Source organism: Lepidochelys kempii, chromosome 2 (assembly GCF_965140265.1).
Source record: "Lepidochelys kempii isolate rLepKem1 chromosome 2, rLepKem1.hap2, whole genome shotgun sequence".
In the NCBI taxonomy this organism is placed as follows: domain Eukaryota; kingdom Metazoa; phylum Chordata; order Testudines; family Cheloniidae; genus Lepidochelys; species Lepidochelys kempii.
Window position 1 is genome coordinate 9,512,704 of NC_133257.1, and position 144,179 is coordinate 9,656,882.

Consider the following 144,179-nt stretch of genomic DNA (forward strand, 5'->3'; position numbering starts at 1 on the left):
CAGCAGGCTTAGGGGAGGGCGCGGGAGCCCCCAACTTAGAACTTCCATGGGATGGGAGAATCCCCAGATGAGATAAAGCCAGGATAGCCAGCTCCTTCACAACCTGTTTTAGTCCCTGGCATAGGAGGCATGTCAGGGATAAGGGAAGCTTAGCAGTTATAGTGAACCATAGCCAGCCAGCATAGAGTAAAGCAGCCTTCAGCCTGGAATAGAACCGAGCAGAACCTGGTACAGAGACAGTCCTAGTATCAGACAGCCACAGCCATCTTCTTTGCAGCCTTATCTCTGCTACACCCAACAGATGCTGGCCCCGACTCTAAATTTAGGTCCTTGTGGTGTGTTGAATTACATGGAAATAAAAACAAGTTACAAAGAGGCTAGAATTGCAATAGTGTTTAATATTCTGTTTCTCATATTAGTTTTTTCAGTGACTGAACAAATGACGAGAGAATTTCAATCACCATAAAATAGCCAGACTGAAAAACTTAACGCAGAGACTATCAGTAGTTTATATAACAATATTTCTATTAGCCCTGCACTACTATAGGTTATATATAATGAACAAAGAAAGTAGCAGCTGATTTTTCCATCTATTTACAGTATTTTATAGAAATTATATATCCCACTTTATCCTGCATGGATATAGACACAACTACTCTGTACATATATATAGTTCTCCAACTCACACATTTCCTGAAAGGAAAGGACTAGGAAGCATAAGCCAAATGGAACACCAGACCACAGTACAATGGCATTTACTTTCAATTATTTTGCATTATCTGTGTGATAGCATATGGTGCCTTCATGTAACTTAAAAATAAGTTGAATTATTTTCTTAGGTATGTTTGAGCTAAATAATGGCGGCAGTCTTTTTAGGTTTTATTTCTCTGTTTATATTTCATTGAAATTGTCATTGTGCACCCCTCCTCCCCCAAAATAAGGGGGCAACAAAAGCAAAAAGACAAAGAACAAAAGAGTAAAGGAGTGGAAAGGGAGGGAAAGTAAAGGCAGGAAGGGGGGCAGGGATTGGAAAGGAGAGCAACATCTCAGTTTCCATCAGGTTTCTAAAAAGTCAGACCCAATCTTTTCAAAGTTTACTGAGGTCCCTCCTCTCCAAAAAACATTACCCGCTCTTTAGCTGCCAGGTCAGCAAAGTCTGTGTGCCACGCTGCTACCCCTGGAGGCAGTCTGCTCTTCCAGCTAAAGAGTATCAGTCATTTGTCTACAAGCAGTGCTCTGGAGAGCCAAGCATTCTGTGAAGCTGGGATGTTTCCAAGATAATGAGCTATATCCCAAAACACAGCTCTTGGAAGTAATTTTTATGGAGGTATCCAAAACATATTAATCCTCCGGCCTTCTTCTAGCCAAAAGAATTGTATCCTGGGACAGTCCCAAAACATGTTAGTCACTAGGGCTCCGGAAAACAAGTGTGGACAAAACAATTTTTTTTTGCCAAATCAGCCTTAGTTGTAGATCAACAGTAGAATTTTTAATGATTTGGAAGGCACTTCCCCACTGGCTAGGGTTCAAGGACATGAAACAAAGATTTGTTCCACGTCTGGTGCAGGCAATCTAAATTACAGAGGGTCTTTTGGGCCAAGAAGCCCAAACAGGCTAAGGCAGCTGCGTAGTCCCAGTTAACAGAGTGGTACTGGGGTGGGGTTCATTTGCATAGCTCCAACAAATGCTGCTGCCACTAGCAAGAATATATTGAAATTAAATTTGCCAAAGACAGGGCTACTACAGCACTGATTCCATTCCTAAGAACCTGGCAGATCCCAGATATTCTGCACTTGCTTTTTAAAGGGATGCTTACTTCTTCAAGTTGCCGTAACTGGAAATATCCAGCTATCTTGGCACACCAGCAGACTATAAGTGCTATTAGGGAAAGTCAGCATTTTAAATAATGCACCATAAATATAGATACAGCAGGAAGGAAAAAAGTCATCCTTGTGTTAATGTGGCTGCCAGCTTAGAAAGATACTTTGAATTTACAGTACTTCTATCACCCAAATTCTATCACCCAAATTCTATATTTTTCCAAACATTTCAAGCTGTCAAGTAGTCAAGATATCAATAATATTATTTTGTAGGAGGATACTTATGTATCTTTAAGAACTAGATCAAGCTGAATTATTGGGCCATACTCTCTGCCGATTCAGCTTCACTGAAGTCAATTTACTTTAGCAAAGAACTTGGCCCATAACCTTGACCTTTCATGACAATGTTTGTAAAATATAATCTCTGAGGTTTAAAAATCCAGTGATTTCTCTACTCAGTGTTCCAGTTCCTTACCAAGTGTGCAGGTCGTGGCTGATCATGGCAGGGTGCAAACAGAAATCCCCTTTTGTTTCTATATACTACAATAATGTAGTTACCACTGAAATAATTATACTAATAAATTAAAAATAACACTGATGCATTGTTAAAAACATTTGAAGGGTGAAGTTGGGATAACAAAATCCAAACCGGTAAGTTTTCCAACAGTGGTATTTACACACACTTGGAAAAGTTAAATCTATTCAACTTTCCAAATAGCAATCTTCCCTTCTTCCCTTCCAGAACCACTGAGAACGTATCTGTCCTCTGCGGAGCACAGTGCCTTTACCGTATCGGCATGGCCCACCAACTCCTTCTCCACAGTTTTCTTTTCAGCATCTATCACATAGATCTTTCCCCGGGTTTTGCCCTGGGATAGTCCTCTGCCGCCAATCCACATCTGAAAAGCAGAATCAATTTTTAATACATTACATTCCACTTCTGTTCGAAGATACAGCCTAAGCTGTTTCAGCAAAGGAGTTGTTTATGTGCCCCCAAAGATACAGTCAGTGGTACTCTGGTCAGGTTTGAAAACGGTAATACCCAAAGTCTCTCAAAGCTATTTGTTGGAGCCAATGGTTTGTATGTTTCTGTGCAGGATGTATACTCACTATTACGTTTTTAATAAGGGTTGCCAGCTAAAAAGCAGCATATTTAAGAATGACAAAATGGGCAAAATTCTGTGTCTTTGCTTCCTTGCTAAAATAAATGGTCTAATTTTAATTAAATGAATTTAGAAGCAAGCCTGTAACAGACAGCTGTAACACTATTATCTTCTGTCATTGCCAGGCAGCCATTCTGACCCAGCCTGGCAACTCCAGTAAATGCTGTTTCGTTTTTACAACAGGGATATGTGGGTTTTATAGCTCTTACCATTGGCTCCGTCCTATCCTAGGAAAGAAAGAGCCAAATTGCTGCATCGCTGGTAGACTTAAAGACAGGAATATTAAATGTTCAAACTGGGGAGGTGGAAAGCTCAGGAATGTTCGCTGGTTTTTCCTTTTTTGTATAAGGGAGTTAGTCAATAATGTATGTATGGTGTTACTGGGCTATGAAATGAGTGGAAGGGAAGAGGGATGATACTGCAGATGGAGCAGAAGAGGGCTCTGGGTTTCTGAGTAATCCTTTAATTTACAGGCTGGTTGGGTATCCCAGAGCTTGTGAGGTTCTGTCTCTACAGCACCTTTCTCTGGTTTTCCCATTAAGTCCTGGCTCACCAGCCTAGCCCCAGTGGCAGAGCAGCTAAATATATAGAGCAGCTTCCCAACTCCAGAGGGTGCTTTATGAAGTGACTGTACATTTTGTGGGAGAAGGGCTGGGGAGTCTGACTGGAAGGGTCCGGAGTTACTGTCACCACTTTATTGTGGAATATTTTTGGTATTATTTATGGAAATGACCTTTGCCCCTGACCAAATGGTGCACTCACTTGCAGCAGCCGCAGACCTCTGAAAGTGACTGGTATATTGGGACAGTGAGCTGAGTGACACTCCCAGAACATGGTGACATGGGGAACTGCTCGGGTCCTTTAACCCTGTTATGGTGGGCACATGATGATTAGATAGGAAGAGGCCATCTTCAGACACAGGCCAGCTAATCAGCATTTATTATTTTTCCACTAGTCTTTTGTTGGGCTTTATCACTGGAGCATAAGGCATTAAATGTCAGGGGATTCATATTGTTTGATTCATAATGTTCAGTGAAAAGATCAGCGGCTAATAAAGTCATCATGCATTTAATCATGGATGAGGCTTCTGGCCTTGCTTGTATGTTTGAGTACTAGATGGTCAATTATATTGGGCTGCTATTAGCTCAGGGCTACTCATGTCTTAGAACAATGGGCGTGGCAAGCCCCCAGAAAAAGAACTCAACTGATGAAAACTTGACAGTGCTGTAAACACAAACTGCACTACATCTAGGAAATGGGCAACAAATAAAAATATCAAATTAACAGAATGTATTCTACCTGATTTTTTACTTTTATCATACAGGTAATCTCAGAACAGTCTTGAAGATGAATCTTTTGAGGAGTTCTGGAGAGATCTGTTGCATTCCAAATATACAGGTCACTACTTCCTAAACATGACGTCCATACTTGGTCCCCCTAAAGCACAGAAAGAATACGACCAATCTTACCAGTGTACTCACAAACATATCCTAAAAAATAATTGTACAGCACTGTTTATAAAGCAGAGACTTCCTATAAGACAAATTACCAGCGTAAATTTAATACCTCAGGAAACAGCTGGAAACAGAGAAAATACGAACACACATCCTTCAGATTCTCTTCAATTTTCATTTCTTGCCAAGGAGACCCATTAGTTGTCACTACGAGTATACAACTTCCTGTACCTTCAATAGAAAAATATGAGGTTAGTAGCTGAGGTACTGACTTCTTATTTCCCAACAAAACTGTGGAAAGTTAGGAAGGAGTAAATGTGTACATGCAGAACTCTTTTCTAAAACACACAATGAAAACTATACATGCTATTCTCTATTTCCAATTGACTTCTCACAGTGTACGTTCTTATGTCTATTCTGCAATTACAGGCATGCCTGTTGGTATTCTAGGCGCTAACACAGAAGGCGAAAAGAGAACTTGCTTAAATTTGCATATCACTATTTGGTTCTCAGCATGCACAAGTATTTGCTGCTATAGATCTAGGACAGAGATTCTGTACCACAGAAGTTGTAGGGTGGATTCCTCGCCCCAATGAAAATAATGGGAGCGTTACCACTGACAGCACATCCAGCCAGGATTTCACCCATAGTCTCAGTAGCTTTTCTGTCACTCAGTGTGCACACTTGATATACAGTGGATCCAAGGTCTATGGTAGCATTGAGTGTTAAGGCAATGTTGGGTGGATAAGCCTTAGGTTTCTTGAACCAACCTATACTTGGAAAAGATGGCTTATCAAGGACCTTTTACTCTGGCACTGAAGCCTTAGCATATCCTACTCCGCTCCTACAGACAGGATGGCAGAACACTTAGAAGTAGTTAAAGGTGACAGTCAAGACTATCAAGTTGGACCTGTGCCATAACAGGTGGCTCAAACACAGATCCACAACCGCCAATACTATTATCTCTAGACCCCACAGACGTAAAAGAACTTCTCTTTTAAGGGTTTCCATGCCAATTTACAGGCACCTTCAGGCAAGACCAAAGCCTGATGCTTCTAGATGTCATATCCTGCAGTCAATGCAACATCCCTGAAAAGATGTTCAAACCAGATGAGACATGGCCATACAGAGGCAACTCTCAGCCTCCCATGCAGCAATCCAGCAATTTTGTTCTATGTGGGACTTCTTGCTATCAAAAGAGGATATCTGTAAGACCCTGATCAGGCAAAATGCTTAATTTAAAGCAAAATAATAATCCCAATAAACTCAACAGGACTACTCTATGCTATTTAAACAGCCTGAATGGAGATGGGTGGATGAAGAGAACTGGTTAATCATACAAAAAAAAAGAACTGGCATAAAATTGCACTTTTCTTTACATTAAAGTGACATAACATGCAAAAACTTATTTAAAAAAATTCCAAGATCTGAGGCATGAAGAACTTACAGCACCAAAGACGGTTGTTGTGGAGTTTGATAGCAGTAAGATTCTTGCAGGGCAGCTGAAATCTACGGTTTACTTTCAAAGTGCTAATGTTCCAAGCAATCACTGTCCCATCTAAACTGCATGAATATGCTTCACTGTTGACATAAAAAACAAAATTAAAAACAGCATGGTGTACAATCAAATCCAGAACTGAGATCTCATATAAAGACAGACTTTTGTTAGAGGTCTCCCACCACAACAAACATTAATGCCAAGTCAAAGCAGAGATCTTTACTGCCAATAGTAGTAGAAATATTAGATTAAAATACAGCAATGAGCCACAACAGAGTGTGCGCATTAAAGTCTATAGGACAGTAGCACAGGAGTAGTTCCAAAGCGCCAGGGCAGCATGCTGGAAGGGAATCACAGCAGGTGGCAGGGAGAGGGTGGCTTTGGCAGCAGAAATTAGGTTTGGCACGCGCACTTCTGCATTGTTCATTTTAAAAAGAATCATACGATGTATTTTAACTTATTTTTCTTGTTCTTCACTTTTTTATAAAGAAAAGTAAATCCAGAATAGGGTTGTAAAAGTATGATGAATCTATTCTGTGGACAAAGCAAAAATCATAGAATATCAGGGTTGGAAGGGACCTCAGGAGGTCATCTAGTCCAACCCCCTGTTCAAAGCAGGACCAATCCCCAACTAAATCATCCCAGCCAGGGCTTTGTCAAGCCTGACCTTAAAAACTTCTAGGGAAGGAGATTCCACCACCTCCCTAGGTAACACATTCCAGTGTTTCACCACCCTCCTAGTGAAAAAGTTTTTCCTAATATCCAACCTAAATCTCCCGCACTGCAACTTGAGACCATTACTCCTTGTTCTGTCATCTGCTACCACTGAGAACGGTCTAGAGCCATCCTCTTTGGAACCCCCTTTCAGGTAGTTGAAAGCAGCTATCAAATCCCCCCTCATTCTTCTCTTCTGAAGACTAAACATCCCCAGTTCCCCCAGCCTCTCCTCATAAGTCATTTGTTCCAGTCCCCTAATCATTTTTGTTGCCCTCCACTGGACTCTTTCCAATTTTTCCACATCCTTCTTGTAGTGTGGGGCCCAAAACTGGACACAGTACTCCAGATGAGGCCTCACCAATGTCGAATAGAGGGGAATGATCACATCCCTCGATCTGCTCACTATGCCCCTACTTATACATCCCAAAATGCCATTGACCTTCTTGGCAACAAGGGCACACTGTTGACTCATATCCAACTTCTCGTCCACTGTAATCCCCAGGTCCTGTTCTGCAGATCTGCTGCCAAGCCATTCGGTCCCTAGTCTGTAGCGGTGCATTGGATTCTTCCGTCCTGAGTGCAGGACTCTGCACTTGTCCTTGTGGAACCTCATCAGATTTTTTTTGGCCCAATCCTCCAATTTGTCTAGGTCCCTCTGTATCCTATCCCTGCCCTCCAGTGTATCTACCACTCCTCCCAGTTTAGTGTCATCTGCAAAGTTGCTGAGGGTGCAATCCACACCATCCTCCAGATCATTTATGAAGATATTGAACAAAACCGGCCCCAGGACCGACCCCTGGGGCACTCCACTTGATACCGGCTGCCAACTAGACATGGAGCCATTGATCACTACCCGTTGAGCCCGACAATCTAGCCAGCTTTCTACCCACCTTATAGTCCATTCATCCACCCCATACTTCTTTAACTTGCTGGCAAGAATACTGTGGGAGACAGTGTCAAAAGCTTTGCTAAAGTCAAGGAACAACACGTCCACTGCTTTCCCTTCATCCACAGAGCCCGTTATCTCGTCATAGAAGACGATTAGATTAGTCAGGCATGACTTGCCCTTGGTGAATCCGTGCTGACTGTTCCTGATCACTTTCCTCTCCTCTAAGTGCTTCAGAATTGATTCCTTGAGGACCTGCTCCATGATTTTTCCAGGGACTGAGGTGAGGCTGACTGGCCTGTAGTTCCCAGAATCCTCCTTCTTCCCTTTTTTACAGATGGCCACTACATTAGCCTTTTTCCAGTCATCTGGGACCTCCCCCGATCGCCATGAGTTTTCAAAGATAATGGCCAATGGCTCTGCAATCACAGCTGCCAACTCCTTTAGCACTCTCGGATGCAACGCATTTGGCCCCATGGACTTGTGCTTGTCCAGCTTTTCTAAATAGTCCCGAACCACTTCTTTCTCCACAGAGGGCTGGTCACCTCCTCCCCATGCTGTGCTGCCCAGTGCAGTAGTCTGGGAGCTAGCCTTGTTCGTGAAGACAGAGGCAAAAAAAAGCATTGAGTACATTAGCTTTTTCCACATCCTCTGTCACGAGGTTGCCTCCCTCATTCAGTAAGGGGCCCACACTTTCCTTGACTTTCTTCTTGTTGCTAACATACCTGAAGAAACCCTTCTTGTTACTCTTAACATCTCTTGCTAGCTGCAACTCCAGGTGTGATTTGGCCTTTCTGATTTCACTCCTGCAAGCCCGAGCAATATATTTTTATACTCATCCCTGATCATTTGTCCAATCTTCCACTTCTTGTAAGCTTCTTTTTTGTATTTAAGAGCAGCAAGGATTTCACTGTTAAGCCAAGCTGGTCGTCTGCCATATTTACTATTCTTTCCACACATCGGGATGGTTTGTCCCTGTAACCTCAATAAGGATTCTTTAAAATACAGCCAGGATTGAATGGAATGATCTTCAAGAGGCTTCGGTGTGCAATTTATCACTGGATGCCTGCAACTCCTCTTTAGTCTCATCTCTGTCTCAGGAAAGCAGGACTATTTTGGAAATAAGGTGTCATTGTGAATCTGATCACATCAGATCAATTGGGCTACCTACGCAGAAGGTTAAATATAGTGTCTTGTGGTTGACTGTTTTACACGGACACTTACATATAATTACATGTTTTCTCTTAAGGTTAAATTTAGTCAAGATGTTGATTAGCGATTAGAGGAAATAAACACAAATTATCTTGTTTAAAATTCTCTCTAATATTACACATTTGTCCAACTTCAGAAGCTCTAGTACCAAGAATGCCTCCCACGTTAACTGGTATGTATATTTTTAAAAAAAATGGAACTTTGTAATCAAATTTACCTGGATACACTGTTCCTGTTCTCTGCAATGATGTCCATAACATGAGAGCGGTGGTCATTTAGTTGTTTATTGCAAGACATACTATGGGTGTTGATTATGTAAATAATGGTATCTTGAGAACCAATCCATACTTGGCTCTGCTCTACCATTACCATACAAGTCTAGAGACAAAAAAAAGTGCAAGATTTCTTTAAAAAGTTCAGCACAGAAGCCTATCACTCTTGAAAGAAGCACACAAACATGTTATACCAGTGGTTCTCAGCCTTTCCAGACGACTGTACCCCTTTCAGGAGTCTGATGTGTCTTGTGTATCCCCCAAGTTTCACCTCACTTAAAAGCTACTTGCTTATAAAAATCAGATATAAAAATACAGAAGTGTCTCTGCACACTATTACTGAAAAATTGCTGACTCATTTTTACCATATAATTATAAATATAAATATTGTACTTAACATTTCAGTGTATAGTATATAGAGCAATATAAACAATCCATTGTCTGTATGAAATGTTAGTTTGTACTGACTTTGCTAGAGCTTCTTACATAGCCTGTTGTAAAACTAGGCAAATACTAGATGAGTTGATGTACCCCCTGGAAGACCTCTGCGTACCCCTGGTTGAAAACCACTGGATTATACAAAAGGACAGAGTTTTTCTAGTGGCTGAAGTCAGAGCAAGAATCAAAATTCCTCACTTCTTTCTTGGCTCTGTCACTAAAAGGCTGTATGATTGAAGGTAAGCGATGTTATCGCTATGGTTCAGTTTATCCTTCAAAAAAGTAGGCTTAATAATACTTACTGATACCTAACTCAAAGGTGTGTTTTGGGGCTTAAAATATAATGTAAAACTCTGAGACCTTCAGATGAAACACACTAAGGAAGCTCAAAGTATTACACATCTTTCCTACATAACAGAGACACTCTTCCATTTGTATCAAATGTATTTCTCTCTTCAATTAGAAGTGAAACATTAAATTTAATTTTTGAACTAGAAATAGCAGCTGCAGTATTTTAAACACAGGGTTTTCTGAAATAATGTACTTCTTATTTCCCACATTAATGCCCACACCATCTCTAAACAGATCTCAGCCATCCACCACCTCTTCGTAACTCGCTCCCTCCAGCTCCTAGCTCTCATATACCTGGATCCCGTCATCAGACACTGCCTCTGCAGCTGTCCTTTCTGAGGGAGGCCTCTCCTCTTTTCACACACACCACTCTTGGTCAGACTGTGGTGGGCTTCTCCTCTCCCATTCCTGCCGGTTTCAGCCCCTCCCAGCTCCCCCTTCCCAGACTTTCCTTTTTTTGAACAGCACCGTATCTGCACCTTCTCTGCCCGCTTCACGCTGCTGTCCTTTACCATCCACCCAACTCCTTGAATCATCCTTCATTTCTGATTTAGTCTCCAGATGCGCTCTCTTCCTCTCCTTGCTATCTCCCACTCATCCTTGGGGACTTCAACTCCCGTGCTGATGACTCATATGACCTCTTAGCTGTACCTCACCACTATCTTTGATCTGCAGGTCTGGATCAACTCACCCAGTCACGAGGGCTGTTCACTTGACTTGGTCTTCACCAAGCAATCCTCGCTCTAATCTCTCCATGGTTGAGTTCCCCCTCTCAGACCATTGCCTGGTTTCTTTCCACATCACCCATCAGCTCCCCACAGTGACCTGCAAGGCAGCCTTTCTGTGTCTTGCAGTCCATCAGCATTGATGACTTCTTGTCTGCTCTCAGCCCTCTGTCCTCCCTACCCTCTTCCTTTCGTTCCGTTGATACAGTTGACTACACTCTCTCTCTCCAAGCTTCACTCTCCTCCAGTTTCAACTCTTTTGCCTCTCTCCCATCTCCCACCCTGCCAACACCCCAGCGCTGGCTTATCCTCAACATCTGGTTCCTCTGCTCCTGCTCTCGCACTGCAGAACATCTCTGACGGAAATCCTATGAGCAGGCTGCCTTCCTCAACTATATATTTGTTCTCTCCTCCTTCACTTCTCCCATTTTCCTAGTTCATACAAGTTACTCCTCCTCCTCTGTTACAGACACAGAAGTTTCTTGTTTGCTCTCCTTCAACCCCTCCACTTGCCCTCTCCTCCCATCCATCCCATCCCCGATCCCCTTGCAACTACTCTTTTCCCCTCCCTTACTCTTCTCCTTAACCTCTCGCTATCCTCTAGCTCTTTTCCCTCACAATACAAGCAATCATCTAGTCTCTTCTATTTTAAAAAGCCCACACTGGAGCCCACTGTATCTCCCTTCTTCCTTTCATCTGTAAACTCACTGAATGCACTGTTTATATTCTGGAGTTCCTCTCCTCCAATTCCATCCTAGACACTCTCCAATCAGGTTTCTGCCCTTTGCACGCCACTGAAACTGCTTGCCAAAAAGTCTCTAACAATCTTTTCCAAGACAAAGCTCAGAACCAGTATGCCATCCTCATCCCCCTTGACCTGTCAGCTACCTTTGACACAATCGACCATGCTCCTCTTTTTGAAATCTTGTCTTTCCTTGGTTCCACAGAGTCATAGACTTTAAGGTCAGAAGGGACCATTATGATAGTCTTGTCTGACCTCCTGCATAACGCAGGCCACACAATCTCACCCACCCACTCCTGTAATAAACCCCTAACCTACGTCTGAGCTACTGAAGTCCTCAAATCATGGTTTAAAGACTTCAAGGTGCAGAGAATCCTCCAGCAATTGACCCGTTCCCCACACTGCAGAGGAAGGTGAAAACCCCCCAGAGCCTCTGTCAATCTGCCTTGGAGGAAAATTCCTTCCCAACCCCAAATATGGCAATCAGCAAAACCCTGAGCACATGGGCAAGACACACCAGCCAGACACCCAGGAAAGAAATCTCTTTAGTAACTCAGATCCCACCCCATCTAACATCCCATCACAGGCCATTGGGCATATTTACCACTAATAGTCAAAGATCAATTAATTGCCAAAATTAGGCTATCCCATCATAACATCCCCTCCATAAACTTATCAAGCTTATTCTTGAAGTCAGATATGTCTTTTGCCCCCACTGCTCCCCTTGGAAGGCTGTTCCAGAACTTCACTCCTCTGATGGTTAGAAACCTTCGTCTAACTTCAAGACTAAACTTCCTGGTGGCCAGTTTATATCCATTTGTTTTTGGGTCCACATTGGTACTGAGCTTAAATAATTCCTCTCCCTCCCTGGTATTTCTCTCTCTGATATATTTAGAGAGAGCAATATCTCCTCTCAGCCTTCTTTTGGTTAGGCTAAACAAGACAAGCTCATTGAGTCCCCTTTCATAAGACAGGTTTTCCGTTCCTTGGATTATCCAAGTAGTCCTTCTCTGTACCTGTTCCAGTTTGAATTCATCCTTCTTAAACATGGGAGACCAGAACTGTACACAATATTCCAGAAGAGGTCTCACCAGTGCCTTATAAGGAGGTGTTAGTACCACTATACCTCTACTGGAAATACCTTGCCTGATGCATCGCATTAGTTTTTTTCACGGCCATATCACATTGGCGGTTCATAGTCATCTTGTGATCAACCAATACTCTGAGGTCCTTCTCCTCCTCCGTTACTTCCAACTGATGCATCCCCAGTTTATAAAAAAAATTCTTGTTATTAATCCCTAAATGCATGACCTTGCACTTTTCACTATTAAATTTCATCCTATTACTATTAGTCCAGTTTACAAGGTCATCCAGATCTTCCTGTATGATACCCCGGTCCTTCTCTGTATTGGCAATACCTCCCAGTTTTGTCTCATCCGCAAACTATTAGCACACTCCCACTTTTTGTGCCGAGATCAGTAATAAAAAGATTAAATAAGATTGGTCCCAAAACCGATCCCTGAGGAACTCCACTAGTAACCTCCGCCAGCCTGACAGTTCACCTTTCTGTAGTCTCCCCTTTAACCAGTGCCTTATCCATCTTTCAATTTTCATATTGATCCGCATCTTTTCCAATTTAACTAATAATTCCCCATGTGGAATCGTATCCAATGCCTTACTGAAATCGAGGTAAATTAGATCCACTGCGTTTCCTTTGTCTAAAAAATCCGTACCTTCTCAAAGAAGGAGATCCGGTTAGTCTGACACGATCTACCTTTTGTAATACCATGTTGTATCTTGTCCCAATTACCATTGACCTCAATGTCCTTAACTACTTTCTCTGTCAAAATTTTTTCCAAGACCTTGTATATTACAGTTGTCAAACTAACAGGCCTGTAGTTACGTGGATCACTTTCTTTCCCACCCCTTTCTTAAAAATAGGAACTATGTTAGCAATTCTCCAGTCATATGGTACAACTTCTGAGTTTACAGATTCATTAAAAATTCTTGCTAATGGGCTTGCAATTTTTCCTTTAATATTCTTGGATGAAGAGTATCTGGGCCTCCCAATTTAGTCCCATTAAGCTGTTCGAGTTTCGCTTCCACCTCGGATGTGGTAATATCTACCTCCATATCCTCATTCCCATTTGTCATCCTGCCATTATCCCTAAGCCCCTGATTAAAGACTGAGGCAAAGTATTTGTTTAGATATTGGGTCATGCCGAGATTATCTTTTATTATTCTTTGTTTTCTTATTTATATGGCTATACAACCTTTTACTATTTGTTTTAATTCCCTTTGCAAGGTCCAACTCTACATGGCTTTTGGCCTCTCTCACTTTATCCCTACATGTTCTGACCTCAATAAGGTAGGTTTCCTTGCTGATCCCTCCCATCTTCCACTCCCTGTACGCTTTCTGCTTTTTCTTAATCACCTCTCTGAGATGCTTGCTCATCCAGCTTGGTCTACAACTCCTGCCTATGAATTTTTTCCCCTTTCTTGGGATGTAGGCTTCTGATAGCTTCTGCAACTTTGACTTGAAGTAATCCCAAGCTTCCTCTGCCTTTAGATCCACAAGTTCTTCAGTCCAATCCACTTCCCTAACTAATTTCTTTAATTTTTTTAAGTTAGCCCTTTTGAAATAAAAAACCCTAGTCACAGATCTATTTTTCTTTATCCTTCCATTTAGTTTGAACTGAATTAGCTCATGATCCCTTAAACCAAGGTTGTCCTGTCGCATCCAGGAAAATCTGAGCCCTATTATTATATTAGCACTTATCCTCCAGTCTATCTTTGTATTTTCACCTCTCAAAACGCTCCTTCAACATGTCCTTCTGAGGAACCTCCTCATCACCCCTCCAACTCTCTGTGGGGATTCCTCAGGGCTCTGTCCTTGGTCCCTTTCTCTTCTCCTTTTGTACCTTATCACGGGGTAACCTCATCAAATTCAACTACTGACTTTACGCTGATGATTTACAGATCTACCTCTTTACCCCAGACCTGTCTCCCTTCTTTCCAAACTAAAATCTTGACCTGTCTCGCTGACATCTCCTCATGGATGTCTAGCCAACAGCTCAAGATCAACGTGACTCAAAACAGAGCTCCTAATCTTGTCCTCCCCACCCCTTTCTCATTCACAGCGAACACCCCTCTCCCCCCACCAACCTGCCTGTCATGCAGGCTCGTAGCCAGGGTGTCCTCTTCAACTCTGACTTCTCTCTAGGTCCTCATACCCAGGCTATGTCTAAATCCTGATGTCTCCTTCTGCATAACATCTCTAAGACGCAGCCTTTCCTGACCATGCACGCAGCTAAAACTCTCATCCAAGCTCTCAATATCTCATATCACTTCATATTACTTATTACTTCAGCTTCCTTCTCTCTGGACTTGACAATGCAATCTTGCCCCACTCAGACCCATTCAGAATGCTGCTGTGAAAATCATTCTCCTAGCTTGTTGCTTTGACCAGGTTATCCCTCTTACTGCTTCACTCCACTGGCTCCCTCTTCTCTATCACATCATACATAAGCTGTTTGTCTTCTCTTTCAAGGCCCTTCCAGCCCATCCCTACCCATCACCTCTCATTCACTATCGAGAGGTGAATTCCCACTTCCAATCAGCCCACAATACCAGCCTTCATTATCCACTTGTTAAATATTCAAACAAACAATTGTGCTTTCGCTTGTGCTGCCCCTCACTTGGGAGGGGCTCCCTGTAAACATCCACAAAGCTACCTCGTTATCCACCTTCAAAACCCTCCTTAAAAGTCTCCTTTGCCATAATGCTTTTAAAAAACCCTTCATAACTGGTAGGCTGCAGGTGTATGAGACTACTGCCTATCACTCTGACCAATACTGTCCCATTGTTTCCTTGAACTCCCCCATCTGTCTGTTGTAGCTTGTTTTATACTTTGATTGTAAGCTCTTTGGGGCAGGGACCATATTTTTGCTCTGTAACTGTACAATGTCTGGCACAGTGGGGTCCCTGATCCATGACTAGGACTCCTAAGCGCTATGGTAATACAAATAATTAATAAGAACAACAACGCGAGTCTCACTCACCAGTTTAGAGCTGCCCACTTTAAAACAGTGTTGCTGAATAGTCCAGGTAGATGCATCAAACACAATCACCTTCCCCTCACTTAAAGCACACCATAACTTTGGACGGGCATCTTCAATTTTATCTCCTGCATCAAGGTGCCCTAGTATTGGGGGGAAAAGAGAGGAACAAACAGTACTCCCAGCTACATTTGGAGATGTTATTAAGCAGAATATCTTCCTGGTGGAACATGATATCCGTGCCCCAGAACCTACATTACGTAGCTACTGAGTTGCAACCACTTCATATCATGCTAATTATAATCATCCCACTGTACCTTGTGCTCCTCCATGTCTGTTTATTGAGTCCACCTGTTTTGCATCTCATACTTGTAAGCTCTTCAGAGCATTGATCATCTTCTTGCTGTATATCTGTAACATGCCTAGCATGCTAAACCCCCTATCCCTGACTGGGGCATCTAGATGCCCCAGTCAATATACTTAAAAGATAATACACCCGCTGGCTATTGGTTTTTGTGTAAAATGTAAGGGGTTATGTTTTGACCTAGAAACCTCTAAAAGGCCTGGGAGCCACCTACTTGCAAGAATGTTTCTTTCCCTGCATTGGACTGCCACATCTGCAGGCAAAAGCAGCTCCAGCTGGAACCCCCTCAGTATAAAACAGAGTGTGCCCTTAACTTTGGAACTTATTCTCCCTTCTGGTTTCAAATAGCCTGAGTTTGCTTTCATGACACGCTGCAAGGCCCATTAACCAGACTTTAGGAGCTGTGGGCTTCACAAAGGCTAGGGTTTGTGGGAAAGGTGGGGTATAACCTGGGTATGTATTCGTCTTTGGGTTATTTTCTGGGTTTCTTTACTGATTTAAAGAAGGTGCTGATTTAGTCTTTTAGGAGGACTGTATTTTTAAATTTATGGCAACTGTGTTTAGAGGTGGGGGGGGGGAAGATAGGTACTTTTTTTATTATACACAGAGCTGGTTGCATCACCTATTATTAAGGTTGCTTGACCCTTCATATTACAAGACCCTCTTTCAGTTGCTCACAACTTTTCTGAACTGTTTGGGCTGAAATTTGCCATGCTGGGTACCTGCCGCATGCTGAATGTTTCTGGAAAATTTCAGCCAAAATGGTACAGCAGGTTCCAAGAACAACGTTAAGGAAAAATCTGTTTTATCCATGTTTAAAAATTCTGGCGACTTTCTTTGAAAGGCTCTACTGCCTCCATGCTTGGGAGCAGGAACCTGAAATTTGGCAAGGGGTGGCCTTTCTGTCTAGGATGTGCCTTTTGCTTCCCTGTAAAAATTCATCCAAGTTTGGCCAAGTTATAAAATATGCTCAGTGAGACTTAAAATGTTAGCAGTTAAATTCCATGAATATGCTGTCCTGCCTGGGCAGGCCCCTGCCCGGGGCTGAGCAGGACTCTTCCTGCAATTACAGCTGTCTGAGGGTCTGAGCATCAGAACTAAGAAAAGAAGATAGTCTCCCCTGTGTTCTCACTGACCCCTCTGCTGGGCCAAAGAAGCCTAGAGGAAGAAGATGCCTGATCTGAATACAGAAAGGACAAGAGGCAGACCTGTAGGGAGAGGTAAACTGGGACTGAGAGTGGAGGGGGTGCCCAAGCCTGGAACTATGAGCCAGAAGGTGGGGAGAAAGGCTGAGGCTATGTGACTAAGGGTGTCTGAATAGCAATGCAAACCAAAGTGTTGTGATGTAATTCCCTGTGTGGATGCAAACTAAAAGGTTCCTAGTTCACGTTAACATATTCCTGTTTGAAGAGGAGAATGTTAACACGAATTAGGAAACTGAGTTCACACTCATATGACCCACACAGGAGTTACAGCACAGAACTTTGGTTTGCACTGCTATTCACACTGCAGGGAAGGGCAAACAAGCCCTGAGATTGGATGAGGAGCTGGGGGAGTTTGGGACTAGCTGTGCAAAGAGACTAGGAGAGTGAGCCAAAGGGGAGGTGAGTGAGGGATACTGAGATTGGATTATGACTCCAGGAAGGGAGGCCAGTGGGGGGCCACAGCAGAGAAGAGAGAGAGACAAATTGGAAGAGGAGCTGGGAACTGGGGGGGAGGAGGAGATTGGAAGCCTGAAGAGTGGACACTGGGACTGGCTACATGGGAAGAATAGGACTGGGACAAGGTGCCGGGGTAGGAGAGAGGAATGGGACAATTTGGAGGAAACATGGCAGAAGGGTTCACACTTCAGAGGGAAGGGGCAGAAGAGTCTGGGCCCTCAAACACACCGCCCTGCTCCAGAGACTGGAATGGACCCCAAGATTCCCGAGTCTCACCATGCCTCTGCTGTCAGCCAATAATTGTGAAATCCACTGGCAAAATGTTGCTGCATCACCCCCTAGTGCTGGTCCATATGACAACCTACTACTACTATCAGTTACTCTATTAGCTCAAGTGGCAAAAATTTAGGTGATGGAGCTAAAGGTCCCAACTCTGCTGATGACCCATGTAGGTGTCAATATGATACCATATGATGGAATCTCCATTTATTTCATTTTTTTTTTTAAAAAACAAAAAGCTAGAACATTTATATATAAAGAACTACATTAAATATGTTAAGGGGATTGCAGGAAAAGAATGGATGGCCTCATGTTTAAGGCAGCTGAATAGTGCACTGGAGTATGGGTTTCTATCCCTGCCTCAGCCACAGAGTTGTGTGTGATGCTAGTCAAGTCAGTTAAACCAAACTTTTCATTGGTGGTCACGGACGGTCTTCTCATTTTCTGCAGGCCTGACTTGAGACACTGGGATCTGATGGGATATTAATTGGTGTCCACGACATTCCACCAGATCATACCATATGTACACATCTGTCTAGAATGTGTAGGGAAAAAAACCTGCATGATCATGGTGGACTCCAATTTGAGTGGCTTACACTGGAGGTCTCACGCCGCCAGTACGAAAATATCCCAGGAATTCCTACATATTATAGGTGACAATTTCCTAACTCAAAGTGTGCCAACACAGAGGAATTCTATATTAAACTTGTCATGGCAGATAAAGAGGAACTAAATATAGAACTAAAAAAAAGTCAATGGTAATGTAGGTATGTGATCATGAGTTGATCACATTTATAATGTGCAAACAGAATAAAATCCAGACCATATATATATATATATATATTTATTTTTGGAGCTTTAATAGAACCAATTTCACAAAACTGAAAACAATTATGCGCCAAATCAGCAGAGAGAAAAAATTTAACAATCAGAAAAAAAAAAAAGTGAATGATATTGTGGTAAATGGCCAACGCTACAGTGGTGGGTCCCACGCTCTTCCTTAGTGTGGTGGGTCAGGGTGCCACCCACTGCCCCTATTCTTGGGTGTTGTGGGCTCCACTCGTGCCCCAGTGTAGGAGGGAGAGGAGTGAGGAAGGGAAGCAACTCAGGTCCGCCTCCTACTCCGGGTCCCAGCCCCTTCCGCTTTGCAGGCTGCTTACCCTCTTTCTCCTTGGGTAGCGTTTCCCTCAGTCCTCTGTGTCCTTCCCCTGGTACTGTGATCTTCTGGTTAACAGCAGTGCTCCCCCAACTGCAGTCAACTCTCCTTCCCCTCCTCCCCCTCTGACTAAAGTAGGGGAGTTTTATTAGGTCTCTAGCAGGGCCTCAATTGGCTCCAGGTGCTCCAATTAACCTCTAGTAATTAACCTCCCCAGTCCACAGGGAACAAGGCCGTGATCATCCTGTGACTTATATACCTCCCATCTACCACTCTCCTGCCATCTACAACACCAGGGAGAGGATGCTGGCTGAGGGGATTCTTTGCGACTGTGGGTCTCTTTTCAGTCCTCCCTCCATTCATGCATCCAGGTGGAGTTCCTCTGGGCGGTGTCTGCTGGCTCCCTTGACACCTTCGAGGAGCAGCGGGCGCTGTCCAGGGTTCTCAGCTTGGTATCCCATTCGGGTTCCCTTTGTTTGACCCTTTGACCTTCACACCTGCCCCTGTTACATTTTTGGTTGTCCCCCATAATTAGTTGAGTTCCTGGACCTGGGAGAGGGTCCTTTAGCAATGGGCGGGCTTGTGCCCACCTGCTTCCCAGAACCCAATAGGACCACTTTCCTGCTGCTCTCTGGCCCTGCTGTCTCACAATACATGGGAACTGTTTAAGAACACTTTACTAGATACCCAAAAAGCCAGTCCCACAAATGAGGAAGGTGGTCTTACTGGTTTAAAAAAAAAAAAAAGACCTGGCTTTGAGTAAAAGTGAAACTCGCTATTAAAAAAGTGTCTCTCTCAGGAGGATGTTAAGTCAGACTTTTCTAAATCTGCAGGTCCAGAGTTTTAAAAGAGCTAGCTGGGAAGCTCGTTAAACCATTAACATTGATTTTAAGGGTCTTGGAACACTGGGAAAATTCCAGAAGACTGGAAAAAAGCAAATGTTGTGCCAATATTTAAAAAGGTTAAATAGGATGACCTGGGTCATTATAAGCTTGTCAGTCTGACATGCAAGACACTGGAGCAACCAATACAGGACTCAGTTAATATAGAATTAAAGGAGAGTAATATAAATAATGTCAATCAGCCTGGGTTTATGGAAAATAGATCCTGTCAAATTAACTTGATATCTTTTTTTAAAAATTCAGATTACAGTTTTGGATAATACAAATAATAGTGGTGATGTAATATATTTAGATTTCTGTAGGGCATTTTACTTGGTTCTGCATGACAGTTTGATTAAAGAACTAAAACAACATAATTAACTTGGCACACATGAAATGGATTAAAAACTGGTTAACTGATAGGTTTCAAAATGTAATTGTAAATGGGGACTCCTTATTGACTAAGTGTGGTTCTAGTGGGGTCCTGCAGGGATCAATTCTTGGCCCTACACTATTTAACATTTTTGTCAATAACCTGGAACAAAACAAAATCATCACTAATAAAACTTGCAGAGGATACAAAAATTGGGGGAGGGCGAATTAAGCAAGAGGACAGGACACTGATAGAGAGTGATCTGGTTTGTTTAGTAAACTGAGCGGAAACAAACATACATTTTAACATGGCCAAATGTAAATATATACATCTAAGAATGAAGAACGTAGGTCATATTTACAGGAAGGGAAACTATCCTGGGAAGCAGTGACTCTGAAAAAATGTGTGGGAATTAACTGAACACGAGCTCCTAGAGCAATGCTGTGGCCAAAAGGGCTAATGCGATCCTTCGATGCAGAAACAGGGGGATCTCAAGTAGGAGCAGAGAAGTTATTTTACCTCTATTTGACACTGGCATGACTAAAGAATATTTAATAATGGGCTCTTCAATCTAGCAGAGACCGGTATAACATGCTCCAATGACTAGAAGTTGAAACTAGACTAAGTTACTACTCTGAAAAATCAGGTTATAGGTGTCTCAAATTGGGCACCCAAAATTAGTGAAAACTTTTATCCTTAATATCTCTGTCAGTTCACCATCTGTAAAATGGGGATAATAATACCCTCTCATCTCACAGGAATGTCGTGAAAGTAAAATCATTAATATCCATGAAACATTCATATTGTATAGTGATGAGCACCATAGAAAAGCCCAATGAGGAAATTAATAATTCTGTCTTCAGAGCAGGTTTTAAGTAGTGCAGTAAATAAGGTTATACACTGAACAATGAGGATAAAACAAAATACTGAATAGCTCTAATTAAGTGAGCACCACCCTGTGCTTTCAGTCAGGCAGGAAAGCTATAGAAAAAGTATGTGATCATGTAATTAAAGACTATATCATTATGCATATGCAAAACAGGGGTACATTAAGGTTTCACAGGCAACCTTAATTTTGGCATTTGCTAACTTTTGAGTACTTCCAAGCTTAATAATATTCTTTTAACATAGTTTTTTGTGTACAATATTTTATAGACACACAAAACATGCCATAACAGCAGCAACATCAGGTTACTCGCTCCACAAGTTATAGCAGCAAGTGATTTTATGCTTTGCATTTTAAATGAAAGTGGATGAATTTCAAGAATGAACTATATCACGGTACCTGGTGTATAGAGCAAGACGTCTACTGCTTGTGGAAAAGTCTCGCCAACTGAGGGATTAATCTTGTGCTTTAGTGTTTCTGATGTAGTTTTTGGGACCATCATGGGCACTGAAACACAAAGATAGTGTACAATTTGCAAAAAAGTGTAAAAACGTAAACCTCAAATAATATAAAACTCATGAATTTGAGAATAAACTTGTACCATTTATTCAGATTAGGAGATTAAAGTGTGAAAAAAAAATTAAATTTAAAACAATGCCTTGTGAGAAAATACTCTATAAATGACATGAAAGAATGCACTTGGGCCAACAACTTGCAAGTATATCAGATTTCAGCTTCTTAGACACAACCCTTTGAACAAAGAATTTAGAAAAAGTTGAAGCAGATTTAATTATAATGGCAAGTGCACCCTTGAAGCATATATAACTGACCTTCATTTTTCATCTTGTCAAAGTAAGATAGTTTGGAAGCAGCATAAATGGTTTTGGAGGACTGCAGTGCACCAGCTACAGCATCCATCAGGAGGACATTGGTCAGGGCTTGTTGAATATATTGAGGATCCTAAAAATGAAAAACCTGATCTTAGCTCATCTAGTAAATTTTTCTTACACAGTCCCATTCTCTATACTCACTACAGGGATCTCTCAATATTATTAGAGGCATCCCTACACCTATGGCTGTATCTGCTGTCTAAGCCACATCGGTCCTAGCAAACTACTGCCCAGTGTCAACCATTCTGTTCCTGAGCAAGCTCATAGAGAAGCTACCCAAAAGGCCAAATTCAAACTCTTAATTGCAGCTGTTATTTTATACCTGGCCCAATCTGGATTCAGGCAAGGACATGGATCTAAAACAGTTTTAGCGGCACTGATGGATGGTGACCTGCTATCAGTGGATAGAGGACAGACATCCATTCTCATCCTTTGGGAGCTCTCCTGCAGCTTTCAACACTGTTGACCATAAGATACTACTGTCTCACCTGAGAGAGGTTGCAGGTGTCCAAGGCAACGTGCAAAAATGGTTTGAGAATCCTTCCTGGAGGGATGCACCCAAGAGCAGTGACAGGAGAGTGCAATTCCACCACTAGCCACCTCACTTGTGGAGTCCCACAAGGATCAATTCTCTCTCCAGTTCTATTCAACATCTCCATGCAACCACTAGGTGAGCTGGTCAGCTGACATGGACTCAAGTGGCAACAATATGCAGATGACACACAGCTCTACTAATCCTTCACCACATATGATCATAACCACTACCATCATGATAGGCCAGTGCTAGGGCAAGATCATCTCATGGATCAAGAACAGCTGTCTGAAGCTGTACCCAAGCAAGACAGGTACTTTCCTGCTGGTGGACAGAAGAAAACATTTTGAAGAGTTGGCAGCCATCGTACAGTCTCATTTGGTTGAAGGTACATACCTGCAATGGGTCTATTTACGCCATAATTTTGGAGTACTCCTGGATTCCTCACTGAGTCTAAGCTCTCGTACCAGCATCTGAAACTAACATTTTCTACTATCTCCACCTGGTTAAGAAACCCCATCCTGGTGAACAATGACCATACTTCAGTTTTTCACCTCTCAACTGGAGAGCCACAAGCAAAGCAACATACCTGGTCTTGAAGCCTTCAGAGCTTAGAAAACTAACTGGTACAGAACACTGCAACACATCTCTTCAGCAACACTGACTACCACAAGCTCATCACACCCATCCTCTGCTCCCTACACTGGTATCCCCTAGACTAAGTTCAAGGCACTCAGGGCTTCAGTGGCCTGGGCCAGGATAGCTAAAAGAGCGACTGCAGTTCCAAGACAGAATCCGTGGTCAACAACTTCATTCCTCTGGCACAATGTAATGTTCTACAAACTTGTCTTGAGAGCAGAGCTTTCTCAGGGGCTGGCCAAGATTGTGGAATGAACTCCGACAAACCTTCTCTAACAAACATACGGGGGGCGAGGGGGGGTGTGTGCATGCACACGCATACATATAGGACAGATGTTCACAGATGTGGCTTTAGGCACTATTGGAAAGTGCTCATATACTACAGTAATGAGTGCAGTGTAAGAACAGATTTTGTCTTGAATAAAATCATCCCAGAAGCACAATTCCAGAGCTGTACAGACACTGATTTCCACTGTTAAAATTAGATAAAAACAACTTTGAAATCCCCAACCTTGCCAGATACACCATTTCCCACTTTTCTGGTGCCATCCCCCACTTAATGGAATACTAAATTGTATTGTAATGTAGATGGTGTCATGTGTAACATACTTTACCTGAGCTGGTAATAGCTAGAGCCAGCAGTGCATTAAAGGATCTTATGAAAGACATTTCCTGCATCTCTCTCCCTTTCAAGAAAGGAAAATCTGCAGCCAGCCCATATCTAGTACAAGAGCCTGACCTGCTAGTGGCAGCCGTTCAACCTACCATGTACAAGAGGTACATGACACCCCATCACATTTTTTTAGGCATGAATTGGACCCGTGTCCAAGACATCTAAGGAAGGAAAATGAATAGGTATGGTAAAACAACATTTATCATTCTCAGCCCCCAGCATGCTAAATGGTGCACAGGACTGTGCCTGTCAGCAGTAAGACAAAGCAAGTAAATAGGCAGAGTAAATACTTGGAAAAAAGTATTTATAAATTTTGGCATGTTAGTATGTGTGGCTCATGTACTACAGTATACAACATCCTTCTGCTGAAGGCAGCATCAGCTGAAGCCACAAAGTGCTATGGTGAATACATACAGTTTAGATCAAGTGACCACTTTTCATGTGTCTTCATAACAGATTCAAGTTCTTTCTGCCCAGAATATGGACATCTTTCTAGAAGAGTGCAATATGAAATTACATTGCACGGCTTTTTAGCTCTCTTTACAGCTACTGTGGAATTGACATTTATTTCCATTCTGGATAAAAACCCTGAACAGATATTCAGAAATAAAGATACAGGACTGTTCTTGAGCTGCCCAGTTTCTTTGGGACTACAAAGAATATTAAATGTGCCATGTAATCATTCTCAGTCCTGCAGGTTCTCTACTTCTCCAACATAGATCAGTGATCTATTTGTTCCTGGATCACTGTCAACGTCTTTGGATTGGATGAATATTCTGTTTGTATAAACGTTCTCCGTGGGGTCTCTGTGGTGCAGGAATCCATGTTAGCCCATCTACTCACAGGATTCAGGACCACATGTCCAGGCATGGTAAAAGTCCTCTTGCCATGTGACCTTTCATCATTATGTGCCAAGCAAAATGAGAAAAATTTTCTATTAAGGCCTCCATTTCAAACTTTCCTGACTTTTTTTTTTTTTTTTTTTAAAAGGGGGTGTGAAGAGAAAGGTCACAAACAAAAAACCAAAAGGCTGACACATGACAAAAACTTACTTTGCACATTTATTTTTACAACCATATTTTAAATGATTTCTTCTTAAATTATAGTACTTCAAGCTGTACTATAGTAACAAACAGAATCATGTTTTATTATATCTTTATTTTATTTTTTTTGCCGTATGAGACCTCCCTATGCTCTTTTATTCACTCTTTGCTGAAAAGTGGAAAATACATTTCCAGGTTTTTATGTGAACTCCAAAGTACACGAGGAACAGGAAAAAATTATAAATTATTACAAATAGCTCAACTAGTAAAGTAATATTTATACCTTGTGATCATCGGCCATCTTCTTCCCAGCCCACATCTCTTTCACCATCAAGTGCCAAAGATCACACTCTGTCTTAAGGTTAGCTTCAAAGACTTCCTTTTTGGACACAGACTTAATCCTCAGCGTGGGTATTCTCAGAAGAAGGAAAGCTACAGTAGTACTTTTAACATCCTGTAAATGCAGAGAAACAAAGAACCCAGTAAAGCACAGTCACAGACAATGTGCAGTATTCATTAAGCATGACAACTTCCAATATTCCTAGCCAAAACTAATTCTCTTGCGTTCACATCCACAAACACCCAGGCAGGGTCTCTGATCAAAGGACAATTTATGTTTAGGTATATTGCTAAACAGGGGGTGATCTAAGACTACTTCTGATTGTATAAAATGTGCTCATTTTACTGTTACCTCCATCCATTCTCATTCCCTATCCTCAATTTGTTTTTTCATACACTTGTATCTTTTCATAAATCCAGACTATAAGATCTTTGGGCAACTGCCTTTTTTCTACAGGTCTGTATAGCACCTACCCTATTCAGCACTGATCCATTAGCAAGGCTAACTGGCACTGAGAAATACCTCAAACTTTGGTTGTAGCCATGGATAGAATTAGTGATTTTTTAAAGATATATTCCCTGCCATCATAGTTCTTCCTCTTATAAAACATTCATGAAATGTCTTATCTTGAGAGAGAGAGGCTGTGCTACCAGGATGGAGTCTGGCATATTCTTGCTCACAATCATATAACAGATCGTAACAACTAATTACTTCATGCTCACCTCTATGTTCCTGAAAGTTGTGATCTCAACATAGCCAGGCCTTCCTTCAGTCAAAAGGAACAAGCGCTTCTGGGTCATTGCTATTTTTCCTACTCCAAAATTAGTTTTAACTGAGCAGGATAACTTGTAGACACATTCATTTGTATCTAAATGCTCTAGTACAGTGTGTGGCAGGTTAACCTCTTGAGCCTCTGCTTCTGTGTCCTTCCAGTAGTTGTAGAAATCTTTGAATGTTTCAGGGTCAATTTGTTTCTGGTGTCCTTAAAAGTTTTTAAAAGTTAATTATTTGAAGCCATTATATTTTATTTTAAATTCATATATTTTGAGGATACTAAGGGCTAGATTGTGTCCAAGCCCTGAGCAAGGGTTGGTTTATAAGCTGCAAAAAGTAACCCCAGGAGACATTTCAAAGTGAGAATTCCTCCCCTGCTTTTTCTTTGTCCCTGTGGGGGAAGGAGTACTTTGCTGCTAGCTTATACCATGGGCCTCCATCCATCCATCCGGTTCTCTCACCACCCGCTCCAGGGAGGAAGTAAACAGCTGCACAGCCTCTCTTACATCCACAAACCCAAGCAGCTCACAAAGGAATTCTTACTCCTCTGCTAAATGGGATACTCTTTATTAGGATTTTCTAGCTCTTTATTCTCGATTATTAAATCATATTTACTCGATAGTGGATAAGAATAGAATTGATTATAACAATAATTAGTTTGCAGATCAAAAGCTTATAAACCATATACATCCCAAGAATTATAAAACTGGCTGCTTTTGAACTCCAGATATTCCAACTCAAACAGATAAATTATAAATTGTATGCCACCTATTGTTTTAAAATGTAGAAATTCTTGCTATTTTGGTCAATGTTTAATATACAGTGACCATATTATGACAACTGTTCCAGTTATTATGCACAGCAAATTGCAAATGGTGTGGCCTTTATTACCCTAGAGAACCAGAACACAAAATTCATGTTTCAGAATTAGAAGGTAAAGAAATTATCCTGGAAACATCATCTGGAACTTTTCTTTTACAATCTATGATACTTATTCAAGCTCTAATGGTAGCTTCAGGAAAAATTTAGCCCTTGCTATTCAAATTCCAGACCTTTATTGAACAGATTGCTAGTTTGCTATACTGTTTAGTAGTTTTAACATACGGACATTATCTGCTAGGGATTAGGATAGGACTATATTTTATCTATAATCTAAATCAAGATAGAGCTGGCATATCACTGGACAATTAAATGCTAATACAAAAGAAAAAAAAAAAAGACTGAAATCTGCACCCACTAACTATGACAAACAGGCTTGTAGACACCACAGCAGACACCATTTAGCACCTGGTGTAGGAGTCAAACGTACTGCACTAAATAAGATTTCCTGCAATTGCCCCAATTAAAAATTGCCAAGAAGGTGAAGTTTCAGTTTCTGCAGAACTGTTAAATTTCACAACCAAAATGATGAGAATATAGCACGAAGGCCCCAATTCAGTGAGATACCTAAGCACATACTTAACTTTAAGCACAAGAATAACACCATTTATTACTCTGGGGAGTTTGGGTCTACATGCATAACTGAGTTATCACTGTTCCCATAAAATGTAATGGAAATTACAGACTGTGGTAACAATGCTTGTGTGTTTACAAAAATTACAAGAACATTTTACTGTGAATTTTAAAGTTCTATGCTACATGGACACACATACAGATTCAGTACACACACACAAGCTTCTTGTGCTGAGAAACATCTGAAAATATTTTCCTGAAGGCCAGAGAAAAAAAAAAAAGACTCTAGACAGCAACTTACATCACTTATCAATAAAAGTATAAAAAATATTTACATAACAAAATAGATGTTCATTAACACAACATTTTCTGCTTACCTACTGTTAAGGCATCAAATAGCCGATGTATTGTGTCTATATCTTTGATAATCCCAGATTCTTGGATTCGCTTCACAAAATCGTCCAACTGCATGTGTGTTTTTGGTAATTTAAAATTTTTCACATGGTCATCTACTTTTATGACTTCTCTTTGTTTTTCCATCACTTGACTAATCAACCTCTTCAGCTCGGGTTTGCGGTCTGCTAGGGAACGTTCAAAAGGAGGCATATTTTCCACCACCTTCCTCACAAGATCAGTAGGGAAAATTCTTATGTCCGTTTTATATAGATTTTGAAAGTCTGAAAGCGCATCCAGTAGTTTTCCTTGCATCAAACCAATAAGTCCACGAAGGTAGTAATATCTTGCCAGCAGTGCTGAGTTATCATGTTGTAAAATATTTATAGCTCTGGTGAGATGATTGATAAAATCTGTATAGTAGGTGTGAACACACTGACTCATCAGAGGAAAGTGAATTTCTGGGATCTTGAACGTACTAATTGATTTAGATGACAATTTTACAGCTAAAAAAGAGAAATAAAGTGCTAGATATAAAAGTGAAGAATGAAAGCCTACAAGTATCTTCACACAAGGAATTTTGTGACCTGCGCCTTCAGTAATACAGTATTATGCTTGTGAGAAAAATAAAATTGTTCGCCACACACTCCTGGATACCAGCAGGCCCTGATTAGGTAGTCCATCCCTACTCAGCAACACACTTGAGCACATGCTTTACTTCTGGTACATGTTTCAATCCCATTGACTTTGCTGAACAGAGATGAGCTTAAGCGTATTTCTGAACTGAGCCTTAGGTGGGAAAGGATAAGTCGGTCCAGTAACTGGTCCGGGAAGCAGCCCCACAATGACAACACTAGAGTAGGTGTTCCTTGTGGTGGTTGCAGGATAGCACAATTCTGAGCACAGTGCAGCCAAACTTTCAGGATAATGCAAGTCACTACTTCATGTAACGTTTGGTTACCACCTCCTGACTTCTGCTGTGTTTACGTGGTCAGTGTGATGCTGTATAGAAAAGAAGGTGACCATCTACACTAATATGGTCCTGTTGCAAAACTGTGATAAATCTTGTACTAAGTACAAGACACTGTGTGTGTGGGGTTATGAAATGTGTGTGTTTGTATCTTAAACATGTTGTGGGTCTGAGACACACCCACAGGTTAGCTCTTTAGAAATAACAAAGGAGTTGCAAACTAAGGCATCTGCGGTGCGGAGCCCCCTGGCTGCCCCTATGCATAGGAGCCAGAGGAGTGACATGCTGCTGGTTCCAGGAGCCATGCGGAGTGGGGCAAGTTGGAGCACCAGAGCAGGGCAAGTGCCAGATCCTGCTCCCCGGTGTGAGGCTTGAGCACTGGATGTGGCCCCCGGGCCGTAGTTTGCCCACTCCTGCTCTACGGTGACTGTCTATGGCTCTATGGTAAAACTAGTATAGTGCTCCAGGAATCCACATTCGTTGCTGGCTTGGTGAAATCTAAATTATAGAATATACCACCAGTTTGGGTGTGTTTGCCCTGTTTTCTGACAGTCTGACCAGAGATTGGCTCACTCAACTGTGAGCCACACCAGGCACCATGACAGTGAGCACCCAAGTACCTGGTCCATGATATCACAAGGTACTGTACTTGTTAGACACATTTTTCCTTACCACGCTCTGTCTCTGATCTTCGGAGTGATGAAGTCCTAGCAGGACTATCATGAGACCTAATATCTTGTAAATTAGGCATACTTATTACCATACGTTTACTGATCATATACTGAGGGTTAAATCTTTTAGAAGCCATTTTCTCCACAGTCAGTCTTCGTGGGCTATCAAGCATTGAATTTAATCTGAAGAAAAAACAATTTTTAATTACATTTTACACATATTAAACTATGCATCTGCATAAATGAAGATAAATAGTAATTTTTTATTATTACTCTTTTTTGTCTTACAGTAACACCTACCAACTCACAGCACTCTATGGCCAATTTACCGCAGGACATTTTTGTCACATCCTTTGCAGTAAATTTCATAAAGATGGCTCATCAATTACCTAGAAAGACAAGGTTACTCACCTTGTGCAGTAACTGATGTTCTTTGAGATGGTTGTCCCTGTGGGTGCTCCACTTTAGGTATCTTGGCACCCTGCGCTTAAAATTGGAGATCTGTAGTAGCAGTGCCCGGTTGGGTCACACACCCGCTGTACCAGTCTCACACCACTCCGAGCGGTTACATAGCAGTGCACAGCCAACCGCCCCCAGTTCCTTCTCTACCCCAGAGAATCGGCAAGAAACTCCAAAGTAGAGGGAAGGAGGAGGGTAGTGGAGGGACAACCATCTCAAAAACCCTCAGTTACTCACACACATTCTTGTCAACTGCTAGAAATGGCCCATCTTGATTATCACTACAAAAGGTTCTCTCTCTCTCCTGCTGGTAATAGCTCACCTTAACTGATCACTCTCGTTATAGTGTGTATGATAACACCCATTGGTTTCATGTTCTCTGTGTGTGTATATATCTATCTTCCTACTGTATTTTCCACTGCATGCATCAGATGACGTGGGTTTTAGTCCATGAAAGCTTATGCTCAAATAAATTTGTTAGTCTCTAAAGTGCCACAAGTCCTCCTGTTCTTTTTGCGGATGCAGACTAACACGGCTGCTACTCTGAAACCTGCACAAGGCAAGTAACCCTCTCCTTCAAGGAGTGTTCCCATGGGTGCTCCACTTTAGGTGACTATTGAGCAGTTCTCAGTGGAGGGGAAGGGCTTCGGAGTTGGTTTATTGATGGTGGATAACACCGTAAGTCCCAACTGAGCATCTGCTGCTGATTGTTGTTCTAACACATAATGTTTAGTGGAAGTATGGACTGATGTCCAGGTACCTGCTTTGCAAAAGCCAATGATAGGTACATTATTTAGAAAGGCCACAGATGCTGCTAACGCTCTGGTGGAGTGTGCGCGGACTCCTGGTGGGGGTTACAGATTTTTGTTTTGGTAGCACAAATGGATACATCCAGATATCCATTTGGATAATCTCTGTTTTGAGATGGTTTGGCCCCTCAAGCGTTCTGTTATGAAAACAGATTGTTCTATGTAGAAAGCTAATGCTCTGCGAACATCTAGCATGTGGAGTGAGGTTTCCCTCCCATCAGCATGTGGCTTTGGGAAAAATACATGTAAGTAAATGGGCTGATTTAAATGAAAAGGGGAGGTGACCTGGGGTATGGATTTAGGGTGCAGTTGTAGGATTACTTTATCCTTAAAGAATGTTGTATAAGATGGATGCGCCATTAGGTGCGCCTAATTGCTATCACATCTGCAAGATGGGCGGGAGACTGAGGAAAGCCACCTTCATAGATAAGTGCAACAAGGAGCAAGTTGCAAGGTGCTCAAAAGGTTTTCCTGTGAGACTGCACAGAACAAAGTTGAAGTCCCACATGGGTGTAGGGTTTCTTAGTGTGGGATAAGCGTTTTCTGTGCCTTTAAGGAAGCGTTTAATCATCAAGTGAGCAAATATAGTGACTCCGTCCACTTTGTCATGGAAGGAGATGATGGCAGCCACATGTACCTCTGATGGAGCTTATGGATAGCCCTGATTTTTTAAGGGCCAGTGTATAGTCGAGAATTCTCGATAGTGGGGCCGACAGTGGACAGATCCGTTTGTCCTGGCACCAAGTGCAGAATTGTTTCCACTTATGGATATAGGTCTTTCCTGTGCTTAGTCTCCGACTGCTCAGTAGTATATCTTTCACTTGCTCAGAACAGTCTTGATCGACGCTCCCCGCCACCCACCCCCATCAGCCATGGAATAACCAGGTCTTGAAGTGGAGTACTGTGACAGACACATCCTGAATCTTGTGATAGGAGGTGAGGCAGTAAGGGAAGGATATGAGGTGGTTTCACTGCCATCTGACACAGGTATGGGAACCATGTCTGTCTGGGCCATGTGGGTACAATGAGAATGATCCTGGATTTGTCCTGCCTGATCTTGTGAATGACTGCTTCGGAGTGGAGTCAGGGGAAAGCATACATCAGTGGCACTTCCCAGTTTAGGAGGATAGTGTCGCTTAGGGAGTGATGTCCCAATCTGGCCCGGGAGCAATATTGTGGGCACTTGGCATTTTGAGCTGTTGCAAATAGATCTATGGTGGGGAACCCCCATAGTTTCAATATGGCTTTGAAAATTCAGGATCCATCTCCCACTCATGGGTTTGTGAAAAATCCCTGCTTAGTTGATCTGCTGTTGTATTCTGACAGCCCGGCACATAAGATGATGATCTCTATGTTGTTCACGATGCACCAATTCCAAAGGCGTATTGCCTCCGTACATAGGGAGTATGATCGTGCTCCCCCTTGGCAATTTATATAGAACATGCATGCTGTATTTTCTGTAAGGATCTTGATGGTATTGTTCTTGATTAAAAGGGAGAAAGTGCTCACATGCATTTCGGACTGCCCTTAGCTCCAACAAGTTTATGTGAAGGCTGGATTCCGCGGCGTTAGACTGTATTGTCACGTAGACATGCCCCCCAACCAAATGGGGAAGTGTCTGTCGTGATGGTCATGGTTGGAGCCTTTTGTTGGAAAGGGACTCCTGAGCAGACATTTTGTGTTTGCGTCCACCATGTTAGCAAGTCTTTTACCCTGCATGGCACTGTGAGGCGTGTTGAGAGAGTATCTGTGCAGTATATACACTGTTCGAAGCCATGCCTGTAAGCACCTCATGTGGAGCCTGGCATATTTTAGAACAAAGATTGTCGTAGACATGTGCACCAAGAGCTGTAAGCATGTTCTGGCAGATGTTTGCAGGCTGTTCATCACCACTGAAATTAGGTTGACAAGAGTGAAGCATCGTTGTCAGGGTAACGTTGCTGAGAGACAATAGAGGTAGGCCCCTATGAATTTCAACTTTTGGACAGGAACTAATGTGGACCTTTGTACATTTATTTACAACCCTAAGTCCATGAACAGGGTTATCATGGTCTGCGTGGCGTTTATTGCTCCTTACTGCATTGTTGCCCTTATCAGGCAGTCGTCTAAGTATGGAAATATCATCACTCCTTGTCTGCGGAGGTGAACTGCAACAACAGCAAGAACCTTGGAAAAGTCTCTTAGGGCAGTGGATAGGCCGAAGGGTAGTACTCGGTATTGGAAATGCTGATTCCTTAGGGTGAATTTCAGGAATCTTCTGTGTGACGGATGAATGGCAATATGAAAATAGCATCCTGGAGGTTGAGGGCCAAGAACCAAATCTCCTCTCTCTAATGCCTGAATTATTATGGTTAATCTCACCATTTTGAAACGTCATGTTCTCATGGATTTGTTGAGTTTTTGTAAATCCAAAATGGGTCTCCACCCGCCACGCTCTCTTTCTGAGTTAGAAAGTGATGGAAATAAAAACCTCTCCCCCTGTGTTGGGATAGTACGGGTTCCAAGGCACCTAATTGTACAAGGGGGCTTCTTTCCTGTTATAACAGGTGCTCATGAGACGGGTCCCTGAAGAGGGACGGGGAAAGGGAAGGGGGTTGGGTAGGTGAGATAGAAATAAAGGGGATGGAGTAGCCCTTCTGGATAATCTCTAGAACCCGTTTGTCTGTCATGATGGTGTTCCAGACTGGATAGTAGAGTGACAGTCTCCAAATGGGTGGGGGACCATATCTGGTTCCGGGACCAGAGAGAGTGTGAATGTCTTGTGCCCTTGACCACACCTTTAAAAATGATTGTCTGGAGGTGGATGGTTGAGATGTTGAAGACTGACCTTGGTTCTGCCGATGACTGTTCCGTTTTTGTTTACTCTGTTGGTTGTACTGTCTTTGTGGCTGGAAGTATGGTGTAGACCAGAATCTCTGGTTATAAAACCTGCTCTGTTTCTTTTTATTTGCAGGTACATATATGCCCAGGGTTTTTAAGCTCACCCTTGAGTCCTTTAAGGTGTGTAGAGACACATCGGTTTGGTCTGCAAATAATTTTAACCCTTCAAAGCATAAGTCCTCAACAGTTGCTTGAATCTACCTTGGGAACCTGGAAAGGTGGAGCCAGGATGCACGGCGCATGATCATGGATGTAGCGATGGACCATGCTGCCATGTCTGCAGAGTCAAGAGAGGCCCGTAGGGCCGTCCTGATGATGAGACACCCTTCAGAAACTTTTGCCTTATATTGCTTTTTTTTTTGTCATCAGGGAAACTTTCAACAAATTCTGACATTTTCACAAACGGATTGTGTGCGTATTTTGCCAGTAGGGCCACATAATTGGCTATGTGGAACTGGAGTGTGGTGAAGGAGTAGGCTTTCCATCCAAAGAAGACTAGCCTTCTCCAGTCCTTTTCATATGGGGTCATTCTGGACTGATGTTCTCCCCTTTGGTTGATTGCATCCACCACCACAGAGTTTGGTGTGGGGTGGATGAATGAAAATACAGCTCCTTTTGCTGGCACATAATACTTTTTGTAAGACCTCTTACATGAGAGAGGGACTGTACTGGGTGTCTGCAAGATTATTTTTGCAGGCTCCATGACAGCATCATTAATTGGCAGGCCTATCTTTGCCACTGGGGATGCCTGGAGTATGTCTGTGAGCTTGTGTTGATCTCTGGTAGTTGTGCTAGCAAAATGTCCAGGGATTCAGCTACCCTTCTGAAGAGCTCATAAAAAGATTTGAAATCATCCTCCAGTGTGTGTGTGTGGGGGGGGGGGTTTAGGGGAGGTGGCATTGTCATTTCATCCGGTGACAAAGATGAAATGTGAGTGGGCTGTAGAGTGTCACCTTCAGCTTTGTTCTCAGGCTCCTGAATCTCTTCCTCTTGTGTCTCTGAGGGTGCTGGGACTGTTGGTGAAGGGGACAGTGTTGCTCTGGACCTAAGCAGGTTAGGGGGCCTGAGATTTTGGGCCCTACACATCGCCCACGGATCCCAGTATGGCCAGCTGGGTGGGAATGGTATAGGGGGCGGTGCCCATGGTTGACCATACCAGCCCCGCATGTCTGTAGATGTTTGGTGATGAGAAGATCCAGGGTTAGGCAAGGAGTGTATATTACTGCCTTATCCTCTTCTTCCTCATCACTGGAGATAGGAGGGGCTGATCCACAGGGAATGGTTACCAAGCTTGGTCCCAGTCTAGATGGGGTACTGTTGGTACTAAGTAGAGGAGATTCAGGCGTTGAGGCTTCTATCAGGTCCACATGCCTCATGAATTGCTGCGGGACCATGAAGCTCGGTGCCGGGAAGGCATCGTGCACTGACCACTAATTAGAGTTTTAGCTGTTGGTGCCAATGACTTAGAGCTGTTCTACATAGGTACAGCAGGTGGTGCCATTGTACTGCTCGGTGCCGAGGTTTTCTTCAGCTCAGTAGGTGCTGAGCTGGGAGGTTTGACTTTGTTACTTGCACCTGCATTAGAGCTTGCCCACATAGGGTCTTTAGCTTCTCGGTAAGTCTCAGTATCAGATGTTCCCGGTGCCTCGCAGTCAGATGCAGTCTGTGCCATTGCTACCGGGGCAGATTTTTCATTTGGAGATCACTTTCTTTCAGGTGATTCTCAGTGTGGGGATGTGTGGGGCCATTTTTTGGTAGCCTTTCTAGGAGCAGGCTCCTTAGCAGCTGTTATTGAAGCAGATCCCGTCAGACACTGCCGCTGGCAACCGTTGGCCAGGAGGCGTCCTGGACTGAGGGATTTCTCCATCATAAGGAGCTTCAATTGGAGATCCCTGGCCTTCCTTGTCCTCCTGTCAGTTTTCAACAGTGTGGACATTTTTGGGTAATGTGTGTCTTGCCAAAGCAGTTGACATACTGTGCGTAGCCATCAGATCCTGGTATGGAGAGTCTGCAAGTTGGACAGCGTTTAAAGCCTGGTGAGCTAGGCATGCCTGAAAGGGAAAGTCCTTTGGAGAAAGAACAGGGATAAACCCTGCTTTTCTTTCTTTTCTTTTTTTCAAGGCAAGAGCTGAGTACTTGCTGGGGAGGCAGTGATAAAAGAGGGAAGGGAAAATAAATATATATATTTTTTAAGAAAAATACAGTAAAACATAAAATATAAAGGGCAAGGGGATAGGATAGCTAACACTATTGGGAACAGCTATGAACTATTAAACTTTTATCTAAAGTAAGAGAGGGTGTTACTGTCACTCTAACTCAAGCCAAAGGTGGTAGAGAAGGAACTGGGGGGACGGTTGGCTGCGCACCACTATGGAACCACTCAGAGTGGCACGAGATAGCTACTGCACATGCGCAGCCCAAGCAGGCACTGCTATTACAAATCTCCAGTTAAAAGCGCAGGGCGCCAACACACCTAAAGTGGAGCACCCACAGACACACTCCTTGAAGAACTTACTTATATATATAGGACATGATCCTACATCACTGACATTGTAAGACATTTTTCCATTGATTTCAGTGGAAGGAAAATCAAGTCTGTGATAAATTGTAGTGAGAAAAGTTTACCTATCTTCTTCAGACTGAGTGCTCAACTCAAGTTGGGCAAAAGCATCCATCCTTCTGTTCAGACGAGCTTTAAGAAACGAGTGAAATATATGGGTCTCTAACACCTGCAATACACAACAGCAAACTGATATTAATTGTTGATCATATACAAGTATACGTTTATTACTAGCCTTCATCCATTTTATCGGCCTAAAATTAAAGGCAAGAGCCCATAGGAATGCAATGTTAACGTTGCACAAATTTAAAAAAAAGATCACAAAAGTCAAGAAAAGTAAAAACTTAAAAATTCCAGCAGCAACATCAGGTCAACCTCTTTACACACCCTGTATAATTTTATGGTATACATTTTAATGATAGACAGCAATATATTAAACTTCAAATTTAACAAGAAAAAAAAACCTAAATTTTATATTTTCTAATATTTTTTATTGGAACCATGCAACTTTAAACTTCATTCATGATGTGAAGAAAAAGGCTCCTCACAGCTCCATGTTAAAAAATTACACTGCCAAACTGAAAAGAAAATTGGAATGATATCCCTGACGTTGACTGAATATTCCCTCTTGGGAGAGCCATTAAATTATCACTCCTTAAGGTAATTTAATTTATTGTTGAGACTTCCAGAAACACATCTAAAGCCCCAAATTTTACCCTTTAGAATGGACAAGACTGCAAAAAAAGAAAAAAAAAGAGTCAGATATTAAAATCAAAAACACACATCCAAACTCTCCCAAAAGGTCTCCCTTCTTCCCGTACCACTTCAAATGACAGAAAATGACCACCACCATATGTAACCAATAATTTGTATCATTTCTAGAAACACAATATAAACATTTCTAGCACAGGGCTCTTAATCTTGTTCACCAATGCACCAAACTACTCATTTAAGCACATGTTTAAGTCTCATTGATGTTGTCTCCCTACTATCCATCTAAGCTTTTATACCATACCTATGCCGGTGATACCTGACCTCCTTACAAATTTACTAAGGTTAACGCAAGATGCTATCTACATCTTTGGTTGTAGTTATGAAAACGAGCTCTCTTTAAATGGGAAAACAGACAGATTCTCCACTACTTTGCCTGGGGCATAAACTCCATGTCTGGGAAGAGGTATCACAGGCTAAGGGCCAGGGGGAATTATGCTCACAGGTCTTCAGTTAATTTAAATAATATATTAATGTATTTTAAAAATAAGGAAAAAATAAACCGCATATATAATAAGTTCTCCTACAATGCAGTGGGGCGGGACTAAAATTACCAGGTGGTCGATTCCAATTCAAAATACATTGCTCTATATACAGTATTTCTAATGCACTTGTCAAAGTGGCATCTAAGCAGCAATTCTGGGAATTTTATTTATATATATTTGTAACTTTATTTTCCCACTAGATGGCATGCTATATTGACAACTGGGTTTATTAAGATAACAGGTAGCAGCAACTGAACCAACTGCCCTTTTAACATAATGCTTGGTATTACTGGCCACTTTGTTAAATGCGGTGCTCCAATTTTAATTTTGTTGTAAATGAAGATATCATTAGGCTATTTAGCATTTAAGAAAATAAAGTCATTTGATTTTATTTTGGTAAATTGAGGACTTAGATGGCACAAATCCTCAAAGCAACCTGAAGATGTAAAGCATACACACACACGTCAATTTTAGTTCTTCACTTACTAATATTTCATTTACAATGAAGTATTAGAAATTATACAAACTTTTTTTTAAAAAACAATTCATTGTACACAACATTTTTTATGGCTTTGAAATTTCTTTAAACATTTTAAAATAAACATTTTAAGCTGTCTTGAGGAAATATTCCTGATTAGAAATATTAGTGGATTGTTTCATGATTTGTACATTTTTTCCTTATTCTGTTTGCTATGCATATTTTGCACAATAAAAATCTTTCCAAAATAAAAAAATTATCCTACCATAGATTTGGTAGTTTGTCCTATTAAATCTGCATGAACATTAGTATAGTCTACAGAATAGATTTAAGTAAAATGAGTTAGTGTTTTGACCCATTTCCTTCAACCTTGGGCATCTTCTAGAAATAGAACATTCAAAAATATTCTACTTGTGATTTTGAGTAGCGAACTCAAAAAGCTTCATTATCTAGTCGAGGTGAAAACTAATTATTACAATCTATTAGTGGTAGTGATCTAATTTCTTCGCAAGATGCAGAGTGCAGCTTCTGGAGAACCAACTGTCTAAGTAGCAATATTATAATAAATGAAGCTTTTGTAAATTTTGTAAGTGCACTTGTGATCTTACTCCTTCTGAGGAGTGAATCTGAAATGGCAGATAGGATTTTGGATGCTCCCACTCCCTCAAACTCTCCTACTTGGTCCCATACGCATTCAACTCTTCTTAAAGCGACATTACTGTAAAAAAGGAGTAGATTAAAAATAAACGAAAAATCCTGTATTCCTTTGCTTTTGTCATTTTAAATAGGAATTGCCATAGTGGGTCACATCAGGGGTCCACCTAATCCAGAATCCTGTCTCCAGCAGTGGTGAGAACTAGCTCCTTCAGAGGAGCATGCAAAAAATTCTGAAGTAGACAGTTATGGAATAACCTGCCCATCGAGAAACCATCTTTTCAACCCTCAGTAGTTCGAGGTTGATTTACACAGTGAAACATGAGGATTTATATTTCTTCCAAACTTTGGGAAGCGTTTTTTTTGTTTGTTTGTTTTTTAATCTAATCCCTAAAATTTTTAAATGCATCTTCCAGAGGTTTAGCTGCAAAATTGACTTTACCATCAATATAAATCATTGTGTGTAAAACCCTTGAAGCCAGTTCAAAAATATAAGGATTAATTTTCCCAGACTATAAATTACTGTGGCTCACTTAGGGCAAAATTCACCCCTTTTCAGCAAAAGATCTATGCCCACTTGAGTCCTATTTTGAAGCCTTAGCTGTGACTTCAGTCTCATGCTGGCCATTTGCAAAAGGAAAATTTCACTTTGAAAAAAATGTTTCATTTGCACCTGAGGAAGAGAGACAAAAATAATTTCAGAGAACAATATGCTACCATAGTTGTCTGTATATTTTTAATTAAAATCTAGTCAATGTGTTATGAAAACTAGTAGCTTATACAATATAGTCCAAATTTCAATAATTTAATGTGGGGTGTTTTGTAATAATAATAAAATAATAAGCTAACAGGCGATTAGAATAAACCAAGGATGTAATTACCTTTTTGTAAAATGGCTGATCCCCATGTGCCCTTGTTTTCAGAAACTCTTCACTATTAAACACTCTGTGTTCATAATTTAGATGGTCCTTGACCTCCCTGTTAATAAAGGGCAGGTTAGAAGTCTGGAGACTTTGTAAAGAGATGCATTTTTGCAGTGAACCACTGGTACTAATAGAACCATACTGCAGTGCGAGAAGGCAGGTCCTGTTTTCTGAACAATTTTTAAATCACTGAATTAAAGAAAATTAATGTAGAATCTTATCTACGATCACTGACATTTTCCATCAGCAAATCCATTGAGACACATTGGGGTCAACGTCAATATCTGAATTACCGTGCAGTACCATCTGCTTATTAATGTAATAATTTAGGCCCCAATCCTGCAACTATGTGTGTGTGGGGACAGACCCATGAAGCCATCAAGAACCCCACTTTGGGGCACCATACAGACAAAAAGATCTGCCTGTGCAGATCTAACTGCAGGATCAGGGCCTTATTTGGTGCCATTACATTGCAAGGTATTTGATCATTTGTAATGTTTTGTGTGCACATCCAGCTGCAATGTCCACTAAGTCTAGCCATAAAACCAGCTTTGCTGATAACCATGTTAAGCAAAAGAAATTTAATTCAGAAAAGAGGAGACAGGAAAAAAGGGAGAACTGGTTAAACAAAAAAAAGCAAGCATCTATATTTTAGCATATATATTATGGCAGAAAGTACAGGCTCTTCTCTTTCCCTTGCAAACCAGGAGTTAATAGCAACTTATGTGCTCCAGAAAGAGGCCAAAAAAGCAAGTTACTCTAGAAACAGGAAGGAGAGATTGACTGCGAGAAGGCTGCTCTCTGAACCAAGGGCTATGGGTAAAAAACATGAGGTTACTTACCCTAGACATATGCATATCATGGTGGCTGAAATAAGGGATCTGTTTTGTTATTATATAATAATTACTGATTCATATTGAGTAACAAGGATGAACTGAATTTTCAGGAAGGATTTGAATGAAGATGGTAATGGTATGGTGAACCAAATTTGGGACAACATACCTAAAGATGACGTTCACTCCTGTGCAGAGAGCCAGTACAAGACCTATGTACCACAAGTCTCAAGGCTCAAGTATGATTAAAATATGGTTTAAAATGGTGCCTAGATTTTGGTTTGGCCCTCTGCACAACTGTAAATTCCACTCACTATGTATAAAGTAAAGGAGTACTTGTGGCACCTTAGAGACTAACCAATTTATTTGAGCATGAGCTTTCGTGAGCTGATGCATCCGATGAAGTGAGCTGTAGCTCACGAAAGCTCATGCTCAAATAAATTGGTTAGTCTCTAAGGTGCCACAAGTACTCCTTTACTTTTTGCAAAGACAGACTAACACGGCTGTTACTCTGAAACCTGTCACTATGTATAAACATAGCGGTTGTGGGAGAAGCAGACAAACATGGCAAATGGAGTGTGGCAATTTTGTCTAGAAGTGTTTGCAGAATCTTGCAAGAGTTATCAGTATGTTTGCTGCTCTTTATGATTTTTCATAAGGACTAAAAATGCCTAGGTCTGTTCAGTCATAGATCTCAAGGTACTATCTAAGGAATGGGTAGATGATATCAGCCTGTTTCACAGATGGAAGAAGTGACTTGCTTGATGTCACACACCTAATCACTGGCAGAGCTCGATTAAAATCCAAGACTCAACTGCCCAGTTCTGCGTACGGTCCAATGGACCATACTGCCTCCGATTGAGCCATAAAATCACTGATTGATGGTATTATCTTAACCGTATTATTGCAGCTTAAATATTCATATGAATTTAGAAAAATGGTGGTTAATAAAAGGATATAAACCTACATTATTTAGGGGTGTGGGTTTTTTTTTTTGTTTTTTTTTAAAAGGATAAAACCTCTGCATACAGAAATACAAGACACTTTATTGAGAATAAAAACAGACAGTTTGAGCTGGAAACAGAAATTTCATCAACAAAGATTTACTTTCCTTCATTCCTGGACTCTGGTAGATAGAGCATTAGAAGACAGAAGAGACATTGCTGGAAAAAAGAACAAAAAAGAGAAAGTTTGAAGGAAAAAAGGAAGAAAGATGGCAACCCCATTTGCAGAATGCTAATATGATCTAGAATTAAAATCTGTTATCTATTTAGAGACAAAGCATTTTTGTAGCCAAGTATTTAATGTAATTTTAAGAGTTAAACTTGTCAGATAGCAAAGTATATTTCACCTAATATTTATTTTGAGTGTATAACAGTCAATAGTAAAAGCTCAGCAAATCTCACACTGGCAGCATATCAGATTCCTCAGACTCATTAGAAAAACCATTTTTTCCTTCTCCAGACTATGTCAGTATCTACTAAGTGGCAATCAAGTACCAGTAAGCCAGCTACCTGGAATTGAACAAATGCCGTAGGGGTGAGCTCAAATAGTCTTAACACGTCAATTTACATTTATTACTGGGACGGAGCTATATGCCGACACTCCCCTCATTAGTGTACTGTTCCATTTATCTCACAATGTGCTACATTAGCAACCATCACAAATATATCATTTGAATTTAACAAACTCCCTCACTGGAGCCTGCAGAATCATCAAACCTTCAGTATTTTTATTCCTTTGTATAAAGCTAAAATATCATGATAAATCCACCTGTAAACCATGGAGCTCTCCCACTGGTAAATCTAGATTTACAGAATCTGTGTTCTTTCTCCGTTCTGTCCTCTATTTTCTTGTAGGACCTGGGCACTAGAAGTGACACCTCTCCAAACACACACAAACCTATGGACGTCCCACATGAATGGGATGTTCAGTAAATGTTCCGAGCATGCTGAGGTACTATATGAATATTAGTGTATTGGGTTAGGGTCTCAGAACCAGAAGAGCTGGAGCAGTTGGGCAAATACCTGAGAGGAAAAGAAGAATGTGCCTCTGGTCCAAGCGATTAAGATACTCAGAAAATCTGGGAGAGGACCTGACAAGTACATTTTACTAATTCTGAAACAATCTGTTTCTGCTCAAACCTACACAACCTTGCATTAATAAAGTAAGATTGAGGGAACTAAAGGGAAATTTGAGATTTTCCAGAAATGTAAAGGCAAATTACAATAGATTTCTGGGGCAAAGATTTATGAAAGTGACTGAAACCAACAAGAAAAATCAAAGCCAAGTTGACTGCGTTCTTTCATCCGCTTATGAGAAAATGAAACAAACGTATTAGTACTTTGATTGCCATCAATATGGCTCATGCCATCTGTAACCACACTACAAAGCACTTTAATAACTTTTCATTTCCTGTTTGTGTTCTTACGCTTTAAATTTCACATGGTTGGGAGAGCAGACTCGTGACACTTCGTATTGTCTGTTATGTGTCAAGGGGCTGCAAAGATCAATCACCGCATCTGAACTCACGTGCACAATGGCAGAGACATACAGAGCTAAAGGGTCACAAACAATAAGAACAATCAGTTCTGCATTGTGCCCACTGGCTATGTCTATACAATCCCTTTTCCCTAAGCATATTTTTATTCTTCCTTACGACCCTTGCAGAGTCTGCAGGTCTAAAAGGCACTGTCACTACTTCTGTGACTATTAGTGCTATTTATACTGAACCATAATCTACTCTCAAATCTGGGGCATTTGGGCTACATCTCTCTTCCTGGTGTTTTTACATGAAATGACAGGGAGTTTAAAACAAGAATTTTAAGTTCCTCAGGACATAACAAAATACCATGAACTCTTTATCTGAAGTTATAGATAACAACGAAACTATACCCAAATATGTGAACTGCTAAAATTTTACCACTGGCCACTGTACTAAGCTAGCAAAAAAATTCTTATCAGTGTCCTTCAACAGATCTAGAGATTTTTCACAGTATCTTAAAAAAAAAATAGCAACATAATATTCTCAGAGATAGAGTAGGTGTGGATGTTAACTGGTACTAGGGCTTTATGGCATACAACCAATATCATCACCCACCTGAAGATGTTGACAATTAACTGCAAAGTAATCTGCTGAACTTTAGTATTCAGTTTTTGCTGCCAAGCCCTCCTGCGCATTTGTAGTTCAATGAAGTCTGTACTGGAGCTGAGGTGACAGAGTTCTAGATCATAATGCAACTGAAGGCTCTCAACTCTAGAAAAGAAAAAATTAATGAGTTATCCCTTAAAAACAAGGGGTTGTTTGTTTTTTAAAAATAAAGAGAAACTTGCATCTTACCCTACTTTCAACTAAAGAAATTACAAGATTTTAATTGCAAGTGTTGCTATAAAGCCAGTAACATTTCTTGTGAAGCCTACTCGTAATAAAACATGGAACTTTGGACATCTCCAATGTACATACTCCCTGGAAACATTCTTGTGTGGTATGGGCAATATTTGACTTCTAATAAGTCAGCAATGACGGCATTACACCTTAAGTGGGGTGGCCATTATCTGGCTTGCCAGGGGAAGGGGTATACCGGGGGGGTGGGGGGGGTTTAGAGAGGTGCAGAAGCAGAACAGGTCAGCAAGGCAACATTGACTCATCCCCAGGAACCGGAAGGGCAGGGACCTGATAAAGGACAAGCCCTCCCTGCACCAGGAAGAAGTGTTTGTTAAAGGAACAGAATAGGACAGGTTCAGGATGCCTATGACCAGCTCAGTAGGGAGCCAAACCCCCCTCCCCCACATCCTTTATAGCCCACCTTAACCCTCATTTGATGGGGTGTGGGGGAAGAGGATGTTAAGGTTCCAGCAGCAGGTTGGCTAGGGACCAAAATGGAAAAGGTGGGGGGAGAGGGGTAGAAAGGGTTTGATGAAAGCCCCCAGGTAGATATTTAAAGAATTATGGAGTTACCTACATTGTGAGCTTTTATGTGCTGGGTAGTGATAAATTTTTGGCCTAATTAAACCATACCCAGTGTCTCCTATTCTTCTTCCAGTATAGATGGATCACGATTATGGAATACCAACATTAGTAACCGTAAGGAAAGGAGCATTACATTGATCAGATAATAAAGAAAGGATACTGTGGTTGTGTTTATGATATATGCACTGTAACTGTATAAAGCTACCTGTACAAAAAGTCCAATTTGCCCTTGCCCAGTCTGGTGTTCTTATTTATGTGAAGTAAACAAAATCTGTTATAAAGAGTTTTCCATGGGACTTATCCTACTTAGGGCATGAACCACTCAGGTTTCTTTTTACCTTTTTATAAATGTTTCTGCTGCTTGTGAAGGGACATCTGGAATTACAGCCTCATCTACAGATGATTTTGAATGTGTAATGTCTCCATTATCAATGTTGATTAGAATTAAATCTTCAGCTTCCTTTGTAAAAACAAACGTGTTAATGATTAAATATAAATAATGTTGATAAAATATTTATTTCCTCTTGATGTAGCCTGCAGACACTTAAATATAAAATGAGTTACTCCAGCACAGTGATCGCTCTTAACTTGTTAGGAATGTATTGTAATTTATAACCAAAAAGGGATGGTTCTGTTTTAACTTGGTCTTTTGGAGGACTGAGACAACTACACAATTATTTTCAATATAAATGAATCTCACATTAATTTATTAGGATTTCAAAGAAAAAATACACAGATTTGGAGATCTAATATTCTCTCCATGTAGTATTAATGAATAAGTCCATAAATCCTCCACACATCAACATATATGTACAAGCTGTAACAGCTGGAAATTTCCTGCATATCAGGGATAAACCTTTCTGAATTAAGTTAAACACCTTTGGGGGTCCATTGTATTAAAAATGCATTTGTTTATGTGTTATTGTGAGATTGCATGTAACTTCTCTTGAAGGAAGGGGGATTTGGGAGTAATGGAAAGTTACCAAAAGGCAGAACAAGAAGAAGGTGACCCCAGCAGGACACTATAAAGGGACTCATGTAGGGAACTAGGGGAAAGTGACATCTTGCACCAGAATAAGATGAGGGAGGCTACTGCATGGGCAGGATAGGCAAGGGGGTGAAAAACCCTGCTTGCCTGCCTGATGGAACACAGATAATCTGCCGTTCCCCCCCCCCGCCCCCCCATGGACTCCCAAGGGAATGGTGAGCTAGTGAGGGACATTGCCTTTAGGATGTAAAAAGTCCCAGACTGTGGCACATGCGTACCACTCATGTGGAAGGCATATAGGGACAAATACTAGGTCTCTGCCCTGTGAGTGAGCATAGGGACCTTGAGATTGGGTCTGTGGCTGGATTCTGTTCAGACTCCAGAAGCTTACCACCCCCTAGGAATCCAGAGCAGCAGAATTTTGGACTCCCCTCAAATAAACCCTAGTGGGTGGCCAGGAAGGGACACAACAGGATCTGTGAGACAAGATACAAGTACCTTTTTTTTTTTTTTTTTAATCACCTCAGAATAGTCCTTATTCAGTTTTCATACTGAAAATAACTGGAGAAATAAATGAATGTGTGTAAAGTTCTGAATTCATAAATCTATTTGCAAGGTCAAGGACTACATAATTCAGATTATAATGCAGTGTACATAAAAAAACTTCAAAGTGACACTGAGATAAGAATATTTTTTAATTGTACTTGTGTTCGTTGCACCAACCTACACTATGTAGACTGAAAATATTTTTTACTACAATTTACTTTCACAGGTTAAAATGTTTGGTTTTGCATTTTACTGATCCTGGACAAGACTAGACTGATTAATTTGGTTTAGTCATATTCATTAATCTCATATCTACTAGCACAATGCTGTTGTGTTTGGGTTTCCAACGCTGCAAAGGAATGTCTCTCTCAGGCTTTGTCTATACTGGCACTTAATCGGCAAAACTTGTGTCATTCAGGGGCGTTAAAAAAAAAAAACAAACAAAAAAACCCCACACTCCACGCACCCCCAAATGACAAAAGTTTTACTGACAAAAAGCGCCAGTGTGAACAGTGCTTTGTGGGCAGGAGCACTCTCCTGCCAACAAAGCCACTGCCACTTGTGGGGGGCGGAAGTTTTTGGTTGGCAGGAGAGCGCTCTCCTGCTAATGAACAGCAGTTACACTGCGCGCTGTAGCACAGCCATGTCACTGAAAGCCTCATAGCGTGGCCAGACAGACAGTCACACACCCTCCAACAAATGTAAAACGCTAAATTTTGGGCCCAAACTATCTGACAGTGTCACTTTGAGCAACTGAAGTTTTATTTGTCACTGACAATGCTCTTTATATATCAACCTACAAAACACTTGTTAAAATATTAAAATTCAAAGAGAAGAAGAAAACTATGAATCCAATTCTGAAATCCCATTCTAAAAACGCACTTTTATATTGCTAAAGTCAAAGTGTTAAAAATGGCAGGTTTCAGAGTAACAGCCGTGTTAGTCTGTATTCGCAAAAAGAAAAGGAGGACTTGTGGCACCTTAGAGACTAACCAATTTATTTAAGCATAAGCTTTCGTGAGCTACAGCTGCATCCAATGAAGTGAGCTGTAGCTCACGAAAGCTTATGCTCAAATAAATTGGTTAGTCTCTAAGGTGCCACAAGTGTTAAAAATGTAAATCTGGAAATCCATCATGACAAAGAATTAGGAATTTGAGGCCCATGTACTGCACAAAAATATTAAGCATTTTCAAAGCTGTGCTTGGTGCTGCAGAGAAACAAGCAAAGATATGTGCCCTCCCTGAAAAATTGACAGTGTGAGGGCCTGATACTGCAATCACATACATACGTGCAAAACGTTATCGACAGGAAAATTCCCACTGGCTTCAATGGGACTACTCATGTGCATAAATTACATCTGAGCATACATTTGCAGGATTGGGACCCAAATCTGACATCACATAACAAACAACTATCATAGACCACGCTGGGGAAGGAGAAGACAGACTAGAGTTATAAGAATACAAACAAAAAAATTTTTTTAATCCACTCAATAACTAAATGATGGTTCTGCTGAAGTTAAAAAAAATTTTGTAGGAAATCTGGCAAAAATTTGTTTTAAAGAGGGACTGAATTGAGGCAAGGGAGGTGACTTACTAAACAGACCTAGGGAAAAGCAACAGCAAGAGTGGGAATGTTCTATGACAAACCTGGCTAACTTCTTCAAAATGATCAATGTGACATCCCATAAGAAAAGATGTTGGGGCCATTACAAAATCCAGCATCTGACGAGATAGAATAGGTACAAAAGTGTGTTGCCATTGAATAGGATGAAGGTACAACATGAAGCATTCAGCTATGAGTGTTAGCAGGGCCCAGTCAGAAGAGAAGAAAACAATCCTCTGCTCAGTTAAGATGCAAGTTATAATCTGGAAACAATGATGAAAATGATGAATATTAGTAATAACACTTGTTACATAGAGCAAGTTCTATAAAAAGCATCTCCAAGCACTTTACAATTTAAGGTTCACCTTCAGGGGATCAGTGTTACAGTAATACATATTTTACACATTGATAAACTGAGACAAAGACAAGTTAAAGGATTCTTACACAGCCAGAGTGCTAGGAATAAAAACTGGGGTGAAATACTGGCTCCACTGACGTCAATGAAAGTTATATGCCATTACTTCAGTGGAACCAAGATTTCTTCTCAGGAGTCCTGTCTATCAGTCCACTGGCTCTAGCCACAAGACTACAACGTAAGAGGCCTTTATAGCACTCAAATTAAAGGGATAAGAAGCAAAACCAGACACTGTTGAAACACACAAATGTACCACATAAATTTTAGAGTAAAGGGCCACAAATTGTTAAGCTTGTATGGGCTCTAGAAGGAGGTGATCATGCACAACATTTTCAAATGGGAAGGCTGGCTGTGCATCAAATGCATGCAGACAAATACACGACATAGTGGGCATGGCTAAAAAAAATAAGCCAACACTACCTATTTTCAGAACTGAGATGCAAACTAGGAACAAACCAAAGGCACAGATGAAACAAGGATCCAATCAGCCCTTCAGTTCAAAAGGGAAATCAGCTGAGGGGGACAATGGTGATGTATTAAGAAAATAAGAAGGGCTGCTGGCAGGACATTGTCTTGCCTTTCTTCATTAATTACATTCGACAAATATAATGGTGGCACCTGTTGCAGCTCCATTGTTATGGCTGGCTGAGTTTTGCATGTAAAACAGACTGAATTCTCTGCTATGTATGATAAAAACAGCGTATACTCCTCAAAATTATAGCACTTACTGTTTTAGTATGGAATGAATTTTATGAGAGTTTACAAGTAAATCTGTTATTTAGTTTAGGAGTTTTAACAATTGGTCCTTTAAGAAATTTAGCACCTGGTGTTAGACCATGAAGGAAAAAGAACAATCAAGCTAATGTATCTTTAAAATCAGTTTAATCTAATCTGGACCCCAAAACACAAAAATGCCTTAATCAGAAACATTTATTGCATGGTGTTACTACATAGAGTTAAATTGTTTGAGTGCCCTAAATGTGCATTTCCATGTATTTTAATATATTCGGATTTATTTTAACTTTAACCTTAGCTCTGAATTTCCTGTGTTTACAAGTGCACGATTTGGGGATAATTACATCTCTGTAATGTATTTAACCCTAAATTACTGATATGTATTCTCAACCCGGACTCCATCTTGCAGATTTTTTTCTGGGAACAACAAGAAAAGAATCAAGGTAACACAAGCAAAAAAAAAAAAAAAGGTGACACTTTACAGAATCCTCTTTAAAGTTTTTTTTTTTGTTTTTACCTGTAGCACCTGTTCTGGTTTGAAACACAGTAATGGAAGATGAAGATCCAAGTCAATAATTGGGCTGTCTGGATCCTCCCGTGATGGAAAGACTATCTGTAGTGGTTTCATATTAAATATCTGTAGTAACACATGTTTTTCAATTAATTTTTAAATGAAGAAATGGTCCCATAGAACATGAAATTTTAAATCCCAATTCTAATAAAATATTACGGTTATCTGACAGAAAATTATATAAATAAATAAAAGCACAGAACCTAACATTTTGCTTTATGTACAAAAGATAATTGCAGTACTGGAAGTATTAAACTCAATAATAACAATCTCCATAAAGATTTATAAAGCACTTTGTGTTTCCTTTCAGTCTAGTAAGAGATTTTAGATACTGAAACAGATATTAAAATTGAGGAAATGAAATACCTTTTTACACAAAATTATAAAAAGTATTTTGATATAATCATAATCATCTTTAATGGACTCTTGTCAATTATGTCTATTGTAAGTTTAGTCTAACTGCATTGTGTCTTTCTAGGCTACCTCTGCCTTTATCAGAGCAATCTGTCTGGATCCACCTGCTTTATTATCTAATATTTTTTCTCCAATTCTAACTGAGAAACTTTACCAAAACATAATTTGTAATTTCACTGCTTGCTGATTACAACTTAAAGTGTAGACCAGCTTATAATAATTGATTTGATATAAATAAGGTTAATAATTAAGAGCTGAATCATGCCATTTAGACAACCCACAGAAGGAACTGTGGAGAGCTGAACCATTCCAAAAGCAGCCTCTTGAAGCTCCCAGGTGCACATAGGGAGAATACACCCCTTTTTACAGTGCATCTATATATGGACCCCGTTACTGTAGTATCAGAGAGCCTCACACTCTTTAATGTATTTATTCCTCCAACACCCCTGTAACATAGGGAAGTACTGTCCTCATTTTGCAGATGGGGAAATTGAAGCTAAGTGATTTGCCCAAGGTCACACAAAACATCTGTTGTTTCAATTCCCTGCTCTGCCACATCTCCCAAGTACTAGACTAGCACTCTAAAAATTCAAAAACGCTTCCTCTCCTCACTACCCTATCTGCTGTGTACCATGTGTCCATTAGAAAACAGGGTAAGAGCAGTCTGTGCCCCAGGAGCACAGGTACTACTTCAGTGGCATCACATTGGCATTAAAACTGGTGTTACAGAATATGCCCCATTTTACACAAACAGCACACTTAGTATTATATAGTAGGTAATGTTAAAATAATTATGAAATTGAGCTTCACTAATTACCAAGTGGAGTGTTCCTGGTGGAGGACTGGGTATTAAAGATAATTTTGCTGCAAATTCTTTTATACGATCATCAACGTCTAAATCCCTGCGAGGTGTCAGATGTACCAGTAAGCTGAAATTAAAGTATGTCAAATATTTTTTTAAAATGTAACATGTAAAGAGGCTAAAAAATAAACTCTTCCTTGATACCTTAAAACTAAAAAAAAACTGTTGGGATGGATAAAAGTATTATTGCAACTATTTAACCTCTGGTTTATTAGATAATTTAGAGGCTCCAACTGATTTTAACAATGTTGCTGTGTATGAAGCTGCTCCTTCATATCTTTCACACACAAGTTTATTTATTCTTCATGTGTGCACGTCTGTCAAAATGTTTCTATTTTAGGAGTTGAACTTCTTCGCCACTTCAAAACCAGAGAAGGCTGAAGCTTATTGGAAATTAGCCCGTTTTTACAGGCTTACACGCACTATTCAGTTATAAATTAAAAATACACAATCCAAAAAAAGCGTTACTACTGCAGCATTACAACTGAGCAATTAAATGCACGTCAAACTCAGAAGTTTAATTTCCTAAATCAGTGCACAAATGTACAGTAGTGCAATAAATGACCATTAAAATGTGTGCTTCAACGTGCATGCATTGTAGCAAAAAATTAACTATAAGAAGTTAGAACTTTGAATTTCCTAACTTTTGTGCTCATATAAATTGTCAATTTTAAATTACATCAGATTTTTTTTTAAAAATGCTTTGGTTCATTTTTTGTACGTAAATATGCTATTGTGTTTTGCCTGTGAAAATAAGTTCAGACACTGTTGTCAGCTCCAATTCATACCACAACATTATCATATTTTCAATGCAATAGTTGTTGTGATTGTGTCTAACTTGGGATTTAAGCTCCATGTGGAAGTGATCATTTCTTTCCCTATGTTTACACACTGCCTAGGAAACAGACAGAGCTTCACAGAGCACAATAATGAACTGGAGACCACCAGCTGTGCCCCACAATCAGAGAATGTGGATCCTGATCAGCCACTAGGAGACATAGACAAATAGGTAAGAGTTTATTCCAGCCAATAACTGGAGGAGTCACATCACAGAGAGGTTCTACTTTCAGTGCTGGAAGTCCTTTCTGACAAACTACAAGGTTACGTAATGACAGTCTAAAATTTCTCTGAAATATTTGGTACGATACCTAGGAAAAATCCAGTATTGGGACAAAGGAAATTTCCTAAACACAAGATATAATCGGACTTTACCTTTCTTAGCATTGAGCCAGCCATTGAGGAGTCTCATACAGCCATCTAATTTTTCAAAAGTGACTAGTAATTTTGGGTACATTTTTGGTTGTCCAAATTGAAACACCAGAGAGGCCCGACTTCCAGAAGGTGGGGGTTCAATGTTTTCTGAAACTCATACCTCTTCAAGGCATCTCAAGTCTGCCACTTAAAAGTTACCCAAAATTACTAGTCACTTTTGAAAAGTTAGACCAATGTTCTCTCCTGAACAGAAATCTATATAGATTATCTGGCCAATAGCTTCAAAATTCACTCCTAGTTTGGCCCCTCCTTTCAGATGATGACAACTCTTCCCTATCAAAGCAACAGTGATCCAATTTTTTCCCCCATGATTTTCCCATCTCTTCTCCTGACCTCAACCTCCAACCCCACTTTCTGGCCCCATCCCTTCAGCCAGGAAAGACTAAGGGCTTGTCTACACTGGCACTTTACAGCGCTGCAACTTTCTCGCTCAGGGATGTGAAAAAACACGCCCCTGAGCGCAGCAAGTTTCAGCGCTGTAAAGCACCAGTGTAGACAGTGCACAAGCGCTGGGAGCTGCACCCCTCATGGAGGTTTTTTTGTTGTGGTGGGTTTTTTTGTTTTTTGTTTTTTATTTGAGAGCACTGGGAGAGCTCTCTTCCAGCGCTCTGCCATGACTACACAAGCCACGTTAAAGGATCATGGCCTGAAAAAGTGTGTCCAGAATTTCATGAGAAGGGAGGGGAGCCAGCTGTGCTACCTTATCAGGTTTAGGCATCCAGCGGAATAGGAACTAGTAGCAGTTGCCTGTATTTAGATGAAGAGATTTGGAAGACTCAGTTGCCCAGAAATCCCTGCTGAAACCACATGACTGGTATTAAGGACACACTGCACCTGCAGGCTTGCTAGCAGCGAGCTCTCTCTCATTTACTCTTTCTCAGCAGCCAGCTACTGAAAGCTGCATCCAGAATTGCTGGCTGTACTGCAGAACCTGAGCTGTTGTGGAATTGTGTGAACAACCAGGAGACTATCCTCTGTATCTGGGGAGACCTTGTCGGTTTGGGTGGTGTGGTATGAAAGTCCTCATGCTAGAGACAGCATCTCATCACAGACTAATCAAGGAGACGACCAGGGAGCTTGTACGAAAATGCAATTGCCTGTTTATAGTTGATGGCTGTCGTTTTATAACTGGGATTACCACCAACTACCACTGTATCAATTTTAACCTGCTCTATATAAAAGTGTCTCACTCCTATTATCTGGACTGCCTCTGCTAATTCAGAGATAACTAGTGCCACCTTTGAACTCCTGTTCATCACACCCACAATCACAAAAAGTGTCTGGGGTTTTAAAACTACAAGGGAGCACACACCCTGAAGGTGCTGATGGTGAGTGTTCTTGTGTACGTTTAATGGGTTTTGGAGTTTTATTTAACATAAGTCTGTTGCACTGAGTAGCAGTTAAGTTTACTTTCACGTTTATAAGTCGCCACCATTAGCTGCCACCTACTATTACCTTGTCACCGTTGCTACGGTAGGTACCTATTTTATTCTGTTGCACTGTCATTGTATTTTGCTATATTACTTTTAAGTAAAGCTGCTCACGGATCCAACTTGCCTATTGCATCGTTTAGGCAAGAGAGAGAGTTGTTCCTGGAAGCTACCAAGGTACCCTACCAGAGTTATATAGTGCTTATTCAGATGGAGGCACAGCCAACTGACAGGTTTCAGAGTAACAGCTGTGTTAGTCTGTATTTGCAAAAAGAAAAGGAGGACTTGTGGCACCTTAGAGACTAACCCATTTATTTGAGCATGAGCTTTCGTGAGCTACAGCTCACTTCATCGGATGCATACTGTGGAGACTGCAGAAGACATTATATACGCAGAGACCATGAAACAAAACCTCCTCCCATCCCACTCTCCTGCTGGTAATAGCTTATCTAAAGTGATCATCAAGTTGGGCCATTTCCAGCACAAATCCTGTGTTAGAGAACAACTATTTGTTCCTCTAACAAATCCTGGATTTGTGCTGGAAATGGCCCAACTTGATGATCACTTTAGATAAGCTATTACCAGCAGGAGAGTGGGATGGGAGGAGGTTTTGTTTCATGGTCTCTGCGTATATAATCTCTTCTGCAGTCTCCACAGTATGCATCCGATGAAGTGAGCTGTAGCTCACGAAAGCTCATGCTCAAATAAATTGGTTAGTCTCTAAGGTGCCACAAGTACTCCTTTTCTTTTTGCACAGCCAACTGTCATCCTTTCTATAAGCAGAGAGCTGCTGCAGATAGGTGGACTGAATATTCCCACCTACCCAACACCGCTGCTAGGACCTCCCCAGGATTTTCATGATCCTTAAGAATATCAGACTCACAAGCAAGACATGAGCACTTGTCAGCTTCCAGGTGATCCATGAGGGAAGAGAAGGATACAGCTACTTATAGACTATGATCAAGTCACCACTTAACTATCTTTGTTAAACTGAACAGACGGAGCTCCTTGCGTCTTTCACTAATATCTGCAACAGACATTACCAGCACAGTGAGAAGGCCAGTGAGTGGTCTGAGGCATAAACAGTACCTTACCATGTCCAATAAATCATATGTCACAATTAGTCTGGTTAAATCCTGACATTTGCATCAAGAAGGGAAAATGTACAAAAGGAAAGGGACAGACAACTTTAAACAGAACTGCGCCTATTAATATACTATTACAGTATCTGATAGTGATGCCTTGGAAAAAAGCCTGCCCGACGGAAATGAGCTGTGGGAACAAAAAATATACTTCAAGCAAAGAGATTACAAAGGAGTGTACAGGTTCTCTAACACTATTAACTAAGCATGATTTACTTTAGAAATTTTTCAGAAAGGAAGGCCTTCTAACAGCATCTTTGGGCTGGCTCACAAATAGCTCATAACCTTCTGTAGAACAGACTTAGAGACATGTTGAGAGAGAGAGAGAGAGAGAGAGAGAGAATGTTCATCCATCCAAGATGGGGATTCACCCAGAAATGGGTTGTTGCCACCAACTAAAAGATGTTTTTCAGTTTAGCTGGAGAGTAGTAGAACTTGAGGCCTAGGGACGAGCGTACTAGACTAGACCTCACGAGATCTGGGTTCTATTCCTGCTTATACGTGACCCTAGGCCAGTCATTTCATCTCTCTGTGCCTCAGTTTCATTAACTGTAAAATGGAGAAGATACTGATCTTTGTAAAGCCCTTGAGATCTACTGATGAAAAGTATTATTACTGATGTGTGTCAGGACATGGATAGCATACAAAACACACTGGAATGGAAATACCTGTTCAATACTCCAGAAACCCTTAACTTTTTGAAAAGAGCTATACTCCTGTAGATTAATCCAACAGCAACAATGTTTTGTAACGGTCCAGACTCTCAATTGTTTGCATTGGAGACAGAATCACACACTCCCAGTCTCCCTTTCAGTTTGTTCTGGCACTGGAATCACCAGCACTGCCCATTTGTAATGTAACAAGTATTTGTAACATTAAGATCAATCATATAGAATATAAAGATCTTGATTGTTCTGACGGAAATTTGCAAATCAGTAATGTGACGCAAGGTACACACCAGGATTTAATGTATCCAATTACAAAATATGAACATGTCTCAGATTAAAATAAATTAGCTGGGACAAGAACAAGTTGTAATTTCTACTACTGGCTTCTCTTTGACTTATGTTAGGAACTTGAGCTGAATGCCAAAAAAAAGATAAAAATACCTTAGAGGTATCATGAATGAATAAAAATATCAATCCCACTTCGGGCCAAATCCTGTTCCCTGGAGGTGCTGGAGCATGGGAACTGTGCACAGGACTGTTCTGGGAGAACTAGAATCTTTTGCCCCCCTGAAGCTGCAGAGCGGAATAAGTAGCAGCAAGAGACACCTTCCTGCCCCCAGAACTATCTTCATTCCAACTTTCAAAGTCCTGTTCAAGTCAGTGTGTTAGAGCTATTCTAAAAAAAAAAAAAAAAAAGAATACGTTGGAAAAAATTGTTAGCGGACTTAAGATAGAGGATAATACTGTTCCTCCATAACAATGATACTGAGATCTAAGTGGTTCAGAAACCAAATTAGTGACCAGCATTGCCCAAAAGAGCCACCGTAGCGTGAGTTTCATTGTTTCATTTACTATTTTTATTTATATATTATTCTCACAGCAAAATGACTGACCAAGTGTTATTATTTTTATCAACTACAATTGGTTAAGAACATAGTAATAAGCATCCTGATTGGTTAATAATTAAATCACACAGTATTTTAATATCACATGCTGCAAAGAGCCTCGGGGACCCATTAAAGAGCCACTTGCAGCTCCCGAGCCTCAGTCTGAGTATCACTGCTCTATAACAACAAAAGGCCCAAAAGAGAGAGTCTGCACTCTTTGTATACTACAACCGATGCTTTGTGGGGATTTTTACTGGTCTAGCATTCTTGGGGAATGGGAAGAGCCTGGCTGATGGATCTGCAGCTACATGGATCCATCAGCCAAACTGCGCTCTGCGATAGGAATTAGGGAAATCATGGGTAGTAGAGGCTGCTGCATGAGACTTAACATAGCCAAATCTGAGTACCCAACTGCTTAAAAATAAAATAAAATAAATAAATAAAAATCAGACTGAAGGCTGAAGTTAGAGATTGCTAATATTCCACCTACACTGAGCATGCTCCCCAGCTCTTTGCTTCAACCTGCCACACAGAATTAAGCTTTCAGTTTCAAAGCAGATAAAATGGACAGAGGTGAATGCTTTCCCCACATCAAAATATTCTCTTTCCTTGTGGATAATGCAGCGAGCTAAAAGCCAGGAGAATGCAAGATCTAAACTTACCTACTAACTAGTGTTTCATGAGGAAACTGACATGATTATATTTAGAGCTGGGTGAAACTTTCTTTACTTCTGCTACACTGCACAGATGGGCCAGTGATAGCCTTTTGTTGACTGTATCCAAGGTCTCTGAAAGGTTTTGTTTTATCATAATGGGTGTTTGTCCAATAGAGAAGCCAGTCTCTGCTCTGTCCATTCTGAAGCATCAGTAAGAGGTTTAAGATTATTAACATGCGAAACCATGCTCTGATGCATCCCTAGCCTCTGTCTGTCAGAAGCTGGGAATGGGAGACAGGGATGGATCACTTGATGATTATCTGTTCATTTCCTCTGAAGACAGGATACTGGGCTAGATGGATTATTGGTCTGATCCAGTATGGCCATTCTTATGTTCGGTCTTTATGAATGACTATAAATTAGCAAAAAGAAAAGGAGTACTTGTGGCACCTTAGAGACTAACAAATTTATTTGAGCATAAGCTTCCCTGAGCTACAGCTCACTTCATCGGATGCATTCAGTATTTGCCACTGAATGCATCCGATGAAGTGAGCTGTAGCTCATGAAAGCTTATGCTCAAATAAATTTGTTAGTCTCTAAGGTGCCACAAGTACTCCTTTTCTTTTTGCGAATAGACTAACACGGCTGCTACTCTGAAACCTATAAATTAGCATTATGATGGACAATGAATAATCATTGGGCCAGGGAAAGTGAGCGAGTGACTATTTAGCCTGGTGGTTTGGTTAGGGTACTCACCCAGAGTGTGGAAGATATAGGTTCAAGTCCCCCCTTCAATGACTATTTATTTATAAATGGAACAGCTTCACGAGGAGCGACTGACAGAGCCCTGTTCCACAATATCGCACATAACCCAGTGGTTAGGGCACTGGCTTGCAATGTGGAAGACCCAAGTTCAGACCCATTCTCCACATAAGGCAGAGGGGTTAACTGAACCTGGTGACCCACAACCTGGGTGAGTTTTCTAACCACTAGCCTAAAGCTTTAAGGGATTCCTCCACAACCTTTTGTTTTTGTTTTTTTTGGGGGGGGGGGGGGCGGGGAAGAGAAAAGAGAGATAAGAACTATTCAGCAAATTCATGAATAGGTTCTTGGAATTTGAGACTTAGCATTCGTTGAAAACAGCAGAAACTCGTTTTTTCGTTTAGATTATTACAGCAGGCCTACAACTGTAAGTTATTCAGCACTGTACAAATGTAAAGAGAGTACCTGCCCTAAGGAGCTTACAATCCACTTCAGACACAAGCATATACAAATTAAACAGGTTGAAGATGAAAATATGAAAACTTGAGATGGTAGCCCACACAATAAATTGAGGCTACAGTAGTTAACAAAACAGTTTCCCAAGTTACACCCCATCTCTTGGCCCACCGCTAAAGTTGAAGTATTTTAAGAAGTTTTAGGAAGTAGCTTATTAGTCTCACTGTTAGGCCTTCAAAACAGTGTAATTTGGAACTAAATCATAGAATCATAGAATATCAGGGTTGGAAGGGACCCCAGAAGGTCTAGTCCAACCCCCTGCTCGAAGCAGGACCAATTCCCAGTTAAATCATCCCAGCCAGGGCTTTGTCAAGCCTGACCTTACAAACCTCTAAGGAAGGAGATTCTACCACCTCCCTAGGTAACGCATTCCAGTGTTTCACCACCCTCTTAGTGAAAAAGTTTTTCCTAATATCCAATCTAAACCTCCCCCACTGCAACTTGAGACCATTACTCCTCGTTCTGTCATCTGCTACCATTGAGAACAGTCTAGAGCCATCCTCTTTGGAACCCCCTTTCAGGTAGTTGAAAGCAGCTATCAAATCCCCCCTCATTCTTCTCTTCTGCAGGCTAAACAATCCCAGCTCCCTCAGCCTCTCCTCATAACTCATGTGTTCCAGTCCCCTAATCATTTTTGTTGCCCTTCGCTGGACTCTCTCCAATCTATCCACATCCTTCTTGAAGTGTGGGGCCCAAAACTGGACACAGTACTCCAGATGAGGCCTCACCAATGTCGAATAGAGGGGAACGATCACATCCCTCGATCTGCTCGCTATGCCCCTACTTATACATCCCAAAATGCCATTGGCCTTCTTGGCAACAAGGGCACACTGCTGACTCATATCCAGCTTCTCGTCCACTGTCACCCCTAGGTCCTTTTCCGCAGAACTGCTGCCTAGCCATTCGGCCCCTAGTCTGTAGCGGTGCATTGGATTCTTCCATCCTAAGTGCAGGACCCTCCACTTATCCTTGTTGAACCTCATCAGATTTCTTTTGGCCCAATCCTCCAATTTGTCTAGGTCCTTCTGTATCCTATCCCTGCCCTCCAGCGTATCTACCACTCCTCCCAGTTTAGTATCATCCGCAAATTTGCTGAGAGTGCAATCCACACCATCCTCCAGATCATTTATGAAGATATTGAACAAAACCGGCCCCAGGACCGACCCTTGGGGCACTCCACTTGATACCGGCTGCCAGCTAGACATGGAGCCATTGATCACTACCCGTTGAGCCCGACAATCTAGCCAGCTTTCTACCCACCTTATAGTGCATTCATCCAGCCCATACTTCCTTAACTTGCTGACAAGAATACTGTGGGAGACCGTCTCAAAAGCTTTGCTAAAGTCAAGAAACAATACATCCACTGCTTTCCCTTCATCCACAGAACCAGTAATCTCATCATAAAAGGCGATTAGATTAGTCAGGCATGACCTTCCCTTGGTGAATCCATGCTGGCTGTTCCTGATCACTTTCCTCTCATGCAAGTGCTTCAGGATTGATTCTTTGAGGACCTGCTCCATGATTTTTCCAGGGACTGAGGTGAGGCTGACTGGCCTGTAGTTCCCAGGATCCTCCTTCTTCCCTTTTTTAAAGATTGGCACTACATTAGCCTTTTTCCAGTCATCCGGGACTTCCCCGGTTCGCCACGAGTTTTCAAAGATAATGGCCAATGGCTCTGCAATCACAGCCGCCAATTCCTTCAGCACTCTCGGATGCAACTCGTCCGGCCCCATGGACTTGTGCAAGTCCAGCTTTTCTAAATAGTCCCTAACCACCTCTATCTCCACAGAGGGCTGGCCATCTCTTCCCCATTTTGTGATGCCCAGCGCAGCAGTCTGGGAGCTGACCTTGTTAGTGAAAACAGAGGCAAAAAAAGCATTGAGTACATTAGCTTTTTCCACATCCTCTGTCACTAGGTTGCCTCCCTCATTCAGTAAGGGGCCCACACTTTCCTTGGCTTTCTTCTTGTTGCCAACATACCTGAAGAAACCCTTCTTGTTACTCTTGACATCTCTTGCTAGCTGCAGCTCCAGGTGCGATTTGGCCCTCCTGATATGATTCCTACATGCCCGAGCAATATTTTTATACTCTTCCCTAGTCATATGTCCAAACTTCCACTTCTTGTAAGCTTCTTTTTTATGTTTAAGATCCGCTAGGATTTCACCATTAAGCCAAGCTGGTCACCTGCCATATTTACTATTCTTTCGACTCATCGGGATGGTTTGTCCCTGTAACCTCAACAGGGATTCCTTGAAATACAGCCAGCTCTCCTGGACTCCTTTCCCCTTCAAGTTAGTCCCCCAGGGGATCCTGGCCATCCGTTCCCTGAGGGAGTCGAAGTCTGCTTTCCTGAAGTCCAGGGTCCGTATCCTGCTGCTTACATTTCTTCCCTGCGTCAGGATCCTGAACTCAACCAACTCATGGTCACTGCCTCCCAGATTCCCATCCACTTTTGCTTCCCCCACTAATTCTACCCGGTTTGTAAGCAGCAGGTCAAGAAAAGCGCCCCCCCTAGTTGGCTCCTCTAGCACTTGCACCAGGAAATTGTCCCCTACGCTTTCCAAAAACTTCCTGGATTGTCTATGCACCACTGTATTGCTCTCCCAGCAGATATCAGGAAATTAAAGTCACCCATGAATCCCATAAATCCTCCTAATTTGCCTCTGGACTATCAGAATCCAAGTAATCATGTATTCCTTCACATGGAGTGGCTAGGTCACCTTATTCCACAGTGTGCCTCACCAATTACAGACAAGTTTACTTATCCTCTTTGTGAAACTTATTCTGTTCACAGTGAAGTGTTTTAAAATTTCCCCCAAATAGAGAGACCTGTAGAGTTTGAGATCTTTCAGGGAGAATCTAGATAAATCTGTATTAGAAATCAGTCCCCTGCAGATATTAATTTTGCATAGCCAAATAAAAATTGCAAAGAACATTGGAATTTCTTTGAAACTGCATTTCTATTTTGTTACTGTCCAGGGGGCTTTTGTTTTAATTTTGTTTTTTCCCTGCCTCATGCCATAATCACTTTTAACAAACTCCAGTTTTATTGTCACTCAAACATTCCCACTACATTGTCAAATTTTGACAATTCATACATAAAGGACTGACTGTAAATGTATTTGCAGCAGAAGCATAAATGATAGAACAGTAATACTTACCAAGAAAGACAGTCCTTAAGGGCATTAAAATATGGATATCTGGATATGACACAAATAGCAAATGGTACGAACCAGCCAAAAGCTTTAGTAGTCCGCACAGATTCCCTGTGGGCTTGCCCATTTGAAGAGATATAACCATCCTATAAGAAAGCTACATATTAATATTGTGATGTTACTCATGAAATTATGGTTGGTATTTTTGAGGGAACCGAAGCAAGTTAGACACCCAACTCCCATTGAGATTTGGGCATCTAACTCCCTTAGACTCCTTTAAAAAAATCTCAGTTTGTAAAGATTAGATCCACCTGCTAAAAGCAAGTTATTTGCACTATGAACATCTACCAAAAACACTGAGTATATTACTCACAAACATTAATGTACCTAAAAATATTCTTAAGGCCAAATTTTGCTCTCAGATACTCCAGCACCATTTCCACTGAATTCTATGGGAACTGCGCTTGAGTATATGGGCACAATATTGCATTAAGTGCAGAGTACTACTCTTAAAGAGTTGTTCCAGATTGGTATCAAAATATACAAATATCCAATAACTTATGTGAGGCATCCAATTAAGTACATATTATTAAAATGTATTACCTAATATTTAAGTTTTATTAAAAGTGTAAATTAAAAAACATACTTGAATAGGTTGGTAATACTGTGCAACAACACCATAGGTTCTGTTACCACAGACATCTGTGAAGACCAGAAAATGAATGTGATCCTCTTTTGATTCAGAAGTTATGTAAAGTCCTCCTGCAAATAAGACAAGTACTTTTCAAAACACATTACTGAAAAATAGTTTTTTTTAATCACGCAGCTTGCATTGCTATAGTTACAGCAAGTATTATGAGACTTGTTACTTTACTTCCACTGTAATGCTTCATTTTAAAGAGATTATAGCACACCTACATACATAATTCACTTGATCTGAAATTGTTATACAACATCTTAAGCCATACACAAATTTCACTGGACAAGTGAAAACACTACACGGCTCATTTTGTATTTGTGACATGCCAAAAACATATCACAAAGTCGAGCTGATGGACTTCTGCCTATGTTTTTTTTTTTTTTTTTTTTTTTTTTTTTTAAAAGAGCCTTTTGGGAAATGGTCTCTATTTTAGGGACATCCTAATATATATAGTATTGGAGTGGGAAAGGGTATTCATTCATATTTAAAAGGGTATTTTCTCCAACCTAAAGGCAGAGAAGAGGAGAGACGAGATGACAGCCTTAAAAATACCATAATATATAGGAAAGTAGAAAAATTTGATTATAAGCTCTCTTGGGCAGGGAGCGTCTCTCTGTTCTGTACTTGTACAGGCCCTGGCACAATGGAGTCCTACTCCATGAGTGGGGTTTCGTGGTACTATGATAATACAAATAAAAAAAGTTAACCTGTCAATATCCATAAACAGCAGCAATAAGGGAAGAGGTATTATTATAGGCCACCAAATAGATAAAGTGTTTATAAACATCTCTTAACTAACAGTTAAATGAAAAATCACATCACACCTGGAAAGCATAGTTGTGGCAAGCCAATAAGATCAATATCTTTTGGAACACTAATATCCTCAGTATCAGATGCTTTCTGTTCCCCATTTGGATTTTTCAAATTTTCAAGCTTAGGTCTCTCTTTCTTTTTTCGGAAAGAACGTCGTTTTGTTTTATTGAAGTTACTACTATTTATATTTGTCGCTTGAATCTCCTCTTTGCTGATAAACGGAGGCACAAAAACTGACAGAACTTCTGGATCAAGTGGAGGAAAGTTTTTCTCTTCTTTCTGAAGAAGCTAAAAACAAAATAAATAGACATTTATTGTTCTTTTTAATGTATTTAGCCATATTTTCCATTCTGCCCTAGTGATTGTAAATGTGACAAGAATATTATTTTCTTCTTTCCAGTTTCTTCATTTTCCCTTCCACAACCTCATCCTAAGCCCATTGAAGTCAATGGAAAGACTCCATTTGTCTTCAACAGTCACAGCATTAGGTCCCTTATCTTAACCTATTCATGATTCAAGCCTTACTATATCAATGATTTCTCTTTGGCAAGCAACGCTTCCAAAACTAACATCAGCACATACCAAAAAGATACTTTTTCCTCCTTTCATGTGTTAAGAGTAGACCCAAATAATTCTATTTGTCTTACAGTTTTCTCAGATTTCAGAGTAACAGCCGTGTTAGTCTGTATTCGCAAAAAGAAAAGGAGTACTTGTGGCACCTTAGAGACTAAATTGGTTAGTCTCTAAGTTTTCTCAGAGATAAACAAGAACAGAAAGGAAAATATGTCCACATCCCCTCAAGTGTATCCTTGGTTTCATAAAAATTACATTTCTTTTATACTAGTTTTCAAGAGAGCCCACACTTTAACATTACCACTTAATTTTATACCACGGTTAAAAACTACATGCTACCAACACTATCACACGCACATGGTAAGAGGCATTTTAAGCACTAAGGGTGTAATACTGTACCTACGGACCTTACTAAGAGTTTTCCCTCTGACTTATATAGGTACGTGGCCAGCCCCTATAAGATTATGCGGCAAATTGCAATGCTTTCTGGTAAGTAGCTTGGTTAAAAAAAAAACCTGTAGCTCTGCAAACTCTTGCTCTCTCTTTTTGTAACAACTTACCCTGGAAGATTCCAGAAGATGTGCAAGGGGGTGCTCCCTTACATGCTCGTGACTGAGTGGTGGGGCCAGATCTGAATAGTTCCATCTCTAACTCTTTGGCTGCAGGAACAGATTAATTCTACAGCCTCAAAATTGCAAGAGAAAATTTTGTGCGTCCTAAGGGTATGTGGAAACTGGGAAGCTAGACCTCACTGTGACTGAATATGTGTGTCTCAATCTTCAAATTTTTGCTTCAAGGCTAAGGGAAGGATGAATCAGACCTATGGCTATTTACTTTCAACTTCAAACATAATATAGTATGTATACGAAAAATATTCCCGAAGACACAATGCTGCCCTTTCTCTCCTGTACATTTTTCCACTATTCTGAACAGCTTAACAATAAATCATTGCTTCATTTAAAAACAGGCCTTTTTATATCAAAAGTTTTGGAATTAAGAAAAAGTTTTAAATGACTTAACTCTTTGAGCAGGGGGTTGGACTAGATGACCTCCTGAGGTCCCTTCCAACCCTGCTGCTCTATGAACTCTGTGTAATGGTTGGGTCAAACCAGCAAGTTCCTCCAGACTGGAGTGTACATACAAAAAATATCTTTGAAATTATATATTCCTTCTAATTTTTCTGTATCTTCTGCTAAGTGTACTGCAGTAGTATTTGTCAAAGAAATTAAGGGTGAAAAAAATCACGCTTCTACAAAACAATTAAAGATATGGTCTCTGCCACAAGCACTTTACAATCTAAAACAAAGGCTAGATACATATCCACTGGGAGATCCAGAGGATGGCAATTAACTTAAAAATATATTAATGTAATAAATTGGGGTGGTGACTGATGTATTACTGACATGGTAAGAGTCTGAAGCTTCATTTTTCTCTTAATTGGCAGTTTTCTAATGTCTAATGAAGTAATCGAGAAACAAGACATTTCTAATTTGATCACTATCAAAACATGCTACTAAGCGTTTTAGAGGGAAAACAAGGAATTATCCCTTAGCCCTGAAACTGTTATATAAGAAAAAAAAAGAAGTTACTTTGGTGGCAGCAATCTTAATTTATATTAAACCCTCTACAAGAGAATTACCAAATTCACTTATCAGTCAACTAATAATTCACTTGTACTGAGGGCTGTGACATCTTGTGGGGGTGGGAGTTCATTTATGTAACTGTCTTCAGCAGCAGCATTAAATCCAACCTCTCGTTACTGCATGGTCAGTTCTGACACAGTGACCTTACTGTCAGGATCAAAGTCAGCTGACGTTGTTTTCTAGCCAAAGTCATATAGTTTAACCATGCAGTTCAGTGATTGGGAGGGAATGTCAACTTTCACCTTCTATATATTTATCATGCTCTTCCACTGTTATCCAATAATATCCTAGAAATCAGTGATGGAAAAGATGACAACCCCCCCCCCCCCCCAGTAATGTGCTAGGTCATGTACAGGGGACAGACATAAAGACAGACCCTGCTCCAAAAATCTTACCATTCCAGGGGAAGAAAATGAGAAGACAGGATAAGATGCACTGGAGGATCCAGAGGAGAGTGTAATCTTAGATATATTTGTTTTGTTTTCCGGATCTCATTCTCTTCTCATCTAACATTAGAATAAAGAATGTTTCATGGAGAGTATTTGTGGAGGCCATGGAAGAAGTGCCTCGGGGGGGGGGGAGAAGAGGAGTTGAAGAGGATTAGAACATGCCAACTGGGACAGAGAAGTCCTTCCATGCAGAGAAGACAGCACAGAGAAGGCAAGAAGATAGGAGTGAGACAAAGAAATGAAAAGGGCGAAAAGGCAGATGTGCAGAGGCTGAAATTGGTGCAGAGTGGAGTTTTGAGGGAGACAGGCAATTTAAACTTTATATGGTGGGTAAATGGTAAGGGATGAAGAAGCCTAATCAACAAGTAAGGGAGATATTAATTTAGCATTTCACTTTGTATGGACAGGAGAATGATGCAGGCAGGCAGCCAGAAAGCAAGGCAGGAGAAGATCAATATATGTAGAAATTGAGACAAAGGAAAGGTTTGTTTTTTAAACAAACAGGGAGAAGTGGCAAGAATTGCTGACAATTTAGATACACGGAGAGGAGAGGGAAGACTAATAGCTAAAACAACAGAGATTAAATCCCTGCTTTAAGTACGAAAGACTCAACTCAGCTTTAACTATGGAGCCACAGCCAGCCCCTCACTAATAAACAGAGAACAGAAAATAAATTATGTAATTTTGTATTTAGTTCAGTAAAACCTTCCATTCTTAAACATTTACATGGAGCTCACCCAGAATTTCCAATCTGCCAAAACACTGTGCTGCAGAAACCAGGGGGCCTGGCCACAGAATTTGTATGATGATAATACTGTGACAGGGACCAGAATTTCTCCCTTATTGTTTTCATTTTACCTCATTTCAGTTGCCAGACACCATTGCTAATAATTAATAATCATTATTAGAGTAGTTTTACTGTAGTTTAACTGTACACAGTTTTAAGGACTGATGCAGTGTCATCATGGGGGGGGAGCAAAAAACAGATATAAAAGTCAAGAGTCATATCCTTAAAAAAGTCAAGTAACAGGACTTACTTTCTCATGTTATTGCAAATACTGTGCTTCTCCTAATTCTTCAGAGTTCTTTTTTTTTTTTAAATGGGTTCCCCCCCTGTCTTGAAGAGGAAGAAATTAAAGTCATAGCTGAGTTTTTAACTGGGCTGGTCCTTTATTTCTCAGCAGCATCACTGATGAGCACCAGCGTTCTAACAGCCTCCCATGCAGTCCATGGATTCATTTGGCAAGTCTCAAGAATCAATATTACAAATTTGTCCATGTTTTAATATCATTTGAAGACTCAAATTAGTTAAAGGCCTATAGGTTTAATCACAATTAGCTGATATAATGCTGGATGCAATTTATCCTAGACTGTGCAAAGTCACAGTCAATACACTCTATGAAATAAATGGATTCTTCACAACCGTGTTCAGATATGGTAAAACTATGTACAGTAGTGTAGATCAGCCCTAAGGAAAACTGGTTCATCCACTTACCATTACAACCATAAAAAAAGCTCTTCATGTCAAATCTACAAAAATGCAATGAAAGGCCCCTACTACAATCTTCAAGCTCTTGTACTGAACTCTACTGCTGGCTAAAATCTTATATCATTCAAAGTGAGTGAGTAGCAGCAAAGAGGTCATTTGAACCCACAAATATGTGGCATGAAATTGCTATTGAAAGAAAGCACAGAATAAAGTTGAAGAAATGATGTAAACAATGTCTATGAAACAAAAGGGATTTTCCAAACCAGCTTTTGAGGGGTTACATAGACCAGGAACACTTCAATCATTTTGACTTCCACGATCATATCTCTAGGATTGCGCTTATGAAATCCTTAACTTCCCCTTGCTTCTAGTAGACTTTTTTTGTTAATGTAAAACACATACACTACTAAACGCCTGCCTAGCAAAAGATCATTAGACAGTTGTTTTGATTGATCAGTTTTGATCAGACAACATTGTCACCTTTTACGTACTGTTTTTCTGAGGAGTACTTGGCAACTTGCTTACATGCAACACAAAGGAGTAACCATCGTGGTCACCAACACCACAACATGCCAGGACATCAGGATTTGCCATCCCACAGTTCGGGCTCTTTTAGCCAACCACAAAAGTCAGACAGAATCATTGTGATCATCTATCTAGTCTGACCTCCTGCATAACACAAGCTATAGAACATCCCCAAAATAATTCATATTTAAAACTAGAGAAGATGATCTGACCTGACCAGATGGGGAAAAGGAATCAGTTAACAATACCATCTACACAGCTGTACCCTGCATAACTCTAAGACATGAAGCTACATTTCCTATTACTCACTCCTGAGTGTGTCCATTTCCTCTTCCACCTTTTTCGATCTATCTTTCTCTTTCTGTCTAGAGAGAGTCAGTTTAGCCAGCCGAGGGAAATCTATCTTTGAACTACTTTGCTGCATTCCTTTTCACAAGCTAAAAGTGATAACTAGCAGCCTGATCTGAAGTGAAAGGTATTCTAGTCACAGACAAGCAAAAGGAAAATAAGAACAATCTAATACAATATTTTTCAGGGCCAGTGGAGTAAAACTAGGCTCCTGTGACGAAGTGGGACTGTTCTTAATGTTTCCTCTGAATACTGTGGGGGTGCCTCAGTTTCCCCTATGCAGTTCTTAAGTATCTAGGTGGTGGGGTAAGGGTGTATGATCATTGCAGAGCCCTAGAGGGCAGGTGTGTGTGCAGGGGTCTGGACACAGAGAATGGCCGACACCCTGTTTCCTGGCCACTGATGGCCTGGGCCCTTCCCCCCTGCAAGGTGAGAGCTAAAGTGTTGGAGAACAAAGGAATCAGGTGACCTCCTGGCCTGGGAAAGGAACAAAGCCCAGGGGAGGAGGGGCTGGAGGGAGTTTCAGTTTGGGGCTGGCTGGGACATGGAGTGAAGGGCAGACGTGGTTGTCTGGCTCACTGCCCCCCAAAGTGGACCCAGCTGAGGGGTTCTGTTCTCTGCACCTGCAAGCTCTGTTTTAGACCATGTTCCTGTCATCTAATAAACCTCTGTTTTACTGGCTGGCTGAGAGTCACGTCTGACTGCGGAGTTGGGGTGCAAGACCCTCTGGCTTCCCCAGGAGCCCTGCCTGAGCGGACTCGCTGGGGGAAGTGCACGGAGGGGCAGAGGAGGCTGAATGCTCTGAGATCAGACCCAGGAAGGTGGAAGCTGTGTGAGCTGTGTGTCCTGAAGACAGGCTGCTCAGAGAGAGGAGACTCCCCAGAGTCCTGACTGGCTTCATGGGGAGCAGTTCCAGAGCATCGCCCAGGGACTCCGTGACAACTCAAGAATGAAGAACCGGGTTATGCCACATTGTCTTCCAGCAACAGAACTGTAAGCATCAGAGAGAGACACTACATTCCCCTATCTTTTGCTATTCTTTTCTCTCTTCCCTTTTGATCATGTTTTGTCATTAGAAGAAACAGGCTTAGATCTTTAACAACCAAACGTGAGCGCCACCATTTGAAAGTGACTACTCCTATCAACAATGACATTTGATGCCCTCTGGCAGACCATCAAGGGTTTTTCAAAAATATAATAAATAGAGTAACTTGTGATAACATCCTAGAAGTTTTATCTAATCCATGCAACAAACCCCAGCTTCATGTTGCCATAACCACACTACTGAAGAAACCTGAATCTAGCGCCCTCTGGAGTCAGATGCTCCTGTATCAGCCGCAGGGTAACTGACTGCTCTACAAATGTCTTCTATCTTAAGTACTTACCAGGACAGTTCAGGGCAACTGCATCTATGTTTTCCCTTACTGGGTCAGCATTGGTACCCATTCTCAGGCTTCCAGCTCTGACCTGTTGCCTTTCTTGGGTGGAGACCCTGGTCAGAAGGGAGAGAGACACAGGTATCTCCAGCCTGAACAGTTCCCTCTCTTCAGTGTGTTATCCTCAGCAAAAAAGTTAGTCTACATAAATAGACCTACTTGCTTCTCCTCTCAGACACAGTGTAACTGCCCTTAGTTATTAGCTACCACACAGTTCTTCCTAAGCAAACATATTTTATTCTTAAGGTAAAAAGCACTACAGAAAAAATATATTAAAAACAATTTAAAAACCCTCCATGTATGCTAATAAGCTTACCAGAGATGATAAGTGTTCTGGTCAGTGTCAGTCCTTCCAACTCTCCCCCAAGGACTGGGGCCCTCCATGGACTGGAGGTTCTGTCCATTTGCTGGATCAGAACAGAAAGCCCTTAGCCTGTTTAAAATTCAAAAATCTTTTTCTTTGTCTGATGGTCCCTGGAGAATCCAGTTTGAAGGAGTATATGCAAACCTCTACAGGGGGTGTCTTCAAAGGGCTGATAACCAGAGGAATTACATTAACATACCCCATCGTCCTACAGGAATTACATATAATCTCACAACAACAGATAAGCAACTGCATTTTAATACACTGGACCCCAAACATATTAAACTCAAATCAGTTTGTCCAAGATATTGCCATCAGTCACACTTACATGACTCCTTTTACCACAGTATCTAAGCATCTCTCAAATTTTGTGTATTTATCCTCAACAAATATTACACAATACTTCCCAAACTCCATTTTACAAATGGGGAAAACTGAGGCACAGATCAACCAAGTAACTTGCCAAGGTCATATAGGAAAGTCTGGGGAGGTTTAAATAATTGAACCCAGGGTCTTCCAATCTGGGCTAGTACTCTAGCACCCTTTCCTGCACCCCAACCACCTGCTCCAGCCCTGACCCCCTCCTGCCCTCTGAACCCCTTGGCCCCAGCCCAGAGCCCCCGAACTCCTCATTTCTGGCCCCACCCTGGATCCCACACCCCCAACCAGAGCCCAAACCCTCTCCCAAACCCCAACCCCAATTTTGTGAGTATTCATGGCCTGCCATACAATTTCTATTCCCAGATGTGGCCCTCGGGCCAAAAAGTTTGCCCACCCCTGGTTTAGCTAATACTTAGTCCTGCCTTGAGTGCAGGGGAACTAGACGAGAGGACCTCTCAAGGTCCCTTCCAGTCCTATGATTCTACATCGCAAACACTGACAGGGGCATGTCTGGATTCCCCACCTCACTTTGTAGGCTCCCATCAAGTTGTGATGGGGCGCTGATGGACAAAGCCTTTCTGAAGCAGCGTGCTGAAGTTACTCCATTGCACCAAAGCAGACCAGTGCAACCTCAACGAGTCAGTAACAGCCAAACTCGGGCAGAGCACCCTGCCTACATCTCTCCGACCCATCACGCTAGTAAAACCTTGTATTTCGCAAGGACAGCCTATAGCTCAAACCCCGTTAGCTGCCAAGAGAAGAGAGTCGGATTTCTCCCTTACTAACGCATGATTAATGGTGCTGACGCTTTGGGAGGTTCACTCTGGGGTCACACGGTCTCAACCGAGGCAGGAGAGGAAGTCAGCAAAGCAGGCGGCCCGGTGACTTCTCTCGTCCGCTGCGTGGCCAAGGAAGCCGGTTCGCACCGCTAGACGAGACACGCCGGTCTGTCCGGCCAGCCGGCGCTGTCTAACCCATTGCCCACAGGGGCAGCCCGGCTGCGAGGCTGGGGCGGCGCGCAGGGCGAGAGGGTTCCCCAGCCCAGCCCAGCCCAGCCCAGCCCGCTCTGCGGGGCCGGCGGGCAAGCCAGGCCGGGAGTTACCTGGTACGCGTCCTCCACCCTCTCCCTGGGGGCTCCCGCCAGCACGCAGATCTCCAGCAAGCCTGAGGGCAGCACCTCCTCCATGGCGCCGGCACGGCAGCCGCCCTCAGACTCCCCTCCTCCCCCGGGCGGGGTCGGGCACCTGCTCCCTGACCGCGCTCCTGGGGGCGGGAGGAGGGGGGGGGGCGCTCCACGGCGCAGTCAGCCCCTGATTGGCTGTCTGCCCCATGGCCCGCGCGCCCCCGCGGGACGCGTAGCCAATCGGAGCCGCCTGCACAGGCTGAGGCCGCGGGGCTCCTTCCTTCCTCAGGCGCGGCAGCCAGACCGCCCTTCCCGCCACTCTTGCGCGCACAGAGCGGGAGGGGAGGGGCGCTCCGCTGCTGCCCCCTCCCCAAACGGCGGGGGGGTCGTGACTGGGGATTCAAGGAGGGCCGAAAGGGACCAGTAACCCAGTTACACACACGCCCGTCCCCTGGCGCCAGCTGTCTCGTTCCCCTGCTCACACACACACCTCCCCCCAGCTCGCTCCTCTCCCCCCCCCCCAATATTAGGGTTGAAAGCCATCCGGGATATCTTAAGAAAATGACATTACCTCATGTTGGGGGAGAAAATCTCTGGGAATAGTTTCAGTCAGTGTTGGCAACCCTACCACATATCCTTCACCACCATCCCCTCTCTGCACACACCCACACCCACCCCTCTGCTGGTTCCCTCCCAAACTCCTACACACCTCCCCCTCAGCTGGCTCATCTCCCCTCCACCACCACCCCCCGCAGCTGTCTTGTTCCCCCCCACACACCCCCTTCCCCCCGCCCCCCAGCTCGCTCATCCTCCCACACACATCCTCCCTCCCTGCCTCCTGCTGGCTCACCCCCACACACCCTCCCCCCCTGCTGGCTCACCCCCACATCCCTCCCCCCAGCTGGTTCATTCACAAACGGAGACACTTCCCTCCTCTCAACTATCTCATAGCCCCCCACATCCACACATCCCCCCCCAGTTCGCTCATCCTCCCCCACATACATCCTTCCCCCCCCCAGCTCACCCCTCTCCCCCACGGACTCAGTCACCCCACACACACACACTTACAATTACAAACCTCCCTGTAGCTGACTGGCTCCAGCCCAAACTCATACACACCTACCCCCCCCCCGCAGCTGGCTCATCCCCTCCACCTATCCCTCCTCCTGGCTGGCTCGTTCCCCCCCTCCCCCATACACACATCCCTTCCCCTCAGCTGGCTCATCCCCCCCTCCACTTCCCTCCCCTCAGCTGGCTCATTCCCCCTCCCTCCCACACACACCAGTTCCCTCCCCTGGGCTGGCTTATCCCCCTTGACCTATCCCTCCCCTCAGCTGGCTCATCCCCCCCCCCTTCCCTCAGCTAGCTTGTTTCCCACACACACAACTGCCCCCCCCATCTGGTTCATTCCCCCACATGCACACCCCTCTCTGCTGCTGGCTTGTCGTCCCCCCATAGCCCTGCCTCCAGCTGGCTCATCCCCCTCTTAGCTGGCTTGTTCCCCACGTACATGTCACTCCCCCACTGTCTCACCCTAACACACCCCTGCTGGCTCTTCTCCACAGACACACCACACCACACCACACCACCCTTTCCTTTCCTTTCCCTTCGGCTGGTTTGTTCCCAGGCACACTCCCTTCTTCCTGCTGGCTTATTCCCTCTCACAGCCCTCCCCTTTTGTCCCCCAGCTGTCTCATTCCCCCCCCCCATATTTCCCATATGCATGCCCCTCCCCTCTAATTGGCTCATTCCCCCATACACATCCCTCCTCCTGCTGGCTTGTTCCCCCCACACATCCCTCCCCTTTTCTCCTCCAAGCTGGCCCATTCCCCCCCCCCCACACCTCCCCTCCCCTCCCCTCGGCTCATATTCCCCACATGCATGCCCCTCTCCTCCCTTCCAGTTGGCTCATTCCTCACTCATATACACACACCCCTCCCTCCACTCATTCCCCACACACATGCCCCTTCCCTCCCCCCCAACTGACCCCTTCCTTCTCAACTTGCCCGTACCCCCCCACACCCATCATCCTAGCTGGCTCATTTCCCCCTTCCTCCAACCACATGCCCCTCTCCTCAGCTGGCTGATCCCCACACACCTCTACCCACTGGCTCATTCCCAGCACACATAACCTTCCCCTTTCCTCGCCCTAGCTGGTTCAAACCCCCCCGCCACACACACACACACCTCTCCTCCAGCTAACTTGTTCCCCCCACGCAACACCTCTCCTGTGCAGCTAACTCATTCCACCCTGCACCCATGTACATTTATCAGCCCTTGAGTCTTCATCAGGAAATATTTGGCAGCCTGACCCAGTGGGAGCACACTCGCTACTCACAGACACCATCCCTGGCCAACCCAGCAGGAGCGTGTCCCCTTCCTACAGATGCTGCACCAGGCAGACCAACACAGGGAGCGCTGCCCTCCAGCAGACACTGTACCATGCTACCTGACCCAGGGTAGCGCACACCCTTCCACAAACTCTAGGATGGGCTGGTTGACCTAGGGGTGTTTGTGCCCATCCAGAGACCCTGTGCCAGACCAGCCAACTTTGGAGAGCACCCCCCTTTTCACAGACACTGCCCCAGGCCAGCTGACTCGAGTAGACCATGCCCCTTCAACAAACTCTGGGCCAGGCCAGGCCAGCCAACCTGGCGGGAAGCACCCTCCTCAGCACCAAGCTAACTAACCTGGATGAAGTGTGCCCCTCTTGAAAGCACCAGGCTGGCCATGCAGCAAAGACTCCCTTCTTGACAGCCTCGGTGCCGGGCCAGCAACCCACCAGAGTAGCAGCAGCACTGTTACCACCAACCCCAGATGCCTTAGCATGTGCCAGACCCATGTGCACTTCTCTCCTCCCATTTCTTTCCTCCACATACACACACCCCTAAAAAATATGGGGGTCAGTTCCTGCAGCAGGGGACGGAAAAGACCCAAGTGTTTGGTTCTGGGCAACTATTCTTCTTTTACAAGAGTGCTCACATGTTGTTTTCATAGACCCCTTCTGGTCAGTGCATGTATGGGAGCTAGTGGAAGAGTTAATGAGCTGAACTGAAGTGTCTTCAACACAGTGATAGCAGCCAGCTCTATGTTTCCATTTCATTTGGTATTTGAATGTCTTACCTAATGTCTTGCAGAGATCTGGACCTGGATAAGGACAACTTGGCTGGTGCCCAATCCAACTAACCCTGAGGTAATGTCAGCAGATTAGGGAATGTAACAGGTAGATATGGTGAGGATTATATGTGTCTTTTTAACCGAGGGTGCGTGGCTGACGTTTGAGGTCTATATTTCCAGTCAGTAGGTATGGTTACATCCAGTGCTGCTGCTAAATGATTAGGCAGCGGCTGCGATTGGGAAGTTTTTTATTGGTTGAAATCTGGCGAGGATATCACAACCTTTTCTCTGCTGTGTAGACCCTCCTACCATCAAACCTTCTTCATCTAAACTTTAGACAGGTGCAAAGTTATTCAGGCTACATCTTAAATCCATTTGGAACTAAAGTTGGTACATAAAGCTGTGTTTCTCAGTGGGAATGTGACACCAAATGCTCCAGAATCTACACGCAGGGGAAGAACAGTTATTTTTTGTCAAGGTCTAGACTCCAGAGAAAATAATTAAAAAACAACAACAATAATGATGATGATAATAATAAGTAAATAAAAAGATTTCAGGGTCCATTCAAAAGTGTCTGACAGTCTGGATTTGGCCCGCAGTCTGCCTATTGACTATTCCTGACACAGTGACTGTCTTCTGGCTTCTAAGTGAAGTTTAAAGTGGCTATAAAGATTTAAGTGGCTAAAGTGGCTTACAACTTGGGAAATGGCCTCTTTATCCTTAGAATGCTCCTGTACTTTTGAATAATTTGAAAAAAATATTATCCTATTGTTTTATTCGGATTGCATAATGATTCAGCTTCTGTTTGGAGAGTCCCTCCATGCTACTTGGCATGTACCTGTGGGTGTATAATGTCACAGTATTCTTTACTAGTATAAGCAAATCCATTTGTTCATGTCTGGATAGCAGTGACATTATTACAGGATTTCCTGATGCCTTCATGATCCACTGCTAAATTTGACTATTCAGCAGCTGACCTTCTAGTAATCTGCAGCACACCAGCCAGCCATATCCTTGCTGGTCATCCCCTATTACAATAACCTTCCACCACTCCTTCCGTAATAACTTTCCCAAGGTTATTTCCATCTCTACGCCTAATGTTACCAAAGTACGTAAGTTTGCGTCTGTTGATTTCCAAATCAGAGTCTTCATCTCACCAATAATAGTTTTAACACAAGCTTTCATCATTTTTTCCCATCCAGGAGATACGCAAGAGTCTTCCCCAACCCCACATTTCAAAAGCGTCAAGTTTCTTCTTCTCAGCACCATTAACTTCCCCATGATTCGCATCCATAAATCACTATGGAGAAAACTGGAGTTTTCACCAATTGCACCTTGGTACATTTCAAGCTGCCACAGTTTTTCCACACTTTCTTAAGGGAGGCCATAGCTAGGCGAGCCATCCCATTAGTATAAGCCACAGGATAATTCCAAGTAACTTTACGAGTTGCAAGAAGCAGAGCCAGTTACTGAATGCATGGCACTGCTGTTCCCAGAAAGTAATGATTCACTGACAAAGTCCACACACACAATAACACAGCAGAGGAAGGATCCAAAGAACTGAACCTGCAGCCCTTATGTACACAAGTTGTCCTACTGAAGACAGCGTGACTGTTAATAAGAGTAAGGGGTGCAGGGTCAGGTCCTAACTCTGAACAGTAAGGTTGTTTTCAGGTTTGGAGTTGTCTTCCCCCACCCCACCATGATTATAAAACACAGACAGTAGGAATCTCTGTGGGAATAGGATCTGCATGCTTTCCTTTACAAGATTTTATTAATTCTAAGTTATTACACTTCATCCCTTTATATTAGATCATCTAGTCCATCCCCTTTAAACTTATTTATTTCCATTAGGGTAGCACCTGATCAGGAATTATATTAGATATTGTATAAAGACCACAAGGAGAGACCCTATATTCCAGAGAGCTCACAATTTAGCATTTAGACAAAATGCAAAAAATTAATAAACAGACACAAACACAATCCTGGATCATTCTCTACAATGTATTTTCTAGTGTGTTGTTGAACCTGCTTTTATATGAAGGTTTTACTTTATTAGGAAACTATTTAAAGGTTTTTCCAGCTGAGAGTTTCCAGTGAAGTTTAGCCTCTCTTTTCAATACACACAGAATAACCCTGTGCTTTCATCCTGAATAATTTATTTTAGTTTAAAGAAATCAGCAAGAAAGGACAAAACTGAAGTCTCAGCGAAGAGCAGTGTTTGTTTCCTCTGGAAGGAGCTGCATTCCTCCATTACACAAAATAACACCTGACACTGCAGGCAGCAGTCTCTTGGAAATTAAAGGTGCAGTATTAAATACATTCACGATAGGCCCATTCACATGGGTCAGACAAACTTTGCAACTTTTAAATAGAGTCATGTATACATAGTTTAATCACAGTAAAAATCCCCATATAGATATGACCTGGATGGCTCACAGCTTTCAAGAATATGCTATACACTATCAATTCAGGGTTAAGAGCAAACAAGCAACCTTTGGAATAAACAGTTCATCAGAATTATGAAGCACTGTTCTAATGGGATTTTAATTCTGGATTTTAAAAAAAAGCCTAGTTCAGCAGTACAACTTCTTGAAAAAAGTTAGAGGAAGCCACAAGTGGTTGAATGTGTGAAACTTTTGTATATAGTGGAAGAATAATAAGAAGGAAATGGTTGAAAACCTGGAAGTTATAAGATCCTCTCTGCAAGGGGGTATAGATTCATATCAGTTTCAGAGTAACAGCCGTGTTAGTCTGTATTCGCAAAAAGAAAAGGAGGACTTGTGGCACCTTAGAGACTAACCAATTTATTTGAGCATGAGCTTTCGTGAGCTACAGCTCACTTCATCGGATGCATACCGTGGAAACTGCAGCAGACTTTATATATACACGGAGAATATGAAACAATACCTCCTCCCACCCCACTGTCCTGCTGGTAATAGCTTATCTAAAGTGATCATCAGGTGGGCCATTTCCAGCACAAATCCAGGTTTTCTCACCCTCCACCCCCCCACACAAATTCACTCTCCTGCTGGTGGTAGCCCATCCAAAGTGACAACTCTTTACACAATGTGCATGATAATCAAGTTGGGCTATTTCCTGCACAAATCCAGGTTTTCTCACATCCCCCCCACCCCCATACACTCACAAACTCACTCTCCTGCTGGTAATAGCTCATCCAAACTGACCACTCTCCAAGTTTAAATCCAAGTTAAACCAGAACATCTGGGGGGGGGGGTAGGAAAAAACAAGGGGAAATAGGCTACCTTGCATAATGACTTAGCCACTCCCAGTCTCTATTTAAGCCTAAATTAATAGTATCCAATTTGCAAATGAATTCCAATTCAGCAGTTTCTCGCTGGAGTCTGGATTTGATGTTTTTTTGTTTTAAGATAGCGACCTTCATGTCTGTAATTGCATGACCAGAGAGACTGAAGTGTTCTCCGACTGGTTTATGAATGTTATAATTCTTGACATCTGATTTGTGTCCATTTATTCTTTTACGTAGAGACTGTCCAGTTTGACCAATGTACATGGCAGAGGGGCATTGCTGGCACATGATGGCATATATCACATTGGTGGATGTGCAGGTGAACGAACCTCTGATAGTGTGGCTGAAGTTATTAGGCCCTGTGATGGTGTCCCCTGAATAGATATGTGGGCACAGTTGGCAACGGGCTTTGTTGCAAGGATAAGTTCCTGGGTTAGTGGTTCTGTTGTGTTGTATGTGGTTGTTGGTGAGTATTTGCTTCAGGTTGCGGGGCTGTTTGTAGGCAAGGACTGGCCTGTCTCCCAAGATTTGTGAGAGTGCTGGGTCATCCTTTAGGATAGGTTGTAGATCCTTAATAATGCGTTGGAGGGGTTTTAGTTGGGGGCTGAAGGTGACGGCTAGTGGCGTTCTGTTATTTTCTTTGTTAGGCCTGTCCTGTAGTAGGTAACTTCTGGGAACTCTTCTGGCTCTATCAATCTGTTTCTTTACTTCTGCAGGTGGGTATTGTAGTTGTAAGAAAGCTTGACAGAGATCTTGTAGGTGTTTGTCTCTGTCTGAGGGGTTGGAGCAAATGCGGTTGTATCGCAGAGCTTGGCTGTAGACGATGGATCGTGTGGTGTGGTCAGGGTGAAAGCTGGAGGCATGCAGGTAGGAATAGCAGTCAGTAGGTTTCCGGTATAGGGTGGTGTTTATGTGACCACTGTTTATTAGCACTGTAGTGTCCAGGAAGTGGATCTCTTGTGTGGACTGGACCAGGCTGAGGTTGGTGGTGGGGTGGAAATTGTTGAAATCATGGTGGAATTCCTCAAGGGCTTCTTTTCCATGGGTCCAGATGATGAAGATGTCATCAATATAGCGCAAGTAGAGTAGGGGCTTTAGGGGACGAGAGCTGAGGAAGCGTTGTTCTAAATCAGCCATAAAAATGTTGGCATACTGTGGGGCCATGCGGGTACCCATAGCAGTGCCGCTGATCTGAAGGTATACATTGTCCCCAAATGTGAAATAGTTATGGGTAAGGACAAAGTCACAAAGTTCAGCCACCAGGTTAGCCGTGACATTATCGGGGATAGTGTTCTTGACGGCTTGTAGTCCATCTTTGTGTGGAATGTTGGTGTAGAGGGCTTCTACATCCACAGTGGCCAGGATGGTGTTATCAGGAAGATCACCGATGGATTGAAGTTTCCTCAGGAAGTCAGTGGTGTCTCGAAGGTAGCTGGGAGTGCTGGTAGCGTAGGGCCTGAGGAGGGAGTCTACATAGCCAGACAATCCTGCTGTCAGGGTGCCAATGCCTGAGATGATGGGGCGCCCAGGATTTCCAGGTTTATGGATCTTGGGTAGTAGATAGAATATCCCAGGTCGGGGTTCCAGGGGTGTGTCTGTGCGGATTTGATCTTGTGCTTTTTCAGGAAGTTTCTTGAGCAAATGCTGTAGTTGCTTTTGGTAACTCTCAGTGGGATCATAGGGTAATGGCTTGTAGAATGAGCTCTCAAAAATGGATACTCTCATAAAAAACCAACCTTCCACACAAACTTCCTCGTGGCTGGATTTTACTAAAACTAGACAAGCCATTTACAACGCACACTTTGCTTCTCTACAAAAGAAAAAGGACACTAAACTTTCTAAACTACTACATGCTACTAGGGGCCACAGCAATGGTTCCCTCAACCCACCTAGCAATATTGTTAACCTATCCAACTATACTCTCAGCCAAGCAGAAGCAGCTGTTCTATCTCGGGGCCTCTCCTTCTGCCCCTCCACCCCCACGAACATGATACAGTTCTGTGGTGACCTAGAATCCTATTTTCGACATCTCCGACTCAAGGAATATTTCCAAAATACCTCTGAACAGCATACTAATCCACAGAGGTCTCCCTACCAACACTACAGAAAGAGGGATTCTAGGTGGACTCCTCCTGAAGGTCGAAACAGCAGACTGCACTTCTACATAGAGTGCTTCCGCCGACGTGCACGAGCTGAAATTGTGGAAAAGCAGCATCACTTGCCCCATAACCTCAGCCATGCGGAACGCAATGCCATCCACAGCCTCAGAAACAACTCTGACATCATAATCAAAAAGGCTGACAAAGGAGGTGCTGTCGTCATCATGAATAGGTCGAAATATGAACAAGAGGCTGCTCGGCAGCTCTCCAACACGAGTTTCTACAAGCCATTACCCTATCATCCCACTGCTGCTGCTCCCCTGTCGACTCCGCCTGCACCTCTCATGGCACTAGAGTACAGGAGTCAATGGGAGTGCGCTTGGGGTTGATTTATCGCGTCTAGACTAGATGCGATAAATCGATCCCCACTGGATCGATCACTGCCCATCGATCAAGCGGGTAGGGAAGACATACCCTTACAAAGATTCAAAGTCCCTGTATCAGGTTCTTAGCAGTATGGGTGAGTCCCTCTGGAATACATCCACAGCTTGGATGGGTCATTCAGACCTTTGTTCAGAGCTTCATTTGTAGAAAGGTTACTACAGAGATAAAAGAAAAGGAGTATTTGTGGCACCTTAGAGACTAACCAATTTATTTGAGCATAAGCTTTCGTGAGCTACAGCAAAGCAGGAATGAAGACAAGAAGCAGGACTGAAGATAAAATGGAGAAGATGAATCTGCCTTTTATAGTCTTTTGCCATGGAGCTTGTATTTCCTTTGTTCCAAACATAAGCTGCCCAGCACATGGCCTGGACAGAGTTCTGTCCATAGGCATGCCCCTGCATGCCTTGCTGAATCATAAGTTGTATCCCTTGCCTTCTCTCAAAGGGGCAATTGTATAGCTGATATCCCTTGATGGGCCATCAAGCAGGCTAGACGGTGCTAATGCCAATCTGTCTAGAGGTGTCACCCAGATGCACAGCACAAGTTTGGAACTACAGACATACCATACATATAATTTACCATACAAAGGTGATACAAACACATAAACAAGATTATCATACTTAGCAAATTATAACATTTTTGCAGATACCTTACCTTACACAGTGTATCTGGCACAACTCATTGTAATTTCACAATATTGATATTCATAATATCCTAAAGTGTCTCACTCCTCCCAGCTGGAGAGGGAGGAGGGTGAGTGCCCTGTACTCCTGGGGCAGGGGGAAGGGGGTAAGAGGTCCTGTCACTGCAGCGATTGGGCAGTCTCAGCTGCCAAAACCCAGCTCCCCAGTCCAGCCAGCAGTTATCTTCTGTGCAGGTGTGCTGTGCCATCCGGCAGGGACTCTGCAGGGTGGGAGACCCTCCAGAAGGCAGCCACCATCTGTCCTTCCAGAGCAGGGGGACGGGTCTGGGGAATTACAAAATTCAGGTTAAAAAACAAATCAGTAAAACCTGAATACTGGGTTTTTCAAAACTTGGGAAATTTTCAGGGAAATTCAATAAAAACTGAAAACAAAGGGCTTAGATATGCATTAGTACACACATACTCCCCTCCAACCTTTTCACACATGCACGCATTCTTCTCCATTTTTTCCAGAGAGAGGAGTTCAGTCTGCAGCATGGCGTCAAGAAGCCAGAGGAGAACAGCTGCTTCACGATTCTCCTCCAAATTCCTCATAATGTCCTCAGCAAAAACAATCCAAAGATCCTCCCAGTCAGCAGTAATTCCAGTCCCAGAGTCAATAACTGGCATCTCCTCAGCTTCCAGCAAAATAGGGAGTCTGTGGCTTAGATCCAAAGTGGCACAGGCTCTGGGATGCAGATCGCACAGCAAACATATCTTAGTCCTGCATTGTTCCGCCACGGAGGCCTGGTCTACACTAAAAAGTTAGGTTAACTCAGCCGTGTCGCTCAGAGGTCTGAAAAATCCACTTACCTAACCTCCCCCCGTTTAGACAGTGCTAGGTCGACAGACGAATTCTTCCGTCGACCTAGCTACCACCTCTTTGGGAAGCAGATTACCTGCGCCAACATCGGTGTAGGCAGTGCCTACTCCGAAGCTCTACAGCGGCGCAGCTGTGCCTCTGCTGCGTTTCAAATGAAGACGAGCCCCGAGTCCTCAGGCCAGACTTGTCTCCAACTCTTCTATTTATAACCCTTTCTGCCCTGAGCTCTGATTGGCTCAGCTCTCAGATTGTGGGTGTGTGGAACCTACGAGACCGCTTGTCCTTAACGGAAATCCTCGGTACAGCTTCAGAGATAGCTATTGAGCATGCTCAGGAACTACGACACACACACACCCTCCTAGATGCCCTGGGCCCTTCTAACAAAGGGTATCGCTACACATCCTTAGTCAAGGCAGGAACTCATATTCCTTGCCCTCCAGATTGGGGATTTAGGCTGCAATTTCTTCCTGAAATTCACTGTGATCACCTTAGTAAGTCTGAGGTTAGTTTAGCAAATGCCATCCTGCTATCTTCCAGGGGCTATGACAGAGTTTACCAGTACCCAGCCAGCTTTCATAAAGCAATGTATTTATTTAGAACAAAAGCATTACGGAGAAAGCATACCTTGAAAACAACAAACAGCTTATACGTATGCCTGTCCTATAACGTGTCATCCGTCTTCCACATGGAGACCCTTGTAGGTTTTGAAGTCCTTCAAACCCTTCCTGCAGGGTGTGTCCCTTTTGGTTGCAGCCTCATGTCAGTTCTTGGATCCAAGGAGAGTGATACCTCCTCCATGTCAGGTTGGCTACTTCATACAATTCTGAGTTCTTTGTTTGCTGGGCCTCTTGAACCCAGTCAAAACCAGTATATGCAATTGTCCCCAGGAGGTGCAACTTCTGCCGGGTGTTGTTAATGTGTCTAGAGACTTGCAGTAATTACCCACAAGTGATGTTTGTTCCTGATAAAGAAAAGAAGTTAACACCTTCAGACCCGACAGATAACAATCCAAGATGACAGGTTTCAGAGTAACCTGTCATCCAAGATGAGAGGGGGGAAAGTCACATTCTTTCAAACAAACATCATTTTAATACAGCCAAATGGAAATGTATGTATCTGGGAACAAACAATGTAGGTCATACTTATAGGATGGGGGACTCTATCCCGGGAAGCAGTGACTCAAAGAGATTTGGGGAATCATGGTGGATAATTTGCTGAACAGGAGCTCCTAGTGCAATACTGTGGCCAAAAAGGCTAATGCGATTTTTGGATGCATAAACAAGGGAATCTGGAGTAGGACTAGAGACATTATTTTATCTGTGTATTTGGCACTGGTGCAACCGATGCTGGAATACTATGTCCAGTTCTGGTGTCCACACTTCAAGAAGATTCCGAGAAGAGCCACAAGACTGATCAAAGGATTAGAAAACAAGCCTTATAGTGACAGACTCAAAGAGTTCAACCTATTTAGTGTAACAAAGAAAAGGTTAAGGGGTGACTTGATCACAGTCTAGAGTACCTTCTTAGGGAACAAATTTTGATAATGGGAACTTCAGTCTAGCAGTTAAAGGTATAACAAGATCCAATGGCTGGAGTTGAAGCTAGACGATGCAAACTAGAAATAAGATGCACATTTTTACAAGTGAGGATTATTAACAACTTGAACAATTTCTCCATCACTGGAAATTGCTACAACTGCAATCAGCATAGGTGATTGAGTTAACAGTCCTCTGGTTTAAGAGAGGTGCCTTAGCTAAATTAACAGGGTCTTTACCATGTGTTCATATTTCTCTCTGATCCATAAAAGCCTGAATTTATTTACCTTCAAGGCATGTGTAACAGGGTGCTTGGAGGCCCAGGCAGCCTAATGGTGGGCACTCCTGACCTCTGGACCCTTGTTTACCTGGTCGAGGTGCATCACTCTTCTAGGCGGTGAGGTAGGGGGCCCTGGGCCCTCCCTCTCCACCGGGTCCCATCCCAGGGCCCTGTCTGAGTCAATCCCTGAACAGAGGGCCCTACCACTGCCCTGCGCTACTTCCTGCCACTGTCCCTTTAGTTTGCGGCATGGCTCCTATAGTTCAAGTAACTGGGGTGCCTTGCCTCCAGTAGCACCTGCTTGTGGACCTTCGGCGGCGTCCAGCCAATATCTCTGGGCTTCAGTTACCCAGTTCCCTGAGTTGCCAGAGGCTCCTCGGTCTCCTCCACAGCCTTCCTTGCCCAGGGAAAAAGTCCTTACTGCCTGGTGGCTGCTTCAGCTGTCAGGCTAGTGACACTTCCCCTCAGGTAGACAGGGAGCGAGTTCCTGCCTCTGCCAGTTAACTCCCAATTAAGCCAGGCTCTCTCCTTTTCTCCCCCTCCCGGCCGAGCACTGGCTGCAGGTATAATGGGGCAAGGCTAGCTAGGCTCAAAGGCTCTCTTTAAACCCTACCGTGCTGGTGGGCAGTTTCTCTAGTTCATCGCAGCATGCTCAGAAATACACCCTAGATGGAGCTAGGTGCATAACTGGTTGGAAAACCATTCCCAGAGAGTTGTTATTAATGGTTCACAGTCAAACTGGAAGGGCATATCAAGTGGGGCCTCAGGGATCAGTTCTGGGTCTGGTTCTGTGTAGTATCTTCATCAGTGATTTAGATAATGGCATAAAGAGTACACTTATAAAGTTTGTGGACAATACCAAGCTGGAAGTGCTTTGGAGAATAGGATTAAAATTCAAAATCATCTGGACAAACTGAAGAAATGGTCTGAAGTAAATAGGATGAAATTTCAATGAGGACAAATGCAAAGTACTCCACTTAGGAAGGAACAATCAGTTGCACACATACAAATGGGAAATGACTGCCCAGGAAGGAGTACTGTGGAAAGAGATCTGGAGGTCATAGCAGATCACAAGCTAAATATGAGTCAACAGTGTAATACTCTTGCAAAAAACAAAAATCATTCTGGGCTATATTAGCAGGAGTGTTGTAAACAAGATACGAGAAGTAATTCTTCCGCTCTACTCTGTGCTTAGTAGGTCTCAGCTGGAGTATTGTGTCCAGTTCTGGACACCACATTTCAGGAAAGAGTTGGACAAATTGGAGAAAGTCCAGAGAAGAGCAACAAAAATGATTTAAAGGTCTAGAAAACATGACCTATGAGGGAAGATTGTAAAAACTTGGGTTTGTTTACTCTGGAAAAAAGAGAAGACAGAGGGACATGATAACAGTTTTCAAGTTGTCAGGGTTCCCACCCCACTCTGAACTCTAGGGTACAGATGTGGGGACCTGTATGAAAGACCCCCTAAGCTTATTTTTACCAGCTTAGGTAAAACTTCCCAAGGCACAAACTCTTTGCCCTTGGAGGGTACGCTGCCACCACCAAGTGATTTAACAAAGAATCAGGGAAAGGACCACTTACAGTTCCTATTCCCCCAAAATATCCCCCAAGCCCTTACACCCCCTTTCCTGGGGAGGCTAGAGAATAATATCCTAACCAATTGGTTACAAAGTGATCACAGACCCAAACCCCTGGGTCTTAGGACAATAGAGAAATCAGTCAGGCTTTTAAAAGAAACAGAACTTTATTAGAAAGAAAAAAAGGTAATAGAAACACCTCTGTAAAATTAGAAGGGAAGCTAATCTCACAGGGCAATCAGATTTAAAACACAGAGGATTTCCCTCTGGGTAAAAACTGTAAAGTTATAAAAAAAACAAAACCAGGAATAACCTTCCTCTCAGCACAGAGAAAATCACAAGCCAAAACAAAAGTAAACTAACACATTTCCTTGCTAGTACTTACTAATTCCAATGGAGTTGGATTGCTTGCTTTCTTGCTCTCTCTCCGGCAAGTACACAGAACAGACAGACCAAAGCCTTTCCCCCCCACCCTAGATTTGAAAGTATCTTGTCCCCTTATTGGTCCTTTTGGTCAGGTGCCAGCCAGGTTACCTGAGCTTCTTAACCCTTTACAGGTAAAAGGATATTGTGCCTCTGGCCAGGAGGGATTTTATAGTACTGTATACAGGAAGGTTGTTACCCTTCCATTTATATTTATGACACAAGTACATAAAAGGTTGTTACAAGGAGAGAGATAAATTGTTCTTGTTAATCTCTGAGGATAGGACAAGAAACAATGGGCTTAAACTGCAGCAGGGAGGTTTAGGTTGGACATTAGGAAAAACTTCCAGTCAGGGTGGTTAAGCACTGGAATAAATTGCCTAGGGAGGTTGTGGAATCTCCATCACTGGAGTTTTTTAAGAGCACGTTAGACAAACAGCAGCCAGGGATGGTCTAGATAATACTTAGTCCTGTCATGAGTGCAGGGTACTGGACTAGATGACCTCTTGAGGTCTCTTCCAGTCTACAATTTTATGTTTCTATGCTACAAGATTGATCTGTAGTCCCAGGTTCTGGGGGAGTGGTGCGTTGTGGGATATAATGGTCAGATGAATATGACTGTTGTTTTGTTAGGCAATTTTGTGGTAGTGTGTGATTATGACCAAACTGAATCTGTTAGTTACATTTTCCATTGCTGCCAACAACATGTCCTCATCACTCAAGCATACAACTTGTGGGAGAAGCCAGGGATGATCCCATCTTCCTAACCACCTATTCAAGTGGTGACCACTTCATGAGGAAGTGCCTATATTATATAAATATTTTCCACCTTTTCTGTCTATCCCAATGGCCAAATCACAGGTCCACACCCATGTGACAATCCTGACCTGCATTGACTACTGCAGTCTCATCTTCTCTGATCTCTGTGATGCTAACCCTGTTCTCCTTCAGGATGTCCAAAGGGCTATTGCCAAAATTACGGCTCTCATCTGAGTCACGTCACTTCCTCCTTCCCCTCTTTGAATCACTTTACTGATCTGTTTGTGTACTGGGCATAACATGTGTCCTTGCTTTCAAGGCCCTACACTATAGAGACCCGGCTTTCATCTCCTTCCACATCCTCTCTCACCCTTGCCACTCTGCTAATGATGCCCCCTCCAAAATCTCTTTAATCTCCTTACCTTCTTCCATATTGCCTCTTACATTGGAACACCCGTCCAAAATCTATTTAACACACCTCCAGCCCCACCTTTTTCAAATCACTGCTAAAATCTCACTTCTGTCACTTTGCCTGCAAAAAAAGTCCACTTTTTAACAATTTAAAATAAATTTAAAAAACAAACAAACACCTAGACATACAGTAATCACATATCTGTGCAAGGTATCCTTCCCTTCCTCATACCCTTTCCTCCCTGATATGTGGAATAGCCTTTCTCATCTATTATGTTCATTGTTTAGGGCCCAGACCTGCAAATGGATCCACATAGGCAGGCCCTCCTATCCATAGAGGTGAGTGGGGCTCTACACTAGCACAGGAATTCCTGTCGTCAGATCTGATTGTAGGTTTGGGACCTGTCTTCTCGGGATTGCCAGTGAAGTGCCTATCCCACTTGTGGGTGCTGTAAAATGGAACTGCTGTGCGGGCTATCCTTATAGAAAGGAGTTTTATCCATGGTTGTGTGTAGGTTTGCACATTTGTAAAAGCATTTAGACCTACAGACAGGCTTTTTAAAAAAATAAATGTGAAGAAATAATAATTATTTTTTGGCTTCAGCTTTCCTCACACTTGATTTGGATATTTAGTTAGTTAATTAGTTAGTTAGATAATACAAGACTTTTCAGATGGACTCTGAAGGTTTCCCCATATTGTGTTTTGGGACTGCAGGAAATGTATAGTGCATTGCTTTTTGTTTTACTGAATGTAGAGACTTTTTAAAAAAAATCCTTCCATGCTAGTGTAGGCTGGTTGGTATGCTGCTCACTTCTGCATCCTCTCTCCTCCTGTTATGGTACAAGCTTTTTCACAGCAATGTGTAGGGTTAGAATTGATACCAAAAACCACGGCTTCCTTCCTTCACCTTGGTCACAGAAATACACACTTGTGTATTAAGACTTGTTTGCTTTCTGAACTGTGCAAGGTTACAGAGAAAATAACTCTTTACTCCAGCTGAAAAAAACCCCAATCAGCCAAATAGAAGCCATTTCGTCTGGGCTGTATGAAGTAACCTGTGTTTATACTGCAATCTCATTCATTTGGCAGCAAAATTTGTTGTCTGAAGCACTGCATCTCCAGACCTTAGAAAACATACCTCATAGTGATGGACTCAAGAAGCTTGATCTATTTAGCTTAACAAAGAGAAGGTTAAGGGGTGACTTGATTTCAGTCTATAAGTACCTACATGGGGAACTAATATTTAATAATGGGCTCTTCAATCTAGCACAGAAAGGTATTACATGATCCAGTGGCTGAAAGTTTAAGCTAGACAAATTCAGACTGGAAATAAGGCAGAAATTTTTAATGGTGAGAGTAATTAACCATTAAAACAATTTACCAAGGGTCATAGTGGATCCTCCATCACTGACCATTTTAAATCAAGATTGGCTGTTTTTTCTAAAAGAGAAGTTCTACACATTATATTGGGGAAATTCTAGGGCCTGTGTTACACAGGAAGTCAGACTAGATGATCACAATGGTCCCTTCTGGCCTTGGAATCTATGAACCCCTTTGGATCTAAATGCAATTCTACCTAACCACTGTGAATGATCATCTCTAAGCAAACCTTGGGGAGTTCTGCAAACATTTGGCTTGTTGAGCTCCCACTGGCTTTAATGACATTTCTGCATCTGGAAGTCTTGCATGAGCTGGTTCCCAGTTTCCTACTCTTTAGTCTGGATTGATCGCGGAGGAGGAAGATTCACCACACTTGTAAGAAGAGAGGAATTCTTGTTAATAGGCTTTGACACTCCCTCCAGGGGAGAAGGGTACATCTTTTAAAATTTACAACCGAGCAAGCTATTGTTCTGGCTGGGTGTTGGTGTCACTTTGAGTTGGTGTGTCCTGGTCTGTGGGTATCTTGCTACTGATGATGAGATTGGAGAGGTTGGGGGGTTCAGGAAAGATTTCTTTCAGGATGGAGTCCCCATGAAGTACGGCTTGTAGTTGTTTGATGATACCCTGTATGGATTCCAGTGTGGGACGGCAGGTGACAACTACAGATGCAAGACTTGCAGACATATTTCCACTGCTACAATGATCAACGCCCCCCACAACACACCTTTCAAGATTCATGGCTCCTATACATGTTTATTACAGCATGTGGAGTATCTCATCCAGTGCACTAAATGCCAGAACAACAACTATGTGGGTGAAACCAGACACTCACTATGCTCTCAAATGAACACACAGAGGAAAATGATAAAAGACAAAAACAGCCTATCACCTGTAGGTGAACACTTTTAACAAAGCGATCACACTCAATGTGTGGCCTATCAGTCCTTATGCTCAAAGAAAACCTGCACAACACTTTCAAAAGACGAGCCTCCGAGCTTAAATTCATTACTCTGCTAGACACACAAAATCATGGACTGACCAGAGACACTGGATTTATGGATTATTACAACAAACTGTAGCCCACTAACCTCCTCTTTTTGTTCCATGACAGCAGAGGTGTTAACGGCCCACTCAACTTTGAATGTGCTAATGTGTTATGCTAAACAATCTGTTCCATCTTGCATTTTGCTGTGACGCTGGGAGTAGTTTTCCCAGACCTGAAGAAGAACTCTGTTTGGCTCAAAAGCTTGTCTCTCACCAACAGAAGTTGCTGCAATGAAAGACATTTCCTCACCCATCTTGTCTCTCTAATATCCTAGGACCAACTCAGCTACAACTACATTGCATACTTTAATCTGTGAAGCACCCAGTTAATTTATGATACTATATACATGATATTTAATAATTTCCATCATGTCTTCTATAAAACTCTTTAGGGACTGTCACCGCCTTTGAAGCCCCATAGGAAGTTGTGCAGAAGATTTGGGGTTGAATCTGAGGAAAAACAGTTACAAGTGGCTCTGTATGGAGCTACAGAACGAAAGTTAAGAACCCTTGTGAAAATAAAATAAACTGGAGGAAACTAGTTACATGGAAATTAAAAGGAACAGTCACAAGAGTGAAATGTCTGCAAGCTGCATGGAAACTTTTAAAAAACACCATAATAGAGGCTCAAATTAAATGGATACCGCAAATAAAAAAATAGTAAGAGGGTCGAAAAAGGCTAGATAACAGAGTGCAAAACACAGAGGCAAAAAGGCACCCTTTAAAAATTGGAAATCAAATCATACGTAGGAAAACAGGAAGAAGCATAAACTCTGGCAAGTCAAGGGTAAAAGTATAGTTAGGCAGGCCAAAAAAGAATCTGAAGAACAACTTGCAAAAGAGACAAAAACTAACAACAAAAGCAAGAAGCAGGAAGTTTGCCAAACAATCAGCAGGCTCACTGGATGATCAAGGTCCTAAAGGAGCATTCAGGGAAGACAACACCATTGTGAAGAAGCTAAATGAATTCTTTGCATTGGTCTTCACTGCAGAGGACGTGAAGAAAATTCCAACACCCGAATCAATCATAGGTGACAAAACTGAAGGAACTGTCCCAGATTGAGGTGTTGATAGAGGAGATTTTGAAACAAATTGATAAATTAAAGAGTAATAAGTCACCAGGACCAGATGGTATTCACCAAAGGGTTCTGAAAACTCAAAGATGAAATTGAAGAACTACTAAATACAGAGTTCAGAGTAACAGCCGTGTTAGTCTGTATTCGCAAAAAGAAAAGGAGTACTTGTGGCACCTTAGAGACTAACCAATTTATTTGAGCATGAGCTTTCGTGAGCTACAGCTCACTTCATCGGATGCATACCGTGGAAACTGCAGCAGACTTTATATACACACAGAGAATATGAAACAATACCTCCTCCCACCCCACTGTCCTGCTGGTAATAGCTTATCTAAAGTGATCATCAGGTTGGGCCATTTCCAGCACAAATCCAGGTTTTCTCACCCTCCACCCCCCCACACAAATTCACTCTCCTGCTGGTGATAGCCCATCCAAAGTGACAACTCTTTACACAATGTGCATGATAATCAAGTTGGGCTATTTAAAACCTGGATTTGTGCTGGAAATGGCCCAACCTGATGATCACTTTAGATAAGCTATTACCAACAGGACAGTGGGGTGGGAGGAGGTATTGTTTCATATTCTCTGTGTATATATAAAGTCTGCTGCAGTTTCCACGGTATGCATCCGATGAAGTGAGCTGTAGCTCACAAAAGCTCATGCTCAAATAAATTGGTTAGTCTCTAAGGTGCCACAAGTACTCCTTTTCTTTTTACTAAATACAGAGTGTAACCTATCACAGTACCAGATGACTGGAGTATAACTTATGTAACAGAGATTTTTTTTTAAAGGCTCCAGAGGCAAACCTGCCAATATCCAGGCTACTAAGCTTGACTTCAGTAACAAGCAAATTGGTTGAAACTATCATAAAGAACAGAATTATCAGACATACAGATGAACACAATATGTTGGGGAAGAGTCAGCATGGGTTTTGTAAAGGGAAATCATGCCCCAACAATCTATTAGAATTCTTTGAGGGTTTGACGTTATTGACATAATCTGGGACCGTATAGAACATTGTTGCAACCAAAGTCCTGTAGTAGCACCAAATCTTGTATAAAGGGGGTCAAATAAGGTGTCTAAGACAAGGTTATGGTTTGCTGGTTATGATTATGTTATCTGTATGCATATATCATTTTTGAATTTAAAGTTATAAGTATTGGCTCTATATTGTCTGTATTTCAAACTTATGCTATGTTTCTGGGTGACACCCCAGACAAGTGGGGAGGTGTGGAGCCAGGTAGGGAGCCTGCCAGCCAGCCACACTAACCCTCCCCGCAGCACGAGCAGGGATCCTGAGATACGTGCCGTCACACCCCCCTCCCCCCAGCATCCGTGACACCCCTTGGGCCGCCCCCCCACCCATCAACCGTGGTGGCCCCGGGCCACCCCCCACCCCCGAGCACCTGCAGCACCCCCAGGCCGCACCTTCCCCCCCGATTTAGTCAGGGGTATATAGTAGAAATCATGGACCGGTCATGGGCCGTGAATTTTTGTTTACTGCCCATGACCTGTCCATGACTTTTACTAAAAATACCCGTGACTAAAACGTAGCCTTAATTATGAGAGACATGATGACACTACCATCACAGAGCATCAGCATCAATGCAGCGTTGTGTTTCACTAACTTATCTATGCTTGTAATAAACAGGCAACCAGTGGCCTTGGGTTTCTGAAAAGTACCAATCAGCTTAGATTTCAGGGGGGAAAGATCTGTTTTTCTATGACCACCCTCCCTCTGGAGGGATTGACTACCATTAAATTGCCCTGTCCTTGCAAAGATCCAAACTGATACACGTAGTCTGAATATTACGAAGATCTGGCATAGGAAAGATTGTCAGATATAACTCAGAGCTGCAGAACAGCTGCCTTCCCTCAGACTGCGTAGAGGGTCAATATCAACATTATTTTGTTTGCCTGGGGCATATGACACATCCCTCAAATCTGACCTGCTCAACATGACACTTGTACTTCAAGTTCCCTAAATCCTACCCAGGCTTGGCCACTGATGGGATTTTGATAGTTTTATAGCTGTTTTTATGCTGCATGGCACTTTTTGGTCTTTGTAGCATTTGTGGATTTATTACAGTGCTATAAAGAAATGTGGGCTCAAGTGTGAAAGTACCAGAGTCTGTTAGTGCATTAACCCAGTGAGAGATCTGGATAAATACACAAAAACACCAGGGTGTGCAGTCACTGTGTAACAGCCCTCCTTCACCCATGCAACAATTCACTAATGCTTCAAATAGCCCTGCTGCCCACGCATGGGTACAAGCTCCACACCCTGATTCCACAATTACAACATGGGCTAACCAACAAATTACTGTTTTTAAATAAAGAAAACAACCTTCTCTGTTTTGCTTTACTGTCCCAAGAAATGCTTAGAGTGCTGAAGTGTGTTTGGAAAACATCAGTGTTTTGTAACTAACTTTGACTGAAGCACATTACAATCAAATTTCTTGCCCAAGGTCACAAAGTTAATTCAGCGAATCAACACATAGTAGAAACCAGGCCCTCCTACCTCTCAATCCTGTGTAGTAACCTCTACATCATACACTCCATAAGAAGTCAGCATGAACAAACGGAATGTGTTATGTTAAATACAACCTAATCTTCTGTCAACTCACATCCTCGTGCACTGATAAATTAACTTTCAAATCCACATTACAAGGTAGTTCAAGAACATTATTCCAGATTTGTCCTCACTACTCAAAATACTAAACTGTTATGTTTTCCATATATAAAGAGTGACCACACAGATATTTTCAGTCTGAATGACTTTTAGGTTTAAAAGAAAAACAAAACAAGAAGGAACAACAGTAAATTCTCCATAAGAGAGTACACAGTGTGCGTCTCCCCTCTGTGACAGTCTTCTCTGAACTAAATGCTAATGGCAAAATCCTCAACGTGGCTCAATTGACTTAAATCTACACTAGCCAAGGATCTGGCCCGGAGGACTGAGTCATCATTTGCTTTGGACCTTGTCTGCAATCATTTGCATAAGCGCAGAGTGGATGCAAAATGGTACCGTTCTGATTTGGCAGCATGTTATGTTCACTTTGCATCAATACACGACTCTGCAATGTGCAGGGCAACAGTGAATCGGGCCCAAAATTGCCACCTTTCTTTGAATGCAGTAGTTCTTAGAGATTTAAAAGAGTAATATTCAGAAAGCAAAGATGTAACATTTATGTAGCTAAATATACTGCCTGTATTATAATAATCTTGTATAATACATTATAAAATGTGATCCAGTTCACATATTGCATTCATGGCAGTGTGTTAACCTCATAGAACAGAGAACATCCGTATGCCTGTTACCATGTTACCTAGAGCTTCAAAAAACAATAGTTCCTGCTTTGTATAATCCCCTTCCTATGAGGGATTGCATGGTGCAGAAGTGAGCTACCAAACAACTCCTCTGTTGAGAGGGTCATGAATTATAAAGCGGAGGAAAGCAGCATTAACTTTAAGCCCTTTGCTCTGCCATGGTTTTTGGGAGGGGATGGGGAATCATAGCACTTAGGAGAGAGGCCTCCCACATTCCTTCACAAGACCATCCCCAACTCCAAACCAAAATGCAACCAACCACATGGCCATGATGTTGTGCTAAGCAATCATGGCATCTTCCTAAGGTTTTGCTCCTCATACCAGGGCTGAGCATAGAGACCTTGTTTTTGTAAATGATTGGATCATATGGTTTAATCATTGTTTTCATTTTCTCCATAGTCAGACAACGATTACATTAGTACCCCCAACAGCCCAATATCCTATGGTTGTCTTCCTACTTTGTGTTTTTCTGTATTCAAAAGAAGCCTGGAACTGCCAAAATTTGGCTAAGAAAAGTGAAGTGACAGTCTATTTTCTCACGATCGCATTTATTCCAGAGCAATAACAATCTCCCTTTTCTGTAGGGTATCCAGTTCCTCGAAGAGCAAAGTGAATTTTTCCTCTACAAAGGTGAATTATTCATCAAAGCCTTTTTTCAGAGATCACTCTTAGAGTAATTCAGGCTTTCATTCTTTGCCCGCTTTTTTCTACTGAATCTAATGCTGAATCTTGAGTTGGGTTAATCTTTTCTGTGGTGTTCTTAGAATTTTTCAGTTAATATACCTCATATATATGAAGTGAGGAAGTCAGTGTAAACACAACTGTCATAAATATAAAGGGAAGGGTAAACCCCTTTGAAATCCCTCCTGGCCAGGGGAAAGCTCCTCTCACCTGTAAAGGGTTAAGAAGCTAAAGGTAACCTCGCTGGCACCTGACCAAAATGACCAATGAGGAGACAAGATACTTTCAAAAGCTGGGAGGAGGGAGAGAAACAAAGGGTCTGTGTCTGTCTGTATGCTGGGTTTTTGCCAGGGATAGACCAGGAATGGAGTCTTAGAACTTTTAGTAAGTAATCTAGCTAGGTATGTGTTAGATTATGATTTCTTTAAATGGCTGAGAAAAGAATTGTGCTGAATAGAATAACTATTTCTGTCTGTGTATCTTTTTTGTAACTAAAGGTTTTGCCTAGAGGGGTTCTCTATGTTTTTGAATCTAATTACCCTGTAAGATATCTACCATCCTGATTTTACAGGGGGGATTTCTTTATTTCTATTTACTTCTATTTTTTATTAAAAGTCTTCTTGTAAAAAACTGAATGCTTTTTCATTGTTCTCAGATCCAAGGGTTTGGGTCTGTGGTCACCTATGCAAATTGGTGAGGCTTTTTATCCAACATTTCCCAGGAAAGGGGGGTGCAAGTGTTGGGAGGATTGTTCATTGTTCTTAAGATCCAAGGGTCTGGGTCTGTAGTCACCTAGGCAAATTGGTGAGGCTTTTTACCAAACCTTGTCCTGGAAGTGGGGTGCAAAGTTTTGGGAAGTATTTTGGGGGGAAGGATGCGTCCAAACAGCTCTTCCCCAGTAACCAGTATTAGTTTGGTGGTGGTAGCGGCCAGTCCAAGGACAACGGGTGGAATATTTTGTACCTTGGGGAAGTTTTGACCTAAGCTGGTAAAGATAAGCTTAGGAGGTTTTTCATGCAGGTCCCCACATCTGTACCCTAGAGTTCAGAGTTGGGGAGGAACCTTGACAACAACGTTGCAAGGTAATGTAACCAGATACAAATGGAAGTGAGGAGCAAGCAAGGGGACCCCACCGGTAAGGTTTAGAGGCAGCAATGTATAGATACCCCAGGTTTTTAGTCATCAGCCTAAGATGACATGAGTCATATGTGAGATGACATGTTCAATGGCCAGAGCAGTTTCCTGTATGTAAGTAAAGTACAGGCCCATGATGGAAATTGGTCAATATGGACCCTAACAATTATGTAAAGGGGACACTTATTTCTCATGAGTTGTGATTATTGCTCCTGACTGGCTAAGAATTGTGCACATCCTGTTTTTGGTGATTGTTGCCTTCTCTTCCCCACCCTGAGCTTCTTATTTGGCTCATCCGTCTGTTATGTATCATCTTTTAGACGGTAAGCAATTTGGGACAGGGATTGTTGTTTACTATATATTTGTACAGCACCTAGCACTTATGGCCTCATTTTGATGGCCTCTATGTGCTTCCGTAATATAAATGTTAAGTAACTACTAATGAAATCATTTCTTTAGTTAAGTGTAACAAAATATAAAGTGAGTCATTATGTGAACCCAAGACTATAAAGGGAATTCATCTTATGGATTTGGGAGCACTTTCTTCATAAGATTTTGCTCAGATAAAAACACTACAAAGGTGGCGGTCAACTATGTTTAACTATGTAAGCAGAGTCAGGATGAGCTCTGCCCTGACATCTGGTAGCGAGTTGTGGTGGGTTGTGGAAAAGAACTTCAGGGGCTGATCTCATTTGCATAGGCACACCCACCCTGCCTACGTGGTCACTTTGGCTGCTGTAGGAGCTCCAGTTTCTTTGCTATTGGGGCAGGAGGAATAAACGGTTATTATCCTGATTATGTGAATCAAGGACAGTGGAACTGTACTTGGCCTTTTGTTATGATGGAGGGACTCACCATCAACTAAGCAGCACTCGTTAGGCAAGGGTAATGGGTTCCAAAACCCAGTGAATTGAAAGAGGCTGTGGGCAGGTATTAATGCTTGGTGGTAGGGGTTCCTGGTGAGGGCACTACATGCCAATTGCACCTTCTCCTCCGCTGTGGAATATCAGAGCTAGTTTTGATTCCACTAGGAGTCTAGTTACAACTAGACTGAGCTGAATTCACTTTAGGTCAATGGTGTACCAGCACTGGGGCTCCCCTACTACAAGCTGAAATCACTAAAGAACTAAAATTACTGAGAGCTGAAATCACTGAGAGTTGTGTTAAGTAGTGGGGGGGGGGGGCTGAAGACATATTGCGGAGCAGTTTGTGGGACAGCTGGAGCTGCTCACAGGACAGCTGGCCGAGCGCAGCAGTTTGTGGGACGGCTGGAGCAGCTCATGGGACAGCTGGTGGAGCAGAGCGGAGCGGCTGGCGGAGAGGCTCACGGGATGGCTGGTGGAGTGGAGCGGAGCGGCTGGCAGAGCAGAGTGATTCGTGGGACGGCTGGTGGAGCAGAGCGGAGTGGAGCCCCACGGAGAGGTGGGGCAGTTGGCTTCTGACCACATAAGGTGCCCTTTACCTCCCCACACACCCATTTCCACCCAGGTTGGGAGGTAAAACTCTGCAGATAAACTTTCTAACTCTGGGGCTGCACTGACCAGGGACAGAGACTTTTGGGTTGTTGGACTTTGGGTGACTTTTGGGTTGCTGGACTCAAGAACCAAAGGGAAAGGACATGGCCCAATTTGCTTGGGGTGGGTTTTTGCTGATGGGTTGTCTCATGAATCCTGTTGGTGGTGTTTCCCCAACATAATGCCACCTTGTTTCTCTCTGTTATTAAAAGGCTTTTGCTACACTCAGACTATGTGCTTGCAAGAGGGGAAGTATTGCCTCTTAGAGGTGCCCAGCAGGGGTGGTATATATTTGTCCCAGGTCACTGGGTGGGGGCTCGAGCCGGTTTTGCATTTTGTTATTGGAATGGAACCTCTAGATACTGAACCCGGCCCTTGTTCCTGCCAACTTTGACGGGCAGCAGGGTTACAACTACAACTATTCACCTACTGAAGGAAAATTACATCTATAACATCCAATATGACAGAAACTCCAAACCCTCATAGTTCCAAAATACACATATTACGTTTGTATGAAGAACTGAAATACACGAGTCACACTAGATTTGAAAACAGTTCTATTGTTAACTGCATTATCCTGCTTGAGCAAATCTTTTGTTCCAGATAATCTGATTATGCTGTCATGTATTTTTAGTAGCAGTGCCCTCGTCCACTCACTCCTCACAGCGTTTGTTACGCTCGCTTGATGCATCTTGTCTGATTAAGCCCAGATCCAGCATTTTGATCAGTAGGGCCATAGCCCGGTGCCCTCACACAATTCTGTGCAGGATCAGAGCCGTACATTCCAAGAGTTTCAAGGCAGGAACTGTGTCTTCCTAAGCATTTGTACAAAGCTTCCTACAATGGGTCCCTGATCTTGATTTAGGACTTTGCATGCTACCACAGTACAAACAGCAGTATAAATACAACGTACCTGACCTGCAGAAGGGAACACTAGGTTGTTGCAGGGATTGCTTTTTCAAAATTCTGCTTGCATTTTAAGGGGAAGGCCTGGAAATTTCCATCTTTCTTAAATGACATTCAGCCCCCTCTCCAGATATTGCTAGAGATGACATAAAAAACAAAAAACAAAAACAAAGCTCTGAAGAGCAAATGTTTTGCATTAAGAATGCTCCAGATTGCACCAAATGAAATCATTTTAAAGTGTCCTAGGAGAGGATGACCGTGAACCCCTTTATAAAGACCCTCACCTCAACTTCCTTCTTCAGACTGTACCAGGTGATCACCATGCTGTACTGTCAATAGATTCCATATATGTTTTTGAGAACAGAGTATACTTCTTCAGCAAAATCTGGCTGAACAAAGTGGGTGCACCCTTCCTGGGTAATGATTATAAGAAAGCAGTTATATTTAAATCAGAAAGAAAATAAACGGATCTCATGGATTCCCCGATTAATACGACTCTATAAACAGATTCCCCTGTCAGTCTGTTCCTGTCAGAGATGCCCCCAGGAGGGGTTATCATGGATTTAAGGAGATTTTTTTCTCTCAGGCTTTGTTAAAACATTGGCAGCACATCATTCTATAAAACTAAAGTATAATCAACTGACTTGGATAAGATATGGTCACCTTCAATTACATGCAAGATTACACCTAGACTTGTATAATTAAGATACAGGCTTCAAAGGCAGGCTTGTAATTTATTTACCTACAGTTCTGGAACATGAAGCCTCTTGGCATGGAGAGACACCTAAATCGGATTAAGGAAATACTTAGAGTTGCTGTAACAAGACCAATTTGAATTAACAGCCTTGGTCATTCCTGCCTGTTTAATAACAAAATGCCTGAAAAATTGTTATATATTTTCAAAAATGTACAGTGTTGAAATATAGTATTTACAATGGGTCATAAATGTTGTGGTTATTCAAAAATTAATGTAAACATTTAAAAAATACAGGAAGAATTTAGTTTGGCTCTCTAGAGGCACTCGATTTCCTCTTGTCCATAACAGTCTCTCCTCCATGAGGACAAGGCAGAGGAAGAGACCAGCTAGTGGTGGCGAAATCAAGTTGAGTGAGAGGTTGGCTGTGGTGGGAAACAAGGAGCAGAAACAGGTAGGAAATGGGCTGGTGAGGAGGGAAAGGGAAGGCAGTGCCTGCAGAAGAGATGACGGACACAGCCAGGCCGCGCAGCAGAGATAAGGCCGCCTTCCTGCCCGCCCTCACTCCATGCTGCTCCTGGAAGCAGCCAGAACGGCATCTCTGCACACTGCCCCTGCCCCCAGCACCGACTCCACAGCTCCCATTGGCTGGGAACTGTGGCCAGTGGGAGCTGCAGGGCAGTGCCTGCAGGCAGCAGTGCACAGAGACCTCCTGGGACCCCCGCCTAGGAGTCGCTGCCAGAGGGGGGCTGGTCGCTTTCAGGAGCCGCCTGAGGTAAGCACCAACCCCCTGACCTCCTGCACCCCTGCCCCAGCCTAGAGCCCGCACGCCCTCCCGCACCCAAACTCCCTCCCAGAGCCTGCACCCTGCACCCCTCACACATCCCAAACCCCTGCCCCAGCCTGGTGAAAGTGAGTGAGGCTGGTGGAGAGCGAGCAACAGAGGGAGGGGGGATGGAGTGAGCAGGGGGCAGGGCCCCAGAGAAGGGGCGGGATATGGGCATGGCCTCAAGGAAGGGGCAGGGAAGGGGGCGGGGCAAGGGTCTCTGGGTTTGCCCAATTAGAGAGTTGGCAACCCTACTGGATGGGCATGTGGAAGCCCTGGCCATGCCGGAAGAGGGCACCCAGCAGCGCAGCTGGCAGCTCGCTGGGCACCAGCCACTGCAGGCACAGCACCGCCCGAATGCTAGGCGGACCACGTCCGCGTGGGCACGGCTTGTGTGTGCGTGGGGACCCACTGACTGTTCTGCCCTGGGGCCCAGAATTGCTGTCAGCGGGCCTGGTCTGGGCCACAGAAGGGAGGAACTGGAACTACTGGTGTAAGAGCTCAAACTAGACGTTATAGGGATTACAGAAACATGATGGAATAGCATTCATGTTTGAAATACAGGTATTGAAGGTATTTACTGTTTAGGAGAGAGAGAAATAATGGTAAAGCTGATAGGTTAGCACTGTACAGAATCTGTTTGGGTCAAAATCACTTTGTGGAAGGATTGTAAAAGGGGTTCTGTTGGGACAGTGTTAGTGGTCTGCTACAGGCCTGCCTGAAGAGTCAGACTCGGCTATAGATAGAGATCTCTTTACTATTATTAGAGAGAGAAATATTATTGGGAATTGTACAATAATGGAAGACTAGCTTCCCAGATATAGATTGGAGAATGAATGCTACTAATATGGGTAGGGCCAGTCATTCTTGGATATGATAGACAACAGTTTTCTTCATCCAATTGTCACTGAACCAACAAGAGATTATGCAATTTTAGATTTTGTTTTTATAAATAGTGAGGACATCATAGAACAGCTGGTCATAAGAAATAACCTTGGGTAGAGTGATCATGAGTTGGGGGAGGAGGGATAGCTCAGTGGTTTGAGCATTGGCCTGCTAAACTCAGGCTTGTGAGTTCAATCCCTGAGGGGGCCATTTAGGGATCTGGGGCAAAAATTGGGGAATGGTCCTGCTTTGAGCAGGGGGTGGTTGGACTAGATGACCTCCTGAGGTCCCTTCCAGCCCTGTGATTCTGTGATCTAGTTTAGATTAAATTGCAGGATAATCAAAACCAGGTCATCAACTATATTTATTTCAAAAGGGCAGCCTAGAAAATGAAGGGAATTGGTTAAAGAAGTCGACTGGACTGAAGAACTCACAGACTTAAATGTGGAGGAGGCTTGGAATTTCTTCAAATCATCTCTATCAAATCTACCTGCAGTTTGCATCCAAAAAGGGGGAAAGTTGTAGGGAAAGGCTCTAGACCCAACTGGATGAATGAGCACCTCAAAAAGATTGTTAGGAGTATGCAGTCTACAGGGAATGGAAGAATGGATTGATCAGAAAAGAAAGCTACACGCTGGAGATTAGAAAATGTCAGAATAAAATGAGAACTGCTAAAAGCCAAGATGAATAAGTTCTTGCCAAAGAAATTAAAGTAAATAATAAAAGGGTTTTTGAAAGTTATATAAATAAAAAGAGAATAAGGAAGGATGAGGTTGGGCTTCTATGGAGCAGGGATGGGAAGGAGATTAAAAGATAAACTAGGTATGTCCCGGAAAATAAATTACGACTTTGACACTGTTTTCAATAAGGATGATAATATGGAATGTGGGCATGAAAGCAGGAAGGCTAATGGAAATTAGTGTAGAGAAATGGAAATTACCACATGTGAGGTGGAAGAAAAACTTAGAGCTTAATGAGCTCTGACTGGAGGGACTGTATAATTGTCATTCTAGAATCCTGAAAGAATTGGCACATGAGCTGGTTAGTCCGGCAGCAAGGATTTTTAATAAATCTCTCTATTCGGGGATAGTACCATATGACTGGAGAATAGTTAATAGCGTACCTATATTTAAGAAAGGGAAAATAAGTGATACAGGCTATTACAGACCTGTTAGTCCAACCTCAGTAATATACAAGGTTGTAGAACAAATTATGAAGGAAAGAATAATTAAATTCATGGAGGTAAACAGTAAGGGGGGTATAATGCAACATAGGTTTACCAGAGGTAGATCATGCCAGACTAATCTGATTCCCTTCTTTGAGAAAATAATTGGTGGGTGTTTTTTTTTTTTTAGATAAGCAAAAATGCAATACAGTAGATCCAATGTACTTGGACTTTAGTAAAGCATTTGACACAGTACCACTTGGGAAATTATGAGTTAAATTAAAGACTATGGGCTTTAGTACAAGAATTATAAGGTAGATAAGGAACTTGCTAAAGGGGAAAAGAAAATGGGTTGTGCTGAAAGGTGAACTGTCAGACTGGAGGGAAGTTACTTGTGGAGTTCCTCAAGGATAAGTCTTGGGATCAATTTTATTCAACATTTTTATTAATGACCTTGGCACAAAAAGTAGGTGTGCACTAATGAAATTTGCCAATGATACAAAGCTAGGAGGCATTGTCAATACGGAGGAGGATTGGAATATTATACAGAAAGATCTGGGTGACCTTGAAGGCTGGAGCAACAGAAATGGGATGAAATTCAATAGTACAAAGTGAAAGCCATGCACTTAGAGTCTAATAATAAGAATTTCTGCTACAGGTGGGGGAAATCACGAATTGGAAGCAAGAGAGGAGGTAAGAGACCTGGGTGCTTGGGTCAGTCACAGGATGACTATAAGCTACAAGGCAGCTGTGAAAAAGGCAAATGTGATTCTAGAATGTATCAGGTGAGGCATTTATAGTAGAGATAGAGAAGTATTAATGTCATTGCACAAGGCACTTGTGAGACCTCATCTGGAATACTGTGTACAATTCTGGCCACCCATGTTCGAGGAAGGTGAATTGAAACCTGAATATACGCAGAGAAGAGCTGCTGAGATGATATGGGGAATGGAGGGCCTATCTTATAAGAGGAGATTGGAAGAGAATTGCTTGTTTAGCCTAGCAGGAGGAAGACAGAGAGGACATGATTGCTCTCTATAAATACATCAGGGGGTAAACACTTGGGAGCGTGAAGAGCTATTTAAGATAAAGGACAATGTTGGCACAAGAACAGATGGGTATAAACTGGCCATGAACAAATTCAGGAAGGAAATTAGAAGAAGGTTTCTAATCATCAGAGTGGTGAGGTTCTGGAACAGCCTCCCAGTAGGAGGTCAGGGCAATCAACTTAATTAGTTCTGAGAGAGAGAGCTGAACACATTTGAGTGAGATTGTATGAGGAGGTTGCTTCCCAGGCTAGGGGTCAGGGCTCAGCAGCCCTGGGTCTCACTTCTTGTTTATGTCTTATGTTCCCAAAAATATATGCTGCAGGGACCAGGGAAGGATTCCCCCACTCCTCTCCCCAAAATATATTTGGTGTGTTTTGTTTGTCTCCTTCCTCTGAAGCATCAGAGGACCATGGCTGTAGATGAGACACTAGACAGGGTGGGCCGATGCTATAAGGTGGCACTGAACACTCACTCTCTCAGGGGCTTGGCTGGCTGGTTCTTGCTCCCACACTCAGGGTCTAACTGATTGTCATACCTGGGGTCAGGAAAGAATTTCCCCCTAGGTCAGATTGGCAGGGACCTTAGGGGAGGGGTTTCTCTTTCCTCTGCAGCATGTGGGTACAGGTCCCTTGGCAGAATTATCGGGGTATATCTCACTTAATAATTGCCCTCTCCTTGCAGAGGCCTCTGGCACTGGTGCACCTCAGTCCCTCCAGTTCTCTCCCTGTGGCACATACAGTCCACAGGAGAGACTAGACTATTAATACTGTTGTGTCACTGTGGTCGTTTGGTTTAGTGTGCAGATGTTCTGTAGTGCTGGTGGCCTGTGATATACAGAAGGTCAGACTAGACGATCTGGTGGGCCCTTCTAGCCTTAAACTCTATGAAAAAAGAAAGTAATCTCTACACTGAAATTCAGCCAAGACAGCACTCCTCACAAATCTCATTCTTCAGTGCTATAGTCATTGGTTGGGCCATTTGGTTTATGGCTCAGCTGAAAGGCAACTCACAAAGCAAACAGCCCAAAGCCACAAAGTGCACTGGTTCAGTAGTGACTCATAGGGAAAAGGAATGTAGGAGTACAACTTTTTAGTATTTATGATTTATTTGTCATAGTGCAGTACCACCTGGAGGATTGGGTCTCCACTTTGCTAAGTGCAATACAGATTTTATATATACATATATGAAGCAACCCCTCCATCAAAGAGCTCACAAGCTAAACATGCATTTGCCTTGGCTGTCTGTCCTCTATGTATGGACTGGGTTCACCTGTGCTTAGTTAACAAATCAGAGCTTAAGCATGATGTGGCTACACCTTCCCAAATATTGACTGCACAAATATGCAGTATATCCAGATTTCCCTAAAATCCATGTATGCTACATTCTCCCATATCATCGTATGCTATTTTTCCCTTCTACATCTCACTACTAATATCGCTTCTGAAAGCCTTGGTAGTTTGTAGATTTCCTCAGGTTTTCACTGCTTAGCATATTTGTTTGTTTTACACTTAACCCATAGCCATAACATCTGTCTAAAGTTATCAGTCCAAATACCTGAAGAATTGTTTGTGACTTTTTTTCTCTTTCTCCTTGCTCTATGTCAAATTCTCACATACAACAATGGGATATACATGGTTTATGTGAAAAGAAAGAGACTGAGACATCAGGAAGCTGAAGTGTTCTATTTATCCACAGGACAACAGTGCAATCTCCCCTCCCCCCCGCAATGTGCATGATTCCTGCCTATGGCAGGTGGGGGGAAATGACACCTCTAGAGGTCATTATTTATATTCCACTAGTATCTAAAACCCCCAATAAGGATCAGGGCCCTATACTACCTGCTTGCCCCCGGTAACTATCAATCTAAATTATCCCCGCTCCATAGCCACTAAATTCTTAGTCTTTCATCTGAGATTGCTTCTCCTCTCCCTTTGGCAATTAACCGAACTGCGATGGTGGTTGCTGTGATGTGGCCATTTTTCCACTGCCACTTGAACTGACACACACACACTCATTTCACCTAGGCCACAGAGCCGGCTTCATGACTTTCTGTCATTACTGACCAGAGCTAGGTCTGGACAGGTAACCTAAATTCTGTTCTCCATTATTACCAGCCCCTTCAGTCACCAACTCATCCTGTCTTTTTTCCCTTTTGATTAATAAAACCAGGGGTGGAGCGCTCTTGGTGCATTTAGCAAGTAATTAGGGCCAAACTGTGCTCAGCTGACATATGAGCGGCTCATTGAATTCACTGGAGCTACTCGGATGAGTAAGGGGAGCATGACGTGTCCTTTGTGACCAGTCAGGTGCTTCAACCAACAGCAAGCCCTTTGAGTCGGTACTTCCCAGAGCTGGAAGAGTATTGAACACCTGTAGTCATAATCTGAAACACTCCATACGAATGGCCTATATTCTCAGATGGCATAAATCACTGTCAATCCATCAAAACCAAGGGAGTGACACCAGCTGAGAATCTGACCTGCTATATTTAATAGACAACAGTATTAAAGAGTGTGGCAAATAAGTGAATATCTGGCAGCAGCTCTGGGATAAGGATTTCTATGTATAATGAGTTAATTAACATGCTTAAAGTTATTTAACATGGATGCATCCTGTGTCATCATAAAACAATACCATAATTTTTGTGTGCAAACTTCAATGCTTTGGTGCCTTTGCTTTCAGCACTGACTTCTTTTCTGGGGTGTCTCAATGCACAAATGCAGATGTGCTATGTTGATGCTCTGTACCTCAGGGGAACACCCAGCACCCCCATGTTCATCTTTATAAAATGATTGTGTGGTATCCAGTGCAAAGTTTGTCATGTTGGTTGTCTTCAGAAGGCTCATAATGCACCGAGCATGGTTGTTATTGTGATGTTATAGTAATTGTTACAGTAAGGTTATAATTTCATGTATATAGTTATGAGGCTGAAAATGAATCCTCATGGCTTAAAGCAAGCCTATGCAAAAGCTCTCCCAGAACAGAGGCAGTTCACACCTCAACAGGGCATGGATGGGACAAACCCAGCCCAGCCTCACAGGAACAATGGACACTGGCTTAAGCAGCAACAAAAGAATCTGTTAGACCCTTGAGGGAGCCACCCTCTTCCTTTGGGCAGTTTGGGACTGTGATAAGGCAATGCTCACCTGACTCTGAATGGGGGGGAGGGCAAAGCCAAGAGGAAAGAAAGGACATGATAAAAGAGAGAGACATATTACCATGCTCTTGCTCTTCCACCTACATCTACAGACACCACCACCACCAAGCAACTGAACCACTGATCAAAGGGGAGATCCTGGCTGAAGAGCCAGCCTGTGGTGAAAAGCATCTCAGTTTGTAAGTATCAGGGGGGTAGCCATGTTAGTGTGTATCCACAAAAAACAACAAGGAGTCCAGTGGCACCTTAAAGACTAACAGATTTATTTGGGCATAAGGTTTCGTGGTTTAAGAACCCACTTCTTCAGATGCATGGAGTGAAAATTAAAGATGCAGGCATTATATACTGACATATGAAGAGAAGGGAGTTATCTCACAAGTGGAGAACCAGTGTTGACAGGGCCAATTCTATCAGGGTGGATGTAGTCCACTCCCAATAATCGATGAGGAGGTGTCAATTCCAGGAGAGGCAAAGCTGCTTTTGCAGAGAGCCAGCCACTCCCAGTCCCTATTCAAGCCAAATTAATGGAGATGGTTTTGCAAATGAATTTTAGTTCTGCAGTTTCTCTTTGAAGTCTGTTTCTGAAGTTTTTTTGTTCAACGACAGCTACTCTTAAATCTGTTATAGAATGTCCAGGAAGATCGAAGTGTTCTCCTACTGGCTTTTTTATGTTACCATTCCTGTTGTCCGATTTGTGTCCATTTATTCTTTTACGTAGGGACAGTCCAGTTTGGCCAAGGTACATGGAAGAGGGGCATTGCTGGCACATGATGGCATATATCACAATAGTAGATGTGCAGGTGAATGAGCTCCTGCTGGTGTGGCTGATGTGGTTGGGTCCTCTGATGGTGTCACTAGAGTAGATATGGGGACAGAGTAGACAATGAGGTTTGCTACAGGGATTGGTTCCTGGGTTAGTGTTTCTGTGGTGTGGTGTGTAGTTGCTGGTATTTGTTTCAGGTTGAGGGGCTGTCTGTAAGCAAGGACTGGTCTGCCTCCCAAGGTCTGTGAGAGTGAGGGATCGTTTTCCAGGATAGGTTGCAGATCATTGGTAATGTGCTGGAGAGGTTTTAGCTGGGGGCTGTATGTGATGGCCAGTGGTGTTCTGTTGTTTTCCTTGTTGGGACTGTCCTGTAGTAGGTGACTTCTAGGTACCCGTCTCGCTCTGTCAATCTGTTTCCTCACTTCCCCAGGTGGGTACTGTAGTTTTAAGAATGCTTGATAAAGATCTTGTAGGTGTTTGTCTCTGTCTGAGGGATTGGAGCAAATTCGGTTGTATCTTAGGGCTTGGCTGTAGACAATGGATCATGTGATGTGTCCTGGATGGAAGCTGCATGCATGTAGGTAAGTATAGCGGTCAGTAGGTTTCCGGTATAGGGTGGTGTTTATGTGACCATCACCATTAATTTGGGCTTGAATAGGGACTGGGAGTGGCTGGCTCACTACAAAAGCAGCTTTGCCTCTCCTGGAATTGACACCTCCTCATCTATTGTTGGGAGTGGACTACAGCTATCCTGAGCGAATTGGCCCTGTCAGCACTGGTTCTCCACGTGTGAGGTAACTCCCTTCTTTTCATGTGTCAGTATATAATGCCTGCATCTGTAATTTTCACTCCATGCATCTGAAGAAGTGGGTTTTTACTCATGAAAACTTATGCCAAAATAAATCTGTTAGTCTTTAAGGTACCACCGGACTCCTTGTTAAGTTTGTAAGGACGTTGAAAGTGTTAAGATCAGCTTAGAATGCGTTTTGCTTTTATTTCAATTGACCAAATCTGACTGGTTATGCTTTGACTTATAACCACTCAAATCTGTTTGTTTATTCTACCTGAAGCAGTGCATTTGGTTTGCAGTGTGTCAAACTCCACTTGGGAGAACAAACCTGGTACATATCAATTTCTTTGTTAAATTGACAAACTTAGATAAGCTTGCAGCATCCAATTGGCATAACTGGACGCTGCAAAACGGAGGTTCCTAGGGTTATTTCTGGGACCGGAGATATTGGCTAGTGTCATTCACTATTGCAAGTAGCTGGAAGCAGCTTACATGCCAGAGGCTGTGCATGAATGGCCCAGGAGTGGGGGTTCTCACAGCAGAGCAGGGTAAGGCTGTCTCCCAGAGTCAAGGATTGGAGAGGCCTAGCAGATCACGGTGCAGATAACAGCAGAAGGGAACGTCGCTGTGAGCAAGGGTGTATGTACAGCTTGCTACTCCAGTGAAGTTCACCCTGTAAGCACTGATATTTGTGATTTTAAGTGAGTTAAGTGCAGTGGCTAAGAACAGACAGGAGGAGGTCACAGTTTTGTTATTTTCTGTTTGCTTATTTCAGGAAAGGGAAGTAGGAACAGAAAAGCAGAAAAATGACTACCAGTGAGGCAGCTACAAAACTAGAGTTGGCTGGACTGGAAGTGGAAGAGAAGGCAAAGGACCGTGAGTTCCAAATGTGGCAGGCAGAAATGAGGCTCAAAGAAGAGGAAACTGCACACAGAAGGGCCATGGAAAAAAGAGGGAAAGCAAAAACACCAACTGGACCTGCTAGAGAAGCAGAATCAGAACCCCCTGACCCCACCAACTCCCATCACTCCAAAAATCCACAAGTGGGAACACTTATGTCCTGCATACAGTGAGGAGGATGATATTGCTGAATATCGGACTACCTTCGACAGGCTGTGTGTAATACATGAAATCCCTGATAAGAATTTTCCTACCCTGATTGCAAAATTAACCGATAAAGCTTGAAATGTATTCAACGGAATGCCTACTGAAGGTGCTTTAGACGATTGTAAATTTAAAGATATGGTTTTGTGAAGTTTTCAGATTACCCCTGAAACATATAGAATTAAAGGAATCCTAAGAGAGATATTGGTATGAGTAATGGGGAATATGTAAACAAAATGAAAGATTTGTTGGGAAAATGGGTGAGGGGTAAGGAGGTGGCAAGTTTTGAGGGAATGTTGGATCTTGTTGCTCAAGAGCATTTCCTAAGCATATGTAAGGCTGATCACCAGACCAGATAACACCAGCGGGGAACACCACAGCTATATAATCACAATGCGGACAAATCTCTCAGCCAGAACAGAACAAAGCAAAAACCGTAAAAAAAACCTGTTTTCAAGCAATACCAGGGGATGGCAAACCAAAGCACTATTTGCATCAGACTGAATTACTGATCAAGTTTCACATTTATAGGTATGCAGGAGCCAGTTTTAAAACAGCTGGCAAAATCATCTCTTTCTCCATTGCATGTATGTTCTTTAGAGGTTTTAATCCTCTGTTCCAATTTGCTTCACTTTGTTCGGAAGGGTGTTGGCTGCATTTGGGGAGCACTGAGCGTTTAAAGCAGTAAACAATCTTCAGCTCTGGCATTTATATGCGAAGGGAAGGAGCACAGAGTTTTACCACTAAGTATTGTGGCATGCTACAGTTAGCACTAGCATGTGTTCCACTTCATCTTGTGTGTTTCAGTGTAAACTTTTTTTTTGAAAATTATGGTAACTGGAGCTAGCTCCAGAACACATCCAAGCAAAGTTTTAAGAACTCATCTGATGCAGAATGTCAGAAAGATGGGAACTAAAAAACAAAGTTAGGCCCAGATGATGGCTGAGGGATTGATTGGTAGTGCCAAACAGAGCTTTTCACTTCAATGTAATGGGTACAAATCCAGCCTAGTTTGATAGTGACTACAAGTTGTTACCATCTCATGACTGTTTGGTAGCCTGCATGAAATGAGTTTGGTAATGTCAGTTACGTTGCCTTTGGATAGGTACCCACATCACATCACCTTTGGCACCAGTTAGCAACCCCAGCACAAAGGGTAAGGAGTGACAGGGCCATAAAGACTGAACTATTGACTTTCCTCTAAAGAAGATCCCCTTAGATCAGGAAAGTTCATGTGTGAGGGAAGCTTGCACTGCTTCACATGCTGCATTTGTTCGGTGGATATTTAGGGCTCAGTTTTCAGGAGCAATGAGCTCAGCCAAAGTGAACCTGAAGAGGGGGGTGGAGTGGAGATAGCGGGGTGATTTGTTTTGGATTTTTGGTCAGGGATCACGTCTCATGTTTATTATCTGTGAGAACAAAGAGTGACTGGAAAATCTCCAAGCATCATGGGGCAGAACTGCCACCCAGCACCCAAAAGTGTTCCTAGTGTCCTCATGAAGTCAGCGTCTCCAGCTGGCAACAAGCCAGTGTGTCCTTGAGCAGCTTGGGTCCCCCTCTCTCATACAGGGCCCCCCTCTCTCATACAGGGCCCCAACACATCTCTTGGAAGCAGAAGGCTGTGGTCGTGGTTCTCTGTGGGGTGATCCCATAGCTACTTTGACTCAAAACTCTTTTGGTGTTGCACAGAAACTATTAGCCCAGGCCCCCTCCCCTGACACATCAGCATTTGGTTCAGCTCCTCCACAGTCACTTTATCCTCCAGAATCCTCTCCAGCCCCCCGCTGATCCGCCGCATGTTGGCCATGATGGCCGCAGTAGCCCCGCTCAGCCCGCCGAGCGCATCCTCCAGCAGCTGGGCATCACTCCGCAGCCGGCCCGGCCCGGGAAACAGTAGTCCAGAGCTTCAGCTCCGCTGAGCGCCACCCGGGCGCGGAGCCACTGCCTCCATGTCCAGACAGGGAGCGCGGGCACCAGGCACAGGGCCAGCTGGATCCCCGTTTGATCCTGGCATAAATTAGACCAGCCTTGCTCCAATTTATGTTGGTAAGAACAGCTTCAAATGGGCTGTTCTACCAGTCCAGGATAGCTGAACCCAGACCTGAACCCCACATACCCGCAGCACTGGGGGGAGAGCAGAAGAGACTGAGGTAGACTGTCTACATCAACTTTATGCCATAGAAGAATTCTGCCATTCTGGAGATATCCTCAACTGCCTGTTTAAGGTAACGGTTTGTCTTCATTGAAGGACAGGACTGATCCCTAAATGTTTGTGGTTGCCAGTCTTAGCACCACCCATAAATTCACATGAAGACTATGAGAAATACATCCATATTACCAGGAGAGCTGGATGACAAGTTTTCAACAGAACAGTGTTCCAACAAAAATTTCAGCTTTATCTAAGTGTTTCATGGTAATGTGTAGATTTAGACAAAGCTTTTGATGACAAAAAGTAGAAATGAATAATTTCAGCTCGCTCGTTTCAATAAGGTAAAAATGTTTCATTTTGATAAAGTAAACCAGGGATGGCCAACCTGAGCCTGAGAAGGAGCCAGAATTTACCAATGTACATTGCCAAAGAGCCACAGTAATATGTAAGGAGCCCCCCCCACCATCGGCTCCCCCTCTCCCAGCACCTCCCACGCACCAGCAGCCCCGCTGATTGGCGGTTTTGTGGTGTGCAGGAGGCTGGGGGGTGGAGGGGAAGAGGGCACTGCAGGCTCAGGGGAGGGGGCAGGAAGGGATGAGTGGGGGCAGGGCCTGTGGCAGGGGCAGGGGTTGAGCAGTGAGCACCCCCCCCCCCCCCCCGGCACATCGGAAAGTTGGCACCTGTAGCTCCAGCCCCGGAGTCAGTGCCTAGACAAGGAGCCGAATATTAACGTCTGAAGAGCCGCACGTGGCTCCGGAACCCCAGGTTGGCCACCCGAGGTAAACCATGTCATTTTGACTTTCTTTTCAATTCACATGTCGAAACAAAATGAATTGAAATGAAGTTAAAATGTGTCATTTTGACAATCAGAACATTTTGATGAGATGATTTAATGGTCTCAAATTGAAATTTTTCAGAATTTCTATTTCATCTGAGGTGTGGGGGGAGGAGTCAAGATATCAGAATTTCCCATGGACCATAAAATTCATTTTCTGACCAACTCTAATAATCAGTTTTAGAAACTGGAATGAGGAAAGCAAAAACTTCAGGAAGTGTCCCAGTTACTCAGGCCACGTTGACACTAGAAACTTTTACCAATATAATAATGTCTATTAGGTGTTTTTAGGTGCAAAAGCCTTAGTGCATTCAGTTATAGCAGCAAAAAAAGTGCTTTTGCCGATATAGCTTATTTTATTTGGGAACTCTTGTAAATTACATCAGCAAAAGCACATTTTTGCCGGCAGAAGCTGTCTCTACACTAGTAGGGTTTGCCAGTATAGCTATATCACTGCAGTTATACGGACAAAATTTCTAGTGTAGATAAGTCTTCAGTGGGGAAAATCTGGGGGGGAGATTTAGCATTTCCTACCACCAGTTTTTCTGTATGATAAGCCACCTTCTGACCTCCAAGAAACATTCATTGTGCTCAGTCAAGTCAAAAATTCACAATCTTTTGTGTTAGTTTCTTGAAACAGGAAATGTCATGACAATATTTACTGAGCATAGGAGGGTTAGTTTTTTTTATGGCTAGCGGCCAGTGAGATATAGTCCCTGACAATCATCTTTTTAGGAAGGGAGAAAAACTGATCTATAAACAGTAGTCACAGTACGTTATATATAAAGGCTGATGCTGATGATCTTTAGATGACATACAGCCTTCACTTCTAAACTTTCAGAAAGAATGTGCCTACTTCACTGCCTTTGAGGAATACTTCCCAAGGTACACTTCTAAAGGGGTCACATGGGTAAATGTATTACAGTCTGTGTTGCCATCACTTGCTAGCCATTATTCTTAAGACTTCTAACAGGTAGATAAGTAAACAGTGTTCTGTTTATTCTACACACCTTCTTATTCAAACAAACTGAAAGAGCTGCTTTATTACCATGACACTAAAGCCAGGAAGTTTTCAAGCAAACAGTAAAGGCATAAGAAGATTCTTTGTGCTAAAAGGCCAAGAAACTTCAACATGGTATCTCAGTATAGGACAAATTTGTGGCTACAGTCTGAACACAAATCTCTTTGGAGACATCTTGATCTACTTTACTGGTCTTCCTAAAAGTTTTCTGTTCATTTTGCAGGACTCATAATATATCCTCTGGGCTCCTGGCTGTGGGTCTATTTTGTACTTACACTATATCAGTCACATGATCTGCTGCAAGAAATTTGGGACAGGAACTATCATTGGCCAAGCAAACTGAGGCCTAACATTCGGCTCCATGCCATTTCTGTAACATGGTAACTTTTGAAGACTGGGTCCAATACATTCCAAAATTCCAGGGAATCTTCTAGGCATCAGTGGGAAGAACTCTACTGATTTTGGTAACAATCAGAAAGCCAGCGCACCACTGTCTTCAGGAAAAAGAAAAGGAGTACTTGTGGCACCTTAGAGACTTACCAATTTATTTGAGCATGAGCTTTCGTGAGCTACAGCTCACTTCATCGGATGCATACCGTGGTCTGTGGATTATCCAGGTGAACTTTATGGAGTCCATTCACAAAAGCTAAGGGCTCAAACTGGTAAGAAATAAATTCTGTCCTCAGTTATAGCTGTTTATCCTCATTGAAGGCAAGTCAATGGAGTTGCACAGGTATCACTGAGGGCAGAATTTAGCCTCAGATGCAAAGCCAGAACTGTATCCAAAGGTGTAAAATGAATGGAGACACAGAAGAAAATTCTACATTCCAGCATGAGGTGTAACAGTTTTCCTAGATAAACCATGCACATTTATTACACTGAGACACCTTGCTATTTGCTGCAAGCACTTCCATGCCAACACAAGAGATGCTGCTGCATGTGAATTCATTCCCATATCCCCTGTGCAGCAGCAGATGAAACTTGACAGTCGTGATCGTTCCCCTCTATTCGACATTGGTGAGGCCTCATCTGGAGTACTGTGTCCAGTTTTGGGCCCCACACTACAAGAAGGATGTGGATAAATTGGAGAGAGTCCAGCGAAGGGCAACAAAAATGATTAGGGGACTGGAACACATGAGTTATGAGGAGAGGCTGAGGGAGCTGGGATTGTTTAGCCTGCAGAAGAGAAGAATGAGGGGGGATTTGATAGCTGCTTTCAACTACCTGAAAGGGGGTTCCAAAGAGGATGGCTCTAGACTGTTCTCAATGGTAGCAGATGACAGAACGAGGAGTAATGGTCTCAAGTTGCAGTGGGGGAGGTTTAGATTGGATATTAGGAAAAACTTTTTCACTAAGAGGGTGGTGAAACACTGGAATGCGTTACCTAGGGAGGTGGTAGAATCTCCTTCCTTAGAGGTTTTTAAGGTCAGGCTTGACAAAGCCCTGGCTGGGATGATTTAACTGGGAATTGGTCCTGCTTTGAGCAGGGGGTTGGACTAGATGACCTTCTGGGGTCCCTTCCAACCTTGATATTCTATGATTCTATGAAGATGCACATGGCGATTGACACGGACTATCAGACTGAGTGTAACTAGCCCGTACGTGTGCTGCTTCCCCAATTTCTTTTTGAAACATTGTTTTAACACGATTGCTTAATTGTCTAGTCTTGAGAACTTTGATCTGTGATTAGCTGTGGGAATCTTGGACCCAAGTCTGAGTCCCTCAGTACAGAAAAGGTAGTGGCAAAGTGGAGGGAGTTCAGGAAAGAGAAACATGACAATTAGGAGAGTGGTTTCTGAGGAAAGATTGCAGACAGAGTGTGGTGCAATAGATAACGCACCAGACTGAGACTTACTTCCCTGCTGTGTGGCCTTGGGCAAATTACTCCCCCTCCATGCCTGCACTTCCCCTCCCACCCTTCCTCTGGTCTGGGAAGCTCCTCTGGGCAGGCTGTGTGGGTGTGTGCGTACTCACACAGCACCAAGCACAATGGGGCTCTGATCTTGGTTGGGGCCTTCAAGCACTACGGTAGTAGAAGATTAAAAGAGAGAAGTATTAAAAGCTTGAGTAAGTAGGGATGTGATAGTGGGTGACAAGCATACAAAGGCTGGGGATGGAGACAAATTGTTTGGGGTGGCCAAAGATGGAGAAACTACTGCTATTGGGGTGAGATTAAGAAAGGGAATATTTAAACAATCTCAGGAAAACCATCTTGGCAGAGAGCCCTATTGCGCTGTGAAACAGTCTCCCAAGGGAAGCAGAGATAGGCCCATCTATTTAGGGCTTTTAAAACTAGATTAGAGAAAACATGTGAAAGTGTCCTGTAGAGAACAGGCCTGCCCTGCCAGGCAGATGGTTCGATTAATTAATGTTTTCCATCTCTAATTTCAATTCCTTAGCAGCACCTATGCGGATTTGGAAGAATTATGATGAATCATTATGGTAGCCTCTTGCTATTGTTGGGTGTGGGGGGAGGAACTATTTAAGAAGTTTCAGAGGGGTAGCCGTTGTAGTCTGTATTAGCAAAAACAACGAGGAGTCCTTGTGGCAGCTTAGAGACTAACAAATTTATTTGGGCATAAGTGGGCTAAAACCCACTTCATCAGATGCATGGAGTGGAAAAAAAGTAGGCAGGTATAAATATACAGCACATTTTTCACTCCATACATCTGACGAAGTAGGTTATAGCCCACAAAAGCTTATGCCCAAATACATTTGTTAGTCTCCAAGGTGCCACAACGACTCCTCATTTTTGTTATAAGAGTTTTTTCTTGAAGAGATAACAACTCAAGAGCTAGAGTATTATTTATTTAACCCCATGGTTGTCCATGACACTCTACAGCCACACATGGTCTCTACCTTAAGGCTCTTAGCTGCATACAAGCCTAAATCCCAGGAAGCCGGCCAGAGAATCAAAAGTGAAGGTTCAGAATTGGTCTGCCTTCGACTAAGCACTCTGGGTGAGCACTTGGGGCCCCTTCTGGAAATAAGCCACTGTGACTCTGTCACATGTTCCCTGGTTTCCAGCACTGGCCCCAATAACCAACACTGCAAAGGTTGGTGAGCATCAAGGATGTTCCACAGACAGCATAGGAGCTGAGGTGCTCTCCAGCAGACTCTGCATGATCCCCATAAGTACGAGAGTAGAATCTCCGTAAGGGATTAGGTTTCCAGATGGGGCCCACAAAGGGCCTGTTGAGTTCCATTGCTACCAGAAGCATCTACACCAGTAGCACTTACTCTGCCTTGCACAGCTGAGGAGCCACTTAGTATCCTAATGGAGCCAAGAGGCACAAAGATAAACCACAATAGCAATAAAAGAATTAAGAGTTGTAAGTGACTCAACAGCCACGGATGGATGATCACTCAGCTCTGTACCATTTTGTTTGCAGTACAGGAAAGAATGTAATGCCTATACTGGATATTATCTGGGTGTGTAACACCAAGCCACGTACCCAAATGGTTAGAAAGGATACCTTCTAGTCTACACTTAAAATTGATTGGGGTTCCCCAGTTCTTAACTGTTTTGAACTAATTATGAACTCCAGTGTAGCTATTCTACCTGCTTGATCTCATTTTATCTGTTAAAGGAAACCAACATCCTGAACAGGACAGGCAATGGGCAGGGCTGAATGCACTCAACCATCTCTGCTCGCAGTTTTATGCGACCCTTGAACTTTGATTTTTTTTAATCACTGAGTTCTTTCTTCCTTCAAAACCCTGTACAAACATTCCATGTGATAACATCCCTGCAAGGGAGGCAGCTGAGGAAGGATCTGATGGGGAAAAGACAGAGAAGCTAAGGTCAAACATTTCAGAAGTGGCCGCAGTTTGAGTGTCTACATGTTTGCATGCCCTGTCAGAAACACTGCCAGCCACAATTTCAGAGATGTGGATTGCCCAAATCTCCAGCTGAAGTCCATAAAAACTGCAGGTGCTCAGCATGCCTGAAAAATCAGCCCAACAGGACACAATTAGGGCACCCAAAATTAGATACCTCTTTGGAACATTGACTAACTCTACCCTACCTTCCCCAGACACAGAATTAGCTAACATCCCGCCAAAGGGCAGGCTTTCCTCACCAACAGGGATAAGAACACAAACAATTATTTGTCCCTTTCCAGCTTGTAAACAGGCTGAAATCAACATTCCTCTCTGTGCAGAATGTATGTAGAGCAGGTCACTGTCCTCTCCAAATTAGATGAGGACTTCCCCTCTACCACAAACCTTCTTTCCTCTTCCTTTTTATGCATGGCAGCTGTGTCTTGTAGTTTAAAGAGCCCCAGCTGCATCTGTTCTCCAGCCATTTTAACCTCTCTCCGTTCCAGTTCCCTACTTGCACATATGGCAGAAAAATGGGGTTATGGGCTTTAGATTTAGACTGTCCAGGTTTTATGGAGGATCCCAAGATTTGATCTAGGCCAGGATATAACCCATCACCTGTGCTCAAGACCAGGCAATAAGCCAGTGTCAGAGCTGAGACAGGAACTCAGGAGTTCTTAAGTAAGTTCTATGTCAATCCACTGCCTCTCTTTAGGTACAAATTAAAATCACCCATGCATAAGGCTTCCTTGCTGGTGCAAGAGGATCCTTCTTCAGCCCTCTGGCTTTCAAGCCCAAGCCCTTCTTCCAGTCAAGGATCTTCCAAGAGAAACATACAACACCTACTCAGGTTAGCTCTTCTAACATCTCTGCCACAGCTTCCTTTGGTTGTCTCTCACCAAGCATTCCTTTCTCTCCCCAGCATCCTGCTGCACTTATAGGGGAAGTCACCTGATCCCTAGTGAGGCATGCCTACTTCGTAACTCCAGTTGCCTAGCCCCAAACCTTTAGCCCTTATAGGGGCGAGCAAGTCTGTTACACAGTCCCATGAAGGAGGAAAGCCCTGGTGCCAGTTATGGGAGTGAAGGAGAAAACAATGAGTTATTTCAACCGATAATGAAGGAAACTATTCTATATGCACATACTTTTTTCATGGGGTGCTTTTAAAAAAATCACTTAATTGTGTAGCGGACACAGCTGCAGGCAGTTGCTTTGGTCTTTGTTAAAAATGGGACACAGAATGGTCATATTGATTCAACCCTGCACCCTCATACTCAAGTCACACACACACACACAAAAAGGTGATTTTGTCAGGACTGCTTTCAGAGACAAGTTAAAATAATGAGAAAAAGCATCTCTGTCAGATATTTTTTTTTAAAAACTAAAAGCAATAATTTTTACAGATTATTAATCTAGAAGGATCTGTGTTCCCAGAATGGCGCTTTATCTTCTTCTGCGTGGCATGAATAGTGGTAATTTCCTATCAAATCCTGTGCATAAAAAAAATCCTAGTAGCTATTACTGTAGACAGCAGACCAAAAATATTCAGTGTCCAAGGGTCACGGGAGGAGGATAGAGCTCTGCTAAAGAGGCTCTGGGGAGTTTGAGTGGGATTAAAAATTAGAAGATTTTTTGCAAATGTTTCTCTTTTCCAAACCATAAGGCTTCAAAATCAGATATATGGTACTGAGACACATCTGACTGTTGACCAGGGACAACCTATTCACTTTAATGACCCCGATACACAGGTTTTGATAGCAACACCAATCAACTAAGGATGCTGCTATATAGTTTATCAGCCCCATCCCAGAAGGCAAGCGAGGAGCTCTCTTTCCCTTGGCCCAAACAGTCTGCTAACATTTCATAAAACAAAACAGTTTTTGGAGGGAAACTCCCATTGGAGTTGGAAGCTGGGACTACAGCAGTCAATATTTGACTTTTTTTCTCCTGCAACAACAACAATCTGACAGCGGAGTCTGCCACCAGCTGGAAAATCCCCTTGGCAACTGTCACACTCACAACATCCTCTTAACATGGCAGGAGATGAAGAACAAAGAAGCTGCTAGCTCAGTAATCTGCCAGGTGTCTACAACCAAGTTCTACTTTGTCAATTTCCCAGCTCTAGATGCTAAGATGTTCCCCGCCAGTGAAATGCAATTGTTAACAAATCAGAATCCTCTGCCCTTCCATAGCACCCAAAGCACCTAACGGGTTCACAGATTAAATTTCCCACCTCCTCTATGAGGGAGGCCAGTATTATTGTCAATTTACAAACGGGGGAGCAGGGAGAGGGGCTTGTCCAAGGTTTCACACAAAGATAGAGGCAGCTGTAGAATCCAGATCTCCTTGCTCCCATCCTCTATTTGATCCACAAGACCATCCTTCCTCAGACTAAGATCTGTACAATCTTGGTGTACTCCCTGACCTTTATCTGACTGCTGCGGCTATGCCCTCGCCCTCCAGGACTGGTACCTTTTCAAATATAGTTGCTGAAGCTTCAGAAAGTGTCTACCAAGACTCCCATGTTCCTTTCCTCAATTCTGGCCCAGACGGGCTGTGTACCTTTGCCAAATCACTAGTTTCTCAGATTTCTCTTACATCTTCCTATACCTTCAGCCAAATATGGTTTCTCTTTCTGCTGTCCTTAATCATATTGAGAGTGAAAACTCATATTGAGAGTTTTGAAAGACCAGTGCAGTCTGGGTGCCATATCCAGCCTAGATGCTTGACTGGAAGGGATCTAGAAGATTTGAGAAAGTGAGCACCTTGAATATGGTAGAGGATGGTGTTTTGCATGCAGCATTTAAAGAAGAGTCTACATCAATTGCTATGTACTGGTGATCAAAATTCAAGAAGGTTGGTTGTTTTGAGACGACTTATCAGGGCAAGTTAAAGAGGCAAGGGGAGAGGTCTGAGAAAGGATGGAGTGGCCATTTCTTTCTACACAGCATTCCTAGAGGAGGGATCAGAATGCTTCCTCCTCCCCTACTGAATGTGCCATGTGCAAAGAAATGGCCTTTGCATCCTTGCTCTGATCCCTCCTCCTGTCTATTTAACTTGACTTGCTAACTCATGTGAAAACTACTGTGTCTTCACTAGGCTTTTATCTTGAGTTAATTAACCTGAGTTAATCACACCACTTTTTTCCTAGTGAAGACACAGGAGAGGAGATGGAATGAGGGTTGGCTAGGGTTATTTACTAGTACAGGCTAATTAGGTTTTGGGTCCATGATTGATTGTGCTTGTGAGCACACCAGCTGGAGTCTGATATAATGTTTTGAGTACTAGGAATTTTAGGTCTTGTAAAGGGTGCCCAGAATTGAGGATGGATACTTTTAGTGTCCTTCTTTATAAAAAATAAAATGCAAGGGAGATTTTTGCATTCCTGTGAAATTCCTCATTAAATGGCTCAGTTATTTGAATAGTTTTAGAGAAGCACACAAGGCTAGCTGCAGAGAGATTTCTTTTCTATTTCTTTTTCCTGCCTCAACTAATGAATTGACATTTTGAAATCCATGTCTTCAACAATGAGAAAAAGGCCCGCCCTCAGATTTGATGTGAGCATTCATTAACTTTTCACTACCCTGAAGTTGTGACGCCTTCAACTGGATACCACCAACACCTTGACTCTACACACTTAAACCTCTGAGAAGTCCCCAGAGTTCAGTGATACCCATGTGCATAAGTGTTTGCAAGACTAGGTCTCAAGTTTGTAATACAATTCTTACTATAGGAACTGCACTTGGAAAAGGAACCTTCTATTAATCTTTTTTTTTTTTTGGTAAAATGAAAAGAGCCAAACAAACCTGAAAAAAAACGTAAGCAGCCCCACTGACGTTCTTATTTCTTTCTCCATAGCCCCATTGTACTAGACACTTTCCATGTAACTGAGATGTCACCAAGGCAGGGACCATCTTTCTAATACTTCATGTCTATTGCAGAAGAGCATTGGGAGGATTAATTAGCTGAGACATTTCACTTTTGCACATTTTAAGAGTATTGTACGATGTTCTATTCAGCTCTCCTTACTTGCTGTGTCCACACTAGAATAGGGGGTTCTCTAACTTCTATATAGTGTGGATTGTGTCTCAGTGAAAAGAGCCCCATGGACTCTCCCTGTCCCATTCTTGATCACCCCAAATCCCTATGGCTTCTCTGGATAGAAAGGATTTACTGCATTTTAGCAGCTGGAAACAAGGAGGAAGAGCCAGAACTATGTGACCAGCCAGCTTTCTGCAGACCACCACCAAGTGCTCCATGGGCCAAAGTCTGAGGACTGCTACATTACAGAACTGAATCACTGGGAACTACATGGGTGGGACTGCACTAGTTCAAGCAGCAACAGTGCAGAGCATCCATAGTTGGTCAGTACAGCCCTGTGTTTACATGGCACTCTAGTTAACCATTGCAGGTCTGCACCCCCTTCCTCAGTGTGCAGGGTGACCTTGGGCAAGCCGCTTCACCTCTCCGAGCCTCAGTTTCCCCACCTACAAAATGAGAATAATAATGCTTCCCTACATCACAGCAAGGTTGTGGGGCTTTTTTCCCTAAAATATTAAAACAATTTGAGATCTTCTGAGGAAAGGGGCTTCTGAAGCAAGAAGCAGTATTAAAATAAAATGACAACAAATCCAAGAAAACTGAGTCAGCATTGGCATCTGTCATGTGCTGGGATGAACGAAAAATTCCTTGATGATGGACGATGATACAGTGAGAGCCCTTTTTGAAAGAAATTGGCTTGACAGCTGTGGACCATGCCAGCTTTGCCCAGCTGTATGAAACAGCATTTCTTGCAGTACAGTTATACGAAAATCAAGTGACCTAATTCCAGCCAGCATCACAGAAAAAAAAAAAAAAAAAAAAAAAAAAAGGACTGCAGCCCTAATTTAGATTGTTTTTTGCTCAGCTTGCTGATTTTCATCTGCACTTGTGCTGTACACACAAAGCTCTGAAGTCTTTCAGCTGATCTATATCACAAAAAGCAAGACAAAGTAGGTAACTCTGCTACATCTGCATTCCCCACTCCTGCTTGCATAGAAAATAGATCCTCTTAACTGTTTACAAAGAAAATTTTTTCTGGAGACTGCAAGAAGACTTCCTGTGAGCTACATTCCTACTGAAACAAAAGCATTGCCACAGTCTTTTTTATTAACTTCTTGCAAAAGTCAAGAACATCTGTCATGGTTTCAGGAAATGAAAGTTACTCAACTAGCTCCTATATTCTGCTTAAAAATAAAACAGGCTGTTCATATTAAATGCGACAAGTTTCAGAGTGGCAGCCGTGTTAATCTGTATCGGCAAAAATAATGAGGAGTCCTTGTGGCACCTTAGGACTCTTCGTTATTTTTGCTAGTATTCAATGCGAGTCTGTACAAATAGCACAGGTAACAGCATGTATAACTTCTCTCTATGGCCCTCATTGACTTCAGAGGAACTACTCACATGCTTAAAGTTAGGCATGTTCTTCAATAACTTGCTGAATCAGGGCCAATGGGCCAAACTCCAGCTGGCCCTTCTGTGTATGAAGATGTGGGAAAGGAGATTGAAGAACAGAAGAACAGCTGGTGCGAATGCTGATCTGAATCCAGATTGTCTCCAGTTGCACTGAGTTACTGCTCTGCAGCCACTCGAGCTTTTTCACATGTGTGGACGGCCAGTCTGGTGCCTGGTTAAAGGAACCATGTGATTTAGCATGGAGCCTTCGAATCTGCGACCATGAACCTTCTGCTCAGATTACTCTGACTATGAGCAGCAGCAAATTTGTTTGGGCAGCCCCAAATTCATTGGAAAAAATCTTTCCAAGGGGAGTCAGACAGAAAAACAGGAGCACAAAAGAATACTGCATTAGGATGATTGGTTTAGGACTGTTTTAGGGTAAAACCCAACAAAAAGTAGAATTTGGCCCTATGCATTTTATAAGATGCAGTTTACTGAAGGGGAGAGGGGGGGACAACCGCTCACTATCAGCGGGCATGAGTCAATAATCCTGGGAAGAGATGGATTATATCCTACCCTCTGCTTTATCAAAAAAACTGCCTGCTGGGTTCTGAATCTAGTCTTCACTGCTAGTAATCAGGGATTCTACTCCCACATAGCCAAGTTAGTGGAGGGCAGCAGATGCTGCTTGCTCCTCCAAAAGATGTGTTTCAGAGAGCTTTGGGAGGGGAGACTCCCCTGAAGCCATCCTTGTGGAGAGGTTAAGGGCAACATTTATTTTTGTACCCATGGTTCATAGCAAGGAGATGTTAGTACCTGCACAAGTGTTGCGTGAGAACCCCGGCAATTATACAAACATAAAGGGCATTTTCAGATTCTCAAATTATAGCTGGTACTAGTCATGCTCCAGACAAACCTTGTTTTGCTTTTGGAACTGGGCACATTTGACAATGTAAGTTATTTAGAATGAATGAGACACTCAGCTACTACTGCAGTGAGCACAGTATAAGAACCGAGACAGTAAAAATCTGACTCATAGCTATACTTTAAGAGCCAGAATCTGGCATTGTTCCAAGTGCCTTCAAAGCAGGAGTGTTTTCATGCTGCAAAAGCCAAGTATTCTGGCCATTTTCTGCCATTTTTGTGCCATTCGAATCTTTCCTGAAACAATTCAGCTCAAAGTTATGTCTGCATCAAAACTATGCACATTTTCAGACTGAGAAGAGTCTCGCTCTGGGATTAGCCCATTTTGGAATGCTTATTGATGGTTCATCACCAACAGCGTGCACCCCCTGTATAAGCCACAGGATGAAGCAGCCCCAACTCCAAAGATGCCGTGGAAAAGGAGGGATGCATTAGGAAGCCTAAAGGAAGAATTAATGTTGCTGGGGGTGTTTTGTTTTAGTCACTTCTTGGGGACATGAGCAGAGAAGAAATGCAACTGAGTTCACAGTGAAATGCACAAATGCTGAGCAATTGAATCTCTCATTGCCTATACCACACAGCTCCAGAAACAATATTCCATGGCAGCTATGGTGTTCTATCAGGAAGGAAGCTAACCTCACTAGCCTGGGGGGATTTCCCCTGCATGCTCTGAGATGACATCTGGGATTCCTGAAGATTTCCAGCTCCTGGGAACAAGAGGATTCATCACTCTCGCTGTAAAGTGAGAGCATGAGACTGACTGATCTTTCCTACCACTCCGCATGGGTCAGGCTGTCCATGACAATGGACTGCTCTGTATAGCTGAGCCAAGATCTGCCCCCCACCCCCAACATAAAAAAAAAAATCACATGAGTTACTTGGAGGTTGTAACAGGGTAATGGACCCCTGAAATGAAATCAGGCCCAGCACTACTGTTCCAGGCCAGGTGCCCCCTAATCTAGTGTAAAGAGGAGGGAGGGGCTGCCCCGGGAGGTATAAATGGGAGACAGCCCAACGGTAATGAAGAACTCAGAACCCAGAGTTTGGTGAGAGCTGAAGAGAGCTGAGCTGGCTTGAGCGTTTCAGGGAGGGGATGCCCCTGAAAGAGGGAGTCAGAACAGTTTCCTAGGGAGAAGTGGAGCCAGATAGGCTGGTGAAACCAAAAGGCTGTTGGGCTAGGAGCACGGGTCACCTACAAACCTCCCTAGGCCAGAGAGCCATGGCAGGAGAGGTCTGAGGATGGAATGAAAGCTCAGCTCCCTAATGGACTGCTGTTTCATTGGGAAACCAGCTGACTTTGTTCAGCTTCCCTTGGAGCTGTAAGTGACCTCAGTCTATACCCAGGTCCCTGAAACCACCCTATCTTGTTTTCCAGCTTATTGGTACTCCCTCTTGGTGGAACTGAATCAGGGAATGCCCTGGCTACAGGAGTCCCCCTTTATGGGCCAGGTGGCCACCTACACTCTGACTATGGAGAGAGAGGCAGGGAGAATTGCCACATTTATATGAACCTTCTAGACACGAGGCCATGTACTTTGGGTTCCAGGGCTAGCAGTATTGGGGTGAAGTTGAGTGTCTCAGTATCTGTGTCTGTTTCTTGCAGGCCTTTTTTAATGTTCTTCCACAGGCAATTAATGACTCAGGAAGCCATCTGAGGCCCAACTAATCAGAGCTGACATTAGAGGAGTGCCTCAGGTTTACCCTGATGTGAAAGCAAAAAGCAGGCCCATGAACTTCAGTTTAAGTGGGCAGTTCAGCCCCACAGACTTGCTGCAAGTGGAATGATGCACCAGCAGGATACCCCCTTGCCTCTGCTAAAAGGTCGGTTCTCCTGAGAGCAACACTAATAAAATCTGTTAATTGTTGAATCATTAAGTATATTTAATTGCACCTGGTGCTGTGTCTGGTAACATGAGAACAGCTGTCACCTGCTGCCTAATTACATGAATTGCACCTGTGTTCCATAGTGAAGCAATCGCAGAAAGGGCTGCTGGGAGCATGAGCCTAATTTTCTGAGCTCCATCATCCAGGCACTCTAGTGAAAAGTTCAGTTGCAAATTGAGGACTTTTCTCATTCTGCTTATGAGCAAACTAGGTGTGCACCCCTACCTTGCCACTGTATGCTTGTTCTGCACTGCTCTGTTTCTAAGAAGCTGAGACCTGTGGCTCCCTATTAAAGAGCTTGTGATTCTTCCATACCAAATCTGCACTTGCTAAGAATGTGAAATTCCCTATGGCTGGGCGGTGGGCAGTAACAGCACTCAACTCTGGAAGGAGCCCAGTGATTGCCTGCCCTACCTTAAAGTGTATTTGTGTACACACTGCAGGCTGTAAGGATTGCAAAGCTGGGGCTTTCTATCCTCATGGGTCAATGGAGATTCTTCTCTGCTGGAATTGGAAGGTAACTTTAGAACTGGGCAAAAGAAACATTGCTTAGAAGAGATCTTGGAAGTTAAAGTGCTACTTATTTTTACATTGCATAGTTGCCATATGGTTTAGCCGAGATTAGCCTGGGATTTTAATGTTTGTCCCTGGGACTTTTAGTCCCAGTAAATGTCCTAAGCAACTGGAGGAGGCATCAGGGCTACAGGTAGCCAGATCACCTCTCTTCCTCCCCTCATTGCTCCCCCTGCTGGCCACAAGCCTGGGCAAAACAGCAGAGAGGAGAACATAGAGGAATCTGCCTCAACTCCAACACAAGGTGGGGATGACCAAAGATGGCCACTTCACACACCCCTGCCATCCATCCAATTGCCCCAAGCTCACAAGCATTGGTTTTTTTAATGCTTGAGGATGGCAATCGTGTCAGGCCTCCTCCAAATTGAATTTTAAAAGCCTCAATAACCTGAGTTCTTTAGTTGCCTTCTGGCTTGGAGAGTTTAGGGGTCATGTTTGTTTTTCCCTCCACAACCATATGGGCTAGAAACTTACTCCTGGGTCTGTTTTTATACAGAAGTGGAGATTCTCAGAAGTCACATGACTCCAGCACGTGCTGCGGATTTAAGAAAACACACTAGATGTCATGAGACTGGTTACAACTTGGCAAAGCTTTGTTAACACTGGTACATCCACCCTCAGCTACCCCCGGTTCCCTCCCTGCTCCTCCACTCCAAAGGAGGGCTCCCTAGCCATCTGGAAATGGCTGGATCTTAACTATTCATTTCCAGAGTTTACAGCGTGGATTTTATACAAAATGTAGAAGTTTTTTAAACAGTGTAATATTGTTGGTGAGGCTAGACTATCAACACTTGCAATCTTAAATCTTTTCTAATGAAACTTTCTGCTGGTGAATATAACTTGCTTGTGTTGATTTCAGCTGCAAAAATCCTCTGGAAAGAATACATTCTGAGTAGAAAATGTATTTTATAATTGTCTTAGGAGACAGTGGGTAAATCACAGAGCTGCACGTTGCCTTTTCTATGGTTAATAATTGGCCATTGACTAACCCACACAAAAGCATTACAGGAGGAGGAGCATGTGGGAAGAGATGAATGGGCTGAATTCCTGCTGGGAAGAGGCAGATGGAGGTCACTCAGGAGGCGGGGGCCTTTTGCTTGTTTGGGGGGCGTGCTGGAACAATGCTTTGTTAGATGAATCTTAATGAGGATGGCAAGAAGCAAGCAGCAGGAAAGATCTGATGCTTCTCAGAATTTTCCACTATGAAAACAATGCTCTTAACCAAGAGAAAAAAGAAACATTGCTTTAGATGCCAGGAAGAGGAAATCTGTAGCATCTCTTGATGATTGCACAGTTTCCCCTTGCTGGCTACCCTGTCTCTAAAATTTATTGGTATTAAATTGTGACAAGACTCTAGTGTACTGCATCTGCAGCAAGGGCTCCTGGGAAAATGGCTACCTGCAGATGTGATAAACTACTGTCACATTCTCCCATACTGCAGAGGAAGGGGCTATGGCCCTGTGACAGTCATCATGAGTTTTGATTATTTTTTTGCCTTCTGAGTGTAGCAGAGACAGACCCAAGTTAAGGGTTGGCAAAGAATTAATTTTCTTTCTTTGAACCCAAAGCTCCTTACCTTAAGTACAGGTATCAAGGGAGTAAACCCCCCAGTACGCTATAACTCTGATTTTCCAGACCACCTGCATCTCCCACTCAATGGATTTTGAGAGTTATGCTCTGAAGGCAGCCAGTAGGCTTCCCACTAGTGTAGTGCGTCAAGTGCAGAAGCTCAGTCCTGACTTTCAGGGCACTTCAAGATCTAGCCCAGGAAGAGTCACCTATAGCTTTGGAAAGATTTGCAGTCAACCACTCCCTTCCTCATGCCCAATGAAATTTCTGTCTTATGGTGGGGCACTGCTATTATCCCAATTTTACAGATGGGAGGGGAGGCGTAGCAAGGCTAAATGAATCACCCAAGGTCACAAAGGAAGTCTGTGGTGGAGCAATTGTTCAAATGCAGGTCTCCCATATCATAGGTTAAATGCTCTAGCCAGTGGACCATCCTTCCTTTCTCAGGACTGTATGTGCAGGAGGCAGAGCTTTGCAGCAATTGGTCCGAGATAGTTAGGACCCTACCAAATTCGGTCATGAAAAATGTACAAAGGACCGTGAAATCTGGTCTTGTGTGGTTTACCCTATACTATACAGATTTCACAGCAGAGACCAGTGTTTCTCTAATAGGGATTCCGACCCAAAAGGGAGTTGCAAGGTTATTTTATGGGGGGTCCTGGTATTGCCACCCTTACTTCTGGGCTGCCTGCAGAGCTGGGTGGCCAGAGAGCAGCAGCTGTTCGACAGGCAGGCAGCAGCACAGAAGTAAGGGTAAGCAGCTGCTAGCAGCATCATCTCTGCCTTCAGAGCTGGGATCCCAGCCAGCAGCCGCTGCTTTCCAGCTGCCCAGCTCTGAAGGTAGCGCTGCCATCAACAGCGGTGCAGAGCAAAATGGTAGTTGAACTGCAAGTCCCCCACACTTCCTTTTTGGATCAGGACCACTACAATTACAACACCATGAAATTTCAGATTTAAATAGCTGAAATCATGAAGTTTTTCAAATCCTAGGACCATGAAATTGACCAAAACGGACCATGAATTTGGTAAAGCCCTAGAGATAGTGGAACAAACTCCCACAGAATCCAGGAACCACCATCAACCTTACCTCTTTCCATTCCAAGTGCAAGGTGCACTTCCTTCATCTGTCTTCAATAATAAACACCCATAGTACACCGTGTAAAACTAAACATTTCCATTTTGTTTGAAAGTCTCCAGGCAGAGTTCCACCTGGTAACAGGAAGAGAGAATCACAGGACAGATGCTATGTGGCAGCTTACTACTTGTAACAGGGCATGACTCACCCCTGCAGCACCTCCTGCTGGCCATCTTGGGAATTAACACTCAGCCCTTCCAGTCCACTTTCAGCTACTGGTGTCACAACTGCCATCACTGCTGTTTCCACTCTTTGGACCCACATCGCTCCCCAGACTGCAGCATCTTCTGGGCACAGCCCTCCAGCTGTGCCCCACTCTGCTTTCTCCCCTCCTTCCAGGGGGTCTGACAGTCCTTAGTCCCACCGCTTGCCTTAGCGGCCAACGGCAGTCCAAGATCCAGCCCCTTGCCACAGGGGCAAACTGCAGTCTGGAGACTGGCCACTCTCCTCATTGTCAACTGGGGTGCAAGGTGGGGAGGCACCACCCAGGCCCACTCACTACCCTGGTTCCCAACCCTGGGACCCTATAGCCAGCAGCCACCTACTGCCTTCCTCCAACCTGCTGCTTATTTTCCCTAGGCCAGTTCCCTCATAGCCCTAGCACCCTCTCAGCCCTGGTAGCAAAGCCCCCGCTTGGCAGTGGTCAGCCAGCAGCTCAGCTTGCCCCCCACTGGTGCTTCTTCAGGCAGCCAGTCCTCCACCCTTGCCTTCCAGAGAGACTCCCTGCTGCGCTGCTGAGCAGCCCTTTATATATGGCCCTTGCCAGCCTTGATTGCCTGCTCCCTATTGGTGGGCTCAATAAGCCCTTTCCTGATTAGAGGGTTCTGCACAGCCTCCCTGGTGCTGCTTTTAACCCCTTCTTCTCCCTGTGTGAGGCAGCCACCCCACCACACTACCCTACAGGAACATGCTCTCATACCCAGGTGACTGATGTGATATAGGACCCTGCATAGAACAGACTGGGTGATGTTTTGGCTTTGAGAATTGACATTGCATCAGAAATTCATCTCCTGGCTTCTAGGAACTTTTTCTGTGTAAATAACTCTGCGCTCCTGTTCTTGCCCCTACGGTCCATAGACTGATTCCGATTTCCTGCACTGACTCCTGAAATGAGTGGGGGAAGCCAGTGATGTTGAAGGTGGAAATGAGGCGATCACAATCCCACACATGTGCAAGAAGAGAGGCAGCAGCCTCCAGCACATGTTGCAGTCTGGAGTGCTGGCAAGCAATAAGTGCCATAGCTTAGGTGAATGCAATGTAATTCTAGTGGTGACAGGCCTAGGATATTAGAGAGACAAGATGGTCCAATAAAAGATATTATCTCATCCACCTTTTCTCTCTAATAGCCTGGAGACGGAGGCTTTTTATTTAAAAACTAGTAGCATTAGGGTTATTTAAGCAGATCCTTACAGACAAGCAAAGAGAGAGACAGTAACAGGAGGCGAGAATGCAGTGTCTGGACGGAGTCACACTGCACCAAGGGCTGTGGTGGGTGGATGGGTGGGCGGGCAGGGAGGAGACAAAGACCCAAGGCAGAGAAACTGGCAGAGATCTTGTTGCAAGACAAGAGAGGGGAGTTTTCCAGACCATAAAGTGCAATTAGAGCTAGATGCTCTTTCCTCACAGGAGTGAGTCCAAGCTGAGGCCTTCTCCTCAACCCCCCTGGAACTGCCACTTGGTGTTCTCTCCTTGGCAGCGTTTTCTTTTGGCCCATCAGCAGCGTTTCACTGCGAACTCTCTGCAGTGCCAGTGCCCCATGGATTTTGTCCCCAGACTCCAGCCAGGGCCTTCGATCAGGCAGGCCTCAGCTGTTTTGTTTTGGATTGGTTGGAAGGAAAATGACACAGACTCAGTGCCCAGAGGCACATGAATAGCTGTTAGATGGGCTGTGCACTCCTGTGTCTGACCTTTTAAGGCAACACTGGATCCCCTTCCTTTGTTTTCCTAAGCGCCTTCTGAAAGGCCAGACCACTGTGTTCTTCCTCCCTTCCTTTGGAAGGGGCTGTATGTGATGAATGAATCAGAGCCCTAGCCCAGACACACTTATGATTTTAAGCCTCATTGTCGTCTGTGTGAGTCTCTTTTGCACAAAAGCACTTCCTCCCTTATGAATGGGGCTAATTCTTCCTCTCCCCAGGGATCCTCCCCTGCCCCCCTTCTGCCTCCCTGCTGTCCATTCACATTATATTGGAATACAAATGTTGTGCGTAAAAGTCATAGTAACAGGGACAGGAAATGCCAGCTCTAGAATAAGACCTATAGAATCATAGAATCATAGAATATCAGGGTTGGAAGGGACCCCAGAAGGTCATCTAGTCCAACCCCCTGCTCAAAGCAGGACCAATTCCCAGTTAAATCATCCCAGCCAGGGCTTTGTCAAGCCTGACCTTAAAAACCTCTAAGGAAGGAGATTCTACCACCTCCCTAGGTAACGCATTCCAGTGTTTCACCACCCTCTTAGTGAAAAAGTTTTTCCTAATATCCAATCTAAACCTCCCCCACTGCAACTTGAGACCATTACTCCTCGTTCTGTCATCTGCTACCATTGAGAACAGTCTAGAGCCATCCTCTTTGGAACCCCCTTTCAGGTAGTTGAAAGCAGCTATCAAATCCCCCCTCATTCTTCTCTTCTGCAGGCTAAACAATCCCAGCTCCCTCAGCCTCTCCTCATAACTCATGTGTTCCAGTCCCCTAATCATTTTTGTTGCCCTTCGCTGGACTCTCTCCAATTTATCCACATCCTTCTTGAAGTGTGGGGCCCAAAACTGGACACAGTACTCCAGATGAGGCCTCACCAATGTCAAATAGAGGGGAACGATCACATCCCTCGATCTGCTCGCTATGCCCCTACTTATACATCCCAAAATGCCATTGGCCTTCTTGGCAACAAGGGCACACTGCTGACTCATATCCAGCTTCTCGTCCACTGTCACCCCTAGGTCCTTTTCTGCAGAACTGCTGCCTAGCCATACGGTCCCTAGTCTGTAGCTGTGCATTGGGTTCTTCCGTCCTAAGTGCAGGACCCTGCACTTATCCTTATTGAACCTCATCAGATTCCTTTTGGCCCAATCTTCCAATTGGTCTAGGTCCTTCTGTATCCTATCCCTCCCCTCCAGCGTATCTACCACTCCTCCCAGTTTAGTATCATCCGCAAATTTGCTGAGAGTGCAATCCACACCATCCTCCAGATCATTTATGAAGATATTGAATAAAACCGGCCCCAGGACCGACCCCTGGGGCACTCCACTTGATACCGGCTGCCAACTAGACATGGAGCCATTGATCACTACCCGTTGAGCCCGACAATTTAGCCAGCTTTCTACCCACCTTATGGTGCATTCATCCAGCCCATACTTCCTTAACTTGCTGACAAGAATACTATGGGAGACCGTGTCAAAAGCTTTGCTAAACCTCTAAACCTCTAAATTCTAGGTTAAAACAGTGTGATTTGGGCTATTTTAGTGCCAGATTGTACCTTGGAGATACTGGTCCAGCCCAGGGATGTTGCAGTATCCCACTGCCCCAGGGACAGCCCATGAAGGAGCTCCAGGATGTGCGGGAGGTGTGGACATTACCCCCATCCTTCAATGTGGAGCGGCATGTTCCCCAGTCTGTTCCTCCCCTCCCTCGTTGGCATGGTCGGCATACCCAGATGCATTTCTTGAGCACAGAGACTGTAACTGTGCCTGGCCTTGTGCAAGGGCCCCTTGCACCTTTTCCTACCCCTGGGCCATTTCCATACAGGCCAGGGCACAAGAGAGTAAACCTTTTTATTAGTTAATGAGCAATTGTTTCTATGATAGTCGCTCAGCACCCTGAGCACTTTTATGGGGTACTTTATAACTGCTCTTCGTGAGAACCCACAGCAAGGAAAGCTACCCACGGAATTACTCCACCACCAGGCTGAATGCTAGAGAAGTGAAGCACTAGCAGTAAGAATTCTTCAGGTCTATCTATTCCACAGCTGGAAGCAAGCCCCCCAGCCTGGGCAGCCAGAGCTCTGCGAGTGGAGCTCACGCTCGCACACTGAAAATAGCTGTATGGACATTACAGCACTGGCAGAGGCTCAGGCTAGCCACTCGAGCTCAGACCCAGCGGGTTAGGGGGCTTCAGCGTGGGTGGCTATTCCCAGCCTCTGCTTGTGCCACAACATCCACACAGCTATTTTTAGCATGTTGGCAGAAGTCTGTCTGCCCAGAATGGGAGGCTCGCGCCCAATTGCAACATAGACCTACCGTTAAAGTCCGGGGCAAATGAGCAATGTGTTTGCTAATCACTCAACTATCCAAGGCTTCAGGGAAGAACCCCACCCACTTATCTCCCTGCAGGAAACTGAACAACTTCCCAGTGACAGCCTAGCCAGGAGTACAACCTCAGCACACTCCCATTAAACACACTCAGTTGGGCTTAACTCTTTCACGGGTGTTTCATGCACCATATGAACCGATACAAGGCTCCCAAACTTTTCCCCTTAACAACTTGCCATGATCCTGAAGGCTATATGAAACTGAACAGATTGCAGTCACCCTTATCTTCACTACACAGGTGAAACCCACCAAGACTATGGACCCCAAAGCGCAGTGCTCTATATCGACCCAAGCAGCCTGACTCTATCACTTACAGTTATCTGTGAGCTCTCCAGACTACATCTCTGTATCAAAGATGGGAGGAACCAGGAGCCACGCTGTAGCCTCTTCCTGCTGATCTACTCTACCTTATCATGTCATCCACATGTGCCCTTTGCTTCACTGGGAGCCTCCATTATCCATTTGTCCTCTTTTCTTGCATGCACCTTCGTGGTCGCTTCCATGCTGCCCCATGTGTATGGAACACCTTCCCTGAAGTGGGGTATATCTATATGGGAGACCTTTACTGGTAGAAAGAAAAGGAGTACTTGTGGCACCTTAGAGACTAACCAATTTATTTGAGCATAAGCTTATGCTCAAATAAATTGGTTAGTCTCTAAGGTGCCACAAGTACTCCTTTTCTTTTTGCGAATACAGACTAACACGGCTGTTACTCTGAAACTTTACTGGTAGGACTCCCCTGTTAGGACACTTTTGATTCAGAAATAAAAGTGGCTTTTTTGGACTTAGCTTCCAAAGTGACATAAGCTAAACCAGACAAAGGCCGCCTTATACTAGAGTAAGCATGTCCACATGGGGAGTTATACCAGTATAACTATAGTGCTTTACTTTCACACCTACCTTATAGCAGTATAACATCCCCATTTAGACAAGCTCTAAATCCATAAAGCCACTATTCAGTCCTTCAAGTACCTCCTCAAAATCTGCTTCTACCACATTCCCTATGGATGGTGCAATACTGCTAAAGGAGAGTACCTAGAAAGCCAGTAAGGATCGCTGGTATTTATCTGATTTTTACACATACAAAAGTTAGGAAATGGCAGATTTATGGTTGCTTAAGCCCTGTGTGTCCATTCTGTACACTGAATGAGGCAGGGTCCTATGGAAAAATATAGGGTGTGTGCTCATGAAAAGACTGTATCATAAAATAGTCTCCACTGCTCTGATGGAGCACCAGGGGGCGCTCAGGCAGTGCATACACATGCTCTGCTAAGGCTGACACTGGCCAAGCTGCGACCGTTAGTAACCCAGCCTTGCAACCTTGACACAGAAGGCTAGAAGGAGCTGGTTTTGACCGTCATATAAATACGGATTTAGATCTAATATTATTATCTATTAACAGTTTCCCACAAACACTTTCTTTGCTACATGGCTCTGATCCTAAGAAGTGCTGAGACACTTTAGAAGTTTCGGAAGTCATGTGTGCTCAGTACTTCTCGGGACTGGGCCCCATGTCGTTCTGTGTGATGTTTTGTGGCTACATTTCCTCCCCTCCCTTCCCTCCCCCCCACCACACGCTCCCAGCGTCTTATAAAACTCTAGTAAAAACTGTGATTTTGCAGCCAAGATGTAAGTCCCCACAAGATAGGATTTATCATGAAACTAATGACACCACCTTACCTGCAGGCTAGTGAGCAGCAATGCTTGACTAGTTATCAAGTACTAATAACACTGGGAGACCTTGGCTGTCTATGCCAGAAAAAGCCATGAGCCACAGGATGCAGCCACGACAGTCTGTACTTTAGAAACAAAAGAAAAAGCAAGCAGCTAATTCAAAATGGTGTAAATAACAGTCTTTGCTTGCACTTCTGGAGCACCTAGCATCTAAGTCTCTCAACGTGTTTTACCATTGCATTAGCGAATTGATCCTCCCAACAGCCCTGTGAGGTAAGTGTTCCTAGATACATTTTACAGACAGGAAACTAGGGCTCAGAGCAGGTAAGTGACACACCCCAGGTCATGCAGAGAGTCCGTGAAAGCACTGGCAGTAGAAACCAGGAATCTGGATTTCCCAGTCCTCTGCTCTAGCTGTTAGATGACACTACTTCCCAGCAGGGCTATCTTTGCGCACAGCTCAAAGGCAGCACTCCTTGCGCTTTCTGTTTGGGCAGGTCCATCTCTGCAGCTCTGACTGTGGGCAGGGTTTCCATTTCTGTGTATCTGGTCAATATGATCTGTGTCTAAATGACACCTGGGACTACTTATGGGTTTCTACTTATTGTATTTATTTATTTTTATATACAATATCCTTTGTTCCAGCTATCCAACCCAAAGTGGGCTTCCTAGTCATTTATTTAATAACCAAAGCATAAACCAAAATAGTAATTAAGAGATAAACAACCTTAAACTAAAATAGGTACCAAAGAGATTAGCCAACGTATACCTGATTAGGGAAAACAATAGATGTGAGACTGTCTCCATTTATACCATATTCCTGATTATTAGAAGTGAAGTATGAGGGAGGCACTACTCCCCAGTAATCAGCATAGGGGGCTGTGAGTTGGGAGACCTGGGTTCTAGGCCTAGCTCTGCCATGGATTTACTGTGCAACTATGAGCAAGTCACTCCCACAGCTGAGTTAACTTGAAAAATAGAACAGTGTTCCATGAATATTTGTTCCAATGTTTAATTAATCTTACAAAGAGTAGCACATAGGTTTTCCGCAAAATATTTGAATTTTGCTGGTAAAAATGTTGGCAGAAAGAAGATTCACATTCAAACTGAACAATCAAAAAGTGTTAAACTTTTACGCTTGAAGTCTCAGGGTATGTCTACACTGCAATTAAAAACCCGCGACTGGTCCATCCAACTGTGAGGTGGGAGGGTCCCAGAGCTTGGGCTGCGACCTTAGCCCAAATGTCTACACTGTGAATTAAACAGCTCCTTAGTCTGAGACCCGTGAGCCCGAGTCAGCTGGCATGGGCCAACCACGGGTGTCTAATTGCAGAGTAGACATACCCTTAGTGTGCTCTTCTAGTCAGGGGACTGGACAATACCATGCAATTATCTGACCAATTAGATCTAATTTTGAATAGTCATAATCAATCCCTAGAACAGACACTGTGAAGAGAGGTTTGTCCAAGCAATATGAGGAAACAATGATCTGCTCGCAGCCATCCAGCCACTATTTAGAGAAAAATAAACTAGGTTTACTGAGTATGCAACTACACTTTGTTAATTTCTCTCTTGGCTTTAGTCACGAGTTCAGTACCACATTTTGCCCCTGCATAAAGTGACGATGCTAACGTACACTCGCAAAGTTTACACCTTCTGGAAAGTGCATTGAGATCTTACAATGCAAGGCACTATAAAACACCTTGTATTTATATAAATGGCAAGTATTTATTAGTTACACTGTAAGCTTTTCAGGGCAGGGACCACCTTCTACTGGGTTTTTACAGCACCTGGAATAACAGGGCCGGGATTGTGATTGAGATTTCTAAACACAACTGTAATAGTACGACTGCTAATTATGCCAACAATAGTATTCACTTGCCATATCTTGCCAATAGTCACAGAGTACTGTAAAGAATGTTGTGTACCTCTCCATGAAATGGAAATGGTGTCTCCCCCAACCGTAGGGTTGTGATGTGCCGCTGGGGCTGTGGTACACATTCAAGTGGAACACACTCGGGTGGAATACTCCTTCCACTTCACTGACATGGTATTGCACATGCTACAAAATGTTTCAACATCCTTACATTTTGTCTAAGTCATCTCCAGCCTGCTGTAGGCTCTCTTCCTCTAAGACAGCTGGAGTAAGAGAACATTTTAAGTTTTTTTAGTCACTGGCTGTGAATTATGCATGGATTACTTACTAAATTGAGTATATAATCCATACTCTATCTGTTGAAGAAATTACACTCAGATGAGCGTAATCCATTCACCTCTTTATGGACCTAAAGCCACTTCCCTCAGATGGTCACAAATCCATGTGTTTCCTCATAGCACTACATTGTGTATCTGGATCTCTGAGTTAGCTGAAAGATGTACAAAAGCTCATGTAGCCAGTGAACTCTCTAACTACAGATCTGACTAGGCTTCTGGGTGTTACTGAGTCCAGAAAGTGCGTGGAATATGCTGTACTCACACAATTCACTTCTGACTGAAAGTACCAGATGTGAATAATTGGTATGGGCAGGCGAGGGACAGGAAAATGGGGAGGAGGGGAGTCTAAAGCCTCCTATGTTTATAAAAAAAAAAAAATCCAGTTTGTTGTGGAGCGAGAATCAACCCCCTGAATACTTTTTAAACTGCAGACACCATCTCAGAAGGATAGAGAGAGACAAAATGGGAAGTAAATACAGGGAAAAGACACATTTCAGCAGAAACAAGGTCAAGGGAAGGACTATCAGTGGCAAGGTCCGTAATTAGACCAGAAAGATGCGGGGAAAAAAGGAAGTTTGGGAAGGGATGGTGTTCCATGAAGGAGGGGTGCTGGGCAGAGATGGGCTCCATCTTACGAAGAGAGGGAAGAGCATCTTCGTGAGCAGGCTGGCTAACCTAGTGAGGAGGGCTTTAAACTAGGTTCACCGGGGGAAGGAGACCAAAGCCCTGAGGTAAGTGGGAAAGCAGGATACCGGGAGGAAGCACAGGCAGGAACGTCTGTGAGGGGAGGGCTCCTGCCTCATACTGAGAATGAGGGGCGATCAGCAGGTTATCTCAAGTGCTTAAATATGAATGCACAAAGCCTTGGAAACAAACAGGGAGAACTGGAGGTCCTGGTGATGTCAAGGAATTATGATGTGATTGGAATAACAGAGACTTGGTGGGATAACTCACATGACTGGAGTACTGTCATGGATGGTTATAAACTGTTCAGGAAGGACAGGCAGGGCAGAAAAGGTGGGGGAGTAGCACTGTATGTAAGGGAGCAGTATGACTGCTCAGAGCTCTGGTACGAAACTGCAGAAAAACCTGAGTGTCTCTGGATTAAGTTTAGAAGTGTGTGCAACAAGGGTGATGTCGTGGTGGGAGTCTGCTATAGACCACCGGACCAGGGGGATGAGGTGGATGAGGCTTTCTTCCGGCAACTCGCAGAAGCTACGAGATCGCACGCCCTGGTTCTCATGTGTGACTTTAATTTTCCTGATATCTGCTGGGAGAGCAATACAGCAGTGCATAGACAATCCAGGAAGTTTTTGGAAAGCGTAGGGGACAATTTCCTGGTGCAAGTGCTAGAGGAGCCAACTGGGGGGGAGCTTTTCTTGACCTGCTGCTCACAAACCGGGAAGAATTAGTGGGGGAAGCAAAAGTGGATGGGAATGGCATGACCATGAGTTGATTGAGTTCAGGATCCTGACACAGGGAAGAAAGGTAAGCAGCAGGATACGGACCCTGGACTTCAGGAAAGCAGACTTCGACTCCCTCAGGGAACAGATAGGTAGGATCCCCTGGGGGACTAACATGAAGGGGAAAGGAGTCCAGGAGAGCTGGCTGTATTTCAAGGAATCCCTGTTGAGGTTACAGGGACAAACCATCCCGATGAGTCGAAAGAATAGTAAATATGGCAGGCGACCAGCTTGGCTTAGCGGTAAAATCCTAGCGGATCTTAAACATAAAAAAGAAGCTTACAAGAAATGGAAGGTTGGACATATGACCAGGGAAGAGTATAAAAATGTTGCTCGGGCATGTAGGAATGAAATCAGGAGGGCCAAATCGCACCTGGAGCTGCAGCTAGCCAGAGATGTCAAGAGTAACAAGAAGGGTTTCTTCAGGTATGTTGGCAACAAGAAGAAAGCCAAGGAAAGTGTGGGCCCCTTACTGAATGAGGGAGGCAACCTAGTGACAGAGGATGTGGAAAAAGCTAATATACTCAATGCTTTTTTTGCCTCTGTCTTCACTAACAAGGTCAGCTCCCAGACTGCTGCGCTGGGCATCACAACATGGGGAGTGGATGGCCAGCCCTCTGTGGAGAAAGAGGTGGTTAGGGACTATTTAGAAAAGCTGGACGTGCACAAGTCCATGGGGCCGGATGAGTTGCATGCGAGAGTGCTAAAGGAATTGGCAGCTGTGATTGCAGAGCCATTGGTCATTATCTTTGAAAACTCTTGGCGAACGGGGGGAGTCCCAGATGACTGGAAAAAAGCTAATGTAGTGCCGATCTTTAAAAAAGGGAAGAAGGAGGATCCTGGGAACTACAGGCCAGTCAGCCTCACCTCAGTCCCCGGAAAAATCATGGAGCAGGTCCTCAAAGAATCAATCCTGAAGCACTTACATGAGAGGAAAGTGATCAGGAACAGTCAGCATGGATTCACCAAGGGAAGGTCATGCCTGACTAATCTAATCGCCTTCTATGATGAGATTACTGCTTCTGTGGATGAAGGGAAAGCAGTGGATGTATTGTTTCTTGACTTTAGCAAAGCTTTTGAGACGGTCTCCCACAGTATTCTTGTCAGCAAGTTAAAGAAGTATGGGCTGGATGAATGCACTATAAGCTGGGAAGAAAGTTGGCTAGATTGTCGGGCTCAACAGGTAGTGATCAATGGCTCCATGTCTAGTTGGCAGCCGGTGTCAAGTGGAGTGCCCCAGGGGTCGGTCCTGGGGGATCTGGAGGATGGTGTGGATTGCACTTTCAGCAAATTTGCGGATGATACTAAACTGGAAGGAGTGGTAGATACGCTGGAGGGCAGGGATAGGATACAGAGGGACCTAGACAAATTGGAGGATTGGGCCAAAAGAAATCTGATGAGGTTCAATAAGGATAAGTGCAGGGTCCTGCACTTAGGACGGAAGAACCCAATGCACAGCTACAGACTAGGGACCGAATGGCTAAGCAGCAGTTCTGCGGAAAAGGACCTGGGGTGACAATGGACGAGAAGCTGGATATGAGTCAGCAGTGTGCCCTTGTTGCCAAGAAGGCCAATGGCATTTTGGGATGTATAAGTAGGGGCATAGCGAGCAGATCGAGGGACGTGACATTCGACATTGGTGAGGCCTCATCTGGAGTACTGTGTCCAGTTTTGGGCCCCACACTACAAGAAGGATGTGGATAAATTGGAGAGAGTCCAGCGAAGAGCAGCAAAAATGATTAGGGGTCTGGAACACATGACTTATGAGGAGAGGCTGAGGGAACTGGGATTGTTTAGTCTGCAGAAGAGAAGAATGAGGGGGGATTTGATAGCTGCTTTCAACTACCTGAGAGGTGGTTCCAGAGAGTATGGTTCTAGACTATTCTCAGTGGTAGAAGAGGACAGGACAAGGAGTAATGGTCTCAAGTTGCAGTGGGGGAGGTTTAGGTTGGATATTAGGAAAAACTTTTTCACTAGGAGGGTGGTGAAACACTGGAATGGGTTACCTAGGGAGGTGGTAGAATCTCCTTCCTTAGAAGTTTTTAAGGTCAGGCTTGACAAAGCCCTGGCTGGGATGATTTAATTGGGGATTGGTCCTGCTTTGAGCAGGGGGTTGGACTAGATGACCTCCTGAGTTCCCTTCCAAGCCTGATATTCTATGATTCCTAATTCATGGACAAGGATGATACCACCATTGCTTTAAGAACAGAGTTAAGGATAGAACTGGTGGAGCTGGAGATAAAACAAATAATTTTATTTACCAACCCGGCCCTTGCCACCCCCCAAAAAAATCAAAGAAACCCTCTATAAATCAATCCTGGATACAGAAGAAATAAGTCTGTTTAATCTTGTGCACCGAAAGGTTCAATACAGATAAAATTGAATGGTGTTAATACAGCAGATCTCCTAACTGTGTACATTTTCTGGGTTCCAAACCATTTTTCATAAGATAATGAAAGCCTGCTAGAGGAATACCCATCCTGTCAAGGGAATAGCTTGGCTACTGCCTGGTTATTTAACAGGTCTCAGGTTTGATTCATTCCAACCAGAAAGATAAAGTTTGCCTAGATTAGGGGTCTCAGCAGTGCATGGGGCCCACAAGTCCTGCTCTGATAGGGAGGCCAGGAACTGACTGATGTAGTCCCAAAATGTATGGTGCTAGTTGGGGGCATGGCTAACACCTCTCAGGTTATGCACCAGTTCCGCGATCCTGCCAGACAACCTCTGTCAGTGGGACTCCTATGGAGGCTCAATGGCAAGTTAAAACTGCATTCCCCTAAAGGAAACAGTTCCCACCAGTGCAGAGGTGGGGAAACTATGGCCTGCGGGCCACATCTGGCCCGCGGGACCATCCTGCCCGGCCCTTGAGCTCCCAGCCAGGGAGGCTAGCCCCTGGCCCCTTCCCCACAGTTACACTGCCACGTGGGCTGCACAGCTTGCGCCCGCCCACCTCTCAGGCTTTCCAATAAGCCAGTCCTGCTGCTCTGAGTGGCATGGTAAGGGGGTGGGGAGCAGGGGTTGGATAAGAGGCAGAAGCTCCTGGGGGGCAGTCAGGGGATGGGGAGCAGGGGGCAGTTGGATGGGGCAGAGGTTCGGGGGGGGCAGTCAGGGGACGGGGAGAGGTGGTGGTTGGATGGGGTGGGAGTTCGGGGTGGTGGTGTTGGATTGGCGTGGGAGTCCCAGAGGACCTGTCAAGGGGCAGGGTTGTGGAAAGGGGTCGGGGCAGTCCAGGGACAGGGAACAGGGAGGTTGGATAGGGGGTGGATATGTCCCAGGGGGGTGGTTAGGGGCGGGGGGTCCCATGAGGGGATGGTCAGGGAACAAGGAGCAGGGGGGGTTGGATAGGTTGGGGGTTCTGATGGGGGCAGTCAAGGGGCAGGAAGTGGGAGGGGGTGGATGGGGGCGGGGGCCAGGCTGTTTGCAGAGGCACAGCCTTCCCTAACTGGCCCTCCGTACAGATTCGCAACCCCTATGTGGCCCTCGGGCCAAAACATTTGCCCAGCCCTGCACTAGTGCATCGAGTAGCAATTGTACCTCCATGCCCCACATGCCAGTGGGGGTGAATCAAGGGCTCAGTTGGAAGAGAATTTCCAACTTAGCACAAAGTGTACTGGAACCAAGTCTTGGCATATTTGCTGACAAGGAAACCAGTTACGTTTGCATAGGCCAGAAATGAATAATTTATGCCACCTCATGTGAGCTGCATTTAATCAAATCCCCTGGGCTTATCCACAGTGTCACCCTGGAAACCACAAGTCACTGTTCTTGATCTATTTTAGTGGAGCACTTTTACTGCCTTTTCACTGGTGTCTTGCAGTCTGTCTATTTCCAGGATTTCAAGCTGGTGATAAGTTGCCGGTAACCCTGTGTCCAATTTTCAGTTCATTCGAAGTTCAGTAGAAGGAGGGTGGCCCTTGTGTACTGGGTGAGCTGTTGAGCAGATGTGTGTGGTTTGAGTTGCATCTCTGCCAGACTGTTCGGAGTACTCTAATCTTCATTAGTCAGTTCGCTTTTAATGCTGCTATTTTTCTGGCCAACTCTGGTCTCAGCAGTGAAGACCACACTGGAATGCCAAAAACAAAGGTCTCTTGTGTACACACACACACACTTTCTAAACTAAATTTGATTCTGATGGAAGGTGGTGAGGTGACCAAAACACGTAAAACATAGACAGTGGAAATACAAGCTTGCTCCTCCTTGCCCTACCAATGTACTTCACCCCTGACCTGGAGGGACCAGCCCAAGAGATCAGAGAGGAATTCAGCCTCCATGACTATTCAGTCTTTGTCTATTCTGCTGAGTTTGCCAGCATATCTATCTAGTTGTGATGGTAGCTTTAGTGAGGAGACACTTGTCCATTGGGAACTAGATGGAGACTCTGCCAGCTCATTTCACATAGGTCAGCATACAGCTCTCATATGGTGGTGGGTTTTAGTTTGCAGTCTCACCTGGAATGCATACTTCCTTAATAGCGATCAGGCTTCCAAATCCAGGAACCATGCCTCATCTTCTCAAGGTGCAATGGTCCAACCAGCTAGCAAGGAATCTACCCTCAAAAAAGTGAGGACTGCCTTGAATGGAAGCACAGATTCAATTTACGAGAGTTGGACAGCGTTTAAAACACACTAGATATAGAAAAAAATTGAAGAGATCTAAAGTGCAGGGGCCAGATCTTCCCTGCCATGGACAGACTTGTGAGGAAAGGGAAGGTCAAGAGGCATGAAAGTGCAGGGGTTCACCCTGCAGCTTCCTGTGAACTATCCCCTCATTGGGATAAAAATTGGTGAACTCAGAGTTTGGAGTGAGACGAGCCTCCTAAACACACAGAACCTGGAGATCATTGGGTCAGGAACACCCACTCTTTCAGCAGTCCACAGAGGCAGGAGCCAGTGCAGGGTTACCAATGGACATATCTCCTGGGGACCACAGAAGATGGTTTTGGTGCAGGATCTGGAAGGTGCACACAGGAGATCATAGAATCATAGAATCATAGAATATCAGGGTTGGAAGGGACCCCAGAAGGTCATCTAGTCCAACCCCCTGCTCAAAGCAGGACCAATTCCCAGTTAAATCATCCCAGCCAGGGCTTTGTCAAGCCTGACCTTAAAAACCTCTAAGGAAGGAGATTCTACCACCTCCCTAGGTAACGCATTCCAGTGTTTCACCACCCTCTTAGTGAAAAAGTTTTTCCTAATATCCAATCTAAACCTCCCCCACTGCAACTTGAGACCATTACTCCTCGTTCTGTCATCTGCTACCATTGAGAACAGTCTAGAGCCATCCTCTTTGGAACCCCCTTTCAGGTAGTTGAAAGCAGCTATCAAATCCCCCCTCATTCTTCTCTTCTGCAGGCTAAACAATCCCAGCTCCCTCAGCCTCTCCTCATAACTCATGTGTTCCAGTCCCCTAATCATTTTTGTTGCCCTTCGCTGGACTCTCTCCAATTTATCCACATCCTTCTTGAAGTGTGGGGCCCAAAACTGGACACAGTACTCCAGATGAGGCCTCACCAATGTCGAATAGAGGGGAACGATCACGTCCCTCGATCTGCTCGCTATGCCCCTACTTATACATCCCAAAATGCCATTGGCCTTCTTGGCAACAAGGGCACACTGCTGACTCATATCCAGCTTCTCGTCCACTGTCACCCCTAGGTCCTTTTCCGCAGAACTGCTGCCTAGCCATTCGGTCCCTAGTCTGTAGCTATGCATTGGGTTCTTCCGTCCTAAGTGCAGGACCCTGCACTTATCCTTATTGAACCTCATCAGATTCCTTTTGGCCCAATCTTCCAATTGGTCTAGGTCCTTCTGTATCCTATCCCTCCCCTCCAGCGTATCTACCACTCCTCCCAGTTTAGTATCATCCGCAAATTTGCTGAGAGTGCAATCCACACCATCCTCCAGATCATTTATGAAGATATTGAATAAAACCGGCCCCAGGACCGACCCTTGGGGCACTCCACTTGATACCGGCTGCCAACTAGACATGGAGCCATTGATCACTACCCGTTGAGCCCAACAATCTAGCCAGCTTTCTACCCACCTTATAGTGCATTCATCCAGCCCATACTTCCTTAACTTGCTGACAAGAATACTATGGGAGACCGTGTCAAAAGCTTTGCTAAAGTCAAGAAACAATACATCCACTGCTTTCCCTTCATCCACAGAACCAGTAATCTCATCATAAAAGGTGATTAGATTAGTCAGGCATGACCTTCCCTTGGTGAATCCATGCTGGCTGTTCCTGATCACTTTCCTCTCATGCAAGTGCTTCAGGATTGATTCTTTGAGGACCTGCTCCATGATTTTTCCAGGAACTGAGGTGAGGCTGACTGGCCTGTAGTTCCCAGGATCTTCCTTCTTCCCTTTTTTAAAGATTGGCACTACATTAGCCTTTTTCCAGTCATCCGGGACTTCCCCGGTTCGCCACGAGTTTTCAAAGATAATGGCCAGTGGCTCTGCAATCACAGCCGCCAATTCCTTCAGCACTCTCGGATGCAACTCGTCCGGCCCCATGGACTTGTGCATGTCCAGCTTTTCTAAATAGTCCCTAACCGCCTCTATCTCCACAGAGGGCTGGCCATCTCTTCCGCATTTTGTGATGCCCAGCGCAGCAGTCTGGGAGCTGACCTTGTTAGTGAAAACAGAGGCAAAAAAAGCATTGAGTACATTAGCTTTTTCCACATCCTCTGTCACTAGGTTGCCTCCCTCATTCAGTAAGGGGCCCACACATTCCTTGGCTTTCTTCTTGTTGCCAACATACCTGAAGAAACCCTTCTTGTTACTCTTGACATCTCTGGCTAGCTGCAGCTCCAGGTGCGATTTGGCCCTCCTGATAACATTCCTACATGCCCGAGCAATATTTTTATACTCTTCCCTGGTCATATGTCCAACCTTCCACTTCTTGTAAGCTTCTTTTTTATGTTTAAGATCTGCTAGGATTTCACCATTAAGCCAAGTTGGTCGCCTGCCATATTTGCTATTCTTTCGACTCATCGGGATGGTTTGTCCCTGTAACCTCAACAGGGATTCCTTGAAATACAGCCAGCTCTCCTGGACTCCTTTCCCCTTCAAGTTAGTCCCCCAGGGGATCCTGGCCATCCGTTCCCTGAGGGAGTCGAAGTCTGCTTTCCTGAAGTCCAGGGTCCGTATCCTGCTGCTTACCTTTGTTCCCTGCGTCAGGATCCTGAACTCAACCAACTCATGGTCACTGCCTCCCAGATTCCCATCCACTTTTGCTTCCCCCACTAATTCTACCCGGTTTGTGAGCAGCAGGTCAAGAAAAGCACCCCCCCTAGTTGGCTCCTCTAGCACTTGCGCCAGGAAATTGTCCCCTACGCTTTCCAAAAACTTCCTGGATTGTCTATGCACCGCTGTATTGCTCTCCCAGCAGATATCAGGAAAATTAAAGTCACCCATGAGAATCAGGGCATGCGATCTAGTAGCTTCCGTGAGCTGCCGGAAGAAAGCCTCATCCACCTCATCCCCCTGGTCCGGTGGTCTATAGCAGACTCCCACCACTACATCACTCTTGTTGCACACACTTCTAAACTTAATCCAGAGACACTCAGGTTTTTCTGCAGTTTCGTACCGGAGCTCTGAGCAGTCATACTGCTCCCTTACATACAGTGCTACTCCCCCACCTTTTCT

At 43.5% G+C, this 144,179-nt stretch overlaps 1 protein-coding gene across 5 annotated transcripts; it reads right to left on the reverse strand.

The window, feature by feature from the left end:
- Positions 1 to 378: 378 nt before the first annotated feature.
- On the reverse strand, positions 379 to 70,752 carry DENND3 (DENN domain containing 3). 5 transcript variants are annotated; one of them, XM_073330018.1, is made up of 24 exons: positions 70,584 to 70,672; positions 64,885 to 64,995; positions 62,285 to 62,561; positions 61,407 to 61,522; positions 60,767 to 60,906; positions 50,228 to 50,339; positions 48,943 to 49,062; positions 47,320 to 47,538; positions 44,474 to 44,595; positions 43,266 to 43,421; positions 39,291 to 39,387; positions 36,087 to 36,190; positions 29,315 to 29,496; positions 27,657 to 28,178; positions 25,776 to 26,035; positions 24,997 to 25,167; positions 21,767 to 21,896; positions 21,336 to 21,443; positions 15,340 to 15,479; positions 8,968 to 9,128; positions 5,885 to 6,018; positions 4,550 to 4,668; positions 4,283 to 4,420; positions 379 to 2,719 (listed from the first exon to the last, which is right to left on the reverse strand). In XM_073330018.1, exons 2-24 carry the CDS (start codon positions 64,885 to 64,887, stop codon positions 2,519 to 2,521), a joined length of 3,732 nt encoding a protein of 1,243 aa, XP_073186119.1. In that variant the 5' UTR covers positions 64,888 to 64,995; positions 70,584 to 70,672; the 3' UTR covers positions 379 to 2,518. The 5 variants fall into 5 exon arrangements, with proteins under 5 accessions (XP_073186119.1, XP_073186118.1, XP_073186120.1 ...); XM_073330017.1 differs by lacking the exon at positions 64,885 to 64,995 and having other exon boundaries at positions 70,584 to 70,751; XM_073330019.1 differs by lacking the exons at positions 47,320 to 47,538; positions 64,885 to 64,995 and having other exon boundaries at positions 70,584 to 70,752.
- Positions 70,753 to 144,179: the final 73,427 nt, after the last annotated feature.

What these genes read in the sequence shown, in the direction of transcription:
- DENND3 (XM_073330017.1), bottom strand. Translation starts at nt 70,667, where the DNA reads ATGGAGGAGGTGCTGCCCTCAGGCTTGCTGGAGATCTGCGTGCTGGCG. An exon ending in GGGTGGAGGACGCGTACCAG is followed by an intron (nt 62,562 to 70,583) that starts GTAACTCCCGGC and finishes TTTTGTTTTTAG; the next exon opens with CTTCTTCAGAAAGAAGAGAA. An exon ending in AACCAGAACAGGTGCTACAG is followed by an intron (nt 47,539 to 48,942) that starts GTAAAAACAAAA and finishes CATTGTTTCCAG; the next exon opens with ATTATAACTTGCATCTTAAC.